This window comes from Pleurodeles waltl, chromosome 4_2, assembly GCF_031143425.1.
Source record: "Pleurodeles waltl isolate 20211129_DDA chromosome 4_2, aPleWal1.hap1.20221129, whole genome shotgun sequence".
Taxonomy (NCBI): domain Eukaryota; kingdom Metazoa; phylum Chordata; class Amphibia; order Caudata; family Salamandridae; genus Pleurodeles; species Pleurodeles waltl.
Window position 1 is genome coordinate 746,990,251 of NC_090443.1, and position 144,179 is coordinate 747,134,429.

Here is a 144,179-nt window from a genome sequence, read left to right on the forward strand (position 1 = left end):
AGACAATGAAAATCCACTTATTGTTCTGGTAAATAGTGTGCCAACTAAGAATAAAACATTTGGCAAGAGTTAGTTGATGTTAATAAAGTTAAACAAGCGTTGTTATACCTGGTACAAAATAATATTTTTTGCAAAAAAGTTGATGTTCAACCTGATGTACCAAATGTTGAAGATGACAGTTTCCCAGGAAGTGGACTAATAGAAAAAGTGGATTGATCTTGATCTGAATAAATTTATGAACACTACAGCATCCATCTGTTACATTCCAAACAAGTCATTGGTGATGATATTGACCTTTTCCAAATGAAGCAAGCTAAAGGACCTCCCATGAGTGTGTGGGGAAAAAAGTTTAGAGGCTCGCTTTTTTCCCCACTTGTTTCCCACTGGAGTAGGGGGACAGGATCATGACTGGCCCATGCAAATAGCAGCAGTTGAATACTGATCAACATGATTGTATTCAGAGGATCCACGATTCAGAAGGCGTAGCCCATACATATTTCACCTTCTACTTGAGAGTGACTTGTCCGGACTTTTGTATGCAGTAAATCACATTCTTACAACAGGTGTTAACCTTAAAAATATCTCTGTAAGAGATTTTTGAGAACAAAGTACATGAAAAGGATGAGAACTTAGAATACAACTCGATTAATTTAATGTTGTGCCAATGTGGTACCAACAAATATTGATTCAGTCATCAAGGAGAACTGAAGTGTATGCTGAGAAACCTGGGTGCACCAACGTGGTTTCTCTGAGTATGCGTGGGATGACCTTATTGAACTATTGAGCGAAGGGAACTCTAACCTGAAAGACATCAGTTTAAAGACAGCTGGAAATCTTTGCTCATTAGACCCTGCTAATGTTTGCAAATATTTCAACTATAAGTTCCAAGTTATGCTTGCTTTTAATGCAACAAAAGCAATCCTTCTCTTGGAGAAGTAAGTGACTTCTCTTGGCATAAACAGTATCAGGCAAAAGGTGCTCCTCATATTTGCATGCTACTATTGACAAAAGATGATGCACTCAAATTTTGACCAGGTAGCGATGTGTCTGTGTTGTCTTTTATAGAACAGTATGTGACATGTACCATATCAAACACACTGCTGAAAAAGGTCTCATAGAACAAGGTTTGTATTTTCCAACACATAAATATAGGAAGTACTGTCATTGTAGAGACAGATCGCAAGGAAATTTCTACACAAGATGTCAATTTGGATTTCCACGGCCTGTCATTTCAAAAGGAAAAGTAAACAGCTTCTTGTCTTCAGTCAGACATACACTGACACGGAAATCATGAAAGAACACATATAACCTGAAAAGAACAGAAGCTGACAAATAAATTCATGACTATAATCCTGTGATTTTAAATAATATGTGGAATGCAAATATTAACATACAATTTGTTGCAGACAACTCCATTGTTGTGGCTCGTTATGTCACATTGTAAATTACAAATTCTGAAAAAACTGAGATGAAGGAGATGTGGGAGGAGATTTCCACAGAAAAAACATATAAAAATTGTTTTTCTCCAGCATGAAAATGCTTTACCATAGGGAAATAGGGTCGCGTGAAGCCTGTGACAGGTTGAGTTTGGCAAGTTTGTTCCCAAAATCAAAAGGAATTGTCTAAGTAATTCTTGGTTTATCTAGCACAAGAAACAGTGTATTGAAGTCTTTCCCTAAAATTCAGTACCTGGCAGAGTTTGAAGCACAAAGGTACAGACAATGTAAATTCAAATATGTTGGATACATACTATCCAAGAAGAAGTCAACATCTAGAAGACAAGTGTCTTTACAAAATTCTTTAAAACTACATGTATAAAAGCAATATAAGTGAAAACATATAAGAAGGGATCTATGCAGTACATGGATGTGAAAGATGTTTAGTGAAACATGGAAAACTAAATTTAATTAACCATTGAAAACTTAGCTGCTAATCTCCTTTATAAAGAGAATGTTTCTATTTAGCTCTCTTTCAACCATTCATTCCTCAGCATGCTGAATTGGAATTACTTGGAGATTACGACTGCTACAAAGATTCTTTTAATGCCATCAAAGATAGTATTCAGTGTCCCATCTTTAAAAATTATTTACAAATCTTGAATGACGAGATCCAACAGGAAGAAATGATAGCTGCTGAGGTAGCTAAAGATAGTTCTCAAAGCAACCAAACTTCAGCAGCTTCAAGTCCAGATCCTCTTGGAAAACCTATTATTGAAAATGAAGCTGGAATAGCTATGGATGAAGTGGAAACTGCAATGGAACAAGCTGTACAGGAATTAGCAGTTCTAGAACAGTTAGTTGGACAACTCAACAGCTAACAGAACAACATTTATGTTGAAGTAAAAGACACAATTGAACATGGATTTTTTCATGAGAAGCAAGAATGCAATTGCTCATCATTCGGGCCAATCCTATTATATATTAGTGGACAAGCTGGTACTGGATAATGATTTTTATTAAAGTTATCTCTACTTACCTACAAAACACTACAGATTCAAACTTATAGTGTGTAATAACAGCACCTACTGGATTAGCTGCCCACAATATCAGAGGAGTTACTTGACATAGACTACTAATGTTACCAGTTGATCATGGTAATAAGCTGGAATGCCAAAAGGTATCTGGTGAAGCTTGTCATGAGATGGCAAGAGTTTTGAACAAAATTAAGCTTTTGATTATTGATGAGGTAACCATGGTTTCTAATCTAGTGCTTGCTTTTGCTCACCTAAGAATGCAACAGCAGCAGTGGCTCCTCCACTATGGCAAAGGAGCGTCTCCCCCACCAGCAGCAGCAGCTGCAAACCTTTTACAATAAAACAATAATGAACTATGTTTATTATTGTTTTATTGTAAAATGGGTGGGGCCCTGGGGCTTGACAGGGACGGAGGGGGAGTGCACAGCACTCTCCTCAGTGTGCATATATGTTTGGCCGGCTGTCTCAGGCTGGCCAAACAGACATGCACACTGGGCTCTCTCCAACCTGTCACTGTGTTGCTGGGTTGGAGACAGAAGGCAGAGGCTCCCACTCTGCCTTGAAGTGCTTAGCAAGGGCATTCCAGCCAACTCTAATGCTGCATTCATGCTGCCAGCAGCATGAAAGCAGTGTTAGGATTGGCCACAGGTCAGGCTGGGAGCCTGTGCCTGCTGTGAGGACTAAGGAGCGGTGCGGTGCAGCAGAGGCGACGAGGAAGGTATGTTTTCTTTTATTATTATTGTTTTTTGTTTGTCCTTCCCCCCTCCATGCACCGGGCTGTTCTGCCCCTTTCCCCCAAGAGCCGCGACTGTGCAACAGATATTAAAAACTGAATACAGCGTCTTGTTTGGAGGAAAGTATGTGATTGATTTTATAGATCTTCTACAACTTACTCCTGTAAAGGACAGCCTGTTTTCAAAACTGTTTCACATGAAGAGACTCAAAACTCATTGGGAAGTATTGGCAATTGAAATATTTGGAAATATTTTCAATACAAAGAACTTGTCAAAAATATGTGACAAGCCTATGACATGGTGAATGGAAACATTCTAAACGAGATTAGAGTAGGAGTTCTGACAGAGGAGGAAAAACTGATGTTAGAAAGTCGACTTATTAAGAAACTGTTTTTCAGTAACAAGATGGCAGCAGAGCTAATGTATAACTTTTGTATAGGAGGGAAACCCATAGTGCCTGATTTAAGAGGCCCTAGCTCCACCTTAGCGCCGCCACAGCTTCATTTTTTTACGCTAAGGAGGCGCTAAAGTGGCTTTTTACACGTGTCATATTTACAAAGTGGCGCACTGCATGCATTGCGCCACTTTGTAAACCCTTGCGCCACATTATGCCTGCGCCAAGTATAATGTATGCGAGGGGGTGTTTTCCCCCATTAGGGGAGGCTGAAAAAAGGGTGCAAGGAAATCTAAAAGATTTCCTTGCGCCATTTTTTCAGCACTTTCAATGCCGGGAGGACTAAGACATTTTGGAGATTACTGCTATTGACAAAATGGAATACCAAGGAGTAACTGTACCACTGAGTGAAAAGTTACAATATATAAATTGAATTCTTTGGAGAAATTAGTATCCAGGACTGCTGGACTAGACAAGTGTTTACATGTCTGCTAAAACTATAGATTAATTTTAAGATGTACTTTAAATGTTGAAGAAGGATTGGTAATTGGTGCCATAGGTAAAGTTGTTGATTTCATTAATTTTCCTAACCGTGATGAGGATGAATTCTTAGCTATAAAGTTTGATCAGGTTGATGGCATTGAGCAAATTGGACAATGTGCTGTACGCTCTTTGCTTGTGAAAGTTTTGTATGTTTGTTGAAAAGTTTCCAGTCTGTCGTGCATATGCCGTAACTATCCACAAGTCTCAAGGTTTAAGTGTTGTTGCTGTATTTAATAATATTGGAAGTACAGTATTTAAAGAAGGAATGTTATATGTAACATTGTCACAAATTCAAACATTGTCTGGTTTGTTTCTGTTTGATTTTGTTGAGAAGAAGCTTAGTGCAGATTCAAATTGTGGGAGAGTGTACAACAGATTAAGAAGTAAGTATACTCCTCATTTAGAACAGTATCCTGGTAATAACAAAAGCGGGTGATATGTCCTAAGCAGAAACTAACAAAATAATCAAAGAAAATTATAGAAAAAAACAGAAAGTAAAGCTAAAGAAGATGTCAAGAAAAGAAAACTGGAAAAGGATGGAGAGATTGTAGGTTACCAGTTGGATAACACAAATGGTGTAAACTGCTATGCTAATGTTGTACTCAATGTTCTCTTCCATCTACCACCTGTTGTAAATGCAATCCAAGAAAAACTACAGAACACATTGTGCACAGCACTATTTCATTGCCTTCAATGCTTAACTTGTGACAGAAGTGTAAAACATTCTGCTGCAGGCATTTAAAAACTAGTAGACTCTGCCCCGGGGATCTCCACCCCCAGGCAAATATTTAACAAAAGGAAAGGGGGTCCTTTTGGGACCCCCATTAGCCCCGGGGACCACCACCCCCTTTAAAGCAGGTCCTGCTGTCAAACAGCAGAGCTTTCATCTCTGTCCCCTGCACCTGTGCAGGGGACAGAGATGAAAAGCTTCAGCAACCACAGAGCTGCTGTCAAAGCAGCTCCATACTTTATTTTAAAAAGATATGTTATAAATAAATAAATAGGGACCATGGGGAGACCTTGCGGGCTCCCGTGCAGTCCAAGAAATCCCATAAAGAGCTTAATTTTGTTTTTTAAAACATAACCCCCATACCCATGGCTCAGTGTGAAGGTCACAGACCTTCACACTGAGCTTTGGGGGTTAGAGTCAAGCTGGAATCATTACCCTTTTATTTATTTTTATTTTTTAACAAAAATTATTTTATTTAATAAATTACATTAAATAATAAATACATGTTTTTGTTTTAAATTGAACACAAATATTTCATTCTAACTATATGAGATATTAAAGCCTAAAAAAACTCTACCTCTTTCCCTCTTACTTTCTTTCTCTCTTTCAATCAATTTCTCTCACTCAGACACTTACGCACCCACTCACAGACCCACTCAAACACTCATGCTCCCACTCTCAGACCCACTCAGACACTCATACACCGCCTCACAGACCCACTGACACCCTCATGCACCCACTCACAGGTCCGTGCGCACACTGACGCACCCACTAAAACACTGATGTACGCACTCTCACACCCAAACCGACAATCTGACAACCACTTTCATCCCCAGATACACCTTCTCACATCTATTCTCACACCCAGAAAGGCCGCGGACAATTTCCCAAAGTCCTGTGCACAGCATGGGATTGGTGGTTGGGGGGGGTTGGCCTCAGGGCCTGGTGGCTGGATTGAAGTATAGTAATGAAAATTACTATTCATAAAAAAAAAAAAAACAACTAGAAATTCACTGGAAAAAACAAAGGTTACAGGGACGTTATAGTTAGGAACTAGAATTTTAAAAAACATAGAAATTCACTGAAAAAAACAAAGGTTGGAGGGACGTTATAGTAGGCTCACATTTGAAACGTACAAAACCATAGAAATTCACCAGTTATCGTCTGAGTTCCCTCAAGTAACTATAACTCGGGCCCTAAGGTAACTATAACTCGCGCCCTCGCCAAGCACTGCTAATTACTTCACAAATGTTATGAAAAAAATGTTCATGACGGGGGCATGAGTTATAGTTACCTTAGGGCACAAGTTATAGTTACTTGATGTAACGCTAACCATAACTGGTGAATTTCTATGGTTTTGTACGTTTGAAATGTGAGCCTAACTATAACATTCCAAAAAACAAAGGTTAAAAGGATGTTCTAGGTATGTGAATATGTCAGTTAAAACATACAGTTTTAAATAATCAAAACCACGTAAATTAACAAGTTATCTCAAACAACTGTGATTCCTGCCCTAAAGTAACTACAGCTGGTGCCCCCACCATGCACAGTGTTATCAATGATGTAATTTCGGATGTTACTGCGAGTTATCAATGATGTCATAAAACATATTAAGTATTTAGCAGGTGCCCATCCCACTTCGGCAGAGATCTCTACACAGAAGAGATGAGAGGTGGTTGTGAGCAGTACTTCAAATTGTAGTTAGTGAATAAGCCCCACTGTGTCTTAACACTCCGGTGATAATGGTATGTGATGCGGCCCCTCATCTTTGGAATAAGAGTCACTGAGCACATTCCTTTTAATATGAACAGTTTATTTTTTTTAGAAACTTTGTATAGTTATGTTTTTGAAAGGTTGAATTAGAAAAACATAAAGAATGTATAAATATTAATTAAAGATTTTTGCAAGTAAATAATTATATTTCATTAACATTTGATGCATGTGAGGGAGCTTTATTTTCTCACTTGAAGAGTGCCACGTGGAACAGAGGCGTGCACTCTCTGTGTGTTGCCAGCAACCAAAGACTCAAAATGTTATATGTAAAGTGTTTGAAATTATAATAATTTTAATAATAATTGAAGTTCAGAACCCCAGAAAATTATTCCAAACAGTGTATAACCCTTCAAGGCGTGCTTAGCCTCTTCATGTCTGAGTGATGCTACCTTATGCAAAGGACTGGCAGGTCAGCCCATTCTTATATACCTGAAATATGCTAAATATTGGTACATCCAGAGATGTGCTCGGATCAATTTACTTACCAAAGGCACAAGTATATATAGCTGCTGTGTTAGACATCCAAGTCAAATGTCGTTCTCTCAGTGTTTGCAGCTCAAACTGTCACTTGAAACAGCTGCCCTGGCCGTAAAAACAAAAACATAACCTTTTCGTTAGAGGCAACAGAGAAAAAAAAGCTTCATTCAGAATAAGTATTATGAGTTAAATAGTACAAAAGCAATCCAGTAAAATAAATTGGATTGGAGAAGAATGAAGAAACTTTCACACCCAGACTGAAATTGAATTCGGGCTTAATGATGTCATGCATTATGCTTTTAAGTAAAAACATACTATGGACATTTGAAGGAAACGGCAGTTTGTTTTGGAATGTTTTCCTCATAGGAAGGGAACCTTAAGGGTTGACTGGTTTGGCAAAAATACAAACTTCTTTGTGGATCTTGTGAAGTATGTTACAACTTGTTTTCGTTTTGCGGCCTATTCGGTATAGTATTCAATCTTTTTTCCTGGACATGAAACACTTGTCATGAACTGTAAAATGGAAGAAAAAGCGAACATCGCAGCCAGCTGAGCACAGATGAACCAGCTCCTCCCGCGGCTTCCACCCTGCGGTTTCAGGGATGTTGGCCGAGATGAAGTCGTTTGATATGATACATCATCTCCATAGGCGGCTAATCCGAAAGTATTCTGTGTATTATTCCACGGCTTTCGGCAGGATCAGAGGAGAGGTCAGGCACAGGGCTGCAAAAACATTCCTATAGGACTGCTGAGGGATTCAGTCTGAGGCCCACAGTGTCCCCTCGTCTCACACCTAGCCTGGAAAGAGCTGCCATATGAACATATACAGAAACTTCACTGGACTTTCGACACAGAAGGGATTTTGCACTGTAGGCTCTTTAACATATGTATGTTTTGATTTCTAAAATGTGACAACTGCCCCAAAGTTTGTACTGTGCAATGCTAAGCTTAAGTTAGGACAGCTTCCCTTCCAGTTAAGTAGTAAACGCGATCCATAAACAAAGCTATTCGGTGCCGTTTGCGGATACACATTTAACACAACGAAAACACCGCTGGGGAAACATTACATTGTCAGTGTGAATATTGTCAAACAGTGGTATCTCGAGTACTTCATGGCCTGCAGGGTCTGTTTACAAGAAACATTGCCTTTAGGCCTGCTTCTCGTCTAAGAGGAAATGTCCATCCACGGTGACTGAATTGTTCTGCAGGTCACGCGGCAGACCGGTTCAAACAGCTAACCTCATTGTTTTGCATGAGATGTGGCTTGTCCCGATTCTAAATCAGCCTTGACATGACCACAATATACAGGCATCACTGGTACTCCATTGAATCACGCGCCCATTCTTGGTGGAGAGCAAAATTCAGCTAATGCTTGGACTAAAAGCAGAGTCTATTTATGGATCCCGGATAGCACGGTGCCGTGATACTTCATACTTTAAGGACAGATTTGCGGCGAGCGAAAATATGCAGCGTTCAGTTCACTTGTGCGAATAACAAACAATATACGTAAAATATGTAAAGTAAAATGTGTACAATACGTGTATAAATGTCATGTGGCTTCCTATTATTTAGTGTTGCACCCTTTTTTCAGCATTGACACTAGTATCTCATAAAAGGAAAGTATGTATTTTTTGCAAGATTTTAATTTATCTGTCTGTGTATTAGGAATCCCAGGTGTACATGTTCTAGACCAGCCACGATACAATCACTTTGTATGTACTGCTGTAGAGTTTGCACTCTACAAAACAGTGCCATTTAGCAAAGCACCTGCGCAAACTTTAGGTGCAAAAATCAATCTAACTAAGGGGCAGACGTAAGAGCCCCCAGCGCCTCCTTGTGCCACATTAGCATTTTTTTTTTTTATTTACGCTGATAGCAGGCGTTAAAAGGAGGCACACCATTGTTTACAATAGTCATCAATGGACTTTTGCAGGATTAGTGTCATCATTTTTGACGCTAATTCTGCAAAGCTCCGAACTAGCGCCATGGTGCGCCGTATCTTACATATGACACACATATGGTGGCGTTAGGCGGGTGCTAAGAGGTGCACGGAAAGTGGCACTGCACTGAGTGCAGTGCCACTTTTCTTAAATCAGGCCCTAACTTTGATTGACACTATTGTTTGCATTGCTTAGCTTTGTATAGCATTCCTTTGCGTTGTATTAGTGCCTATGCAAATCTTTAGTAAATCTGCATGTTAGTGCCTGCTTGATCTTTCAGAGGAGAAGATAGGAGAGAGTATAGGAAGTGAGACAACAATCGGAGAACAGGTGTGGAGAATGGGTGAGAAAATCAAAGAGAGGTGTGGTGATGAGGAGGCTGATAGAGAAAAATGATGGAATCGCCTCTATTCAGCAGCATGTACAAGTGCAAAATTACCTTTTTAATTTTCACGCTTTAATTATTTTACTTAGATCCAGTAACAACAAATCCAGTCTCAGGCAAACACCTGTGTTTAAACATAACAACAAAAGGGAGTGCATCTATCATATGAGGGAAGAAGATACTTCCATCCCATTCTCTCCATTGTCTGCAAGATATTTGCTGATGTGTCTTTTCTGTTCTACCAGCAGTTTGATGCCTCCATCGGTGACCTTGATGTGCTCAACAAATAAATAATTAAATCCAATCATAGCAAATCAGACCTTCACCCCAGTGCAGAAACTTTGGTAGTCCGGACAGGCGCTGGTCATGCATTGTGGCATGTACAGGGGGAAAAATTAGCATTAAAACTCTATAGTTGAAGGTGGTCGCTTTTCATTTAGACTGAGGTTCCCGTCTGGCACATGGGCTTGTCAACACATTGTTCACAATGGGCCAAATCTCAATTACAGTGCTACTTATTCAACACTTACCAGTCTTTCTAAAGATTCCCTTGATGGAAGCTCTTATCTTTACCTTGTTTGACATTACTATGAGGTTCAAACTATGCTGAAATTGAGCTTTTATATTCAATATTATTTTCAAAAACTATTGGGCATATTTACAAGAAAGTGGTGCATCGGTCCAGATGCGCCACTTGTTTTGCTTCACCCCTGCCCCACCTAACGACTCCATGGTTGCGCCGTATTTACAATACGGTGCACCATGGGGGTTGTTAGGACAATAGCATCAAAGGTTTTGATGCTATTTTGGCTCTTTGGTGCACTAGAATAAAAAAAGAAATGAGGCTAGTGCAGCAATGCACAGGGGAGGGCCATTGAATAAAATGGGTGTGGCATTTTAAGGCGTGCTCTGAGCAGGCGTTAAAAATGAAAGAAAAAATGATGAAGTGAAATGTTGTAAATTTCACTGTGACATTTTTCCAGGCCTCCCTGCATCGGAAAGACCCCCTTGCATACGTTATGCCTGCGCAGGCACAAAGAGGCACAAGGATTTAGAAAGTGGTGCAATGCAAGCATTAGGCCATTTTGTAAATACGGCACAAGAGAAAGGCCTCCTTCACACCATCATAGAGTACAAAAAAATGATGCACTAGGTGCTTGTAAATATGCCCCTATATTCTGCAAGAGGGCAAAAAATAAAACTATGCCAGTCGTAGAATCCCCATTCTGTTGCTAAAAAGGCTCATCTAAATGTACTGTGTTTTAAGCAGATCAGAGAGTGGATTGAGGAAAAATGGCTCAAGATAAATGCTTGAAAATCTGAGATACTGATGGTATGTTAAAACGAGGACCCCATATACTGGCTAGCACTGGCCTAGAGAAATGGGACTTCGTCCTGCTGCTGTGCCTTCTGGTAATATCCTTGGGGTACGATGAAACACCACTCTCAACAGATCCCCTTATTTCAATTCAGTTATCACATCTTGCTCGTTCCATCTCTGATGTCTGACAAAGGTGATGCTCTTCCTAAAAGAGAATGTAAAAGGTCTGTCATTGGATAACGCCTGGACTACAATAACTCCTTTTGTTTGAAGTGTCAGTGTTGAGGCCTCAATAACCAACTTAGCAAATAATTATGCACTGTCTGTAAGATGTTATTAAAATAAGCCCTGGCGAATCCTTACCCACATCATGTGGTAATTGCCTGTTGATTTTTATAAACTTATTATGGGGGGATATGTCCTTGTGTGCATTGATGTCATAGTAACTGAACGAAATTGGGTTATAACTTAAGAGTGGTGGAATACCCACTCAAATGAGAAGGACAATCGTTGTCAGGGTGAACCAAAAAACTCACTAAATAAACCAATGCTTAACTCTGTTACCTTGGCACAAAAGCAGTCAGGTGTAAGTTAGAGGCAATGTGTAAAGTACTTATGCAGCACTGAAACAGTAATGAAGTCAAAACACAATACAATAAAAATCCCAAATCAATTTAGAAAACTAGAGGTACTTTTAATTAACTGGAGTTATCAATTTGTAAAGTTTCTAGTAAAACAAAAGTGCCAATTGAGGTTATCTGGCTGGAACAACATCACAGGTTCAGGTTGATAGTGATTGAGCGCAGATCGGACACAGGGACCAGGTGCACCCCAGAGTAGAGTTCTAACTTCTATGAGTCCAAGTTGAAATGGGGAACTGCAGATGAGCTCCACAATGTCGGTCGACATGAGGAGACCTATGTCGGTACAAAGAGCAGGTTGGGCATCACGGACGGTTGCTGTTTGGTGTGAAGAGTCAGTTGTCCCTGGAGGTTCCCACAGGCAATCAATGCCGTCTGCTGTTGTTGGGGCTGGTGTTCAGAGGGAATGCAAAGAGCAAGCTCTCAATGGAAATTTGCATCTGTGGGCACCCTGGATGGTCAGCGGGTGATGTGAGGAGGCTGTTCATGTTACCAAAAACCTCTGGATCTTCACCGGTATCTCATGACTTGTAGTTATGGGGCAGAAGGAGTACTCTCTGATGACAGCCCAGGGTTCAAGTTTTGGAGGGGCACCTCTTGAGGATCAGGACTCACACCAACAGGCGTCAGAAGCAGGGCTCAGGCAGGTCCAGTTGGTGCTGGTCAGTTGCAGGAGAGGACTCTGGGAGCGTGGTTTGTCCCTGTCACTCAAGTAGGAGATCTGCTGAAGGTGATGCTCTTATACCCAGTGCCAGCTTGTGGGTGATTGACGCTCCTTTTGTCTAAAATTCCCCTTTTCCTGGGGTTGGCTCCAAACTGTCCAAGGGACAAAAGGGCAGGCCTAGGTGTGAGGTGTATTGGGCAGAGCAGACAGCCCTTAAAAGTCAGGAAGGGGGGTGGGCAATCCCTGAGGCTACCCTTGAAAGCTCAAGAAGTCTGTACAACCTCCAGGACATCCTAGTCAGCAGAGGAGCACTCTGTCCCACATTCAAGGCCCTTTTGACCCCACAGTCATGTTACCCTGGGCACTGCCAGAAAGGCACATTTGAATTAGACAGAAAAATGCCAACTTACTCAAAGGGGCATTTTCAAAATAATAACCTATAATTTGACTTTACAATTATAGAGGATTCAAAATAACAATTCGTATGACTGTAAGATGTAATTTTCTTTTGGTTTCCAAATGTAAGTTTTCACTTATTCAGTGTAATAAGGTAAAACAGTGTGGAGAATGTACTACATGACTGTACCAACAATAAACTACATTTCTGAGCAACCATAAACTCTTTCATAGCATGGAGAGATTGTGGTCATGTTGGATATCTGGGTATAACTTCTCTTGTGCCCCACTTCACTTTCGCAGGCAACCATGACAGAGTATTTTGCAGCCAGGAACTTGCTACATGGATCTTGGATTTCTTTTGTCAAGAACAACTTGCTTTTGTTTGGATTAGTATTGTCAGAGAAGTATTTTCTTAAGGCCTTGTTTTTTGTGTAAATGAACTGTTTTTGAACAGACTGCCTTTTTGTTATATTTTACTGAGGGTTTTCGTTTGGTGGAACATGAAGCATTCTTAGCCTTCACTACGTTGTTCAGTCTATGTATGCATGTCAAAGCATAAAATAGAGTTGTAGTATGTTCATATAAAATGCTATCCAGGTGAACAGTAGAAGAAACTAAACTCTTCTTCCACAGAGTGCATAGTGACGACGCTCGAGGTAGGTATTTAAGCCATTATTTTTCAGGAGTTACAAGCTCCATATTAAATTATAAGGGAGGTGGTTATATAGTGATACTGCTAATTGATATCACTTACTAGCATAGTTAAGTGTAGAACCCTTTATAGCAAATTACTAATGATAGTAATTGCCTTTAAATATACTCTACAACCTGCAGACATCATTGACTAATATAAGTGACAAGCCAGAGTGGTGATGTCTAGTGTTAGCAATAGGGTTTCTGGTTGGCTAGGGTATGCACCTAAGTCAGGCAGAACCCACCCACTCTAGTCAGGGTAGGGGGGACACACACCCAGGATAACCCCTGCTCATCCCCTTGGTAGCTTGGTACGAGCAGTCAGGCCTAACCCAGAGGCAATGTGTAAAGCGTTTGCACAAAGCACACAACACATGTGACTCACTATCCCCACCACAAAGGAAACACAACACCAAGTTATTTAAAATAAACTGTATTGTACACAACATCATTAGACCAAACACAACATGTCAGTAATACCCTGCTACCCAAGAAGTTGTCAGAACATTACACAGTACTGTTACTCTGCAAAAACCAGCAGTCGTCACATAAAACACATAGGTTACTGATTATTCTGCAGCATAAGCAGTACTCAGGAAAACATTACAAAACCAATGCACTTATCATAGTAAAAACATGTCACCATAAAGACATAATATCACAGTAAACACATTACTAAAAATTAACTTGCCCTAGTGAACATACTCTCATAAATGTCCATAAAAGGAACATCAGCACATAATGGCAATCACAAGACATATATCATCATAATTGTGCATGGGGCAGTAAATACATCATCATACATGCCCAAAAGAAGTAACCTTCATAAGGAAAGCGAATAGCAGGATCAACACGTGACCTCATAAATACCCCTACATGGAACCCACGCATGGATTACCCAAATACAACCCACAGGGGTATAGCACCGAAGCGCTGCTTTTAGGTAAATTGCTGTAGCTTTCCAGGGACTAGGCAGGTAAAGGGACCTACGTCGAGGGTTCCCCACCCCGTCCTGATAGCCGTAAGGAAGGTTGCCCAAAGTGGATAGAGGGGCTTATCCTCAATAATTATAGTCCTCGCGATCCACCTAATGTTCCTGGGGGGGGGGGGACAACAAGACTGCACCATCCTGTGGAGACTGGCGGCGACCCCACTCCTAGCATGGGGGCCGCCTTTAACAACAAGAGCCTCCTGGCGCGGCTGGGGGAGGCATGCACAGCCTTCCGCACTCAGGAAGGCCATGTGCCTCCTGCTTTCTGCGGCAGTCTGCCCGTGAGCATGCTTGGGGCTGGGAGGTTGACTCACCTTCCCAGCTGGCAGGGACATGCTTCTCCGGATTGCTGCATCGCCTCTACGTGCCTCCTGGCAGTTGGGAGGGGTCGAGCGCTCCTCCCAGGGTGCATCGAGGACCTGGCAGCTCCTCTGGCTTCACAGGGCACTCGGAGGTGGGTCCCCTACAGGGAGAGAGTCCTGCGTCTTCGGACCTTGGGCCGCTGGAGCGAAGCACCCAAAGTAGGTGCCTGTCTGTGCCCCAGGGGCACTCTCCTCCATGCTTGTCGCCCCGGGAGAGCTGTCGGGAGCGCGTTCGCTCCTGTGTTCACTCGGCCGTGCCCCGGGGGGCCCCAGCACAGCACAGCGCATTTCAGGCGCGCATCGGCACAAAGCCTGTCTGAGTCACGGCGGTGATTTTCCTGAAGCAGGATTCCAGGGAAGCGCTCCCCAGGCGCTTTTAGGGAATAACGCAAGGCGTTCTCAAGGCGCCCTCACAGAATACAGAGGGATGCTCCTCAGGCCCTCCACAATCAGGGCCCAGCACTCCTTTGTGCTGAAGAGCAAGGAGGCATTGGGGCCAGAGGCCACAGCACCCAGCCCCAGGAGGATACAAGGTGGTGCACAGGGCAGTGGGGCCCAGTAACAGGCCAGCACCAAGAGTTGCAGTCAGTGGCAGTTCCTCCTATTGACCCACAGGTCACAGGTCAGCACAGTAGCAGCAGTCCAAAGCGGTTCCTGGTGAGTCCCTCCAGCAGGATCCTGTGTCCAGTCCCCAGTATGTTTCTTGTGTGCCTTTATAGGGAAAAAGCCTCTGTACTTATACTCATTTTGCGTAACGTTAACAAAGAAGGTAGAGGAGGTTCCAAGCAGTTACAATTGGTTCTAGGAGTGTCCCCCCTCTCCTCCAGCACAGGTTCCAGACATACGTTGGGGGTAAACAAGCTCTTTGTGTGAGGCTGGCACACAGCCTTTACAAATGCAGGTGTGCCCCATCTCCCCTTCTCAAAACCCAGGAAGACCATTCAATATGTGGATGCACCTCTGTGACACCCCCACCCTCCCTGCGTGTAGGCTGTCTGAATAGTATGCACAAAGCCCAGCTGTCACTCTGCCTAGAAGTGGCTTGGAGTCAAGCTGCAAAATACTAGAGTCATAAGCACAGAGAAATGCTCCCTTTCTAGAAGTGGCATTTCTATAATGATAATAAAAAATTCACTTACACCAGTAAGCAGCATTTCTCACTACCACTACAACCATACCAAACATGCCTACGCTACCCCTCATAAATCAGACAATATGCCCTAGACATAAGGCAGGGCATTTCCAATGCAATCCTATGAGAAGGGAGCACTCACAGCATTGAGAAACCAAATAGGCTGCTTGTCACTACCAAAAAGGGCCAAAGTACTAGGCACATATCCTGCCTTCTACATACACAGCACCCTGCCCATAGGGCTAGCTGGGGCCTACCTTAGGGGTGACTTACACATAGTAAAAGGGGAGTTCTAGGCCTGGCAAGTAAATTTAGATGCTAGGTCCCTGTGGCAGTAAACTGTGCATGCAGGCCCTGCACCAGCAGGCCTGAGACAGGTTTAAAAGGCTACTTCTGTGGGTGGCGCAAGCAGCGCTGCAGTCCCACTAGTAGCATTTAATTTACAGGCCCTGGGTATAGGGATACCACTGTACAAGGGATTTACAGGTAAATTAAATGTGCCAATCGGGTATAAGCCAATCATACCAAGTTTACAAGGGATAGCACATGCACTTTAGAACTGATTAGCAGTGATAAAGTGACCAGAGTCATAATTTCAGCCACAAAGGGTCAGAAAAATTAGGAGGAGAAGGCAAAATGTTTGGGGAATGACCCTGTATAAATGGCCAGGTCCAACATCGAGTATATCTGTTTTCTCTCTTTTCTCAGTCCTCTTACCCAGTTTCTACCACTGGTCATCATATTTCTGCATATGTGGTTATGTTATCCCATTCACCTTAAATAATCAGAAACTCCCACACAAACAACAACATGAATCTTAATACTTGAGCACTTACTTGTTTCTCTCCCGCCTAACACATCACATAACAGCAGCCTAGTCCTACCCACCCTCAATTCTGCTCTTCAGCCCATAACAGAAATACACATTCTTACCTGCATAATATTGTTAAACCTAGTTCTCAGAACCCTGGCCTAAACCAAACAATACATCCACAAAAATGAAAAGTCATACTCGAATACCAAATGCTACACAATCTAGCAGAACAATCAAAGACAACATAATCAGAGCAAAAACAACTACTACCTACAGACAATAACCAAGGTGAGCACCAAAGGAAAGGCCACTTCAAACTGGTCAAGCACTGCATCGCACTACACCTCTCTAAACATTACTCAATGTATACAAAAAACTCCATTACATAGTACTTTGTAGGTAACATCAGCACTTAATCAGTTCAATCACAGCCACAACCCCTTTCTTCTCTCCATCCCCTTTTGTCACCTATTTCAGCCTCTGACATTAGCTACTACCTTTTACTTTCTAAAAGCCACCCATACCCCTCATACCATTATCAAACCCTTCTCTTCTTACATCAAGTCCATTCTCAACATCCTCAGTTCCTCTCTCATAATAGCCAGCTGCCAAGCTACGAATGGTCAGATCCAACACCTATATAGAACCCTGAGGAAGTATCCAAGTGAAGCCCCAGACTCAATGTAAAATACAACCAACAATGGGTACACATCAGGTGCCACAAGTTGCTTAAGAGAAAGCAATCTGGCTTTCACCCTGTTGCAGCATTGAAACAGTAAGTATTGAGTTAGTAGGTTACACCCAGGCCCTCTGGAATTATGCGGCAGGAGACAACCAAATTATGCAACACGGTTTACTAAATTATGTGGCAAGAAAAGGCAAATCATGCAGCTAACGCAGCATATTTTGTGATGGTATTACTTAATATTTGCATTATTTTGTTGCATGTTAACACTGTCTAGGCAAAGGTTTCAACCCAGTACCAGTTTAACATACATACAAATACAGTATTGATCAATTGAAAGATTGCCAGTCATAGTTTGTATAGGTCCTTCCCCTGCACCGCAATACAGCCACCGCAATTTTAGTAACCTTTGATCTGTTAGGGATAGAAACATTTTTTTTTGTTAAAATATGCATATTATGTAACAGACGATTATGTGACAAATGTGGCAAATCCATAATTATACAGAAAACACTGCAACCACAAAATCATATTACCACTGGCCCTGGTTATACCATACATTATAACAGCACTTAACACCATTTCCCACCTTCACCATCACAATTTGCTATTATATTCATCTATGTAGGTGTCACCAACACGGACCTGGCTTAGCTTGCATCCTTTCTCTTGAACAGAAGTGAATTTGTCATGCAGAAGACAACATGCTGCACTACATCTCAAAGCATACCTGTACACAACCCAAACCCAGATATCTACAATATACTTAGTCCTTGATCTGACCAATAAATAATTCATATTTCTAAGTGATGGCAATCTCTATCTGCAAATTCAGGCAACACTGACTGGCATGACCCCTGATGGGCTCGCCAAATCTTTTCATATAGACCATATAGACCCCAATCTGTTACTCAAGTAATATGTGAGAAAAACAGATAATCCAGTACCAAATTAGTCTCTTGCATTGAAACATATCTTTCTTACTGGCCAACAAGTTTCACTTTCCCCATGCAGATGGTGCCAACACCTTGTTGATGTTCCAAAACACATCCTATACTGCACTGATATCTGACCTACATGCTGCTATCTGCACAGACAAGAATCAAAGAAAATGTCACTATATCCCTGTCACATAAGGATTTCCATCAGCTATCATATTCCATACATAGCAAATCTAAATTTTGCCAGAGTCAAATGATTTGCATTAAAATACATTTATTGTGAGGGGTGTGGCCTGACCATGACATATGGCGGCCGCTCTTTAGTTGAGCTCCGGCTGCCCGCACCGAATTGGACTTAATCTTCAGGAAAACATAATGCTGGGCTGCTGATATGAACACAGAGTGGAGGAGCACACAAGGGGAAAGCACCAGCTGCCTGCTTTTGTGACCCCGGAGTGGTGGCTGTGCCGAAAACACCTGACTTGACCTGCCCTCATGGCCTGGAGACTGCCGTCGAAGGCTGCAAACTGAACTGCTAAGCTGCGCCCCAGGGGTCGAGTTGGAGCTCCCCTGCTGGTGGCACATGAAAGGCTGCCATGGTTTCCCACCCGAAGTCCCATGCTGAAGGTTAGTGTGGAGTAGGTGGCTGCTGAGCAGGCTGTTGTCCGAGAGCTGTTGAGCGCTGTCGCTTTGCCCTAAGATGCTGGCCGGCCGCGGTGGCTATGGGGTGGTCACCGGAATTCGGCAGTCGGGTCAGGCCTCAGCAGTGATGGGCCTTTGCTGTCCTGGTGATGGTGTGGATGCACCTACACTGGTCAATCCCCCCTCCTTCCGGCACATGAGAGGCTCATCCCAGCAATTGATGGCTGCATCGGGCTGACGGAGGCTTGGGGAACAGAAACAAACCTTAGGGGAAGTGAGGCCTCATCCAGGAGGCAGCGGTCAGATCAGACCAGAAGGGACAACACGCACAGACTTAAGAGCCTTTTCCCTCTGTTGTGGGAGCCTTCCTGGCATTCCTGCCCTGTGTCACTGGGCCAAAGTGAATCTCCCTCCTCTTCCCCTGCCTTCACGGCACTGCAGTCGTGTGGGGTCCTTCTTCATTGGGGGCTGTGGAGGACTGGAGGTCCCTCCTCACTCCTCCAAAAGTGCACCCCCAAGGCTGTGGAGAAATGGGGCCTGGGGCACTGCGAAGTAGTCATTTTTGAACTGCTGCGTGGACGGCCCTCTAGTCTTGGACTGTCCTTGCGACTTTTTGGGAGGTGACTACTGACCCGCCTCTCGTTGAGTGGCAGCCCTGTTGGAGGAAGTTGGACTAACTGAGGGATCCTGACCCATCCCTTCCCTCCCCTCAGCATATTGTGGACTCAGCAGCTATATTGAGCCAGTGGAGACACACCACCTAGATGTGGTAGAGGTGGGTTCCCTGAAGGTGATGGATGAAGGTTGTGATTTGGTGGGGCTCATTCAGCGCAGCTTCTTTGTTCTAATCACCCAAGTAGGCGGGGTGCTGAGCCTGAGGTAGTGGCTATGTTGGATCTGGGTGTATCCTAGACGAACAGTCCCAGGGATCTCTGGCCACTCTTAGTGGTGTGGAGGTTAACCCTTCCATGTCACCTCTAATCATGGCAAAAGACAAACCACTTCAGCTATCTCTTTGCAGGGCAAAATTGTCAATACACTAAGCCAATGTCTGCTGTCGGGCCCCCACCTCCGGCCACTGGTGCTTGAGGGGGTCCTCCAGCCCCAGATGACTTCTGTGACTTACAGGAGATTATGGACCTTAGAGTATTGATGGAGGGGAAGATCAGGGAGCTCCAACTAGATCTCGCCCTGATCCGCCAGGATCTACGCAATATGGCTGACAAGGTGGCTGACCACGAGACCCAGAAATCCAGTGCAGAGGGTTCCGTGCAACCTTGCCAGTCTGAGGTGACGACTCTGCTCCACATGGTGGCCCAGCTAAAGGCACGTGTGGAGGACAGGGAGGGGTGCTCCAGAAGAAGCAACATTCATATTGTGGTCATTCCAGAGGGCGATGAAGGCCCAAACACAACAGCCTTTCTCACCTCTTGACTTCAGTCATGGATACCCTCAGATGCTGTGTCCCAGTGCTTCATTGTGGAGCATGGCCACATACTCCTGACAACTAAACCCCCACTGCCACCCATAATTGTTCATCTTTTGAACTATGCAGACTGTGACACCATCCTATGGCTCTCCTGCACTCATGACTCTATACTTTGTAACTCCACCAAGTTTATGATCTTCCTGGATAATACTCTGATTGTTCTGCAGCAGGGGGTGAAGCAAAAACTCCTGTCCCTAGGAGTACAGTATATGCTGCTCTTCCCTGCGTGCCTCAAGGTACTGTTTGGAGGCAAATCATTATTTTTTGGTACCCCGGAGGCAGCCTGAAAATGGGCGGAAGAGAGGCCTTGGTTAGACTGGGCAGAATTCCTGTCTAGAGGCCCTCTTTAATCTGACCACACCTCTGGAGAAAATAAGTCTGTGACCTTAGCCCCAGAGGTCGTGCTATAAGCATAGCTCTCACGGGTACAAGACAGCAGATGTCCTGGCTCCTCATGCTAGGATAGGAACGGCCTCCCCTTTCTCCCCTGCTCCAGAATCCAATTCTGACTCGGGGCAACCTGACCCTGACCCTTTGCCAGTTACTGCGCTCTCTTGATGTTGCCCCCAGTTGTATCACATACCATTTCAGTTGGCACCTATCATGGTGATAATGATTGGTGACTAAGTGATGGCTTTTCTTTCAGGTTGCTACTCAGCCTTCTGATACACTCACTTACCTTACATGTATGATGTGCAGCAATGTGTTAACAATGTTTTCCCTTACATCTATATTTGTCGGGTGTGGGGTGGGCCCATGGAGTTCCCTGTGGACTATCTGCTCATTCTCCTTAGTACATGGGTGGGGCTTTAGTTGAGTTCAGTTTTGCGTGAGTCAGAGAGTGACTTGCTCTCCTATGTGCCCTATTGGCAGCATCCTGATGTTTGTGTTTCGACATGTGTTTCTAGTTCTCAAAGCAAAAGGGGGAGGAGAGTGTGGGAGTTTAGTTTTTTTGCTGTTTTGCCTTTGATTGTGGAGTTCTTAACACCCCTGTTTTTTTCCTTCTTTCTTTTTTTCCCCTTTTTTCTTTCCCTTCTCCATTGTACCACTACGGGCAAACACACACCTGTCCACGTTCAGTGGCTGTGCTAGCTCCCCAGGCCCAATGCCAGGTTTGTTTACCGCTCACAATGGCCACTGACCTATCTGTGGATGAGTGGCCTGGCTTCCTGCTACTGCTCACCTGGAATGTCAAAGGTCTTCTTCACAAAATGAAGCAAGATGCTGCCTTAAGAGCTGCACGGAGAGCTGGCCCTGATGTCCTGCTCTTACAAGAAACCCACCTACTGGATAAAAAATGCCCATTTTGGCCTGACTAGGATTTGACTGGGTGTTCCACTCTGTGCTTTACATGAGGTCCAGGAGTATCGGTATATGCGTCCGAAGGCATGTCCCCTATCATCATCTTCAGACCTGGCTGTACACCAATGGCTGGTACATTGCAATTTCTGGTCTTCTCAAAGGCAGAAACTTCTCCCTCATTTTTGTGTACACACCCCCCACCTTACTTAATAACATGGGGTTAATCACTGTCTGCCGCTTTTGTTGCCCAACGGAAAGGGAGCATACATTCTTTTCCGGGGACCACAAGATGTTCTCTCACCTGGACTATTTCCTCCTCCCCAGGGCTCTAGGACACAATGTGAGTGAGGTATGCATCGGACCCCAGGGTTTATCACCTCATTCTCCAGTAGAGTTGCTAATAATGGTGTGAGAGGTGACCCTAATTGTAGACTGGGCAACTGGACTTTGATGAACGCCCGGTTTAAGGAAGTCCTCCACAAGGTAACTTGTGATTACTGTGATCGCAACATGAGTTCAGTCATCTCCCCTGGTGTTTTGTGGAAAGCATGGAAGGCTACTATGAAGGGCTTCATTAATAGCTATAGAGCAGCTCACCAGGGTTGCACAGAGGATGCTATAGAAGAATTGGAGGCAAAGATTGCCAAATTGGAGGCCCACATTAAGCCTCCCTTGGTTAAGTGGTCCTCCGCTATTCACTACAAACCAGCACCGGTTTACGCAAAACACAGATGGAGGAAGCACGCACGGCATGGACAGAGTCCCAGTCACATTTACCAGTGGGGTGATACATCTAGCAAAACCCTCCACTGCCTTTGCTGTGCCACACGTTTGTGGGATCCCATCCTAGGCATCAATAATTCACAGAGGAGAACAAGTCAATGGAGATTGGCGGATCGACGAGGCCCTTGCTGACTAAAATGGGGAGCTTTACACCCACCAGGACATCAAGAGTGCCCTGGCGTTGTTTGTCCGAGATCTCGTCACCCAGATTCTCTCCCTTCAGGACAAGGAGGCTTTGGATGCCGACATTACAGCTGAGGAATTGGAGGCAGCCCTGATGCAGCTCTAGCCAAGGAGGACATTGTGGCTAGACGCCTCTCTGCCGAATTTTATAGGACTACTTGGGCACTCACCAGCACCCATTTGTTGGGAGTGTTCCAGGAGGCCCTGAAAGACAAATTGCTACCCTATCCTTTAGAACTGCGAATATTATAGCTATCCTTAAACCTTGTCAGCCTCCAGGGAATTGTGGATCATTCCTCCCGATCTCGCTCTTGAACATAGAGGTCAAGGTGCTAGCCAATAGACAATTGACGGCCATATCTACCAATCAGGCTTTATGCCTGGCCATGCTATGAGACATAGCATACAGCGGGTGTGGAATGCCATTGCCCTTTCCCCGACTCATCACTCAGAAGGTGCGCTTTTACAGATAGATTTTTGCAAAACCTTAAGTTCTGTTGCTTGGTCCTTGGTCCTTCCCCCCCTGCCGAACAGATTAAACTTCGGTCCTTGCTTTATTACCTATGTGAAACTTTTATATACAGAGCTGTTTGCACCAGTTAGGGTGGGTGGGGCTACCTCCACATCCTTTCTGGTGGAGCGGGGAAGACGTAAGGGCTGCCCACTCTCCCCACTATTATTCACCTTATCCATAGAATCTCTCGCAAGCTGGATGTGCATTGATGCTCAATTGCACGGGTTCGATCTGGAGTAGAGAATAGGGGTTAATGCAGATGACATGCTTATCTTTCTGACTGATCCCCTGACTAAAATGGTGGCCCTCCCTCGACTCCTGTTTCAGCTCCAAAACGTGCCATTCTTTGTGGCACTTTCCTTTCTCTTCCACATTGAATCCCTTTACAGGACTTCCTGTGGGCTTCAGGCCCGGAGCGGATTGCCCTTTTCAGATGTTATAAGTCCATATTTGATGGGGGCATCACCACTCCAGATGTGCAATCATATTACAGAGCAGCTCAACTAACCGTCCTCAATGAGTGGTGGTTTGGGACTTCTCAGATCCCATATATGCATCTGAGAGGTGGGTGTTGGGATCACATACTTTGTTACACTTGCTGTATAGGGGTCCAACCTCTTAGGCTCCCCCTCTGGTGACCCGAGTGGTCCTTAGGACATGGAGGACGATGAGGAGATCCATGTGATGGAATTGCCCTCTCACTGAGGAAACCCCTTGTGGGAGGATACAGTTCTTCATCAGGTGGCCAGCCTGTAGGGATTCCATCACAGGGACTTAATAGGTATTTCTAAAATCGGGGACATCATTGATGCGGCTGCACTGAAGTCCTTTGCCACCCTTCAGGACAAATTCCAGCTCCATCGGTCTCAGTTTTACAAACATCTACAGCTTCACCACACGCTTACACCCTATTTGACCCACATGTCAACTATCCTGAACTGCAGCCCTTTAAAGGCCAAAATATTATTGACCAATATCCCAGAGCACCAAATATCAGTAATTTACCATTCACTGGTGATCAATGCCAGGGACACTTTTCCGGCCCTTAGATAGGCCTGGGAGCGTTACCTCTGCCTAGTAGAAGACGGTGATTGGAGAGAGGCGTTAGCATCCCAGCAGGAGGGTGAGTGGAATTCAACCTCTTTCAACTGAAATACTTGAAAAGGGTATAGTACACCAGGGATAGGCTGTGGAGAAGGGGCCTCGTTGCTTCAGCCAACTGTCTGCACTGTTCAACTGTGCAGGGTGACTTTTTACATACAGTATGGAGATGCCTTTTCCTAACCCCATTTTGGGATAGGGTTTACGCTAGGTGCTGGGCCGGCCCCTACCACAGTCTCTACGATGTGCCATTTGACATTGATTTTGACATTGATGGAAATCAGTATTGCGGTGCACTTTTGTGGTTGAGCTTCACGGTGGGTAAACGTGATATCGCCAGGGCGTGGAGGAAGGCTTCAACTCTTTTGAGGGCAGTGTCTGGTTCGTTGCAACGACCTGAAACATCCTAAATACATAGGGACGAGTTGTCAGAACAAATACTTCAAAATTTGGGAATGCTCGGCTAACTCTCGAGGGATACAGCTAGAATAATTTCCCCGCTCATAGTCTCTCTGGAAGCCGAAATCAGAATGTTTCCTTCTTAGGGGCTACTTAGGGGTTGGGTGGCAGGGTTTGACGGGCTTCGGGGAGTGGATCTCTCCTTTCTTCGCCCTCTTATCATGTGATTATTGTTTTCCTTGTATCATTTTTTTTGTTTTCTTTCATGGTGGTAAAAGTAATAAAAAGTTGGGAAAAAATAAATAAATTCATTTCGCCTGTGACAAAACCATATATCCAGAAACTCCACACAACCTGAAGTCTCAATTCCTGTGAGATTAGAGATCCAGAAGGCAAAAAAACAGAAAATACCCTGGAAATTATCTTTCAAGGCCAATGCCATCACGCTGTATAGCCAGCAACTTCTACATTTTAGACTCTGCCCTGAAGTGCTTCAGTAAAAAACTACAAATTCATTGCTTCTTCATCTCCCTACTGACCTCACATTAGCTCAGTCTATCTCGATCTGGCAACCTTCAACTCCCCTTGCAAGACTCTTTCTGAATTAGAACATATTTCTGTGCTTCATAATGTATGTACACTTTCCCACATGCTTACTATAATCACGCAAATCTGATTTTTTAAAATATTATATGAAGCATGCCACTGCCCCTCTCAAGTAAACTTCCTGACCAATAAATACATATCCATGCCAATATAAATTATTTAAAATAGGGGGTTGAATTTTATTTTAAGTTATGTTTTGATTTTATGATTTGCCTTTTATTTGTAGCCATTTAGTAAGAAGCAAATGCGTGATATACAATTATTTGCAAAGTTGTCATAAAGAGGAGATTAGATCCTGGTTAGCCATATCCAAAATAAATTGCACATCGAAAGTGCCTTTACTCTGGCATGAAGGGTTTAGATCTTCCTTTAACCCCTTTGCTGCCTGGCCTTTTCCCCCTCAGGTGCCAAGCTTTTTTTTGGCTGTTTGGGGCAGTTTGCGCTTATGCCCTCATAACATTTTGTCCACATAAGCTACCCATGCCAAATTTGCGTCCTTTCTTTCCAACATCCTAGGGATTCTAGAGATAACCAGACTTTGTGGGTTCCCCTGAAGGAGACCAATAAATTAGCCAAAATACAGCCAAAATATCGTTTTTTTCAAAAATGTTGGAAAAAATGGCTACAGAAGAAGGTTTGTGTTTTTTTCCTTGAAAATGGCATCAACAAAGGGTTTGCAGTGCTAAAATCACCATCCTCCCAGCTTTCAGGAACAGGCAGACCTGAATCAGAAAACCCAATTTTCAACACAATTTTGGCATTTTACTGGGACATACCCCATTTTTACTATTTTTTGTGCTTTCAGCCTATTTCCAGTTAAGGACAGAAATGGGTGTGAAACCAATGCTGGATCCCAGAAGCTAAACATTTCTGAAAAGTAGACACATTTCTGAATTCAACAATGGGTAATTTGTGTAGATCCTACAAGGGTTTCCTACAGAAAATAACAGCTGAAATAACAAAATATTGAAATTGAGGTGAAATGTTTTACTCTGTAACTTTTTCCTGCGATGTCAGATTTTTTAAAGCAGTATACTGTTATGTCTGCTGGACTCTTCTGGTTGTGGGGATATATAGGGCTTGTAGGTTCATCAAGAACCCTAGGTACCCAGAACCAATAAATGAGCTGCACCTTGCTAAGGGTTTTCATTCTATACCGGGTATACAGCAATTCATTTGCTGAAATATAAATAGTGAAAAATAGGTATCAAGAAAACCTTTGTATTTCCAAAATGGGCACAAGATAAGGTGTTGAGAAGCAGTGGTTATTTGCACATCTCTGAATTCCGTGGTGCCCATACTAGCATGTGAATCACAGGGCATTTCTCAATTAGAAGTCTTTTTTACACACTGTCTTACATTTGGAAGGAAAAAATGAAGGGAAAGACAAGGGGCAATAGCACTTGTTTTGCTATTCTGTGTTCCCCCAAGTCTCCCGATAGACATGGTACCTCACTTGTGTGGGTAGGCCTAATGCTCGCGACAGGAAACGCAACATGGACACATCACATTTTTACATTGAATTCTGATGTGTTTTTTGGAAAGTGCCTAGCTGTAGATTTTGGCATCTAGTTCAGCCGGCACCTAGGGAAACCTACCAAACCTGTGCATTTTTGAAAACTAGAGACCTAAGGGAATCCAAGATGGGGTGACTTGTGGGGCTCTCACCAGGTTGTGTTACCCATAATCCTTTGCAAACCTCAAAATTTGGCTAAATAAACACTTTCTCCTCACATTTCGGTGACAGAAGTTTCTGGGATCTGAGAGGAGCCACAAATTTCCTTCCACCCAGCGTTCCCCCAAGTCTCCCAATAAAAATGATACCTCACTTGTGTGGGTAGGCCTAGTGCCTGCAACAGGAAATGCCCCAAAACACAATGTGAACACATCACATTTTCCCAAAGAAAACAGAGCTGTTTTTTACCAAGTGCCTACCTGTGGATTTTGGCCTGTAGCTCAGCCGGCACCTAGGGAAACCTAGCAAACTTATACATTTTTTTAAAGTAGACAACTAGGGGAACCCAGAATGGGGTAACTTGTAGCGCTCTCACCAGGTTTTGTTACCCAAAATCCTTAGCAAACCTAAAACTTTGGCAAAAAAAAACAATTTTAGCTAACATTTCGGTGATAGAAAGTTCTGGAATCTAAGAAGAGCCACAACTTTCTTTTCACCCAGCATTCCCTCAAGTCTCCCGATACAAACTGTACCTCACTTGTGTGGGTAAGTCTAGTGCCTGCGACTGGAAATGCCCCAAAACACAATGTGGATACATCACATTTTCCCAAAGAAAATTGACTTGTTTCTTACAAAGCGCCTAGTTGTGGGTTTTGGCCTCTAGCTCATCCAGCACCTAGGAAAACCTAGCAAACCTGGACATTTCTGAAAACTGGACAACTAGGGGAACCCAGTATGGGGTAGCTTGTGGCCCTCTCACCGTTACCCAGAATCCTTAGCAAACCTAAAACTTTGGCAAAAAAAGAACAATTTTACCTCAGATTTCGGTGATAGAAAGTTCTGGAATCTAGGAGGAGCCCCAAATTTCCTTCCACCCAGCGTTCTACCAAGTCTCCCGATAAAAGTGATACTTCACTTGTGTGGGTAGGCCTAGTGCCTGCGACAGGAAATGCCCAAAAACACAACGTGGACACATCACATTTCCCTAAAGAAAACAGAGGTGTTTTTTTCAAAGTTCCTACCTGTGGATTTTGGTCTCTAGCTCAGCCGGTACCTAGGGAAACCTACCAAACCTGTGCATTTGTAAAAACTAGACACCTAGGGGAATCCAAGATAGGGTGACTTGTGGAGCTTCCCCCAGGTTTTGTTACCCAGAATCCTATGCAAACCTCAAAATATGGCTAAAAAAACACTTTCTCCTCATATTTCGGTGACAGAAAGTTCTGGAATCTGAGAGGAGCTACAAATTTCCTTCCACCCAGCATTCCCCCTGGTCTCCCGATAAAAATTATACCTCACTTGTGTAGGTGGCCCAGGTGCCTGCACCAGAAAAATTCCAATAACCTTTAGAGATTGAGGGGTTAGCACAGCGAGCTGATAAGCACATATTTTTCTTTTATACATCTTTTAGGCTGACTCTGCTTTGGGGACCCACACAAGTGAGTTATAATTTTACTTGGGAAACTGAGGGGAACGCTGGGTGGTAGGACATTTCTGCCGCAGCAGTGATCCTATAAAGAAAAGTGAGAAAAATATGCTTTTTTAAACAAATTTTGAGGTTTGCAGAGGAGCCTGGGTAAGAAAATGTTGGGGGATCCAGGCAAGACACACCTCCCTGGACTCCTTGGGGTGTCCAGTTTTAAAACATGTCTGCGTTTAGTAGGTTTCCCTAGATGAAGGCCGCACCCGGGACCAAAAACATAAGTGCCCCCCCCCCAAACACAGGTAGTTTTGCAATGCATCATTTTGATGTGTCCACATACTTATGTGATGTTCCAAACACTAAATTGTGAAAAGAAACACACTTAAGTTACGTTAAAAAGACCCCTCACCCACCAACTAAGTTGGTGGCATGCTTCATCATCTGGGTCCCGCCCGAGACACTTAGGCCCATATTTATACTTTTTGACGCTAAACTGCGCTAACGCAGTTTAGCGTCAAAAAATTTTGCGCCGTCTAACGCCATTCTGAAGCGCCATGCGGGCGCCGTATTTATGGAATGGCGTTAGCCGGCGCAAGCAGACCGGCGCTGCCTGGTGTGCGTGGTAAAAAACCACGTAGACCAGGCAGCGCCGGCGTTGGGCAAAAATGACGTTAGGGCGTCTTAAAATGGGGCAAGTCAGGTTGAGGCAAAAAAATCGTCTTAACCCGACTTGCGCCATTTTTTAACGACGCCCATCCCCCATCAACATGACTCCTATCATTGTAAAGATAGGAGTCATGCCCCCTTGCCCAATGGCCATGCCCAGGGGACTTCTGTCCCCTGGGCATGGTCATTGGGCATAGTGGCATGTAGGGGGGCACAAATCAGGCCACCCTATGCCAAAAAAAATTATTAAAAAAAAAAAAAAAATACTTACCTGAACTTACCTGAATGTCCCTGGGGTGGGTCCCTCCAGCCTTGGGTGTCCTCCTGGGGTGGGCAAGGGTGGCAGGGGGGGTCCCTGGGGGCAGGGGAGGGCACTCTGGGCTCATTTTGAGCCCACTTGTCCCTTAACGCCATGCCTGACCCAGGCGTTAAAAAGCGGCGCAAATGCGCCGTTTTTAGCCACGCCCACTCCCGGGCGTCTCTTTTGCCCGGGAGTATAAATACCACGTAAAGGCCTGGGAGTCATTTTTTAAGACGGGAACGCCTCCCTTGCATATCATTAACGCAAGGAAGGGGTTCACGCTAAAAAATGACGCACATTCCGGGAACTTTGGCGCTAGACGCCTCTAACGCCATAGTATAAATATGGCGTTAGTTGGCGTTAGTTTAGCGTCGAATTTGCGTCGAAAAAAACGACGCAAATTCGGCGCAAACGGAGTATAAATACGGGCCTTAGCGTGTCACGGGTGTGCTGCGCCGCCTGATTAGAGTGGAGGAGGTTTTGTTATTTTTACCACACATACTGGTAGGATTTGGCACAAGGGTGAGTGATGGTTCAGTAGATCAAATTTTATTAACAAGAGATATCACAAAAATGAAATGCACTGTTAATAACTGAAAGACCAAAAAACTGACCCAATGACTCACAGCTCGTAAGCTGCAAAGCCACGACAAGGCACCAACCGGTTTACAGTCCATTCTCACACCTTTCATAGATGACATGCACAAGACCATTCACACCGCCAGCCACGGGCCCAGCACATTACAACACTCGCATCAGCAGACAGCGCCACTCAAGGGCCCATCACTTACATACGCCCTCATGCCTCATACAGCAATCACACCAGCGGATGGGAGTGTGTGGACTGGCGTTTGCCTGGCAGTGTGTTGCAGTAGCCAACAGCAAGTCAATATTTACACCACCAGCCAAGCGCCACCTCACGCACACCGCCATCCAAGTGCCACCCCACTCACACCGCCAGCCAAGCGCCATCCCCGGACACTGCCAGGAAAGTGCCACCCCACACACACCGCCAGTCAAGCGCTACCCTACCCATACCGCCAGTCAAGCGCCACCCCATGCACACCGCCATCACTTTTTTTTGTTTTTAAACAACAAAGAAACCACTAATTATAAATAAGTATAAAAACTACAAACGCAAAAGCTCTAACAGAATACATGACAGTAATGCCAACCGTGAAACTGAACATATGAAAATATAAAACAGCAGTTTACGCTCACTCTATTTCCCAATAATTCTTCTGTTTGTGGTAGCTCTTGAAACAGCCACCCACACACAGCCCAGGCTTTGAAGGACAATCAGGGCAGTACATCCTAGTATCCTTCATGATACCTCTTCGAGCACAAACTCTACATCTTTTAGCAGGAAACTTTTTTTTTGGCTGCGGGAGGAATGTGCTCAGCAAAGTGACGATCTTTCAATCTAGTCATATCCTCCACCACTGCTTCTCTAGGAACTCTTGCCTGTTCCAGCACAACAAGGCTCACTATGATAGACTCCTGAAATTTCACAAATGTCAACCTTGACTCTGGAGAACTATCCTTGAACACAACAAAAGCATTAAAAGTTGCCAAGTGGAACAGGTGAACCGCTAATTTCTTATACCAAACATAAGACTTACGAGCAGCAGTGTAAGGTTCCAACCTCTGATCTACTCTATCAACACCACCCATGTGCTTATTATAGTCTAAAATGCACACAGGTTTGCACACTTCAGCAACTTGACTCCAAACAGCCACAGGTGAAGTACTCTCGTCATGGATGGTAGTTAGCATGTACACATCCCGCCTGTCTACAAATTTCAGAGCTAGCAGCTCATCATTCCGCAAGGCACTGCACTGTCCCTTCTCAAGTTTTTTACAGACAAGCACTCTTGGATAGCCTTTCCGATTAGAACAGATTGTGCCACAAGCAACAGTGTCCACTCTGAACAACTCCTTGAACAAATGAACTCCAGTGTAGAAGTTATCTACATATAAATGGTGACCTTTGTTAAACAGTCGCCTACCAAGTTCCCACACAATTTTCTCACTAACTCCAAAAGTGGGTGGACAACCAGGGGGGTCAGTATTGGAATCCCTACCAGTGTAGACCTGGAAATTATAAACATATCCTGTACTACTTTCAGACAGCGTATAAATCTTAATTCCATACCGTGCCCTCTTGCTAGGCATGTACTGCCTAAAATCCAAACGACCCTTGAACAGGACCAAAGACTCATCTACAGATATTTCTTTGCCTGGAACATAGATCTCTGAAAACCGATCTACCAAATGATCAAGGACAGGTCTAATCTTAAAAGACGGTCAGAATCAGGATGATCTCGTTGCCTGGCTAAAGCATTATCTACAAAATGCAACATCCGAATTAAAAGCTCATACTGGTTACAACTCATGATTGCAGGAAACATAGCAGTTGCCATCAAGGGACTAGTAGACCAATATGAAGACAGTGATGGCTTCCTTATAAGCTCCATCACAAAAGTTAAACCCAAGAACTTTTTCAACTCTTCCAGATTTGTGGGAATCCACCGGCTAGCTCTAGAGTGCGGCCTAAGTCTGGCAGCATTGTCCCTCAAATACTACTCTGCATTCAAATTAGTCTGCTCAACAATCTCTTCCAAAAATATATTGTCCATAAACAACTCAAAAAAGTCGACTGGAAAAAGGTTTTCCGTATTAACTCGACACCCTGGGAAACCAGTAAAGCAGGCAACTGTGGCTGCTCCATGTTTGGTGCAACCCACGTGTCAGGTCTTCCAATGGGAAGCCTTTCAGCTGCTGGCTGCTGCACCATTGGCACATCAGTTTCCTCCTCTAAAACAGGCCCTTTGTCAGCGCTGAGAGTGGCTTCATCATCAGATGATTCCTCTCTGACAGAAAATTCACTTCCAGAATCTTGCACTTCCTCCTCTGCCGCAGATGCAGAGTCAGTCTCATAATCATGGTCAGAAGGCAACTCAAAAAGCACACCAACAACCTGCTAAGTGGTCATCCTACAGCCAGCCATGATCCTTCCTACAAAAATGAACTGGACAAATGCACCACCAACAACCAGCACTGTGTAAGATAAGTAACAAACAAAGTGTAGCTTTATCACTAAGAGTTATAAACTCAAAAACGATATCACTCACTTGCCTGAAAAAGCTTGACTCAACAGCAACTACTCTGCACAGCCACACCAATCACCAATGATATCCCACTAAAACGAGAGAAAAATGCAAATTAGACATAAGACAACACAATAACCATTGTGCACAAATCTAAGGACAATTTCACACACAATCCTGCATTCAGTACACCACCTACAAACATGTCATTAATGCATGGCAACAATACTCCTTTGGAGTAAATGTATTTACTTACCTAAAACATGCAGCTACGGAAACCGCAGGACAACCACTGCCAAAATTGCAACAAGCCACAGCAAAGGAAGCAAAGCTTTGAACTAGAACAAAAAGGAGAAATAAACTGTTATCATAAATGCAAATACTTCGCCAGCTGACAAACATCCTGCCACCAACCATTTTAAAATGTTAGTTTTCTCTGCTTGGAGGCAGAAATGCCATAGAATAAATTGCCCCCTTTGGAGGGAGACCCTAGCCCAAGGGGCCACCCCCCCCACACAAAGCACACACATGATCCCTGGCGCTAAGAGGGTTCTGACCCCCTGGGGGCAGATGGGCCTAAAAAAAAAGGCCGATCTGTCCCCAAGGGGGGCAGAATTGCACAATAGTGCCTTTTAGCCCTTGGGGCAACCCTTGTCCAAGGGGCCCCCCCAAACACAGAAAAAAACAAAAGAAAGAAAACAAAAAAAATCCTTGGTCTTTATGGTTTCTGCCTCCCCTGGGGCAGAAGGGCCTAAAAAAAAACCTAGATTACCTTGCCCCCTTTGGGGGGCTAACCTTGCCCAATGGGCCATCCCCCCACACAAAGCACACACACACATGATCCCTGGTGCTAAGTGGATTCTGCCCCCCTTGGGGGCAGATGGGCCTGAAAAAAATAGGCCGATCTGCCCCCAAGGGGGGGCAGAACTGCCCGATAGTAGTTTTTGCCCCTTGGGGGTGACCCTTACCCAAAGGGGCATCCCCCCAACACAAAAAAAAACAAAAGAAAGAAAAAAAAATCCCTGGCGTCTTGATGGTTTCTGCCCCTCCTGGGGGCAGAAGGGCCTACAAAAAATAGGCCAATCTGCCCCCAAGGGTCAGAAATGGCCTAGATTACATTGCCCTTTTTGGGGGGCGACCCTTGCTCAAGGGGCCACCCCCTCACACAAAGCACACACACACACATGATCCCTGGGCCTAAGGCCAATCTGCCCCCAAGGGGGGCAGAAATGGCAAAAAATACATTGCCCCTAAAAGTATAGCCACCCTCTCCCACGCAATAACACACATGCACACACACACACACACACACTAATTCACTGGTGTATATTGGGCATTCCTGCTGCCCGATCGCATCACGATCGGGCAGCAGGAATGCTCAAAGAGACATTGAGGGAAAGGAAAACCCTTTCCTTTCCCTCGATGCCACTTTCAGAGGGATTCCCCCCCGCCCGGAGGTAAAACTTACCTCCTTCCTGGTCGACGCGCTGGAAGCAAATGGCTTCCAGCACGTCTTTGCACCCTTTCATGATGTCACCGCGCGATCGCGCGCTGATGTCATGGGGAGTGGGGCGGGGGTGGAAGGGGAAGTGATTCCCCTTCCAACCCTGACTTGAGGGGGTGGTGGGGCGGCCTTTGGGTGGAGCCCCCCGAGGGCCAGTAATCGGACGTAATGGTTATGTCTGTGGCACCCGAGAGTCGCAGCCCCGGACATAACCATAACGTCCGTGGCCCGCACAGGGTTAAGTTCAGGGTAGGTGAGTATGGAGGATGGGAACATGGAAGCCAGGCTAGGTCTCACTTTTGGATTGTGGGTGTGGTTTCTGGGGCCTTATGAGTCAGGAACTGTAAGAAACCATTGCAGGCTCGGGGTCAATCTCACCTCCCAGTTGTTTTGGCTTACTTCGGTTCCATCAGTTCCTCACTGCTTGTACTCTGAACCCCTTGGTCTTTACCCTCTGTTTTCTGTTTAACCTTCACTTCCTTACCTTTCTGTGCTTCGTATCTAGAAATGTGCTGCAACTCCCCGTCTCAGCAGCACTGCGGTGGCATTTGTATCAGCTGCTGTTGTGACCTCAGCACTAATCTTGATGAAATCATGGAATGCGACATTGCTCCATTTCAGCAGTCCCATATCCTTTACTTGGCTCTTCAGTGCCAGTTCTAGTTCATCGTAGGATTAGAGATAATCATAGTATATCCTTCCCTAGTGAAAGGTGCGTCTAATGATATTGGAGTGCTATAGCTAGTGTTTGTTGATTTACAGAGTCTCATACAATTTCTTTGTCTCTCTGCTTCTAAGATAACTGATAAGTAGTTCTGAAACGATCCTGGTTGATGTTAATGCTGTTTTAAACTTGTGTATTCAATGTATTTTCCCTTCCCCTATTTTTCCCTGTGTTCCTAACTGACATAATATAATTCAGTACCTTGGTTATAGTAGGTGAACGACTGAGATTATTGGCTATATTTCTTTTGGGGGGTTACACTATTATCCTTACATCTTGGCAAATAAGGCAGGAACTGCATCATTTATGTTCCTCTTGATCACAGTCAGATTCCAGCAGGCATTCTGTAAGTGCTAAGAGTGTATGCAATGTTTGTTTGTGCTCTGAAGGGCCAAGAAACTTCCTATTGTGCCCCACTGTCTGTTGAGCAGACCATTATATATGGTTCTAGAATATGCTGCAAAATAATATGTTTTATGACATTGGCTGGTGAGTGCTAATTCTCTTCACCTTAGTATTTAGTTGTAACTATGAAACGTATCATCATGGAATACTTTTATTAATTTCATCTTTGGGCAATTTATTTTCAAATCTAGGAATATTGCACATCAACTGTGGTATGCTTGCGATAGCATGAAAGGGTACTCCACACTGGTAGGAATGAAGAATAGTCAATTATTTTATTGAAGTACACCCGGCAAGCCAAGTGTGACTGTCCCTCAGCCAGTCAACTCTCACCTGCCTGTTTTAGAACGCCCGCTTTGCAGCTGGAACCAAGAATGTAGAATGCAACTCCATTCTTGGTTCCAACATCAAATCATAACAGGTATCCATTTCTATGCTGTCGATCACATGCAGGATAGCTTCTGCGCACCAGGACCTAAAGACTTTACATGAGTTTGATCGTCTCACATTCAGCTTTTCCATCCTGAAAAGTTTGTGCATAAACAACATTTTTGAAAAACCATTGCCACACTAGAAATGTTCTGAGGTTTTTCCACCAGGAAAAAATAAATTCTCTTGCTGGGAAAAAGTTAGCAAGTGAATTAGCACTTCCTCTGGACTTTCGCATGAGCAAATGTGTGCTTCGAAAATTGTGCGCGTTAAAAAAATGGAATTCACACTTGGGCCAAGATTTATGCTTTTTGACGTAAAACTGCGCAAATGCAGTTTTGTGTGAAAAAGTATAGTGCTGGCTTGCACCATCTCAGGACGCCCGCCTGGAATGGCGCAATCTGGCGCAAAGGGTGGGCTAACGTCATAGAAAATGACGTTAGCTGGGTGGGGGTGGCAGTATGGGAGAAGTGTGTTATGCACCAAAAAATTACGCTACGCTGGTTAGAGTAAACAAAGATGACTCTAACCAGCCTAGCGTCATTTCTTGATGCAAAACCATCCATATCACATGACTCCTGTCTTATAAAAGACAGGCGGCATGCCTACCACCCCAATGGCCAGCACATGGGACAAGGGTCCCCTGAGCATGGCCATTGCACCTAGTGCCATGTATGGGTGCCCATTTCAGGGCCCCCAATGGCACTTTAAAAAAATAGTAAAATACTTACCTCTACTTACCTATACTTACCTGGGATGGGGTCCCCCATCCAGTGGTGTCCCTCTGATATGGGTGGGGGTGTTCCTGGGGCTTGGGGTGGGCACCTGTGGGCTCTTTCCATGGTGTATCACTATGGAAATGGGCCCACAGGTCCCCTAACGCCTGCCTTGAACCAGGCGTTAAATAATGGCGCTAAGCTGGCTTAGCGCCATTATTTAGGCCTGCCTTCCACCTGTGCACTATTTTTACACGGGAGGATAAATAAGGCGGTAGGGCCTTAAAGTCATTTTTTTGGCGGGAACGCCTCCCTTGCACTTCATTGACGCAAGGTAGGTTCACGCATCCAAAAAATGACTTAAACTCCAATATTGTGGCACTAGACCTGTCTAGCGCCAAAATATAAATATGGAGTTAAGTTTGCACTGAATTAGCATAAAAATGATGCTAATTCAGGGCAGAGTATAAATCTGAGCCTCGGATTGCAGTAGTCGTCTTTAGAAAATTTTACGACAAATACAGTGTCCCATAAATACTATTAGAAACAGTTGTAATTTTTTTTTTTTTTTAATGTATTCCAGTCACAGGTGCAGCCCTACAGGCATATTGTTATGTATTTTTGTGCGAACCGAGCTCATTGATTCCTCAAGGTTGTTTTTATTCAGTGGCTGCTGATTCAGTCAGGCAAACCTGTATTTAACACGCTGTGAAGAAATAACGCCGTATGCTGCCTCAAAAAATTAATCTACCTAGCCCCATGGAGCGTTCTAGTGCTGATGGTTCTGTTGCTCCAGTCTCTCGGGGCACAGAGATGATATGCGGCTTCTTTAAAATCCAGTCAAGTCTCCTACACCGATTTTGTGTATGTTTCAGGCTGTTTGTCTCATTCTCTCTAGCTTTTTAATGCGGTTCCCTTCATACTTTCTGTGTTTTTCCACCATTTTCTCAGTGTCACGTTGAAGCTAACTATCGTCTCTGACTCGCCGTCTGTGCGGTGAACTTTTCAACATCGGTGGGATTTTCAATGTCTCTTCATAGGTCCTTTTCTCTTTCCGTCTCTTCCTGACTTCTGGTGTCTTAGCCTTTTACTTCACTCCCGTCTATGACCGTCTCTCTTTCTCAACCCCGTACTATTTTTCTTTCTATTGTGATGTGCTGTGCTTGTTTACCTCTCTTTGTAGCTTTTGCTTCACATGTTGCTCCATAGGGTAGACCCAGTGGACAACTCTTTGGCATTCTCTCTGAATGTCTTTCTCTTTGAGGTTTGTGGCCAGTGCTTAATTTGTAAATAAAGAGGTGCTGGTGCTCAAAGTCCTTCTCTTAAACACGAGGCTGCTGTAATTAAATCTGCCAGCACTGAATACTGAGACAGCGTAATCCTGAAGCCATCTCGGGCCTCTTCAATCCATTTATGCCCACCCCCGCCCCTTAAACTCATCCTGCAACTTTCTACTTTCTCCCTTAATTACGCTTTTTAGTTTTTCCTTCTTCCGTCTTTCCCATTTGTGTCTTTTGCTCGCAGCAAATGCTTGAGGCATAAGAATTAAGCACTGTTTGTGGCTCTCTATATCTGTCTGCCCGTGTTTTCCTCTACACGTGGCTTTCTTTAGATTGTGCTTTTGCTTTTGTTCTCGGTCTCTCTCTTTGGCATGGGTGTGGCTCTCTATTTCTTCTTTTTTCCACTTGCTTTGTAATTCTCTCCACACACCCTCTCTTTTTCGCGTGGTCATCCACGTCTCCTGTGACTCCACAATAAAAGAAGAAGGTGAAATATTGTCAGCTGCTTTAACACATTTTATTGAGACTTGTGCCAAATAAGGCCCATTTGTGAGGTCTGTCAGAGGCACCTACAATGAAATACAGCTACTCACAGTAGTTCTACTGTATATATTGATATAATTGTTTCTAACGTAATGACAGAGCAGACTGTAATAAAATACAACTGTGTATCTTCTTAGAAACGTGTCCTCTCTGTTGACATTTTCCCTGAGGAGACATGGATTGTCCTAATTTATCATGTTAAATCAATTTGTTGGTCCTGTAATTAATAATTTACTAATGTATTTGTGTAATAATTAACAAAGGCAGAGTGAGACGGTGAACGTTTCCAAGATCTAATGAATGTCTTCATTATTTTTCACTTCGGCCAGCCCAGCACAGCCAGCTGACAATTTATAGTTTACAGTCAGGGTAATGTTATTTTTGTTTTCTAAAACAGCTCTCATTTCCAGGGTAGTAGCCATTTCTATGAATGGAAATAGTGACATATATGGCGGAACTATCAGCATTTTTTTATTCTCTGAAGAGAGAGCCTCAAAGTGGCCCTGATGCATTTGGAGTTTTCTCCCAGCTCGTTTAGTTCAAATGTGAATTGGGTACTTCAAGGTATATATAGCGGAACCAGAGATAAAGAAAACAGGAATTAAATATGAGGGGCTACCTTTAATTGGTACCTCTGTCACCCTTTCCAACAGTAGCTGGACCATTGCAAGACAGTACATTATTAATTGATGTGGATGGTAGTAGCCCACAAATAATAAACTGACTAGCTCGTTAGGAGGTCCAGTAAAAGGTTTCAGTAATGTAAACCTGAGCTTAAACTCTGGTAGCAAGGGCACAGAACAGACAAGCTGATCTTAAAGCAAACATTTCAAGTATTTAAAAGTACAAAAGGTGACTGGGACCTACACATCAATTTAGGCTGGCTGAGATTGAGCAGGGGTTGGATACACCAAGCAAATGTGTCCCAGAGACTTTACCTTGGCACTTGGGGGCTTATTTACAAGAATCTGACGCATCGCCATCGATGCATCAGATTTCTTGTTCTGCCCTGCTTCCCCTAAAGTCCCCATGGTAGCACTGTATTTACTATGAATCTGTGGCACTAAAGTGATGCATTGCTAGACTAGCTTAAAAAAAGACGCCACTCCAGTAATGCCAGTAGGTCCCCATTCAAAAAAGAGCTGTGTCAGTTTAACGCCTGCTCTAAGCAGACATTAAAAAAGAGTCTACCCCACCAGAGAATACACCGGCTTACATTGTGATGGAGGAGAGAGGTGTTGCGCCATGTCTTTGGCTAAAGCAATGGTGCAAGTTGACAGAGAAGAATGGGAGCTTAGCGCTTCTTGAGAATGGGACGTTCAATTTGAGGATTCTGGAGCAATTGCGGATAGCGCTATATGAATCTAGGTCCCTTCCGAGACAGCACAATTTGAGGCGTTAGCAGTTTGGGAGCTGGTAGCTAGACAGCAACAACAATTGAAATTCGAGAAAAGAATCAGAAGAGTAGAAAAGTCTTTAGCGGGAGCAAGATGGGATTGGGAGCAGAAGAAATGGAGATCAGTGACTTTGCAGGAAGTTATGTTGTTTCCGGCTATTACACAGGAGGATGAGACGAAAGGGAAGAAGGTGACTAGAAAGACTAATAAAAATCCGTCCAAGAGTAAGGGAGCAAGAAAGTCTTCAGTAGTAGAGGAGGAATCAGATGCTGAAGATCTTGTTACACAGATATTGAGGGATCGACCACCTCCATATACAGTGAATGAGAGTGGTCCGAGTACTAGTGTGGATACGACAGCCCCGGCACTGGCAACTGGGACAGTGAGTCCGGTACAGGTTAATGCTAACCTGACAAAGAGTGCAGTGCAAAGTAGTCCTAATGTGCTGACTACTCCTGTAGTGCAGACGCAAATGCAGCTACCACAGATACAGAGAATTTATCCTGATTAGAGACTACTTCGAACTTAGTGGTGCCTTTGGAGCAGGTGGTTCCGAGACCAATGCTGGTCCAGACTGAGCTGACTCAGATTTTGTTGCCCCAAGTGCAGCCACAGGTAATGCCAAGATTTACGCCAATGACATGGACACAGTCAGACTTGACGCCAGTAATGAATCAGAGTATGGTAGTTTCTTTTCCACAGAGTGTAGGTGCCAGAACAGCCCCGGATGCAATATCGCTGATGATTACTGTTGTTCCAGCAGTACCATTATTTTCACAAAACAAACCAATTATGAGCAAACAGGGAGCAATGTCTCAGAGTGTAATGGGGAGGGGACCAAATGAAGAAGTTCAGGTGGTCTCTTCCATGGGTCCGACTTTTGATGGATCAAGATCACTGTTAGATCTTAGTCCACTTGGTGCACTTCCAGATGCCATGACTGGACCAAATGAAGGTCAGAACCTGAAATTATTGACACCGCAAACTCTGAGTACAGTGGTACAGCAGGTGCCACCAGTCCAAGCAAATAACATTTCATTGCTGGGACTGACAGCACAGCAGTTAACTGAATGGTTAGACAAGCTGAATACCACACAGAATGAATCTAAGGGAGAGGAGCAATTTAATTGTGTAAGATTAAGTATGGAAGCAGGCGAACTAGTTGAGGGAACAATGGGGGTGAATAGATTAGAGACCTACAAAGAAGCAGAGTTGATATACTTATGCCCAAGGATTACAAGAGAGGTGGGCAAGGTACATCAGAGATTAGCAGATTTGGCAGAGAAGCATGGCATAGAAATTGAGAAAACAAAACATTTGAAGAGGAGTTACAGATTAGATTTTGAGGCAAAGGATTTTGCACATATGAGGTCAGATGGAATGAAGGCGCATCTTAACGAATTATTGCAGAGTGCTACGGTTTGGGAAGCATTAAAGAAGTGGGAAGGCAGATGGGTAAAGAAAAGAGACAAGAAGAAAAGAGATTCTCTAGAAGTGACTGAGAATGTACAACAGGACAAGGATCCGGTGAAGATTTTGCCAATGAGGGAAATCCCAGGGGGAAATTTTGTTCATGTCCCTTGTAGTAGGAGTGACATTTGATCATTTACGAATGATTATCCAAAATTGAGAGAGAAGACAGTAGAATGGTATCAGCAGACAGACAGGTTTTTGAAGCTTGCGAAGTGTTTGTGGGATCACTTGAACACCTTACTGGAAATAGTGGTTCCAGTTGATTTGTGGGTCGAGTGTAAGAGGACTGTAGATTGGCCAACAAGTGAACTGGAGAGAGACAAGAATACAGGTGCACTGTCTCCTAAGGTAATGAAATATTACTATAAGGTGATTGAGTTTCTGAAAACAAGGAATTCGCCCAAAAATATTGATTGGCAGAGGATTGATAGGACAGTACAGGAAGCAAAGGAGGCGATACATGCGTACTATGAAAGATTGTTGAAGGCGTTCAAGGAGTATAGTGGCAAGGAAGCAATTGATCCAAAATATATGCTGCATTTTGATTTCAGATTTGTGGAAGGACTGAGACCTGAAATAGGTCAGATGATTAAGAGTCTTTTGATTTGCTGGCAAGCAAAGCCGATTGATGAGATTTTACAGTATGCGAAATACTGTAGTGATGAGATTGAGTTGAAGCAGAAAAAGTTGAAAGAGAAGGCGATGGTGATGCAGATTAAGGCAGCTCTAACAGGAGTGCAAGGAAATTATGTGCAGCAGATGCCACAGCAGCAGGGAAATCTCATGTTTAAGCCTCAGATAAGGGGTAGAGGTCATAGAGGCAATATGAATTGTGGTCCAGATTTGAATACTGTAGTGGTTCAGAATGATGTGCAGGGAATGAAGAAGCTACTGCCGTGTCACATTTGCGTAGCCGTGGGACATTGGAAGCTGGAGTGTCCAATAATGGTGCAGGAGGGTGTTGTTCAGCAAGGTAATGACATCAATACATTCCAGAATGTGAGAGGGCCAAGATTAAGGGGTCCTAATCCAAATTTCCAGAATAATATGAGTCAGATGCAGAATTTTCAGCCTATGCAGCAGGTGCAAATGCCCAGTGCACAAGTGTCACAATTGCAGCCAATGCAGCAGCAGGTTCCCAGGTACCTAGACAGCAAATGCAGATACCTCAAGCCCCAATGAAGCAGCAACAGATGATGCTTTCTCAACAGGTCACAGGTCAGAGAAATGACAGAAGTAGTAACACAGTGCATTAATTCCCATTACACAGTGAGAATGAAATAAATGGTGAATGGCTGGGTGACAGTTCAGATGAGGAGCCATGTGTGCTTGCGACTTCTTTAGACGTAGATCAGAGAGGACCCTATGTGAGGGGAAAGGTGATGGGTTACAGAGTTTCATTCTTAGTAGACACAGGAGCTACACGTTCTAAAGTGAGAAGTGCAGATGTTTCGAATTTGCCCTTTTCAGGAAGAACAGTTCAGGTTTTGGGGGTAGCGAATCAATATTTGACAAACCCGATCACAGAACCAGTGCAAGTCGAGATTGGCAATTTCCAGGGACTGAATACATTTGTAGTCTGTGACTCGAGTCCAGTATCCCTACTGGGAAGGGACTTACTGTGTAAGGCAATATGTTTGAATACTTGCTCAAATGATGGAATTGAGATTCAGACAAATAGTGATGAAGAGGAAGATCAAGCCCCAGAAACAGAGTGTGAAACTACAAATGAGGAGTAGCCCTTGATTGAGTTTTTTCCCGATGTTCACAGTGAAAGAGCTTCATTCTGATTTGCAGGGAACAGTACAAGAGAATGTGTGGGATTTGACAGGAAAAGAAGTAGGTCCGATCAAGGGAGTGGAGCCAATTAAGGTTACTTTAAAGCCAAATGCAGTTTTCCCTCAACTTCCACAGTACAACATGACACAAGATGTCCTGATGAAATTGGATCAGATAATTAAAGATTTTGTGAAGCCGGGAGTTCTAAAAAAGGTGTTGAGCAGTCCATGTAATTCACCAATGATGGGTTTGAAGAAGCCATGTGGAAAGGTTCGGATTGTTCAGGATTTGAGAAAAATAAATGAGATTGTGGTCAAATGTTGTCCCGTAGTGCCCAATCCAGCTGTGCTAATGTTCCAGATTCCCTGTGATGCAGAGTGGTTTACGGTTGTTGATTTGTCACAATTGTTCTTTTTTGTGCCCCTTCATGAGGCTAACCAATTTTTCTTTTGTTTCAAATTTCTGGATAAGGCCTATTGCTGGCGTAGGATTCCTCAAGGGGACACAGAATCACCTTCCTTGTTCAACCAGATCTTGAAAAAGAATTTGGAGTCATTGGAATTGCCTTTTCAATCGACTCTGGTGCTGCAGTACATTAATGACTTATTTATTGTGTCCCAGACAAGGGACGGGTGTAAGTATGACTCGATTGCTCTGTTGAACCATTTGGGAAAATATGGTCATAAAGTGTCACCACTGAAATTGCAGTACTGCCAGAAGGTAGTGAAGTATTTGGGTCTGCAAACTGAGAAAGGGTCAAGGAAAATATCCAGAGAGAGTATTACAATGATACTGCAGATAAGTCCCCTGACTACACAGAGAGATGTCAGGATGTTCCTGGGAATGGTGGGCTATTGTCACCTACGGATCCCGGATTTTTCAGAAATATCAAGACCATTACAGAAGCTGACTCATAAGGAAGTCACTGATCCCATAGTGCTATATCAGGATGAAATGAGAGCGTTTACTGAGTTGAGGGAGAGTTTGTGCAGAGCCCCAGCGTTGGGTATGCCTGACTACACGAAGCCTTTCACATTGTTTTGTCATGAACGTGATGCATGTTCATTGTCTGTCTTGACTCAGGTCCATGGAGGTGCTCATCGCCCAGTAGCATATTTTACGGCTACTTTGAACCTAGTTGCAGCAGCCTTACCAGGTTGTTTGCGTGCAGTTGCCGCAGTTGGTCAGAGTCTTTCACAGTGTGAAGGCGTGGTAATGGGATATCCCCTGACTGTAATGGTCCCTCACTCGATTGAGATTTTATTGACAAGGATGAATATGCAATACCTGACTGGTGCTAGATTGACTAGGTACAAAACGAGTATTTCGGGAGCTCCAAACGTGACACTAAAAAGATGTACAGTGCTGAACCTGGCAACTTTACTTCTGAGTGATACTGCTGAAATTGAAAAAGAGGAAGATGTTGAACATGATTGTCTCAAAGTAACTGAGTTGTGCACAAAACCGAGACCTGACATTAGAGATACCCGATTGGAAGAGAATGATCAAATTATTTTTGTTGATTGTTCTTGTTTGAGAGACAACACAGGGACACTGAGAGCAGGATATGCTGTGTGCACGATTACAGGCACCTTAGAAGCTTCCTGGCTTCAAAGAGTGTATTCTGCTCAGGTAGCAGAATTGGTCGCTCTTACTACGGCGTGCCATGTTTCTGCTCAATTGAGAGTCACTATCTACACGGATAGCCAGTAAGGATTCATAATAGTTCATGATTTTGGTCAACTGTGGTCACAGAGAGGTTTCCTGACCTCTTCTGGATCACCAGTCAGAAATGGTGAGAGAATAAAGGAGCTGTTATATGCAATTCAATTGCCGGAAGAAATTGCTGTGGTAAAATGCAGTGCACATCTAAAGTTGCAGGACTACGTGTCATTGGGGAATGGATATGTGGATCAAGTCGCAAGGTTTTGCGCATTGAACTGTATATCATTCAAGGACAAGTGGGAATTATTACCTGAAGAAGACACAACTTGTATGAGTTAAGCATTAAAATGTTTACAGAGTAGTGTCGACAAAGAGGAGAAACGTTCATGGAGCAAAATGAAACGTGTTCAAAGACAACATGAATTGTGGGTTTCTGAGGAGCGCCAATTGGTTTTGCCAAATAGCCTGTTGTCTCAAATGACAAGGTACTATCGTGGTCAGGCACATATTGGAGGGATGCCATGGTTCGTCTGTTCAAAATTGATTGGTTCAACCCCAAGTTTAGACAAGCAGCTGAAGAAGTTTGCCATCATTGTGTCATTTGTCAGCAATTAAATGCGGGGAAAGGGACAGTGGTTAATTTGAGCCACATTGGAAGAGCAGGAGGTCCATTCAGCAGAATGCAATTGGATTTTATTGAGATGCCTGTGTGTGGAGGTTTGAGATGGGTGCTGGTGATTGCATCTTTAGTCATTGGATTGAAGCATACCCTACACAAAGAAATGATAGTCTCACAGTAGCGAAACTGCTGCTTAGAGAACTGATACCATGTTTTGGGTTACCGATCTCTTTAGAATCAGATAGAGGAAGTCACTTCAATAATGAGGTGATTAAACTATTGTGTGCAGCACTGACCATTGAGTAGAATTTGCATTGTAGTTACCGCCCTGAAGAATCAGGACTAGTGGAGCAGATTAATTGTACTTTGAAGTCAAGAATTGCAAAGATGTGTGCAGCTACGAATTTGAAATGGCCTGATGCATTGCCTTTGGTGTTGATGTCAATGAGAAATACACCTGATAGGAAGACAGGACTGTCGCCTCATGAGATCCTCATGGGGAGAACAATGAGATTCCCAGCAGTACCAGCAAATGTACTTGTCAACATTACAGATGATATGGTGTTGGATTACTGCAAGGGTCTGGCTGATGTAGTACGCTCTTTTCCTCAGCAGGTGAAGGCTACCACACTGCCACCGATCCATGACCCAGGGCACAACCTGAGAGCTGGAGACTGGGTTGTTGTCCGAAAGCATGTGAGAAAGATGTGTTTGGAGCCTCGTTGGAAGGGACCCTACTAGGTGGTCCTGACAACTACGACAGCTGTGAAGTGTGCTAGGATCCCGAACTGGATTCACGCAAGTCACATGAATAAAGTGGCATGTCCACTGGATCATGAAGAAGCGTTGTTGAGAGTGCCAACAACAGTGAGATAAATCACAGCACCGGAAAAAGAACAAAGAGGAACTGAGACTGGATCTGAGCTTGTCGAGAGACAAGGGTGGAGACCTCCAGGAAAGTATTGGAAAACCTATCTCAACTGAAGCAGCAGGACAGCCTAGTCAAGAGGGGGCTCTCCCAGAAGCAGACGGTTCCGAGAGACAAGAGGAGCTATTGCCAGACCAAGAAGGGGAAGGAGTTGAGGTGGATCAAAGTCAAAGTCAAAGTGATCTGAATCCTCCTGAACCGGTTGCAGGTCCGTCAAGAGGAAACACCACAGAGAAAGAAAAGGGTTCAAGTTCAATCTTGAAGAGATTGTTGACAGAGGGTTCACTGAAAGGAGATAGGTGGCTGTAATCGCAAGTGGAGAAGAGAAAAGAGGTGGTTGTCGATCCAACCATAGAAGAAGAAGTAGATACTACGAGAAAAGAAGAACTAAGTGAATAAGAGCTGAATGGTGATCGAAAGTTGAAAAGGAAGAGAATAGCTGTAGGAAAGTACCATCTTGACTGGCATGTTACCCCCATGTTTCACTGTATATATGTTGTTTTAGTTGTAGGTGTCACTGGGACCCTGCCAGCCAGGGCCCCAGTGCTCATAAGTGTGCCCTGTATGTGTTACCTGTGTTATGACTAACTGTCTCACTGAGGCTCTGCTAATCAGAACCTCAGTGGTTATGCTCTCTCATTTCTTTCCAAATTGTCACTAACAGGCTAGTGAGCAATTTTACCAATTAACATTGGCATACTGGAACACCCTTATAATTCCCTAGTATATGGCACTGAAGTACCCAGGGTATTGGGGTTCCTGGAGATCCCTATGGGCTGCAGCATTTCTTTTGCCACCCATAGGGAGCTCTGACAATTCTTACACAGGCCTGCCACTGCAGCCTGAGTGAAATAACGTCCACGTTATTTCACAGCCATTTACCACTGCACTTAAGTAACTTATAAGTCACTTATATGTCTAACCTTTACCTGGTAAAGGTTGGGTGCTAAGTTACTTAGTGTGTGGACACCCTGGCACTAGCCAAGGTGCCCCCACATTGTTCAGGGCAAATTCCCCGGACTTTGTGAGTGCGGGGACACCATTACACGCGTTCCCTACACATAGGTCACTACCTATGTGTAGCTTCACAATGGTAACTCCAAACATGGCCATGTAACATGTCTAAGATCATGGAATTGCCCCCCCAATGCCATCCTGGTATTGGGGAGACAATCCCATGATTCCCCGGGCCTCTAGCACAGACCTGGGTACTGCCAAACTGCCTTTTCAGGGGTTTCACTGCAGCTGCTGCCAACCCCTCAGACAGGTTTCTGCCCTCCTGGGGTCCAGCCAGGCTTGGCCCAGGAAGGCAGAACAAAGGACTTCCTCAGAGAGAGGGTGTTACACCCTCTCCCTTTGGAAAAAGGTGTTAAGGCAGGGGAGGAGTAGCCTCCCCCAGCCTCTGGAAATGCTTTCATGGGCACAGATGGTGCCCATTTCTGCATAAGCCAGTCTACACCGGTTCAGGGATCTCCCAGCCCTGCTCTGGCGCGAAACTGGACAAAGGGAAGGGGAGTGACCACTCCCCTGACCTGCACCTCCCCTGGGAGGTGCCCAGAGCTCCTCCAGTGTGCTCCAGACCTCTGCCATCTTGGAAACAGAGGTGCTGCTGGCACACTGGACTGCTCTGAGTGGCCAGTGCCAGCAGGTGATGTCAGAGACTCCTCTGATAGGCTCTTACCTGTGTTGCTAGCCCATCCTCTCACCTAGGTAGCCAAACCTCCTTTTCTGGCTATTTAGGGTCTCTGCTTTGGGGAATTCGTTAGATAACGAATGCAAGAGCTCATCAGAGTTCCTCTGCATCTCTCTTTTCACATTCTGCCAAGGAATCGACTGCTGACCGTGCTGGAAGCCTGCAAAACTGCAACAAAGTAGCAAAGACGACTACTGCGACCTTGTAACACTGATCATGCCGCCTTCTCGACTGTTTTCCTGGTGGTGCATGCTGTGGGGGTAGCTTGCCTCCTCTCTGCACTAGAAGCTCCGAAGAAATCTCCCGTGGGTCGACGGAATCTTCCCCCTGCAACCGCAGGCACCAAAGAACTGCTTCACCGGTCCTCTGGGTCTCCTCTCAGCACAACGAGCGAGGTCCCTTGAACTCAGCAACTCTGTCCAAGTGACTCCTACAGTCCAGTGACTCTTCAGTCCAAGTTTGGTGGAGCTAGGTCCTTGCCTCCCCACGCTAGACTGCATTGCTGGGAACCGCGTGTTTTGCAGCTGCTCCGGCTCCTGTGCACTCTTCCAGGATTTACTTTGTGCACAGCCAAGCCTGGATCCCTGGCACTCTAACCTGCAGTGCACAACCTCCTGAGTTGTCCTCCGGTGTCGTGGGACCTTCCTTTGTGACTTCGGGTGAGCTCCAGGTCACCCCACTTTGTAGTGCCTGTTCTGGCACTTCTGCAGGTGCTGCTTGCTTCTGAGAGGGCTCCTTGTCTTGCTGGGCGCCCCCTCTGTCCCCTTACGCAATTGGCGACATCCTGGTCCCTCCTGGGCTACAGCAGCATCCAAAAACCCTAACCGCGACCCTTGCAGCTAGCAAGGCTTGTTTGTGGTCTTTCTGCACAAAAACACCTCTTCACGACTCTTCACGACGTGGGAAATCCATTCTCCAAAGGGGAAGTTTCTAGCCCTTGTCGTTCTTGCCGAATCCACAGCTTCTACCATCCGGTGGCAGCTTCTTTGCACCCACAGCTGGCATTTCCTGGGCATCTGCCCACTCCTGACTTGATCGTGACTTTTGGACTTGGGCCCCTTGTTCCACAGGTACTCTCGTCTGGAAATCCATCGTTGTTGCATTGCTGGTGTTGGTCTTTCTTGCAGAATTCCCCTATCACGACTTCTGTGCTCTCTGGGGAACTTAGGTGCACTTTACACCCACTTTTCAGGGTCTTGGGGTGGGCTATTTTTCTAACCCTCACTGTTTTCTTACAGTCCCAGCGACCCTCTACAAGGTCACATAGGTTTGGGGTCCATTCGTGGTTCGCTTTCCACTTCTAGAGTATATGGTTTGTGTTGCCCCTATCCCTATGTGCCCCCATTGCATTCTATTGTGACTATTCATTGTTTGCACTGTTTTCTATTGCTATTACTGCATATTTTGGTATTGTGTACATATATCTTGTGTATATTTGCTATCCTCATACCGAGGATACTCACTGAGATACTTTGGCATATTGTCATAAAAATAAAGTACCTTTATTTTTAGTATATCTGTGTATTGTGTTTTCTTATGATATTGTGCATATGACACTAGTGGTACTATAGGAGCTTCACTCATCTCCTAGTTCAGCCTAAGCTGCTCTGCTAAGCTACCTTTTCTATCAGCCTAAGCTGCTAGACACCCCTCTACACTAATAAGGGATACCTGGGCCTGGTGCAAGGTGTAAGTACCCCTTGGTACTCACTACAAGCCAGTCCAGCCTCCTACAATAGCAAGTCGGAGATACGCGGGTCCTGAATGGGTGTGTGCAACTACAAGTGGATGGCAACAAGAGTTTATGTCTTTTTGTTTTGATATAGAGGTTCCAAGTCAATATTATGAGGTAACGTGAAGAGGATTGATGAACTGAACTGTTGAAACAATTTGAGAATTATTTTTGAAAAAGAGACTGTTGAAAGTAACCAGAAAAAAGCATTGATAACCTGATTTGACTTTTGAAACCTAATTTTGAACAGCTGCTAACTGATTTTGACAAGGAAGAAGGATTCCTGGAAGTGAAACTGAACTGCTGAAAGAAGAGTTGTCTATTTTTGATGCAAGTTCTTTCTAAGTTACTTCTGCTTTCTGATTCTTTACAGATCATGGCTGACTTTGATAAGCAAGTTAGGGATGCTAGGCGCTGTAAATATATGAGCATTGGGTTGGCAATTATGTGTGGAATATTGTTTATGGTACTGATTGTGGGTATGTCTGTTCTTGATACCAATGGAGCCAACCATACTTCTGCTTTTGAGACGACTACTGCACTAACGGCTTTAGAGAGGTTTACGTTAGATGAGAAGTAATTGCATGATTATACTAATGCGCAAGGAGAACTTTCTTCTAATGTTTTCTATCGCTTATTGAGTGAGTATGTTGAAACGATGGATGCAAAAGATTGTCTTGTGTGTACGCAGATTTCTTCATCAGTCGAGGAAGGAGTCACCTATCATAGCCTGCCACTAACCTATGGGATAAGTTGTAGTCTGTTACTAACAAGGTTCTATAACCAGGAGTATATTCAATATTTCTACTCTAACCATGATCTTGTGTTTTCGTTTGTTCCTATTATTAGGTATTTGAGTAGGGTAGCTAAGAATAATGACGTAGTGTTAGTTAGAGGATTTGTTGAACCTACATTGACATTTGCTACAGCATATGAGCACAAGAACAACCTAACATGCTTGCTTACACCTCTAGAGAAGAGCTTCTTAGATCATACTGACGACAGGAGAAAGGCGTTAAAGGAGAAATTAGAAAAAGGCTTAGAGAAAAGGACTTACAAGAATGATTAGGCTTATACTGCAATTAAGACGCAAGTGAAATTAGCTTTAGATGCACTACATGTAGGGAATCTTTGTATATATAGGCCTAAATCGTGCACTGACACTTTATTTGTGGGTATGAGTGAATGCAGACATGTGTTTTTGTTTCAGAGTAAATGGACATTTATGTTGAGTGGGCAGGGCCCTGCGATTCCGGGAATATATTATATTTGTGGACTTAATGCTTATTACCGTCTTCCAAGAGGATGGGATGAGGCATGTTATTTGGGGATAGTTTTCCCAAAGATTATCAGATGGGGGGTTTGAAAAGGTTTTTGAAAGTGACTGAATTACATCATAAGAGATAGAGAAGGGAGTCCCCTCCTGCGATAGTGGAAGATATATTTGGTGCAGTAATTCCTTCAGTGGGAGTCATCCTGAATTTGATCAAGATTCAAAAGTTGTTTACTATTGTGGATAACATGCTCACAAAGTGTTCAGGGGCTATACTCCTGATAGATACTAAATTAGCTGCTGATAGGGCTATGACTCTTCAAAATCGTCTTGCTTTAGACATTCTTTTAGAGAAGGATGGCGGAGCCTGTAAAATGATTAACTCTAGGCATTGTTGCTCGTACATTCCTGATAATAGTAAAGAGATAGGAGACTTACTTACTAATATGACTAATGCAAGTAGTGATTTGATAGAATTAAAAGAACCAGGTGTTTGGGAAAAGGTTTGCAAGGGATTTGCTTCAGTGGGAAATTGGCTCAGTAGCAATTGGAATGGGGTACTATTGAAAATATTACAGGGAATACTATTTGTTGTGGATTGTTTATTAGGGATTTGGGGATTATGCAAATTATGTAAAAGAATTAAATTGAAGAAGTCTAAGAATAATCAGAGGAGGGAAGAACAGAAAAGGCAAAGAATGTACAGGGAAAATTAAAAAAGAAGACAACATTTTGAAGAAATCGAGTTATAAAATTTGGGTGATAATTAGTGTGTTGACACATTTAGTAATTAGAGGAGGGATTGCTGAAGCAGGTGTTTTACTAGAAATAATTTTTGAGTGTTTATGTATTTTGAATAATGAATTTTGTAGAAAAATGAATAACGTCAAAGAATAATGCACACGTTTGGCAAATGTGACCTCAGAGAATGGCCATCAATGTTCACGAAATGTACTAAATAATGATTAATACTGAATATTGAAACCATTGTTTTGTTAAAAGAGCTTAACAGAAGCTTTCCGTGAGAACCGACTAACAGGTAATGATGTTCCTAGCAGAGTAACAATTTGTGTGTAATATGTGTGGGATGTACTTTCCCAGGATGCGAACAATGAAGACACTGACTGGAGCTGAAGATCCAACATTATTGTTACCTAATGCCGAATGATGAGGACATCGTAAAGTGGACCAATCAACTTTGTGTGAAGAGCGAAATATTAGAATTCATGGATTTGGTATGGAAATATTATTGGGTAGTGTATGCAAGTAGGATTAACTGACCAATGGGGAATTTGGGGATAGTTTAGGTCACTTTGATTTAACAACACGACAGAGGAGACATATTCAGATTTTTCACAGATTCTGAGAGAAGAAGAGACTTTAGATTCTGGCATTGGGCTCATACTCTCTGACTGAGAGCCTGATGCTTTGCTGATCAGTTGATGACCTGAGGACGAAGACTGATTCTGTTTGCTGACCCATACCGTGGATAGGTAGATGTGACAATGTGACTGTAATGCATTTTTATTTCTTTTCTTTCTAGGTACCAACTGCGCTGTTTTGATAGTTCCATAGCTAGATGTTTTCCTAAATTTGTGTTCTAAATTGTTTTGCATGAAGCCCAACATGCTGATGCTAATCTGGGTTAGTTGGGGGTATTCACATGACGACTGACGAAATACAGGGACAAATGTTTGACAAGTTATCTTGCTGAATTCTTTGTATCATATATCTTTATTGCAGCTGACTCTGCTTTTGATTTGCACTGTAGCTTTAGAATGCGTTGTGATTCAAGCTTTGATTAGATTGCATTTCTTCTGCCGTTTTGGACAACCAGGATTGTTCTTATATGTGTTTCGTTTGATTTTGAGATTAATCTACATGACTTTAGCACTGTTATTATAAGAGAAATAAACTTACTAAACTTTACTAAAGGTGTGGTTATTCATGGCTGAAAGGTCATGGTGTGTAATATTTACTGACTCGATTGATTATTGATTTTGACTAATGATTGTTGATTATTGTGTATTGACCATTGTTTATGTACTGGAGCTATGGTAAGAACATCTTAAACGAGTCAAAAGGTTCATCGACCTATTTGCGTCCTCTTGTAAGTTTACTTATTAAGGTCTGACGCGCTAACAGGTACACCCAGTGCAAGAAATAAAACTAGATCAATTTAAACCTAGCATTACAAGATACTTGGGGTGTAGGCCAGGTCCTCTTCCAAGCTGAATCATCAAACAATGGCCGTAAGTCTACCATCCACCGCTGACGCAACTGAGACAAATCTACCTGTGATGCCTTTAGTAGAGCCCTTTAAAGAGGCATAATGGCCTTCATCCTCCCCATCATAAGGAGGAGATAGTGGATGCATTCAAATTCCGGAGGTTCCGTGGATCCCAGCCCTCACCAGGCCCAGACCTTACCCATTAGGGCTCCATGAAGTAGAAAGTGTCCAGCATGGATACTATACTTCCTTCATGTCCAGAAAAGGGCTGGTCTTACCCCATGAACAAATCACGCATGATAGTAAGTCTCACCTCGATCCATAATTGCAGGCCACTCCAGCTCCCCGGATAGTGTCAATACTGAGCAGTCAACAAGGGGATTTTGGAGGTATATGGGACCGTTGTATGTGTCCTCTGTAGTACCCTCACTCAGACATGTCTCTCTCTGCCCTAATAAATACATTCCCACCGTGTACTACCCATGTGGAGGTAGGTTTCAACAGGATCTGGGTCAAAAGAGCCCAAGAAGGCAGCAGCACTCCCCCATAGCCCAGAGCATCCCAGATAAAAATCACCACCAAGCTACCCCCTACAAATGGGCAGCCAGGTAGTAAAGCTCAAAGTCTAGAGCAGTCATTGCCTCCTTATCTACTGGATGTCGCAATTTCTACAGGGCTATCCAAAGTTTTGATGATCCCCAGTATAGTGTAAGAAGAATGCTATTGTTGCTCGAAATTAGATTTTACTTTAAAAAACAAAAGACATGAGGCATCTGGTAGAGCAGGAAGCAGTTTGTTTATTCAAACATTATTGCCATGAGAGCAGTTACGTGATCGAGTCTGAGGACTGTCTCTCGCAGTGCATCAGCTTGGAACACATTTTATACCATTCTTGAGGACCATAAAACTATAAAATGAGAACTGTTGTGGAGTTCTGAACATAAATTCCAGAGAGAGAGAATGCAGGTGGGCCTCGACTGGTGTGGACAAAATGTGGGCCAGTGAGTTCTTATCCAATGTAAAGCCTCAGGGGTGCATGGTCACCTCGTGTGCTGTGAGTGTTGCATCCTGACTGGCTAGGTGTACCTTACTACATGTGGCACTTAACTTCATGGTGTTTTGGAATGCCCATGTCCCTCTGGCCATGTGTACTTTATTGGAGCCAATCTCCCGGGATTATTGTGGTGTACCTGCCTATCTGTGAGAACTTAATCTAAGTTGTCCTGTGTGCGTGTATGGCTGTCGGCTAAATGTTATCGCACCTGTGACCTGTCAGTTACTAACCTTCAAGCCTGGGTGACAGAGACTGCCTGACCAAATACCTTCATGCTGGGGTCGACGGAGAGTTCACAGTGAGGGAATCTAATAGTGCCAATGCCATTTTGTTTGAATATCAAAATGTATTGTTCATATACAAAAATACCTTGTTATTGTGCACATCAACACTATCCAATTCCCTAAAGAACGCTCTAAGGAGTTCGAATGGCAGAGATGCAAGTAGTCGCGGCAAAATCACCATCTTAAAGACTGCTATCTGGCCACTGACAGAGAGAGGGTAGGTACCCCAAATTGTGACCGACAGTCGCAGGGTAGCAATGATCTTGAGAAAATTACCTGCAAAGAACAGCTCTGCTGACCAGTAGATAGTTACCCCAAATACCAAATGGAGGTCTGTTCCCAACACACTGCCGGAGCAGCCATAAGGGCCAGTGACTCCCCAGTGCTAGTCCACAGTGAGTGAGTGCTGGATTTATGCCAATTAACTTCAAGACTCAACAGCTCCCTAATTGTCGATTGAGATGTCATCACTCCTGCCAAGTCAGTCATCTAACCACGCATAAACATAGCGTGTCATCCACTTATAGTGAGATATAGAGGCAATCTGCTATGATACACAGCCCCAGTAGTGTCTACCCTGCTGTACAGAGAGTGCAAAGGGTTCTGTTGCCAAGGAAAATAGCAAGGGGGACAAAGGACAGCCCTGCCAGGTGCCCCTCTTAACTGCCTGACATCTGATATCACTGAACCTGCTCTGATCCTCACAACTGACAGGGTATATAACAGTCTGGTCTATTTGACAAACTGAATCCCATCCCAAGTGAGGTGGCATATAGAAACTCCCAGCAGATAGAATTGAATCTCTTCCTGATATCAATAGACAACACTAGCAAGTCTAGCGGGAGGTGCTCACGCATGTCCAATATCTGAATCAGCTGGCATATATTAGTAGGCAATCATGATTCCTTGTTTGGGAAAATACCACTGTAAGTGCCAGAGGCACAGAAGAAAAACATCCAGCTAACCATCAGGAAGCACATCAACTCTGTGGAGGTCACCAGAGATCCATAGATCCATATGTGGGGGTCACCAGAGATCCATAAAAGAGATTTGCAAAAGGTGGTATGATCTCTAAGCCAGGACCAAAGAGAAGTTGGCAGCCCATAGAACAGAGGCCCATACAACAGGAGGAGGAACTCCAACACAGCCACCACCAACTACTCTTGAGGAAATGATCGAGTCCACCCTGGAGCCAGAAACTATGTCTGGACCCTGCAAAATTCACACTTCAGAGGGTCTGGTACTTCAAAGTGATACACACAGTTACAGTGTCACCATAACATGTGTGCAGCTATGTGTGGCAACATTGTAACCATGTTATTCTGGGAAATGTTTAGTTAGCTACAATAAAATACAAGCAAAACACTATTAGAAGTGTTAAGCCTACCCTAGTAGTGCATCATGGGATATGTAGTAGTCCATTCTGAACACCTACAGCACAAACCAAATCTATCATATTGTAAATGATATAAGCAAAAGTGTACACAACATTTATTTATAAATATTTACACATTGCATCTCTTTACAGTTGTTCCAGTACAAACAGAACATGAGTCTGAAGGAGAGGGTCAGAAAGATACACACATGTGCTATGAAGAATGCAATGAGTCCATTATGCTACATGCTTCAACCCTGGGGCAAAGTAGCATTCCTGAAAATGTCAGTCACACACTGATCATTGATGAAGTGGATGATGCAGGGGGTCCAAATGTCATGAAGGAACCTACGGTGAGGTGCAAACAACTGCACAGGGGTATTTGTGTCCAACATCGCAGTGCTGTCAGGCCGCCTAATCCCAGATCAGGGTCCATATGGGCGATAACACACAGGTGTTTTCTGGTTGTTAAACCTCTATGTTGAAGGTACACCACCTACAATACAAGCAAATGTACATTATAACCAAATAATTATCTGGAACAGAAAAAAAACATCACAACTCACTTGTAACATGTAGCAACAACTATTGAAAATTCCCACAAGTTTCTTGAACATAAGTGGGCTCTATGACAGAGGCTGTGAACAACGTATGTGGCCAAATGCAACAGGACAATGCAACACACAGACGTATTCAACATAATTTCCCCTATGGATATGTTGATTCGGTCATTAAGTTGCCTTTCACAGGCTACATTAATTGCCTTTCACAGGCTACATCAACACTCTGATACTGTAGGACTGCAAGTCGAAATGGGTCACTTCATTGGTGATGTCACATGGGGCCTTGTGCAAGTAACCCCTGCAGTAAGGAGCTGCCAGACCACTCATACTGTATAGCACGAAGTGGAGCAGCTGGGCATGTCAAAAGTGAGGACCTATCCAGTATTAACAGTGTCTATATGAATAAGCCAGTGAATGTGTGTTGAAGTAGATCACGAGGAGGTGATTTTGGTACTGAAAGCTCCACTATACCAGTGCGACAAAGTTCAGATTGTAGTTAATGCAAACGGTAATATGTCTTACATTTGATACAGTAGATAGCCATCTTCAAACTCTCCTCTAAAGATGTGAGTAAATGCCACCGAGCTCGAGACAGACCCTGCAAGACTGCAATTTTGGGATGCGTCAAGCTTCCTGCAAATCTCAAGGAGGCCGCCGACCCCACCACCCTCATCTGCTCCTCAGCCATCTGCTGCTTAGTCGGTCGATTCGCCCCTCATTTGCGGGAATGCTAGCGCCTTGGATGCTGAGGTTGGTGCTGTTCTGGAGATTCTGGGTGCCTTGTGCCCTTGTCATAGAGCTCCAGCCAGTCCCACGTTGATGTAGGGTTTGTGAAAAAGTGGGACTTGTCCTCCGTCTGTATTCTCAAGTGAGCCGGTAATTGCAAAGAATAGAGTAATCCTAGCTCTTGAAGCTTATTCTTCACAGAGGTGAATTGAGACTTCTGAGTCTGGACCTGGAGAATAAAGTCTGGATAGATAGAAACCCTAGCATAGTCCACAGTAAAGGCACTGGAACAGCGTGCCTGTGGGAGAAGTATGTCCCTGTTGCAGAAATGAGGCAAGGGGGCCACCACTGGGCAAGGAGCTCTGGTTGGGGTGGCTGGGTAGGGGCTCTGTGAGTGTTCTAGTGTGTTTCAACTTATAGAACTTGGACAAGCCCTCCATGGCCACAACCTCCTGGAGTCAGTCTTCCAAAAAACTAAGCATGAACTCACCCTCCACATGCTCTGGTAGTCCAATGACCCTAATATTGTTGCAGTGGGCACTCCCCTCTTGATCATCAAGCTTGGCTACCAACCGACGGGTGTAGGCCTCCAAGTCCGTAAGACGGAGCTCTATATTCAATGTCTCAGGCAGTTGGGTTTGGATTGAGTCCTCCAAGGCAGTCATCTGCTCTGACATCTTCTTACAATCTCCCTAAATGAGCTCCAGTTCGACTGCTATGGAGTCAATCTTGCTCTCCAGTCATTCTCCAGTGGCATCAATCTCTGCCAATAGTTTGTCGAACAAGCTGCTGAATTGTGAGGCCTCTCCTCCTCTGGTGCCCTGCTAGATCCCTTCCTGGGGTGGCACCCACTGAGGCACCGTCTTTAGATCTCTGGGAGTGACCCAGGGCTAGTTAAACAGGGGAGTTCAAATCGCAAAAGGGCCCAGCAAACAGAGGATACCAAGGGCATGTCCAGAAAGTGTATATAGGCAGCCCCACCCAGAGAAAGAATAATGGGCATGGGAGGGCCTGCAGAATCAAGCGTTACCACAAGACTGAGGTCATAGGCGGTCAACAGCCCTGTAGCACAGTGATAGTGTCACACACTGTGAGTTCCACTGTAGCGTCCATAGAGTCCTCCACGAAGGCAGTTCTCCCCGGACCAACCGACCAACAAAACAAGGGTCCCCTAGGCTGCAAAGGAGAGTCATCTCTGCCGGCACAAACAGCTCTCTGCCACAGGCTGCAACTCACCACCCCCCACAAGGGGTGTACCTCAGTAGTCCCACCATTCCACCAGGAGTTTAGGGAGTCAGCCAGTAAATGAGTGGGGGGGACAGACTCCCCCACACACTTCCATGCAGTCCAGCTGCAGGATTACCCAGCTCAGCATTAGGATGCACTGCCTCCACTAGCAGGGCCCCAAAGTCCCACAGGTTTGGCCAAGCACTCCAACCTGTGTTGGTCCGTCACCACTCTCGGGAGCAGCTGAAAGAATTAGGCCACCGGGGCCCCATGCAGGGGAGATGAGGCATGCAGTGGCCTGGCTCCTCATCATCAGCTGGCACCCGGGGGGCAACTACCCCGCGAAATGTGCTGCTGCTTACTCTATCGCATTAGGCTCCCAGGTTGCAGGTTTGGGAGTGACAAGTGCCACAGCCTCCGCTCCTCGGTTGCAGAGCCACCATCTTGCCACCTTTGAGGAAGCCACCCAGGACCAGTGTTTTCAGGCTCCTTGCTGTTCACCCTCGTTTGCCCAGCAGCTCACAGCCACGTCCAGTGTGTCAGCAATCTGGGGGCCACTGGGCGGTGTAGACTGCAGCTTGTGGGGGCTGGTAAGGACTTGGGAGTCAAAAGCTAGCAGAGGAGCTCGCTCACAACACTGTTCATCTCATAGTGGCTAGCCCACACATCCCCACCCCCAACCCCCGCTTGGTGTCCACTTCTTTGTCCTGGGAATAAGTGGGAGCAGATCCAACCCTTGCAATTTCTCTACAGGTCTCAAATAGGAGGTGAAGTCCTTCTTTCATTCCTCCACAGGCGAAGAGAGTGTTCTGAGGATGGTGCCTTAGGGGGCCCATTTATGCTTGACAGCACCTAGTGGGTGAGTGTGACTACTGGCTTCTACCTAACCAATGGGGAAAAGGTTTCCAGGGCACCCTTACCTATTGCAGCATACCTTGTTTTTCCTGCTGCAAACAATCACAGAGAGAACATTATTCCTAAACTCAAAGATGAGGAAACACTTCTCCCCTTGTGAAGAGCCTTTGTGCACACCCAGCGGTGTGCCCTGGGTTATGAGCAGTTCTCTCTTCTGTCGTTACTCAAAATAGGTTCTGGGGTTAGCTTTCCTCCCACAGGCTTTGGTGCCAGCCTGACTAGGAGGACAATGGGTGGTCCTCGCCAGGTGTCAAATGGCATTTGCTTGTGACAGGGCAGGCCCATTTGAAGGTAATTAAGTTTGAGGGCCCACCCCAACTGGTCTTTCTGTCTGGGAGAGAAAAACACCTTCCCATAACCAGGCAATGGCAGTTTTTCACATCCTATTTAGGTTAAGCACTTGCTGGACAGCTGCTGGAGAGCTAATGTAAATTAGTCACCCAGGAGCTTCAGGCAGGAGAAAGATACAATCTGACTTCATCAGTGATTTCGGTTTTTAACAAATATGAAAAAGAGTGGTTCAAATACTGTTCAAGCTGGTCCCAAACTCAAAATAGCAGAATTAATGTTATAATCTGTATACGAGTTACCTCATAGGAAAGTCAGGGCCTTCCACAGTAAAAATAGTTTTTGGAGGTTTGTCACCTCAGGGACATGGTGACATTAATTTTCTATGCACGCAATTTTTAAATACTATGCACCCTAACTTGTGAGATAGAAGGTCTACATAGGGGTGATTTAACATTTAAAAGGAAGGTTTCCCCCCTCTCAAAAGGGTTATTTTGACTGGTCAGGTTGTAGCTTTAAACTGCAGCAGTAAAGCTACAATGGAAGGCCTGAAGCTATGTTTTCCTTGTCACAGTAGTGGGTGGCACAATATATGCTGCAAACCACACACAACATTTAACATTCTTTGTGATAGGTGTATTTTCTGTTCCACGTACTATGACTCTATAAAAAAACGAAAATAAGCTATTTAGGAGTTATTCATTTTAACTATATTTTAGGGGACAGAGCACATGTACTGGACAGCAGTGCCCTAGTGTACAGAGTCATAAAACCAGAAAAAAAGTCAGCAAAAAATGGGAGTGATCACATACAAAGGGACATTTGCTTACAGCTATGCAATTATTTCTCCATAGCACAGCATCAACTACTCTACAGTCAGAACAAATATGTCCTCTACGATCAAAAAGATACACGGATGGGAGAGGTTGGTGGATCTGATAGCCACTCGGATAACCACCAATTCTTTGTGGCTGTCTTGTTACCACCCACCTCTAAATAAGGCCCTGTGAAGTTTAGGAATTCAGCATTCTGGCAGTATTCCTTTTCAATACCGAATACCTCACCTCTTCTATGCTATGTCTGAAAGTCTGCCAATGGTAAATTGTAATGATGTTTTTGGGGAGTATGTAAATTATTTTATGTATGTAGAACCCAATGTTAACCATCACATCAAACTTGAAGGCATAAAAACCAACATAATTTGGAATTCCGCAAACAAATCACTTTGAAGTAGAACGTACAAGTTCAAGGTAGGATCATCTTCATGCCCTCCCTTTGAGACCTTGCTTCTGGATGTTTTCCCATTAACCAAATTAATTCTACAAATGTTATTTTATAGTGCACCTTTGTGCTTTTGCTGAACACTTGGCTTAAAAATGCATTTTCAAGAGACAGTTCAATGAAAACACATGACATGCTTACAAGGCTCTTCCTACATCAAGAGCCTTTACTGATAGGGGAAAGTTGTTAGCCAAGGCGAAGTGGAGTGCTTGCAATAGAAAATATTTTGCGGCCACCATATTAGAGCAGACAGTTCTGTATCTGTCCCGGCCACTGAAGAAGTGAGAGGGTGCAGCAAAAAGAAAACTACTTTGACTCCGGGGAGTTTCACAAAGGAAATATTACCTGAGTGGCGCAACTTAGAATGGACCTTAGCAATGGACTCTCCAAAGAACAAACTTCAAAACCATCCCCAGGAGAACTTGCTTACAAGTATAAAGAAAACGAGAAAAAGACCCATTTTATATTTCAAGATTAGCACACACGACCCCTACCAACAAATCTGGGTGTCCTACTGGGAATTTTAAGAAAATGACCCTGATAAATACCTTCATCTAAGATCTATGTCCCTCAGTGAGAATGTGGCAATGAGTCTGCTTGCCTTTTATAAACACCTGGGAGTGTAAACATCATTTATGTGAAGATCTCCTACAGTATGATCAATGTGGGGTATTGAATATCAGTCGTGGGACCAGGAACAAACATACCCCAGTTAGAGACTGTATAAGCTATGGACAATTAAAATTATTAATTAAAACCCAACGGAGTGTGTTGGGCACTTAAAACAAAATGTGTAATACTTTTTCTTCTATGTATTTGTTTCTTTAGTATATGTTGTTATTTGTTGTTATTTTATTTTAACTTTATTTAATAGTTTTAATTACAGAAATGATTATAAGCCACAAAAGTAATACAGACATCCGACATTCTACGTTCGATAAATACATAGATGATCACATTAAAAAGAAAAAACCGTGAGGGGACCTGTTTTTTTATTTGAAAACGTCTTAAGTGCCAAATGCCAAATAATTGGGCTACATGGACTGTATCTATGTTATGTGTTGTTAATATTGAGTATCTTGAATGTTTTCATTAAAGAAATGCCTAAATCATTTGTGTAATATATTTTCGAATACGTTTGTGGATATTTCGGCTTTTTAGCGGTATTCACTGCTGATTGCAATAGAAATGGGCATAGTTTGAGAGTCAAACCCCTGGTTAAATTCCTGCTGATCTTCATGGATAAATGAATGAGTGTGAATGTTCGAATTTTATAGGATTTTGCTACACAGCATTTTATTAATGATAATTTTTATAGGTTGATGGAATGAACAAAGGCAAAGCTATTCTGGGTTCAGCATATTGGCAGTTATCGTTTTGTGTTAGGACATTGGTGCAATCTGCTCATGCTTGTGATTAATAGCAGTAAAGAATATCCACTATGGCTGGTGCAAGCTTTCAAATAAATTACATTTCTCTAATGTATGACGTTTTTCCAATCCACTATTATTGCCAGACGTGTATCACATGTGGTAGCCTAGTCAAGAATAAACAGTGTCTCGTTTGAGAGGTTAGGTAAAGTGTTTTCTCAAACAAATGATGACATCTTTTGGTACTGGGAAAGTTTACAGAGTGATTACAAATAGTATTAAAAATATTTTGATTTCTGGCATTCAGTCAGTCGTGCGATATATTTCTTTCTGTACTTAATTTGTAAGGTATGTGATTATATATATTAGTTCACGTATTCATGTAAAATCTGGGGAAATTCTGCCCACCTAATTTCAGTACCCACAATGCCCAATTGGATACTCCCATCTTAGCTGGTCTGTCAGATAAACTTATCTTCATTTTTTAAGTTCAAACCACTTCCATACTCAAGGAGGTGTTGTTAATGCTGAAAAAGTAATTACAAATGCAACAGCTTTGCCATAGCATACTCACGGCACTTGGGTTATGAAAACCTAAATGACCAAGAAGGAAGCAAGGGACATAAATTCTATTATATCCTTGACTAGCAGCATGTCCTTTTTGAAGATACAGCGAAGACAAATAACATAAACACCACCATGAAGTTAACCTTAAATAATTCAAAGCTACTACGCACACTGGAAAAAGTATTACGGAAGCAGCACAACAAGCTGCAAGATTTGCAAAGATCAGACGTCCTGCTTAAGTTTTTACCCACTTCTGCTTTGACATTACTGTTGAGAGACATACTGTACAGGACATGGTTTGACACAATGGCTTGGATTAATACTTCTCCAATGACTTACATTAGTTGAGCTACCATTTTAGAATGCTATGCTGGGTCAGTTTTGTAATTGCTGGGGACTGAATGCAGAGATGATTTAAAGTCTCAGTGTGTCTACAGGGAAGGGCCCTCACTCTTTGCTGCCCGAACACCATTAGGCCCTGCCAGACAAACATACAGCCTTTCACCCTGTTGGAAGGAGGATGGGATTCCAGCAGAGGTAGCTTAAGGCATCTTTACACCTCCTTTAGATTTCTGAGTTCATACTGTGTATAGGGTCAGATGTAGTTGGTACACCCTATTACAGATTATGCACTGTTCCCATGGCAGCTGTGAACTGGCTGTTTGATGCAGACGGTTGGTCTTTCTCTTGGCACGTGGCAAGTGGCAAGGTGGCCTGGCTTCCACAGGAAGACAGAGATGTCCCTGCAAGCGGGTGTGGTGACTGAGCCCACATGCACGGGAATTCCAGCTGCAATGTTGCTGTAACCACAAAAATTGCTTGCAATCAAACCAGCAAAGCACATGTTGGATTTAGACAGCCTGTAGCCACTCAGTACAGATACTTTAAGTTCTATTTATTACAGGTTTTACATATTTTACAATATTAAAAAAATAAACAGATGAACCACGTTGATGGCAATCAGCAACATTTATATAAATTACATGGTCAGTTAAGTGAAACAATAGTGGAAGACCCTGGCCCTGTCTTCAACATGTACAATGGGACATACTGCTAGGGCAATTCACAAACTAAGAGTCCATCAAAGTTATTCTGAAACCAAATAAACATCTAATAAGGAAATATAAATGTGTATTCTGCATGATTAGCACATGGGCAGTACCTAGCAGGATCGGGAGAGCCTGCACATATAATTTACAATCTATTGGGCCCTAATAAACCTCCTCAGTTATTGTTTTAAACGTGTGTGGCTTCGGCCCCCAACAATGCTTACATGTCAATTGACCATTTCTCAATTTCTTTCTCATCCAAGTATTGGTGACACTTCTTTGGGTAAGCAATGATATCAATAGCAAAATATGTGTTTCATTTTAAACCCTATCCCTATTTGGTTTTGGCCCAGTCAACATTCAGTTGCGGACTTTGGAAAAACACTCTAGTACTAACTCTAATGTTGTATAGCACTTTTGTCCAGTGCGTCTCCACCGTGAGGTATTCATTTTCATTTCAGATTAAAAAATTCACTTGACCTGTTCTACATTTCCTGCAAATAATCACTTTTGAATGATCAATTAATGTTTTAAGATGAAGGTGATGTATGGTCAAAGAAGAACCTTAAACTGTGGTGATTTGAACTGAGAGGAAACATTTTGTGTACATAACTTCCCCACAGTTTGTTTCACAGCTCCTCTGCTGCCTACTTTCACCAACTATTGAAGGTGTCTCCATATCTTCTAATGGTGGTCTGTCTGATGTAGTTCTATATATTCCACCATAGACAGCTATATCAGTTAATTCATCAGGCTCCAGAAATGAATCCTACATGTTGTCAGTTTCCTTCTATTAACCTTTAATGTGAAAAAAACTGGGTATTAGTAATGTTGAACATTTCCTTGGTACCAGTAATGGATAGAAAATGTACATTCTGAAACATGGTACCCAAAATCATAAAGTTCCTACTTTGCTGTTGCGACCAAAAAACGTAGCCCTTAAAACTCAAAATGGCTAGACCTCCATCTTTTGTATCTTAGCTTTAGAACCTCTCTCTGTAGCCTACCCTGATAAAACCATAACCCAGTCTAGGGAGCAGACAATCTAGTGTCTTGAATATATCCTTAGGTCAATTGTAGATAGAGCCATAAAATATAAACAGTGTGCTAGCTTGATTGTTTTCACTTGTCCTAACTGATGTATAATGGATAACGGCAGGATGGTACAGAATGCTATTACATTCTCTTATCATTTTATAGTACGTTTGATGCTCAGTTTCCCGTGTTCAACGACACTCAGTGACAAGGCATCTGAATGCTTCCGTCCTCCACTCTGAAAACAGGATTGGTAGCTGCTTAGCTGCTGAAATGTGCAATTCACAAAAGGAAAACAGCATCAATGTATGACAATTTAAGAATTTAAGATTAGGCCTAAAACGAACCAAAACTATCTATCTCGTCTACCAGTCTGTGAACTACCGGCTAGAGTTGATGGTGGAACACGACACAGTGTCATATTAATTTGAGGTTACCTGCAATTATGCTACAGACTTGTATTTTTTGTGAAGTGGGGCCACCGGATGTTTCACCACAAGAGCAAATAGTAATGGGGAAAGGGTCTGGCCATGCCTGATGCCCTCTCAGCTTCTCCCTCCTGAAATACAGCTTTACCCAACTGGACTCTCACCAATGACTGAGTGAAGTGCAGCTTGATTTATTGCACATCACCCAGATTGATGTATTTTAACACAGCAAACATAAAGAGCCATGCAATTGTGCTAAGTGCTTTTCATGGTGCGAAAGAGCTTATCTCACCTTCTTGACTCCAAGAGGATGATCAGCATGTTTGCTTCAACCAAAACTACTGAATCTCTAGTAAAACTCCACCAGTGCCCTATCACTGCTTGGTACCCAACCAGTTGGCAAATTATGCATCACCACTAGTATCTCAGTCTTATTTCATACTGTCTTTAAAACATCTTTGTATACTTACTCCAAATTTGGCCACACATTGTGTATATATATCATTTGAAAGGCAATCATGGACTTATGCTGGGAATAACATCCCTTAAAACAGTTATTTAGGAGGTCATTTATACCATGAGGAAAACTGAATAAGGGTTGTCAACCATGTGTAAGTTTGTCACAATAGTGCAGGGCTTTTTCTTTTTGGGCAGCAAGGCCAGTGTCATACAGCCTTATCTCCTTGCATATGCAACGTTTGCTTATTCTGCATTTTATCAAAACAACCCAAACCAATTGCTCTGGATTCATTATTCTTTAGCCTTTCAATCCTTTTCTTTTGGCCAGTAATCATCTCAATTAGATCTTTCCACATTCCCAAATGCAGATCCCCCTGACTATTACTGTCACAGCATCCCATTCAAGGCTCTTCCCACTAGCCAGCTCTTAATGTATTTAAGAAAATTTCGACAAGAAACATTTGCCCAATTGTGTCATGTCCTTGCAGTGCTCGCCCCGAAGAAGACCACAAGGAGACAGGTAGGCGGGTGAGCATGTTTCTTCTTTATTCTTCTGCCTGGGACACACAGTGCATGTCGGAATGTCCTACCTCAACCAATGCCCAGTTTGAAAGTAAATTCCTTCCCCTGACCGGAAGTGGTGTCCGTTGGCGAGTCCCCTCTTCCCAGTTGGTGGGCAGTGTGTGTGTGGTCCTAGTGCCCACTCCTGCTTGCGCCCGTCAATCCGACACGTTGTACACAGCATCCTGAAACAGCACTGCATCAAGTCACCATACCAGAACCCTTGATATCATGGGCATTGATTCACTGAAATGCCATGTTGCGCCGCGGCCGCGAGCCGCTGCGGTGCAACTTGTGGAGACCGCGGCGGCCCGCGGGCGGGCCGCGGGGTAACCCGCGGCTCGGTCCAAGGGTCGCGGCACCCGCGCGGCCCTTTTCTCCTGCCGCGAGTTCCATGGCAAACGCGGCAGGACCGGAGACCCCGAATCGGGTCACGGTCCTTGCTGCGCTCAGCGCGAAAGACATAAATAACGCGCTTTGGATGCCCGGGACCCCCTCCTTTCACCCACTTACCTGTCACACAGCCAAAAGCCGTATGCCTGCACATGACTAGTTTTTATGCATGCTTTTCCCCTTCCCAGCATGCTGCTCACTTCCTCTCTTCCCTGCATGCATTGTTTCTCTTTCTCAGGAGCATGTTTTCTATTTTAAAGTTATGACCTTTTCCCAAACCAAGATGGTGGTATTACTACTTCCTGTTTTCCACTTCCTGTCTAGGGGTATTTAAAGGGAATCTATCTTCCTTCTCATTGCGTTGCAACACTCCTACGGTGGTAGTCACGCTCCGGCTGGTGTCTTCTTGTGGCGCCAGTCGTTCTTGACCTGTCTTCAGTCTCCAGAATTCCAGAATCTTAAGTCCTAATTCCTTGTGTCCTCCATCTGTTTCAGGGAGTTCCTGTTGGAGGTTTTTTACCATTTTGGGGTTTTTCCTCTGGGACTCCTTCTGGAGGGCACGGACTGTAGTGGCTTACTATTGTCAAACAGCACAGTGGCTACCGGAAGGGGTCGCCCCTACCTCGGCCAGAGCAGGACTTGCAGGAACCGGGGCAGCTCACCACCTCTCTCCAACATCGACGATAAGCTCAGGGTGAATCGTGACAGATTGCAACGCCCAAAACTCCAGTTGCCGTCCGGAACCATGGAGAATCCCGTGATGAGTACAGAACCAACAAGCCAAACCCTGCTCCTTATGATACAACAACAGGCCCAAGAACTCCAACAGCTACGTACCGAAAACACAGTTTTCCGACAAGCCTTCGCCTCTAGAACCACCAATATTCCTACGGTCTCCGCCACTACGCCTCGCTTCTCCGGGGATCCTAACAAATTACGAGAGTTCCTGGATGCCTTGACGGTCTATTTTGCATTCCGTCCTTCACAGTTTATGCAAGACAAGACCAAGGTGGGGTATTTGATTAGTGCCCTATCTGGCCCAGCCTTGGCATTGGCAACCCCTTTGGTGACAAGCAACGACCCTAGTCTGTCTAATAATTCCAGCTTTGTCACTGCCTTTAAGCAGATGTTTGAGCGTCCTGGACTTGAGTCTTCAGCAGAAGAAGCTCTCTGCGATATTTAACAAGGAAATCAGGACGTCTTACAGTACATCACTCGTTTCAGACAATTGGCAGCTGAGACTTCCTGGGTGGAGTGTACTTTGGTGTCCCTGTTTCGCAGGGGTCTCAGAGAGGACATTAAGGACGAACTGGTGCACTCTGCCAGAGTAGAGAATCTTAAGGGGTTAATGGATCAGACCCTGACAATAGAATATCGGTTAAATGAGCGAAGGATGGAGAGAAAGAAGAGTCGATTACCATCACACTCGGTGACGTCCCGCACCCTTCCTCATCGTTCTGAAGAGGCTCGTTCTGAAACTAAGAGTGCTACCGATGAAGAGCCTATGCAAATCGATATGGCACGAGGGCCATTATCAGCTAGTGAGCGGGAAAACAGACGAAGGAAAGGACTTTGCCTGTATTGTGGTGCTGCTGGTCATCTAATTCGCACATGTCCCGTCCGTCCAGCCAAGCCTTTGGAAAACGTAAATTCCCGTCCTCAGTGAGAAGGGTGAGGACGGGATATTTCGAAATACCTTCCATTTGTTCCTCAAGGGAGGAAGGAACTGCTCTTTTCATTTTACCTGTTATCCTCCACTTAACAGATGGCCGTGAAGAAAGGGCACTGGCCTTGCTGGACTGTGGAGCCAGTGGTATCTACCTAGACAAAACTTGGGCCAGGGAAAGACAGATTTTGCAAATACCTAAGGAAGTACCAGAACAAGTCCACACGGTGGATGGATCACTCTTGGCCTCGGGACCAGTACAGTATACCACTCCTACCCTATGTCTCCAATTCGGGAAACATCAAGAAAACATTTCTTTTGATTTGATTTCTTCACCACATCACGGTATGATCCTGGGAATTCCATGGCTAACTCGGCATAACCCTTACATTAACTGGGAAACAAGAACCATTTCTTTATCCTCTCACTTCTGCCAACACCACTGTTACTTAGCAGGAGACTATTGGTCCCCAAAGAGTCTCTTAATGGCACCCCCTAAGGTGGGATGTTCTATTAACGTTCTACAAGGAGTACCCAGACATTATCTAGAATATGCCAATGTATTCCAGAAACCAGAAAGACCTAAACTGCCACCCCATAGAGAATACGATTGTGCCATTCCCTTGGAACCAGATGCCGTGGTTCCTTTTGGGTGAATGTACTCTCTAACAGAACCTGAGAAGCAGATCCTCAAGGAATACCTAGAGGAGAACATACAGAGTGGGTTGATTGCCCCTTCCTCCTCACCTGCAGGGGCTCCTCTCTTCTTTGTACCAAAGAAGACGAAAGATTTGCGTCCCTGTATCGATTTTAGAGGATTAAACAAGATCACTACGAAGGATCGATACCCGTTACCTCTTATTAAGGACATCTTAGAAGCTGTCAGAGGGGCAAAAAGATTCACCAAGTTGGATCTTAGAGGAGCATACCATCTTTTAAGGATAAAGGAAGGTGATGAATGGAAAACTGCCTTCAGAACACCTTTCGGTCATTATGTATACCGAGTAATGCCTTTTGGACTAACCAATGCCCCCTCCATCTTTCAAAGATTCATGGACTCTATTTTTTCCGATCTTCTACATCAAACGGTGGTTGTTTATCTGGACGACATTTTAATATTCTCTGTCCACCCAGAACAACACCCTAAGCATGTACTCCAAGTCCTAGATAGACTCAGACAACATCATTTATTCTGCAAGCCAGAAAAATGTGAATTTGACTGAACAGAGGTAAAATACCTGGGATATTGCATTAACCAAATAGGTGTTGCCATGGATTCAGATAAGATTCAAGCTATTCTGGATTGGCCGTCCCCCTCTTCCATCAAAGAAACTCAGTGTTTTTTGGGATTGCCCAATTTCTATCGACAATTTATAGCGGACTTTGCCCAGAGAACCAGCTATATTACACAAACCCTTAAGAAAGACAATCTAAGGAAAGGTTTTTGTTGGACACAAGATGCAGAGTTGGCTTTTCAAGAATTAAAGAAAGCCTTCATTCAAGCTCCCATTTTACGGCACCCAGACACCACCAAACAGTTCATCGTTGTCGTAGACGCCTCAGAAAGAGCCATAGGGGCTGCCTTACTACAGAAACAAGATGATGATGGGTTAGAGCATCCTGTATTCTACCTTTCACACATATTATCCGATTCAGAGCAGAATTATTCGGTGTTAGAACGAGAGTTACTCGCCTTGAAGACAGCGTGCACGGAATGGAGACACTTCCTGATGGGCTCGAAAGAACCTTTTGAGGCACGGACAGATCATCGAAACTTACAATGCTTGAGAAACTTTCAGTGTCAGAATAGCCGGCAGGCTCGATGGGCTTTCTTTCTTAGTCAATATGATTTTTACATTACATACATCCCTGGTTCTCAGAATATCTTTACCAATGCCTTGTCTCGGCGTTACCCTGAGTGTAGCGATTCTCCTGCACAGAACCTCTTTGAAAGTAATAAGATCATTGGTTTAGTACAGACATTCCTAGACCAGGTCAAATCCGAATATTCCCACCTGGAAACTACAATTTGCGCCCGCAGCTTCATAGAGATCAGGGATACTATTACCACAACAAAGCCCTGTTCTTACCTACTAAGATAGTCCAGACAGAAGCCCTACGTATGTGCCACGATTCCCCCATTGCAGGTCATCGTGGAATGAAAGCTATCCAAGAGCTTCTGCTTCGCTCCTTCTGGTGGCCCACTATCAAGGCTGATACTGAGGACTATGGGGGTCATTCCTACATTGGTGGGCGGCGAGCGCCGCCCGCCAAGCGGGAACCGCCACTTGGCCGCTCCGCGGTCTTTTCCATTCAGACTTTCCCGCTGGGCCGGCGGGCGCCCGCCAAGGGAGCGCCCGCCGGCCCAGTGGGAAAGGCCCTGCAACATTGAAGCTGGCTCCGAATGGAGCCGGCGGTGTTGCAGGGGTGCAACTGGTGCAGTTGCACCCGTCGCGATTTTCACTGTCTGCTATGCAGACAGTGAAAATCATGCTGGGGCCCTGTTAGGGGGCCCCACGACACCCGTTCCCGCCATCCTGTTTCTGGCGGTGAAAACCGCCAGAAACAGGCTGGCGGGAAGGGGGTCGGAATCCCCATGGCAGCGCTGCTTGCAGCGCCGCCATGGAGGATTCTCCCAGCCGAGGGTAATCCGGCGGGAAACCGCCGGACCCGGCTGGGCGACCGCGGCTTTACAGCCACGGTCGGAATGCCAGATGAAGCACCGCCAGCCTGTTGGTGGTGCTTCCGGCAACCTCGAGGGCCTATGTGTCGTCCTGTCCCATATGTGCACAAGCCAAAACACCCCGTACTAAACCAGTAGGATTGCTTCGCCCATTATCTGTTCCCCCAGGTCCATGGCACACTATCTCCACTGATTTTATGTGCTCTTTGCCCTCTTCAGTTGGAAATCGAGTGATAATGGTGACCATTGATTCCTTCACAAAGATGGCACATTTCACAGCATTAAGAAAGCTACCAACGGCTAAGGAACTAAGCCAAATTTTTACCCAGGAGATCTTCCGGCTTCATGGACTACCACAGGTCATTATCTCAGATCGGGGTCCTCAATATATCTCCTGGTTTTGGAAACAATTCTGTAAGACCCTAGGAATAGTGGTGGCCTTATCATCAGGGTTCCATCCTCAAACTAATGGACAGACAGAACGACTAAATCAAGGCATCAAGCAATATTTACGCAGCTTCTGCAATGCTACGCAGAGTAATTGGTCTACCTATTTGCCACTTGCAGAATTCTCCTACAACAACTCGGTACACAGTGCCTCGAAAGTCTCCCCTTTCTATGGTTCTTATGGTTTCCATCCTAAAGCTTTTCCTACTCCTCTGAAAGATACTTCCAATCTTCCTGCCATTTCCTCATATGTCCGGCAACTACGGGGTATCCAACGTGTGATCCGTTCAAATCTTGTAGCCACTAAGACACGCATAAAAAGGATGGCTGATAAGAAGCATTGTGAGGCACCGTGTTATCAGGTCCACGATAAGGTCTGGCTTTCCTCTAAATTTTTGCCTCTCCGACTTACCCAGAACAAATTTAAACCTCGTTATTATGGTCCATTCCTGATTCTCCAGAAAATCAATCCTGTGTCTGTACGTCTTCGTCTGCCTCAGACTTGGAAAATACATCCTGTGTTCCATGTCTCAGAACTCAAACCTTACCTTCCTGACCTTTTTACAGACAATTCACCTGTCCTCCCCCTCTGTTGATTGATAATGTGCCCGAATACGAGGTCCAAGAGGTCTGTGACTCTCGGTTTTTCCGTGGGCGCCTCCAATATCTTATTCATTGGAAAGGCTACCCTATGAGTAAGTGTTCCTGGGAAGATGCACTTTCGGTTCATGCCCCTCTTTTTGTCCGTTGGTTCTTCCGGCTTTTTCCTCACAAGCCTGGGGCCTCGGGGGGAGACCTACTGTTGCGCCGCGAGCACGGGCCGCTGCGGTGCAACTCGTGGAGACCGCGGCGGGCCGCAGGTGGGCCGCGGGGGAAGCCGCAGCTCGGTTCAAGGGTCGCGGCACCCGCCGCGGCCCATTTCTCCAGCTGCGAGTTCCATGCCAAATGCGGCAGGACCGGAGACCCCGAATCGGGTCACGGTCCTTGCTGCGCTCAGCGCGAAAGACATAAATAACGCTCTTTGGATGCCCGGGACCCCCTACTTTCACCCACTTAACTGTCACACAGCCAAAAGCCGTATGCCTGCGCATGACTAGTTTTTATGCATGCTTTTCCCCTTCCCAGCATGCTGCTCACTTCCTCTCTTCCCTGCATGCATTGTTTCTCTTTCTCAGGAGCATGTTTTCTATTTTAAAGTTATGACCTTTTCCCAAACCAAGATGGTGGTATTACTACTTCCTGTTTTCCACTTCCAGTCTAGGGGTATATAAGGGGAATCTATCTTCCTTCTCATTGCGTTGCAACACTCCTACGGTGGTAGTCACGCTCCGGCTGGTTTCCTCTTGTGGTGCCAGTCGTTCTTGACCTGTTTTCAGTCTCCAGAATTCCAGAATCTTAAGTCCTAATTCCTTGTGTCCTCCATCTGTTTCAGGAAGTTCCTGTTGGAGGTTTTTTACCCTTTTGGGGTTTTTCCTCTGGGACTCCTTCTGGAGGGCACGGACTGTAGTGGCTTACTATTGTCAAACAGCACCGTGGCTACCGGAAGGGGTCGCCCCTACCTCGGCCAGAGCAGGACTTGCAGGAACCGGGGTCGCTCACCACCTCTCTCCAACATCGACGGTAAGCTCAGGGTGAATCGTGACATGCCAAGGGTAGTGGAAGTGACATCACATATCCTTTGACCTTAGTGACATCACATGAAGTGATATCATGTGACCCTTGCCCCTGTTGTTTTCTAGGAAGGCATGCCACATGACACTAACATCACACTGACACTCTTACTCCCCATTGCAGTCACTCTTAATCATTCTCACTCCAGTGCAAAGTGTTAGGGTTGTATTTACCATCCAATGCAAATCCTGATTTGTGTTGGATAGCATTCCAAAGTAATGCAAAATTGTTCTGTTTCCTTTCTACTGGGTCAAGTGGGAGAACCATGGGTGGTGATGGAGTATTCCAGTGCAACCACCCATGGGTTTTGATGCAAATCCCTATCTACAAACATTGGTAGAGAGAAATCTGTGCCAAAATTTTATGACTCATCAAGGTAGTCATAACCAGCCGAAATGTTTTCATTTCTCCTCGTTTTTCCAACTTTGCATGTGTCCTGCATTGTACAGCAAACTACAAAGTGGGTAACCCCTATTGAGCATGGTGTTTTTACTGGAACAATTCATTCTAGTACAAAGCCTATGCTTCAGAGAACACAGACGTCTTGCCCTATGGTGCAAGGGTGTGTGCGTTGGTGAATGGCCGCCAAAAGTGCATCTGAGCACAGGTAGAGAAAAAATGCACTACATTTTAGACAATATGGCACATTGTTTCTCTCTCCCTTTGACACAAGGCAGGGCAACATCTTTGGAGCAGCATTGCCTTTTGTCGAAGAATCATTAATCTGGACCACAATCTCACTCACTACCTGTCACTGAGTCTCACTCACTTTCACTCGCACACACACATGCTTATATATACAGGCACATGCTCACACCTACAGACACACCCTGTTATAAATTGGGTTGTTAGTTAAGGGGGGCAAAACCCTACTGAAACAGCAACAATCCCTTTTAGGGTGAACCACAAAAAGTCACTAAATTAATCTGTGCTTATTCTTGTGGTAGTTTGGCACAAAAGCAGTCAGGCTTAACTTAGAGACAGTAAATAAAATATTTATGTAGAGCTTAAACAGTAACAAAGTGAAAACACAACATAAGAAGAATCCCACACCAATTTATAAAAATTGAGTCAATTTGAATTAATTATTTGATACCAAAACAACAAAAATACTAATAAGAGGAACTGAAGTCCTGATTTTTTAAAATTTTAAAGTGGAAAATAGCATCTAAAAGATCAAAGTGCCAACTGCGGACATCTAGTCACACAAGAGCAGAGCAAAGTCGGTGGTTATGGCTGACTGCGAGGGAGCATGGGTCAGATACACAAAGTGGATTGAGCCTGTCTCCACTTAACTTCAGTTTTAGAATGATTTTCGGACGAAAATGTCTGAGAACGTAAAGTTCAGCAGGGCAAGACAGCTGGTGGTTTCTGAGGATGTGTTGTCTTTGGGGAGGCACTGGATGAAGTATGGGCGAAGATTCCTGTGCTTGGACTTTTTTCTGAAAAAGTTGAAAATCTACAGCAGGACAAAGCTGCAGGCTGTAACTGATGAGGGCTCCACGACGCTGATACCCCTTTTGCAAGATGCCGCCGAACAGGATTTGCTGCTGCAGAGAAGAACACAGCAGAAGCTGCTACAAAGTCAGGCTGACTGGCGATGAACCTTTCCATTGCTCTTGTATCCAAATCCATTTTTCTTGTGATCAGATTGGCGCTCGTTCCCCTTCTCCTCTGAACTATTTTGGGGGCCTTGAGAGAACGTCTTTTACTTTTGTCTTCCTCCTCATTGTTCTAGTGGAAACCCTGACCTCACTTTTTGGGAGTTTTCCCAGATACCTTTTGTAGACCCTGGTGCTGAGCCAGTGGTCCTTAGCAAGCTGCCTGAAGTCAGACAACTTACTATCAATTAGGTTTTGGCTCAGTATTTGAAAACAATTCCTGAGCATGTGCTCTCTTGCAAACAAATTGTACAGCACCTTGTAATCACTCACAGCACTGCCCTTCACTCAACCATCCACTGCCTGGCAAAAGTGATCTACAAAATCCACCCAGGATTGCTGGGGCATGTTCTAGCTGTCCCTAAACGTCTGCCTATGCTTCTCTAAGCTAAGCCTATACTTCCATGGTAAGAATGTCCTTCAAGATGGAATACTCATCCTGTTCCCTTTCCCCAGGGATAACAGTACATCCCTCCTTTCACTGGGAATGTGCCTCCAGAGCCTGGCCCCCAAGTCCTTCCCAGGGAACCTGTGCATCTCTAGGGCAATCTCATAGGCCTCAAACCATTTATCTATGTCATCCCCCACAATGAAGATAGGCATCAGATCTTTGGGAATGTGGACCTTCTTGTCTCCAGTGGACACTGGGTTATTGCTGCTATATTTCTGCTGGACTTTAAGGCTTTTCTTGCTTTGTTTTGATGTCCAGCACCTTTATGCTTATCTCATGAGCCCTTATTAGATTTTTTTCAGCCAAAGCCCTCTCAGCCTTCTCCATTGTCAAGACTCTCTCTGTGTCAGCCTTTCCCTCCTCTGTCTCCATTTTCGGTTCGGCCATCTGCAGCTTGAATTTTATCCCAGCACTCCACCAACTCTGCAGGGGACAGACAGAGGGAGGACACACTCTTCTCTGACCTGGCAGGGGGTTACTCACCTGTAGGCAGTTTGCCATACTCCTTTGAGTGCTGAAGTTCAGGACTGTGCCCAGGTCCTCCCCATAATCCTCCATACCCTCCTCCTCATCCTAGTCCTCTCTTGTGTATAGCAACTGGTGGCCCTCCTCCCAGCTGCTAGGAGCCTTCTGAAGATCTAGCTTCTGGGTACTCCTCTTTGCTGGAAATTCCCCAACTGGTTAAGCTAAAACTACATCCCTCTAGGTAGGGTCACAGGCACAGACAGGTAGAATTAGAGTGAATTTTAAAGAAGCAAAAATAGCCAATGAAGGAGAGTTTTAAAACAAGTTCACTCTGATATGAACTTATTTATATGAAAAGTTAGTGTTACACTAATCACTGCATGGTACTGCACAAACACAAATACTGGATCCCAACACTGAGCACCAATGTGAGAAATTGGGTTGTTGGTTGAAGGTTTTGTTTGGGGGGGAGGGGTGAAACCCTACTCAAACAACAACCACAATCCCTGTCAGGGTGAACCAAAAAAATCACTAAATGAGGGAGCTGAAACCCTACTCAAACAACAGCGACAATCCCTGTCAGGGTGAAACACAAAAAGTCACTAAATAACCTGTGCTTAAACTTGTGGTACCTTGGCACAGAAGCAGTCGGGTTTAGCGTATAGGCAATGTGTAAAGTATTTATGCAGCATTCAAAGAGTAATAAAGTAAAAACACAACACAATAAAAATACCACACCAATTTAGAAAAATTGAGTAAATTGTAATAAAGTATTTGATACTAAACTGACAGAGATAGAATAAGTAGATGTGGACTTATGATTTTGTAAAGTTTGAAGTGAAAAATAGCCCCTAAGAGATCAAAGTGCCAACTGCAAACATCTAGACAGATGAGAACCAAGCAAAGTAGAAAATTATGGTTGTCCGCGATGGAGCACACAAGTGGACTGGTCTTGGTCTCCATTTACCTTTGGACTTAGAACACATTTTGGGAGAGAATGTCTGAGAAGGTAAAGTTTGGCGGGCAAGGAAGCCGGCGGGGTTTGAGGAGGAAGCATCATAAATTGGGAGCCGCTGGGTAAAGTTGTGGTAACAATTCCTCTGTTCAAACTTAGTCTCTTTTTTGGAATTCAAAATCTCCAGTGGGACTATGCTGCAGGTTGTAGCCGAATAAGGCTCCACAAAGCTGGATACCCCGTCTGCAAGATGCCACTGTACAGGATTTGCTGCTGCAAAAGAAGAATGTGGCAAGAACTGCTGCATGGTTAAGCCACCCGGTGATTCTCCTTGGGTAGATGCACAAGCAGGTAGATCTCCTCTCAGATCACTTTTTGGTCAGAAATTTTCCAGGTCTCAAGTTTTGGATTAGGGCTATCTGGCACTTCTAGCACCACTTCTGAGATTACAGGACTGGAGGGGTACCACCTGAAGGGTCAGGACTCTCTTAGGCTGAGTCCAAGTGCAGGCTCAAGCGGTTGGAGCTTTTTCTGGGCCTGAGGCTCTGATCAGGAGGCCAGCAAACTAGCCCTTGAGGCCACTCTGGAAGTCCTGGGCTCATGTAGACGAGCAGGACTCAAGCAGTAGGGCAGACTTTTGAGGGCACAGAGCAGGCCTCAGGCAGCAGAACAGTCCTTCTTGGTCCAGCAAGGCACTCCTATAAAGTACAAAGCAGACCTACAGCAGGCAGTTCTCTGGCAAATCTTCAGCAGGTCCAGAAAGTGAATTGAAGGGTGTGTCTGAGGGTCATATTTTCATACCCCCTTTGAAGTGGGAGAAACCTCTGAAGTCTTTCCCACACAGGAGTGTTAGGAATGTCCAGATTCCCTGCCCTGATACCAGTCTGTCAGCAGCACAATAGGCTAGTGTGAAGTTCTTTCTGTGAGAACAGGACATGGTCTATTGAAATACAAGTGGGGCTGTGCACAGCCCCGCTCCTGCTATCCTGCCTGAAAGGGCTCATCCAGGCACATCTAGTCCCGCTCTTGTGTGGCTGTCTGGGAGTAATGCACAAATGCCCACTGTCAACTATATTCAGTCATGTGACCCAGGAACAGGCTGCACTTGTTAGGACAAGAAAATGTCAACTTCCTAAAAGGGGGCATTTTCAGAATTATGACTTAATTCCAACTTTACAATTAAAGAGGATTTTACAGTACAATTTCTCAGACACCAATCATGACTTTCCTACCTGCTCTCAATAAAAAAAAATCACTTCTTAAATGTAATAAGGTAACCCAGTGTTATTTGAATGGAGAGGTAGGTCTCACAGTAGCGAAAAACAACTTTGTGAGCTTTTCTCGTACCAGGCCATGTAAAACTTAAAAGTACATGTACAACTTGTTGATTACAATGCACTCTGCCCTATGGGTTCTCTAGGGCCTACTTTAGGGGCGATTCATTTGTAATAAAAAGGGAATTTGTGGCTTAGCAAGGGGGATATTTGCCAAGTCAAATTGGCAGTTTAAAACTGCCAACAGGTTACAATGGCATGCCTGGGACATATTTGAAGGCTACTTAACTGGTTTGCACAATAAGAGCTGCCAGCTCTCTAGTAGCATTTATTTTATCAGCCCTCGGTATTTGGTATACCTCGCTTCTAGGGACTTATAAGCAAATACGGGCATCATGTGTAAGCCAATTTTACCATGTTTTATGAAGTGAGTACGAGCACTTTAGCTCTGCTTAGCAGTGATAAAGTGCACAGAGTCCTAAGGCCAACAAAAATGAATTCAGAAAAATAAGAGGGGTGAAGGCAAGATGTTTGGTAGAAGACCAACCTATGGCTGACATGACTAACACACTCTCTCACATAAACACACTCTCACCTGTAAACAAGCACACAGCATACATTAAAAAAAAATACTTACCACAGCTGCCACTAAAGGTGTGCTCCATTACAGTAATAGTGAACAATAAAACATTATTAACTATTACTATAAAGAAAAATGGGCTAAACCAAAGGAATGCAGAGCTGCCCCTGTGTTCTTGGCACTGAAGATTCCAACTCTGAGACCAGGGGTTACAAAGGAAGTGCCAGGAGTCACAAGGAGCAAGCCAGGAGTTGCTGCATCTATGAATGTACTCTAAGCTCTACAAGTTCAATTCTACTCTTTCCAGCTACCTGTGCCCTTGATTCTCCCAGACCTCAGGACAAAAGCTTTCTCAAGCCCATTATACTCACACTGAAAAAAAATCTAATCTGCTCTAATTTGCTTTAGAGAGCCACTACAGGAACTGTAGGGCATTCAGCATATTACCATATTATAACATTATGAAAACTCTCAAGACCTATGGGGTCGGGATAGGAGCTGAGTTAATGGGGCTTTCTGCATTTTAAATCAGTGGGCTAGAACTCCGGACTCGCTAATTTAAAATACAAAGGCCCATATTTATACTTTTTTTGCGCCGCATTTGTGCCGCTTTTTAACGCAAAAGCGGCACAAACTTACAAAATATAATTGTGTTTTGTAAGTTTGCACCGCTTTTGCATTAAAAAGAGGTGCAAATGCGGTGCTAAAAAAGTATAAATATGGGCCAAAATGCCTAAGCAGACCTGGATCTTACTAACACTACTGGCTGTAGAGTGTCACCTGGCCTCTACTATACACTGTATGGCACCACCAAATCCCCAGTGCTAGACATGGCCCGAGGGTAAAAATACAGGGCTAAGTGGTCACTTGTGGCCACTCTGCAATACACATTGTCACAGCTAGTGTCTGCGTATCCTTATGGTAAGGTTTAGCATTGCTTTGGGCATGCACAACCTTCTGTCCCAAGAACACCACGCTAGTGATTTTGGGTACACGGCGTCTAGACATGCAGCGAGACTGATTCAGAGGAGGCCGCTGCGTCGGCAACCATGTGAGGTGTCTGGAGCCACACCACTCTGCTAGCAAATATTGAGTGACCCACCCGTGTGGAAGACCTGTGGTCTAGGTCGGTGGGCTGCAAGTGCCTTATCAAGGCTTTGGTGTGCCTCCACCATCCTACCTATTGTGTGGTCATTGCTGCAGCCACTCGTGAGTCCGTCTGCGCAGCCCACAGATGTGAACCACAATACTGCAAGGTGAGCAATATCAGCTGAACCTAGCGGCAGAGAAGCGTACTGCCCCCATGCTGTCCCTAGTAGAGGCTGCCATGCGCTACAGAAGTGAGAAAGAGAAAACACCACTGGCACAGGTCAGTAAGCAAGCATGTCCAGGAGATGTCACCAGGCTGAGGACACTTCTGGAGTGGATCAGTGCTGCTGAGAATAGCAAACATTAGAAGACAGCACATTAAAAAACAACAAAGGATTGCGAATCACAAGAGGAAAAGAGGAAAGAAAAGAACAAAAAAGAAACGAGACTCACACATTCAAGGTGGCACAGTGTTGTTTCGTCGCACAATTGAAATCACTTTGAATGACCACAGGAACTGTTGCAAGGTGTGTATTTTGCCAGTGGTGGCCCTAGGTGACTGCTCAGAAAATAAATAGGGACACCCTAATAAATCTGCCTCAAGGTCAGAGGTGATGCTGGCGCTAGGCACCCACATGTATGACATGTACAATGTCTGTATTTTGAAAAAATGGGGCAACCCAGTGCCCTGGGACCTGGGTAAGTGAGTGAGATCTGCATCCTTAACTTTTACATAGGACACGGCAACACGTTTTTAAAAGGACTTTAAACACTTGGCTCATTTTCATGGAATGATCTAAGACCTTTCTGAAGCCATTAGATGGCAAAGTAAAATAGTGGTATTATTAACAACACACCAGGGCTACCTGAGATGGAAGGCGAATTGGTATAGTTTTATTGTTAACACAACTAGGATGTGTCTGAGTACAATCAAATAGGGGTGCTTCCTATTTCATTATTCTGTCCTGATGATGACCCCGCCTGAATTAATTTCTTTGATTGGGGTCGAAACGTCGACATTGTATCAGAAATTGTGGATTGGCTTTTGAAAAATTCAGCAGGCTCACAGTACCTATGGTTATAGGTGCTTATTTGAGACCTCATGCTTTTAACCACAGTTTGGTTTTAGTTTTCATGTAAGTAGCACTGCAACACTTATACTAACACATAATTCACTCACACTGCCCCGTTATACAGGAGCACCTCGATTACTTTACTTTAAATTGTTGAATTTAAGTTTCTAATAAATGTGACATATTACTAACACACCTCATCGGTACAGAAAGTTCTTTATGATACAACCACTGTTGTGGAGGTTAATTCATATCCTTCCCTCAGAGGGACCAAAACATTTTTTGTTGTATGATGTACAATGTCTGGCCAGCAGCAGACCCCTGCAGAAGTGGACCCTGTGCTTTGTGCACACTCCACCATCACAGCAATGCTGCCATTTAGCCAGTTGGTAAAACCCTGCCAATGGATAGGGTGCATGCAGATCTACTTTCATGCCATGCAAGAAACTGGTGGGGTGGTGAAGAGATCAATGATGCTCCATGTTCATGGTGCAGATCTATATGACCTACTCGAACACCTCTCTAACACTGGTGGGGGTGATGACATTGACACAGCGGTAGCGGCACTGAACAGCCACTTTGACTCCCAGCTCAACTCTGACTATGAAAGATTTAAACTACGACAAGCACGGCAAGCAGAGGATGGGTCCATAGATGTCTTCTCTGCACAACACTGAAAATTAGCGAGCACCTGTACCGACATTAATTAACCCAACAAAATCAGGGTCCCGCTGATCAGGGGTGCCCATCGACTGTCTGGTGGAAGCTCATACCATGTCAGCCAGTAGTCTTGCTGGACAATATATTAATACTGGAACATTTGCATGAGCTGGCAGATAGCAGGACTGAGGACATAGAGGTGGCATTAGCAAGAGGTGTAACCCAGGTGAGCACACCCCAAGTAGTCAAGGAGAAGGAGGAGCAGGTCAATGCATCCAAAGATGGCCTGCTCGATACCACTCGGCAAACATACCAAAGCCTCCCGAAAAAGGGTGTGGAAACTGTGGCCTGACACATCAGACGCCCAATGCGTGCCTAGCCCAAGGGAAGTTGTGCACAATGTGTGGGCACATAAATCACTGTGCCAAGGTGTGTCTGAGCAGTGAACAGAGCACAACTGCAGGGTACTGAGGAAGAGGGACAGCTATCGCTATGACAGCTATTGATAGCAGATGAGGATGCTGGAAGCCCCTTGAAGCAGGCCGAACCCATTGGCTGCCTTGATGATGACGACAATGATGGGGTGTGCACCATCTTATTTGCAGATAGGGAAAGGCAATTGCAAGTGGCCCCTACCAATGTGCATTGTCAGCATTGGGAATGCCCGGTCAAGGCACTAATTGACAGGGGTCTCTGTCAATGTCATGGACTCCATTCAGTTTGACAAGATCATGGCATGGCCTAGAATAGCACAGGCTAAGGCAAGATTATACACATATGGGGGCAGAGAACCACTGCCTTGAAAGGAATCATGGTGAAGAGCTAAGGGACGTCAACACGTGCCCTATTTCATGAAACTTGAGGCAGCACTGGTACTGTCTTTTGGTGCCACACTGCGGAGGACTTGGAACTCGTGTTCTTTGCATGGAAAGTGCATGAATCTCATGTTGTGGACATCCTGAGAGAATTAGCCAGTGTTTGATGGGCTTGGATGATTAAAAGGCCTTAAGGTAAAGCTACACATTATCACAACTGTGAGACCCATGGCTCTCCAACCCCAGAGGGTGCCGTTCCCCCTGAGGCTGCTGTTAGAGAGAGAGGTGGAGAAACTTGAACAACAAGGGGTGATTGACAAGGTCACAAGACCTACCCTGTGGAGATTGCTATTAGTGATAGCCCCAAACCCGAACAACCCAGGGCCATCAGACTAAGGCCCTCATTACAAACCTGGCAGTCAGTGATAAAGTGGCGGTAATACCGCCAACATGCCGGCGGTAAAAAAAATGGAATTATGACCACGGCGGAAACTGCTCAGACAGACAGCCACTTTAACACACTGACCACCACGGCAGAATCAACAAGCACCACAGCAGTAACTGCCAACAGCCAGGCGAAAGAGAATGTACTGCCCACACTATTACGACGGGCCTATTCGCCACCTCTTCCGGGGTGTTACCAATGACATCAAAAGCATGGCGGAAACACTGCACAGAAGTCAAAGGACCTCTGGAGACTCAGGAAACAACCACAACGCCTTGGAGCCCGAGCTGCACATATTTCCCATGCTCGTCTACCTTCTGCTGCATTATGAACATCAACGCCGACGAAGGCGACCACGTTGAGTACTGCCGCCCAGCACACAAAGCAGAGGGGAGGAAAAAGAGAGTGACACACACACGCAACACACACATCCCCAACACCATACACACAACCAGATGCACAAACATTACATATTCACCCCGTATCCCTCAGGATTAATGCAAGGACAAAATGATTTGAAGAAAGTGAGTGTAATACGATAAAATAACATGAATAAGTGCATCAAAATACAAATGTACATACATATTTACAAATGTAGGGACACTGCCCAATCCTCAATGTCCGTTGGCCACAGGGCCACAACACATGGGCCAAGGCCCCACCTCACTCCTGCAACAACACGGAGAGAACACTGCAGGGGCGTCAGGTCGAAAATACACAGGCACCTCAGGGGGACGGGGAATGGGGGGGCACCTCAGCCGGAAGATGGTACAACACAACTGGTCCTGGAGGGGGCGACATGCCCTGTGCGCTGTCCTGGGGAGTGCAAGGCCACAGTCTCTCAAGTAGGTGGTTTGCCCACTTGCTCTGGAGGGGGCAACATGCCCTGTGTGCTGTCCTGGGGAGTGCAAGGCCACAGTCTCTCTAGTGGGTGGTTTGCCCACTGCTTGGTCCTGGGGAGTGCAAGGCCACAGTCTCTCTAGTGAGTGGTTTGCCCACTGCTTGGTCCTGGGGAGTGCAAGGCCACAGTCTCTCAAGTGGGTGGTTTGCCCACTGCTTGGTCCTGGGGAGTGCAAGGCCACAGTCTCTCTAGTGGATGGCTTCTCCACTGGTTCTGGAGGGGGCATTGTGCCCAGTGTGCTTCATCCTGGGAAGGATGGGGTGAGTGGATGGCTTCTTTCACTGGTTCTGGAGGGGGCATTGTGCCCAGTGTGCTTCATCCTGGGAAGGATGGGGTGAGTGGATGACTTCTTCCACTGGATCTGGAGGTGACATTGTGCCCAGTGTGCTTCATCCTGGGAAGGATGGGGTGAGTGGATGGCTTCTCCACTGGTTCTGGAGAGGGCATTGTGCCCAGTGAGCTTCATCCTGGGAAGGATAGGGTGAGTGAATGGCTTCTTCCACTGGTTCTGGAGGGGGCATTGTGCCCAGTGTGCTTCATCCCAGGAAGGATGGGGTGTGTGGATGGCTTCTTCCACTGGTTCTGGAGGGGGCATTGTGCCCTGTGATGCAGATCTTGGGGAGTGCAAGGTCACAGTCTCTCACCTGGGTGTCAGACCCACAGGATTTGCAGGGGCCAGGACATACAGCAGCCCACGGAGGCAGGACTACACACTGTCCGCCAGCGGTGACGACTGCCCAGTGGTGGAAGTGGCGGGGCTGTTGTCGGTGCTGGCAGTGGTGGGGGGAGGCTCCAGCCCATCCCCTGCAGCCTCGGACGGCTGCCCACTGGGGCTGCTGCTGCTGGCAGTGGTGCTGGTGGCAGTGCTGGCAGTGGTGCTAGTGGCGGTGCTGGCGGCGGTGCTGGCAGTGGTGGGGGGAGGCTCCAGCCCTTCCCTTACAGCCTCAGATGGCTGAACCACCATGGTTGGTGGTGGGGGCTCCGAATGAGTCCCAGCACCAGGCCTCCTGTCCTTCCTGCCTGCTGGTGCAGGCCCCTTGCCCTTCCAGTCAGTAGCTGGGGATTGCCCCTTGCCCTTCCCTCCTGCAGCTGGTGGTGCCCCCTTGACCTTCCTTGAAGCACCTGGTGCAGGGACCCTTTCAGTGTTGCTATCTGGTGCCCGGGATCCTCTCCCACATGCAGTAGCTGTCGATGGTCTGCCTGTGTGCTTGGGATAGGTTGGGGTTGAGGGGAATGGGATTGGGTAGAGGAAGTTGGAGGGGGAGGCTAGAAACAAGGACAATGGCGACCATCAGGGAGGAGGCCAGAGCCTGGATTAATCTCTGTTGGGCCACTGTGGCAGAGTGAATGCTCTCCAGGAATGCATTTGTTTGTTGCAAATGGGCTGCCAGCCCCTGGATGGCATTCACAATGGTTGACTGCCCAACAGAGATGGATCGCAGGAGGACAATAACCTCCTCACTCAGGGCAGCAGGGCTAACTGTGGCAGGACTTGAGGTGACTGGGGCGAAGGAGATGCCCACCCTCCTGGGTGAGAAGGCACAGGAAACACGCTGAGGGGCTGCTGAGAGGGCAGTGCTGGTACGGGGGTGGCGGTTGTACCTGTAGTTAGGGTGGGCACAGAGGTGTCCGTCCACCACCAGCGAGCTTCCATCAGAGGAGGAATCACTGTCAAAACTGTCCCCTCCAGTCTCCGCCGTTGTGCTCCCCTCGCCCTCCGTCCACGTCAGTGGATTTGGCTTCCTGGGTCCTGTGGGATGCAGCTCTCACCGTCGCCGGTGCCTCTGCTCCTCCGCCAGATGATGCTAATGCACATAAGGACAGGGTGACAAAACAAAAAGGGGGGAGAGAGATAAGTATACCCTTGGTCAATGGCGGCAACAGCACCACCATTAGCGTGCACGACACACACACACACACAGGGAACAGCCCTACGCACTAGGCAATGCACTAACAGTCACAATGCTAGTCATCAGCCCATGGACAGGGATACCTAACGTCAATTCCATCATACCTGACACCCACAGACCCCTGCCCAGTAGTGGATGCCTACTACCTTGGTTTGGAGGAGGTTTACATCAGACCCTGCCCAACATGGGACCTACCCTGCAATGCCTGCCCTGGCCTAGGGGTACCGACTGGCCCACATCTGTAGGAAAGTGCCATCTTGCCTGGCATGTTACCCCCATTTTTACTGTATGTATGTTTGTTTTTGCCTATGTGTCACTGGGATCCTGCTAGTCAGGAACCCAGTGCTCATAAAGTATGCCCTGTATGTGTTCCTTGTGTGGTGCCTAACTGTATCACTGAGGCTCTGCTAACCAGAACCTCAGTGTTTATGCTCTCTCTGCTTTTATAATTGTCACTGCAGGCTAGTGACCAATTTTACCTATTCTGATTGGCACACTGGAACACCCTTATAATTCTCTTGTATATGGTACCTAGGTACCCAGGGTATTGGGGTTCCAGGAGATCCCTATGGGCTGCAGCATTTCTTTTGCCACCCATAGGGAGCTCAGACAATTCTTACACAGGACTGCCACTGCAGCCTGAGTGAAATAACGTCCACGTTATTTCACAGCCATTTTTCACTGCACTTAAGTAACTTATAAGTCACGTATATGTCTAACCCTCACTTGGTGAAGGTTAGGTGCAAAGTTACTTAGTGTGTGTGCCCCCACATTGTTCAGGGCAAATTCCCCGGACTTTGTGAGTGCAGGGACACCATTACACGTGTGCACTACATATAGGTCAATACCTATATGTAGTGTCACAATGGTAACTCCGAACATGGCCATGTAACATGTCTAGGATCATGGAATTGTCACCCCAATACCATTCTGGTACTGGGGGACAATTCCATGCATCCCCGGGACTCCAGCATAGAGCCCGGGTACTGCCAAACTAACTTTCTGGGGTCTCCTCTGCAGCTACCACTGCTGCCAACCCCTCAGACAGGTTTCTGCCCCCCTGGGGCCTGGGCAGCCCAGTCCCAGGAAGGCAGAACAAAGGATTTCCTCTGAAAGACGGTGTTACACCCTCTCCCTTTGGAAATAGGTGTGAAGGGCCTGGGAGGAGTAGCCTCTCCTGGCCTCTGGAAATGCTTTGAAGGGCACAGATGGTGCCCTCCTTGCATGAGCCAGTCTACACCGGTTCAGGGATCCCCCCAGCCCTGCTCTGGTGCGAAACTGGACAAAGGAAAGGGGAGTGACCACTCCCCTGACCAGCACCTCCCAGGGGAGGTGCCCAGAGCTCCTCCAGTGTGTCCCAGACCTCTGCCATCTTGGATGCAGAGGTGTGAGGGCACAATGGACAGCTCTGAGTGGCCAGTGCCAGCAGGTGACGTCAGAGACCCCTCCTGATAGGTGATTACCTTTCTCTGTAGCCAATCCTCCTCTGTGGGCTATTTAGGGTCACTCCTGTGGGCATCTCACCAGATAACGAATGCAAGAGCTCACCAGAGTTCCTCTGCACTTCCCTCTTCGACTTCTTTCAAGGATCGACGCTGACTGCTACAGGACACCTGCATAACCACAACAAAGTAGCAAGAAGACTACCAGCAACATTGTAGCGCCTCATCCTGCCGGCTTTCTCCACTGTTTCCTGATGGTGCGTGCTCTGAGGCCTGTCTGCCTTCACCCTGCATTGGAAGCCAAGAAGAAATCTCCTGTGGGTCGACGGAATCTTCCCTCTGCTAACGCAGGCACCAAACTTCTGCATCACTGGCCCTCTGGGTCCCCTCTCATCCTGATGAGTGTGGTCCCTGGAACACAGGAGCTGGGTCCAAGTGTCTTCGACAGTCCAGTGGCCCTTCTGTCCAAATTTGGTAGAGGTAAGTCCTTGCCTCCCCACGCCAGACAGTAATCCTGTGTACTGCGTGATCTGCAGCTGCTCAGGCTTCTGTGCACTTTTGCAAGACTTTCTTTGTGCACAGCCTAGCCCAGGTCCCCAGCACTCCGTCCTGCATTGCCCAACTCGCTGAGTTGGACTCCGACGTCATGGACCCTCTTTTGTTGCTCTGAGTTGACCATTGTTCTCAGATCTTCTAAGTGCCTGTTCAGGTACTTCTGCAGGTGCTGCCTGCTTCTGCATGGGCTCTCTGTGTTGCTGAGCGCCCCCTCTGTCTCCTCCTCCAAGGGGCGACCTCCTGGTCCTTCCTGGGCCCTAGCAACACCTAAAATCCTCAACCGTGACTCTTGCAGCTAGTAAGGCTTGTTTGCGGTCTTTTTGCATGGAAACAACTCTGCATCCTCCAGCACACCGTGAGACATCTTCTGACCAAAGGGGAAGTTCCTGGCACCTTCCGTTGTTGCAGAATCTTTGGCTTCTTCCACCCAGAGGCAGCCCTTTTGCACCTTCATCCGGGGTTTAGTGGGCTCCTGCCCCCCCTGGACACTTGCGTGACTCTTGGACTTGGTCTTCTTCCTTTACAGGTCCTCAGGTCCAGGAATCCGTCTTCAGTGTTTTGCAGTCAGTTGTTGTCCTTGCAGAATCCCCTATCTCAACTTTACTGTCATTCTGCGGTAGTAGGGTAACTTTACTCCTACTTTTCAGGGTCTTGGGGAGGGGTATCTTGGACACCCTTAGTGTTTTCTTACACTCCCAACGACCCTCTACACACTACACTAGGCCTGGGGTCCATTCGTGGTTCGCATTCCACATTTGGAGTATATGGTTTGTGTTGTCCTTAGGCCTATTTCTCCCTATTGCATTCTATTGTGTTCTACATTGTTTGCACTACTTTCCTAACTATTACTTACCTGATTTTGGTTTGTGTATATATTTTGTATATATTTGTGTATTTTACTTACCTCCTAAGGGAGTATATCCTCTGAGATACTTTTGGCATATTGTCACTAAAATAAAGTACCTTTATTTTTAGTAACTCTGAGTACTGTGTTTTCTTATGATATAAGTGGTTTAGTAGGAGCTTTGCATGTCTCCTAGTTCAGCCTAAGCTGCTCTGCTATAGCTACCTCTATCAGCCTAAGCTGCTAGAACACCTCTAATCTACTAATCAGGGATAACTGGACCTGGCACAAGGTTTAAGTACCACAAGGTACCCACTACAAGCCAGGCCAGCCCCCTACAACATCCCCCACACAGATGGCACCCCACCACGCTCAAGTATTATATTGGGGCACTGTACTCACCCCCTTGTGGCTGCTCTGATGCCCCCAAGCGCCCATTCAGATCCGGATAGGCCACCGCCAGTATGCGTGGCCATAAGCGGGTCAGGGTTCGACGGGCACCTCTTCTTCGTTGGGAGGCCATCCCCAGCTGGGCTTCTGCCGTCTTCCGTGCCCAGCGTCTCAGGGTGCTGACCTACAGAGAAATACACATAGGAAAAGGTATCAGTCAGACCGTCCTGCCTGTTACACTCATGGCCCACCATAGCCCTCACATCCCATTACGCACAGACATTGCCCACCATACATGCAGCACACTGCCCAGGGCCCTTCCACCAACCTCCCCCACACTAGGCCCTCACACACAGCACTCCATGCATTCATGCCCCATGCATCGTGCTCACAGTGTACTCACCTGTTGGTCTGGAGGCCCATACAGCATTCAGTACTGGGGTAGGACCCCATCCACCAGTCTTTACAACTCTGCAGCGGTGAAGGCAGGGGCCCTTTTCCCAGTGACATGAGCCATGGTCGGTTCCAGACACAGGTCACAGCAGCACTTGCAATGTAGGTCCCCTCCTGTTGAAGGTCAGGTAGCAACTGAGTGAACAGATAAAAAATGGTGGTTACGTCCGCGACGGAGCGTACCGTCACTGCCGGCGTACATCACTATTGGCCACTGTAACCCATAGGGCCCAATAGTATCCAATGAGGAGTTGCACTGCGGTTCTCGACCGCCTCCCGCAACGGCGTGCAATGTCAGCGGAATTACCTCATTTCCACATGTCCCTCCATACAGGACAGGTGGACGCCATTTCGGGGTGGGGCAGGCCATGGCACCTAACTGCGTCACAGTACACATAGGCACCATTTGGGCTCATCCAACAATTTACTGTTACAGTCACAACATGCAATGCAGTGTAATGTTTGTAAATATGGAATACTGACCAGCTGCTCACCGTTTGCGCCCTAGATTGCAACCGCTGTGGATGAACAGGAGATGGAGACATCCCCCGTGTACAGGTCACTGGTGGATTTGGCAACAATGGAGGACAGGCACATTATCCTCACCTATAGACTGGACAGGGCCACAATGACAGAGCTGTGTGCCAAATTGGAGCCTGACCTGATATCTGCTCTCCGTCAGCCCACCAGGATCCCCCCTCTTGTGCAAGTCCTATCTGTGCTCCATTTCCTGGCAACTGGCTCCTTCCAAGTGACAGTGGGCTTGGCAGCAGGAATGTCTCAGCCAATGTACTCAATAGTGCTGACCAGAGTGTTGTCTGCCCTGATTAAACACATGCGCAGCTACATCGTTTTCCCCCAGGTGGAGGATTTGTCCACAGTAAAAGCTGATTTCTATTCAATGGGACATATCCCGAACATTTTTGAGGCTATTGATGGTACACATATTGCATTTGTCCCCCCTCGGAGAAATGAACAGGTGTTCAGAAATCGAAAGAGCTTTCACTCCATTAATGTGCAGATAGTGTGCCTGGTGGACCAGTACATTTCCCATGTCAATGCAAAGTATTCTGGGTCTGTGCATGATGCCTTTATCATGAGGAATAGCAGCATACCATATGTGATGGTTCTACTCTAGAAGCACCGGGTGTGGCTAAAAGGCGAGCCCTGGTTCCCACCCAGTAGGTGTTGGTGTATGGGTATGGTGTGGGCCCTAAGGGTTAGTGTGAGTCTAACAGTTGTCCCTCAATATTTGCAGGTGACTTTGGTTACCCCATTCTCTCATGGCTACTGACACCTGTGAGGAATGCCAGGACAAGGTCAGAGGAACATTACAATGAGGCACATGGGCGAACAAGAAGAATCATAGAGAGGACACTCAGCCTCCTAAAGGCCAGGTTTCGTTGCCTCCCTCTAACAGGTGGATCCCTGCACTACTCACCCAAGAAGGTCTGCCAGATCATCGTGGCATGCTGTATGTTGCACAACCTTGCCTTACGTCGCTAGGTGCCTTTTCTGCAGGAGGATGAGGCTGGAGATGGCCATGTGGCAGCAGTGGACCCTGTGGACAGTGAAATGAGGAGGCAGAGGATAAGGATGAGGACAACAGAAGTGCAATAATATGACAATACTTCCAATGACACACAGGTAAGACACTGTAACTTCACTTTTCAATGACATTTTTTTTGTTTGACATTATCACTGGCAGACTGATTTTCCCACTTCTATGGCCACTTACTGTACCCTTTGGCATATCTATTTTCAGATACTTGTGCCCCACTATCGCTCCTGGTGTGTTGACCACAGCCAACTACAGGTCATTCCTAAGTATACATTGCTGTACAGTTGTATTGCAGTGTTTAAAGCTTGTTAAACGAATACATAGCTCAATCATTTGACAGGCTCCATACTTGTATTTATTCAAATGGTGTTTATTTAAGTGCCAATAAGTAGAGGGGGATGTGCAATGGGCTGGGGTGATGGTGGAGGAATGTCCAGGATGGAGTCCAGTCAATGTGGATCACAGGTGCATTGTCCAAGGGGGCATAGGAAGTGGAGCAATGGCAGTTCAAGGTGGACAGAATGACAGGGTGGGACACAAGGGTGACAATCAGAAGAGTCTTATTTCCTGGCGAGGTCTTGGCAACAGTCTCTGACTTCTGCCTGGATTGCAGTGACCGTTTGCGGGATGGTTCTCCTTCTGCAGGGGGAGGGGTGATGGTGGCCTGTTGGTCCTGTGGCAGGGCCTCCTGTCCACTAGTGGCAGCGGAGGTGGAAGGCTGTTCATAGATTTGGCTAATGTCAGGGGCCCGCTGGTGTGCCACTGCCTCCTTCATGGTGTTTGCCATGTCTGCCAGCACCCCTGCAATGTTGACAAGGGTGGCGTTGATGTCCCTCAAGTCCTCCCTGATCCCCTGGTACTGTCCCTCCTGCAGCCGCTGGTTCTCCTGCAAGTTGTCCAGTATCTGGCCCATCGTCTCCTGGGAATGGTGGTATGCTCCCAGGATCTTGGTGAGTGCCTTTTGGAGAGTCGGTTCCCTGGGCCTGTCCTCCCCCTGTCACACAGCAGTCCTCCCAGCTTCCCTGTTGTCCTGTGTCTCTGTCCCCTGAACCATGTGCCCACTGCCACTGACCCCAGGTCCCTAATCGTCCTGTGTTTGTGGGGTGGCCTGGGGTCCCTGTAGTGTTGGACACACTGCTGATTGACGTGTCCTGGGGACAGAGGTATGGGCCTGCTGGGTGGGTGCTGTGCTGGTGTTTCCTGAGGGGGAAGGCTCTGTGGTGGTATAAGACTGTGCCTGAGCAAACGACTTTCCAGAGGTCCCTGATGGGCCAGGTTGGTCATCCAAATCCAGGCATCCAGAGCTGCTGTCATCACTGTGGGCCTCTTCTGGGGGGGGACTGGATGTTGCTGGCACTTCCTCTCTGGTGACGTTGGGTGGCGGACTTGTGGGGATGTAAATGCAATGTTATAGTTTCTACGCGTGACATCTTGAGCATGGGTGTGTTGCCCTCTATGGTTGTTATTGCCCTAGCAGCTTTGCCTTGTGTGAGTAGTTATTTGGTGGGCTAGGTAATTCTCTCTAGTGCATGCTTTAGTGATGGGTGTCCATGCAGGTCTGTGATGGGGATCCGTGCATTGGTGTTACATGCAGGGCTTGGTATTGGGAGGGGTGGGTTGTGATGGTGGGGTGTGTGTGAGGTGGTGGAGTGATGGGAGTGAGGGTAAGGGCGGGACTTTGTGATGGCATGCAGAGTGATAGTAATAGAGACTTGACTTACCAGAGTCCAGTCCTCCTCCTACTCCTGCCAGGCCCTCAGGATGCATGATTTCCAAGACTTGCTCCTCCCATGTTGTTAGTTGTGGGGGAGGAGGTGGGGTCCACCGCCAGTCCTCTGTACAGCTAGTTGGTGTCTTGCTGCTGTGGAACGCACCTTCCCCCGTAGGTTGTTCCACCTCTTCATGATGTCATCCCTTGTTCTGCGGTGCTGTCCCATGGCGTTGACCCTGTCCACGATTCTCCGCCATAGCTCCATCTTCCTTGCAATGGATGTCTGCTGCACCTGTGATCCGAATAGCTGTGGCTCTACCCGGATGATTTCCTCCACCATGACCCTTATCTCCTCCTCTGAGAACCTGGGGTGTCGTTGTGGTGCTATGGGTGTAGTGTGAGTGGAGTGGGTGAGGGTGTGTGGGGTGATGTGTTGGGGTGTGTGATGCAAGTTGCGTGGGTGGTGTATAGGTGATGGTGGTGTGTGGCTGTGGTCTTGCTATCTCTCTTGTGGCAATTGTTTGTAGTCGTAAAGGGTTGTGGGTACTGTGGGTGTGTGTTTTATAGTGATGTGGGTTTGTGGTTGCGGTGTGTACGGGTGTCAAATTGTCCAATGTAGTATTGTTTTGTATGTGTGTGTGTATTTTGAGCACGGCGGTATGTACCGCCAATGGTTTAGCACCAATGAATGTCTGCCGCGGTGATTCAGGGGTCATTATGCTGTGGGCGTAGTTCTGTTGGCGTAATGGTGTGGGTTTTGCTACGGCCAGTTTATCACTGACCTTTGGGCTGGCGGACTTGTGTGTGTGGCTGTATAGTGACGGATTGCTATGTGTGTGTCATAATATGGGAAGCGGTAATCCGCTGCGGCGGCGGTATGTTGGTGGCAGTCAGCATGGCGGTAAGCGGTACTTACCCGCCAATGTCATAATAAAGGCCTAAGTGCCAAACAAGGCTATTCGCAGGGAGCGCCACATAATCCTGACAGTTGATGACATAGTGGCAGACTTAAACAGTGCCTGGTGGTTTACTAATCTAAACCTCAAATCAGGCTATCACCAACTTGAGCTTGATCCATCTAGCCGTCACATAACCACCTCCTCAACCCATGTTGGGCTTCGCAGATACAAATGTTTGAACTTTAGGATATCAGCGGCAGCAGAAGTGTTTCAGAATGCCATCTGGGAGACCCCCTTTGGCCTGGTTGAGGTGCTAAACATCAGCGATGAGATTCTTATTTTTTATGACATGCTCGAGGACCACAATGTGTGGCTGTGGGCGACCCTTCAGTGGCTAGCTGACTGTGGGCTGATGGTGCACAGGCAAAAGTGCTCATTCTTTGTAAATTCTATGGAGTTCTTTGGGTATCTCTTTTCCGATGACGGACTTCAGGTAGATTTAAGGAAATTGGAAGCCATCCGGAATGCAGCTATCCCACGGAATGTGTCAGAGATAAGGAGCTTCCTGTGGATGGTTCATTCTGAATCTTGCCTCTTTCTCAGAGCCCTTGCGAAACCTGACCAAGAGTGATACACCATGGAACTGGGACACACACACCAACCTGGGTGAAAGAGGCATGGTTGGCCCAAGTCGCCGGACAGAGGTGGTGGTGAATGCAAGCACTGTTGGGCTGGGGGCAGTGCTCCTGCAAGAAAGAAGCAAGGGGTCATGCACCCCCATCGCGTATACAAGTAGAGCCCTGACTGGCACCCAATCAAGGTACGCACAGAATGAGTATGAGGCATTAGCAATTCGAGGGGCCTGCCCCCTTTTTCACCTGCGTCTCTGCAGCCAGAAATTCTGGGTCATGACAGACCACAAGCTGCTGGTCCCACTTTTTTGCTGGCACAGCCCAGAATGGACCCCTGCACAACGAATGATGAGCCATGTAGCTCCAGCTGTACACATTTGAGATGGCATATTGTCCATGTGTGAGTGACCCGGCGGACACACACAGGCATGGACTGGTACCAGGGAAACCGAAGAGGAGGAAGAAATGGAAGAATTTGTGACAATGTTGGTACATTATGCCAGCCCAAGTGTGCTATTCAATGATGAGATCCTGGAAGCCACCAAGAAAGATATGAACCCATTCAAGGGGAAAGATGTGCTCCTCAAGAGACAGTTATATAACTTCCTGGATGGTTCCAAGTCACTGATCACAGTTGAACAAGCCACAATGAGCCAGATCTGGAGCATGCAGGATGAACTGACCTCCAGGATGGAGGAGCTGCTTCTTTGAGGCAGACAGTTTGTGACACTAAGGAACCTGTGGGCATGAGTTGTCATCCTGGCCCACCAAGGTCACCACAGCATAGTAAAGACAAAAGGGTGGCTTAGGGATAAAGTGTGGTCTGCCATTCCTGCGCCATCACGAGTGGAGAACCCCAGTCTGCTTCAATAATTATGGAAAAGACCTGCCTGAGGCTGTGGTCCTGCTTCAGCATGGATTTTGGCAGTTTTCTGGATGGTCGTCTCACGGCTGTGATGATAGACAGCCACACCAAGTTCCCGGTCATGGAACTGGTGTCCTCCACTGCTTTTACAAACGTGAACGTAGATGCTGAACGGCCATTGGCAGTACAGACCGCCACGGCCAGCAATGGGACCCAACAGCAAGAAATGCACACATTGGCAAGTTTGAAACCCACACACATCCACAACACTATAAAACACTCACAGACACACTCCACAATCCTTTGCATCGCCAATAGGAGAAGACAGACTGACAACACTACAAGCAGACGCTGAATGCAACAACACACAAATCACACACCCAACCACACACCAGCACCCTCACAAATATCCACACACCACCTACAACACACACCATGACACCCCCTAAGCACCCACGCTTCCTCGAAAGAGAGTTAAGAACAATGGCGGACGAGATACTCAAGGCCGAGCCACAAATATTTGGTGCACAGGTCCAGCACACACCTGTCACCAGGAAGATGGATTTATGGCAGACAATAGTGAACAAGGTCAATGCAGTAGGAAATCATCCACACACGAGGGACAACATCCGCAAGAGATGGATCGGCCTGCGTGGGAAGGTGAGGTCCATGGCATCCAGGCACAACATTGCGGTTCAGAAGACTGGGGGAGTACTCCCACTAACACCCCCCGAATACACAGACTGGGAGGAAAAGGTACTGGCCATCCTGCACCGTGAGGGCCTCACTGGACTCACTGGAGGAATGGACTCGGGTAAGTAATCTACAATTACCCTAAATCCACCACACCTGTAATGCATGCACCACCTCACCCCTCCAACTACCACCAGGACCACATCCCACTCTGGCCACAATCACTTCATCCAGTCACCTTGCATGCCCACTAACTCACTAACAGGCCCAGATCCCTCCCCCCATGCACAGCCACCCACCCCTGAAAGGTATCATATTGGCACTACACCACCCACAATGCACCTCCACATCCCATGCTAAATGCAATGGCAACCTCACAAAAGGACCCTGCATGGCCCAACAGTGGAAAACCTGCACAAAAGAGGCCTACTCTGTGCACCCCATCTGATTTTGTAAATGTAACATACATGTCAATTCCCCCCCACAGGCACCACCCCCCATGCCACCCTGACGGAAAGGACAAGGAGTGCCAGAGCCCCACATGGAGACAGAGGCACCACTCAGGACACTGGAGAGGGAAATCTGGACAGTGAGGAATACCCTGGCCCATCACACAGTCCTGGACTGTCACCATCCAGCAGCCCCACCCAGGACACCACTGACACCCCTACGACCCAGCCACCAACATCAGCACATGGCAAATGACCCCACACCAGTGTATCCAGGCCACAGACTGGTGGAACACAAGTACAGAGGCCACAGTCTCCACCTACCAACAGGCAGGATGAAGATGGCCCCCTTACAAGTGGAACCGCCAGACCTGTGCAGGGACACAGGCACAGGGGGCGAGGCCCAGTGGGAGGGCATCAGTGGCCCAGGGGGAGGGCAAAGGATGGATGCTGCAGCCCAGGAGGTGATCCCTGAGGTCCTGGGAGCATACCACCATACCCAGGACAGGATGGGCCAGATCTTGGCCGTCCTGGAGCAGAATCAAAGGCTGCAGATAGCACACCACCAAGAGGCCAGGGAGCAGTGGAAACAGCTCAATGCCACCATGGCCACTATTGCAGGGGCGCTGCTGCACCACTTCCCAACCCAGCCTGAGACCCCCACAAAACAGGAAGCCCCTACCACAGACCACGATACAGACCAGCCATCAACATCAGCAGCAGCAACTTGACTGGTGCCACTGTCTAAGGACACACAGGAGACCAGCACCCCTACCCCTACAGCCCAACAACAGACACTCAAACGGTCCCTCAGACCCAGATATGGCACTGGTACACCAGCCAAGACCAGCCAAAGTGACTCTGACATGAACTGTCTCCCAAGTGTGTCACTGAACCACCATCCTCACCGGCCAATAGCAACTCAACAAATAGTAAAGTTCAGAAGGACATATAACCACTGCCAACAATCGCTGAGACCATGTAGCCAGTATAGACACCCACCATCAGCCCACTCCCATCACTGTAAAGAGCACCAATGCATCCCTGACACACATTAAAACACATGTAAACCAATTTCAATGTCCCCTGTCATTACGTTGAATCAAATCGAAGTGTGAATGCATTTGGCAGTTAAATTCAATAATCAGACCTTTATTGCAGGAATTGCACCCCACGCACAACATGGTGTGAAGTGAACAGAAATGTCCAACATGTTGTTTATCATGTCACATGGCACTTGAAATTCATGTTACAGTGTAAATGGCTACAGACCCCACACACCCATAGAGAATAAGTCAGACTGACAGTATGCAGTACAGACAACATCATCAGTGAACAGTACCTCATAGTCACTGGAAGTATAGTTGGATCAGTTGGTTCCTAGAGTGTACATCTTCCCCCTCATCATCATCACCATCACTCTCATCCCCTCTCAGAGGAAGCTGGTCTGGATATACAGCACCCTCCTCCTCCAAGAGGGGGATAGATTTCCTCACAGCCACGCTGTGCAGCATGCAGCAGGCCACCACTATTCTACACACTTTCTCAGGGCCATAGCACAGGGAACCCCCAGAGAGATGGAGGCAACGGAACCTAGCCTTCAGGAGACCCATAGTGCTCTCTATCACCCTCCTAGTACATCCATGGGCCTCATTGTAATTCCTCTCAGCATCTGTTCTAGGATTCCTCACTGGTGTCAGGAGCCAACGCATGTTGGGGTAGCCAGAATCACCTGCAAAAGTGGGCAAAACATGACTGTAACTAGCTACCTTCAGTTGCAGACAGCCTGGCTGTCAGCTATGTACAGAAAAAGTGTCAGACACACTCACCTATGATCCATCCTCTGTCCCCTTATAGTTGTTCTATCATGTGTGGCACGCTGCTGTTCCTCAGCACAAATGAATCATGGACTGATCCAGGGAACATGGCATTCACATGTGAGATGTATTGGTCTGCAGTACACACCAATTGAATGTTCATGGAGTAGAAGTCCATCCTGTTTCTGTACACCTGTTCACAAACTCTTGGGGGAATGAGAGCTATGTGGGTGCCATCGATGGCACCTATCACATGGTGAATGTTGGAAAAGGCATAAAAGTCTGACTTGATGCCAGGTAGTTCAGCACTTTGGGGAACCTCACATATGACTGCAGGTATTGTACAAATGCATCCAGGAATCTGGACAGGATAAGGCAAAACATTGGCTGTGAAAACCCTGCACCCATACCCACTGTCACCTGAAATGAGCCCGTGGCCAGGAAATGGAGTACAGAGAGCACTTGCACTTCAGTAGGGATGGCATGCTGATTCCGATTAGCCGGTCTCAGTACTGGATCCAGTAATGCACAAAGTTCATGGATAGTAGCACGAGTGAGTCTGTAATTGGTAATGATGTGATGTTCCACCATGGTCTCCAAATCAACAAGTGGTCTGTACACAGATGGGGCCCTCCCTCGCCACATGGGTCTTAACCTAGGAAGAGTGTAGAACACATGTGAGGGACACAAATTTATTTGCACAACATGTTGTGTATTCAAAACTGCTGTCAAACATTTAGGTGACACATTAGCATTGTAGAATGTTAAACTGGAGTGACATGTCCTAACTGTCCTGGACTGTTGTGGGGAGTAAATAGTATTTGGGGCATGCGCTTGAGGGCTGGGGTCCATAGGGCCTGCATGGGGCCCATGACCAAAAATAACTGCGTAGTAGTTATCAAAATGTCAGCCCCCTGTCATCCAGATATGTAGCAGTGGAAGTGACATCATACGGCTAGCGGTTGTCGTAATGGCGTAAGGCGGTGTTCACCGCCATGCACCCATTCATTGGTTAACATGGTTGTCAATGGGGAATATGGGCCTATCATGATCGCCGCCAGCAATGACGGTGCACACCGCCGCGGAGCGTACGCCATTTCGTCACCCCAGATTCACTTGACTCCCGGATTCCGTGCATGCAAGTACTCCACTGAGTGTGCTGAGGTGTCCTGACTCTGGTCCTGGAAATGGCACGAGTAACAGGGAAAAGGGCCCTGGCCTTCACCACGGAGGTGCTGGAGAAGCTGGTGGACGGGGTCCTACCCCTGTATGACAGGTTATATGGTCGACCAGAGGTGCAGGTGAGTAGGCGGATGGGGAGCATGGATGTGTGTGATGGTTGTGGATGGCTGTATGCATGTGTGCACAATTTGTAACTGCACAGCCGTTGAATGCATGACATTTAGCGTGAGTGACGTGCTGGAATGCTGTTTTAAGTGTCTGTCCCATAGGGGACGTATGGCCGGCAGTATCAAAGGTGCTTTTACTGACCTCAGTGTTTCTTTTCTGTGTGTCCCCTACCGGTCAGTGCCCATCAGAAGAGGTAACTCTGGCAGACCATCGCCAGGGAGGTGCGGAGCCTGGGGGTCTACAACCGGTGGAGCAACCACTACAGGAAGCAGTGGGAGGACCTGTGGCGCTGGGCGAGGAAAACCTGCGAGGCCCAGCTGGGGAAGTCCTCCCAATGAGGAAGGGGTGCCCGTCGGGCCCTGACCCCCCAAATGCGCTGAATTCTGGCAGTGGCATATCCAGACTTGAATGGGCGCTTGAAGGCTGCACAGCAGACATGAGGGGTGAGTACCAAGACCATATAATGCCTCCTTGATGGATGTCTGAGGGTGCTGTAGTATGTATGCTGTCTAGTGGCAGGGACTCTGACTGTTGTCATTAAGCAATATGGCCCCCATGGGCAGTGAGATGATAAGGGACAGGTCTGCAGTTCTTCATGTCCTTCTGTAATGTGGGAGATGGTTGTATACTAGGGTTGTGGCCAGTAGTCAGGGGCATAGCCATGAGTATAGCTGTAGGTGCTACATGTTGGTATGTTAGTTGGGTTAGAATATGGGTGAACCAGGTATGTACATCTATTCAGATGTTAATATTCTCTCTCCTGTTTTGTCTCACCACCCCTTTACTCTTGTGTTGTCTGTGTACATCAGCATCATCTTGCGAGGGAGCAGTGGTACCGGTGAGTGTGGATGCAGCGGCCCACGGTTCCAAAGAGGCAGAGTCTACCGACGCCAAGGGGACCAGTGAGTTGGAGGGTGAGGGGCGTACCACGGGGGAGGCAACTACCACTTGAGGCAGTGACTCTGATACCTCCTCAGATGGGAGCTCCCTGGTGTTGGTGGACCCTAGTTGGCCCACCCAATCTTTGACAACTTCCGCCACCTCCCATACCATCACCGCCCTCCCAGGTGCGCCCCACTCAGTTACCCGTGCCCGCTCACCCAGAAGGGTGTTCTTCTCCTTTCTCCTTCGCCCCAGGCACCTCATCACCTGCCCCAGTCAGCCCTGCTGCCTTCACGGAGGAGGCTATTGACCTCCTGAGGACCATCTCTGTAGGGCAGACAACCATTGTGAATGCCATCCAGGGCTAGCATCCCAGGTGCAGCAATGCAATGCATACCTGGAAGGCATTCACAGGGCCATGTCTGGCCTACAGAGAGCTTTTCAAGCTCTGGCCTCCTCTTTGATGGCAGCCCCTTTCCGTCCCCCCTCCAACTACCTCTGCCCCTTCCAGCACCCCACTCCCCTCACGCATCCTAAGCACACGTTCAAACAGCCATGCACACACCTCAACACACAAGAAGCACAGAGAAACACAAGCACCACACTTCCCACCACAGGCATACATACAGCCAACATACAAAGGCACACTCAACAACATCCACTTCCCCCACTGTGTCCACCTCTTCCGCCTCCCTGTCTGTCACCTCTACATGCACACTCACAAGCACTGCATCCTCATTCACTGTTGCTGACCCCATTCTGACAGTCACCACAACATCAGACATCCAGTCATGCACCCCAGACACCACACCTGCACTCACCACAACGACTCTCAGTAACACTTGCAGCACACTCACCAAACTAGCAGACACCCAGACAACATCTATTTACACTGGCAGCCTGTCTTGTCCCACTGTGTCCACCCCTCTTCCTCCCATTACACTCAGGCGTTCACAGACACCCACCCAACACACATCCACCACACCTCAGCATACTGTTCAGACACCTGCATCCATGTCACGCACAGCTACACCTGTTACAACCAACTTTTCCTATTCTGTGTAGACCTTTTTGAACCCACTTGCCCACCCTGTCTCGTCCCTAAACGTGCACACCTCCTTGCCCTGTCCACTCCTACCAAGTCCAAGTCCGCCCCTGTCTGCACTTCCCATTCCCGTGCACCTTCCCCAGTGAGCAAGAGGCCCCATGCTGGCCTTGGACCATCTGCCAACCCCCCGGTCCAAGCCCGTCCCCCACCTTCCAGAGCTAAACCCAAACCCCCTCCACCTCACAAACGTAAGCCCAAGCCCCCCTCCCAGACGTAAGTCCCCACCTCGACACCCCCTGGCCCTGTTCCCTGAGGTGACTGGCTGCCCCATTGATGCCCCTTTATGGTGGAGTACCGTGTGCACATGTGGGAGTCAAGTTCGGGCCATTTGGGCCCATCAGCCTTTTGGATTTGGACTGGCCAATGGCCTAATTTGGACAATCTGTTGCTCCTGGAACTTTAATAAAGTTTTTGGGCCATATTTATACTCTGTTTGCGCCGGAATTGCGTCGTTTTTTTTTTACGCAATTCCGACGCAAAACTAACTCCATATTTATACTTTGGCGTTAGACGCGTCTAGCGCCAAAGTCCATGGAGTTTGCGTCATTTTTTAGCGTGGACACCTACTTTGCGTTAATGATATGCAAGGTAGGCGTTCCCGTCTAAAAAATTGACTCCGAGGCATATGCGCCGTATTTACACTCCCGGGCAAAACTCATGCCCGGGAGTGGGCGGGTAAAAAAAAATGACGTCCAGTCGCTTTTGCGTCGTTTTTTAGCGCCTGGTCAGGGCAGGTGTTAAGGGAACTGTGGGCTCGGAAGGAGCCCAGAGGTGCCCTCCCATGCCCCCAGGGACCCCCCCTGTCACCCTTGCCCACCCCAGGAGGACGCCTAAGGATAGAGGGATCTATCCCAGGGAACATAAGGTAAGTTCAGGTAAGTTAATTATTTATTTTTTTTGTGGCATAGGGGGGCCTGATTTGTGCCCCCCTACATGCCACTATGCCCAATGACCATGCCCAGGGGACAGAGGTCCCCTGGGCATGGCCATTGGGCAAGGGGGCATGACTCCTGTCTTTCCTAAGACAGGAGTCATTTCAATGGGGGTTGGGAGTCGAAAAAAATGGCGCAAATCGGGTTGAGGTGAAAAATTTGCCTCAGCCTGACTTGCCCCATTTTTTGGCGCCCAAGCTCCATATTCCCATACGCCGGCGCTGCCTGGTGTACGTCATTTTTTTTCACGCACACCAGGCAGCGCCGGCGGCTAACGCCAGCTAACGTCATTGAATAAATACGGCGCCCGCATGGCGCTTCAGAATGGCGTTAGCCGGCGCTAATTTTTTTGACGCAAAACTGCGTTACCGCAGTTTTGCGTCAAAAAGTATAAATATGGCCCTTTGTGCCCAATGTTGGTGTTGGCACACTCTGGATCCGTGGTTCCTCGTTTCATTGTGTGCACCTGTGCGTACTTTGGGCAGGTTGTCTTGGCCTTGTGTCGAGTACGTACCTCTTGCTCAGGTGTGTTTGCCTTGTGATGTTGTGAGGGGTTGTGGGTGCGTTGCAGGGTGGGTGGAGTGGTTGGGTATGTCACTATGCCCTTTCTTCACTTGTTTAGTAGGTTGCGGTACTTAACGTCATCGTCTTAGTCGGCGGTCACAGTTGTGGAGGTATATGGCAAGGAGCAGCACTGGCATGATTTCCAACTCTCTCTCCATGTCTGCTTCGGCGTGTTGTGTGAGCCTCCGGTGAGTGTTTCCTTTTATTTGGTTAGTTTCCGCCTGGCTTTGAGTGGCAGTGGTTCCCGCCCTAAAACTGATGGCGGCCTAGTGCTTCATTATTTGTTGGGCGGGTAGGGACTTTCCGTCAGCCTGTGTGCGGCCTCTTCCGTCTTTGTCGACACTCCCCTGCTGGCGGTGAGTGTTTATCAGACTGCCGTTTTTTTATGTGCTTCATTATTTGGTGGCCCAGACCGCCAGCCTGTTGGCAGTAGTTACTCCCACTGCCGGCGGTGCGGTCTTTCCCGCCGTGTTCATAATGAGTATATTACAGCCCACAGAGGGTAACCCAAAAACCAGAAATGGGCTGGGTAGAAATTATCAAAAGACTACAGTGCCCACTCGGGAAACACACCTAAAAACAAAAAACAATTAATAAAAAGCAGCATAGTAAAAATAAGTTTAGAAAACACATCATTTATTAATATATGACAAATAGATCACATCCAAAACTACAAAAACCCCTATCACAATCTTAAAAATATGCAGGACAGAATAAAGTGCTCAGAAATAAAGTGCACGTGGTAGTAAGAAAAAAAGGGGACAGAAAAGGTCCAACCAATAAACACGTAAATTCACAAACAAAGAGCCTGTTGTCTCAACTTTCTCCTCATTGAATCATTAAGACAGGAAATAATCAATCCTCAATAAAGTCCAAACAAAACATTGTATCCAGGCTCAAAACATTATCGTCGACGTTTCGACCCATCCAAATCATGGGCTAAATCCAGGCTCGCATCAGGGTCTTCTTCAGGACTAGAACGATAGGGGTATTGATCCCAACTTTTATACACCAGGCCTTCTTCCAAAAGGCGCCACACATCACATCAAAGGTTCACAAAATGGTCCTCCTTGTATTTTCATTAAAGTCGTTTGAATCCACAGTATCACCTTGAAAAATATACATTGGAGTGTGTAATCAACGTGGCGGCCTCAATCCACTTCTAACCGTCAATGAGGAAAGAGGGGGTAGTAGTTTTGGATGCGATCTATTTGTCATATATAAATAAATGATGTGTTTTCTAAACTTATTTTTATTATGCTGCTTTTTATCAATTGTTTTTTGTTTTTAGGTGTGTTTCCCGAGTGTTCATAATGAGGGCCTATGTTTGTTCTGTTCCAAGGAAAACATTCTAAAAATGATTTTGTTGTAATAAATGTTGGAAGGGATGTAGAGTGGAACCTGGCCTCTACTATACTCTGTATGGCACCATCACAACCTGAGGGATGGGCGCACGCCCAAGGATATAAATAAAAGGCAGAGTGGTTGCTTGTGGCCACTCCACGACACACATTGTCATACCCGAATGTCTGCGTATCCATATGGCGAGTGGCAAAAATAACAGTTGATGGACGGAATGCAGAACAAATCAAACATTCACCCCCAGTCATAGATCTGGGTTTAATCCATCAGTTTTTTTGCTCACCATGCCATTCCAGTTTGGACCCAGCCATATGCAAATCAGTCTTGACCCTGTTCCCCATCAATCAATCAATCAATCATAACATTTATAAAGCGCACTATGTACCCGTCAGGGTTTCGAGGCGCTGGGGGGGGGGGGGGGGGGTGTGAGCTGTTAGCGGTCGAAGAGCCAGGTCTTGAGGAGTCTCCTGAAGGTGAGGAGGTCCTGGGTCTGGCGCAGTGAGGTGGGGAGTGAGTTCCAGGTCTTGGCGGCGAGGAAGGAGAAGGATCTGCCGCCGGCGGTCTTGCGCTGGATCCTGGGGACGATTGCGAGGGCGAGATTGGCAGAGCGGAGTTGGCGAGTGGGGGCGTAAAAGTTGAGGTAGGTAGGTCCGGTGTTGTGAAGAGCCTTGTGAGCGTGGGTGAGGAGTTTAAAGGAGATCCTATTGTCCACGGGGAGCCAGTGGAGGTCCTTCAGGAGAGGGGAGATGTGACATCGGCGGGGTATGTCAAGGATCAGGCGGGCGGAAACATTTTGGATACGCTGGAGGCGTTTGATGTCTTTTGTTGGGATGCCTGTGTAGAGTGCGTTGCCGTAGTCAAGTCTGCTACTGACGAGGGCTTGGGTCACCGTCTTTCTGGTTCCTGTTGGGATCCACTTGAAAATTCTGCGGAGCATTCGAAGGGTGTTGAAGCAGGAAGAGGAGACGGCGCTGACCTGTTTGGACATGGTGAGGGCGGAGTCCAGGATGAAGCCGAGGTTTCTTGCGTGGCTGGCTGGGGTGGGTGGGGGTCCGAAGTCGGTGGGCCACCAGGAGTCGTTCCAGGCCGAAGGGGTGCGCCCGAGGATGAGGACTTCCGTCTTGTCGGAGTTGAGCTTCAGGCGGCTGTCGTTCATCCACTCGGCAATGGCTTTTAGTCCCTCGTGGAGGTTGGTTTTGGCGGTGAGTGGGTCTTTGGTCAGGGAGAGGACGAGCTGGGTGTCGTGGCCGTAGGAGATGATGCTGAGGTGATGTTGGCGGGCCAGTTTAGCGAGGGGGGCCATGTAGACGTTGAACAACGTAGGGCTGAGGGAGGAGCCTTGGGGTACGCCGCAGATGAGGTTGGTGGCTTTGGAGCGGAAAGGGGAGAGTCGGACTCTCTGGGTTCTGTCGGAGAGGAAGGATGAGATCCAGTTGAGGGCTTTATCCTGGATGCCGGCTTCATGGAGGCGGGTCAGTAGGGTGCGGTGGCAGACTGTGTCAAAAGCGGCTGATTGGTCGAGGAGGATGAGGGCCGAGGTTTCGCCGTTGTCCATTTGGGTTCTGATGTCATCTGTGGCGGCGAGGAGAGCAGTCTCGGTGCTGTGGTTTCGTCTGAAACCGGATTGAGAGGGGTCGAGGATGGAGTTGTCTTCGAGGAAGTGGGCGAGCTGTGTGTTGACGATCTTCTCGATCACTTTTGCTGGAAAAGGGAGGAGAGAGATCGGTCGGAAGTTTTTTAGGTCATTGGGGTCAGGCTTGGGTTTCTTGAGGAGGGGTTAGATTTCTGCGTGTTTCCAGCTGTCTGGGAAGGTGGCGGAGTCGAAGGAGAGGTTGATGATCTCGCGGAGTTTGGGGGCGATGATGGCGTTGGCTTTGTTGAACACGTGATGTGGGCAAGGGTCCGTGGGGGAGCCTGCGTGGATGGTGTTCATGGTTGTTATTGTTTCGGTGTCGTCCACGTGGGTCCAGGCGGTGAGACGGCAGGCGTCTGTGGAGATGTCAGGGGTGGGGTCTGGCGGCGGAGTGGCATTGAAGCTGTCGTGGATGGTTGTGATTTTCTGGTGGAAGAAGGTGGAGAGGTCGTCGCAGAGTTTCTGGGAGGGCGGGATGTCGTTGGAGTTGGCGTTGGGGTTTGAGAGTTCCTTCACGATGCCGAAGAGTTCTTTGCAGTCGTGGGCGTTGTTGTTGATGTGTTCAGTGAAGTGGGCGCGCTTGGCGACTCGGATCCGTTGGTGGTGTTCACGGTTGGCGTCTTTGAGGGAGGCGAGGTTGTCGGGTGTGCGCTCTAAGATCCACTTCTTCTTGAGCTTCTGGCAGAGGCTTTTGGAGGCGGTCAGTTCGTCTGTGAACCAGGCTGGTTTTTTCTTTCCTTGGTTGGCGGTGGGTTTCTTGAGTGGGGCTAAGGTGTTGGCGCAGTCGAGGATCCATTGATGGAGGTTGATGGCGGCAGTGCTTGGGTCGGTTGAGCCGGGTGGTGGGTTTTTGACGAGGGTGCTGGTTAGTTGGTCTTGGGTGATTTTTCCCCAGTGGCGGTGAGGAGGTCGAGGGAATGCGGTGGTGTTCGGTGGTTTTCGTAAAAGAAAAGTGGACGCAGTGATGGTCGGTCCAGTGGAGTTCGGAGGTGTGGCTGAAAGAGATGTGGTTGCTTGAGGTGAAGAGGGGGTCAAGAGTGTGTCCGGCGATGTGGGTGGGGGTGTTGACCAGTTGACGGAGTCTGAGGTTGAGGAGGTTGGAGGTCAGTGATGCTGTGTTGACGTCGTTGTTATTTTCCAGATGGTAGTTTAGATCTCCCAGGAGGATGTAGTCTGGGGAAGCGAGGGCGTGGGTGCTCGCGAGGTCGGCGACGGTGTCGCTGAAGGGGGCTCTTGGTCCTGGTGGGCGGTATATGAGGGTTCCTCTGAGGGTCGTGTTGGGGTCCGTGTGGATCTGGAAGTGGAGGTGTTCGGCTGTCTTGAGGGTGTCATCCGTGTGGGTGTGGATTTTGAGGGTAGATTTGTGGGCGATGGCTATTCCGCCGCTGATTCCGTTGGTTCGATCTCTTCTGGTGATTTTGTATCCCTCCGGTATGGCGATTGCGATGTCCGGGGCCGAGGAGTCGTTCCACCAGGTTTCGGTGAGGAAGGCCACGTCAGGGGTGGTGGTGTCGAGTAAGTCCCAGAGTTCGATGGCGTGTTTTCGTGCGGAGCGTGTGTTGATGAGGATGCAGTTCAGGTGGTTGGTGTTGGAAGTTCTTGTTGTTGGCTTTGCCGTTCTGTCGCAGGAGAAGTTGCAGGTGCGGCAGGAGAAAGGTCCTTTTGTGTGCTTCGGGGTTGCAAGGAAGCACTCTGCGGAGGGGCCGGGGTTGAGTGCGCGGAGTTCGTTGGTTGAGTAGCGGACGCAGGGGATGCGGGGGGCGTGAGGACCAGGGGGGGTGGCGCAGGGCGTGGTCCAGGCGCGGACGGGCGCAGACGGGCTTGCCTCTGGCGCGCCTCTGGCGCGCCAGCGGCTCTCGTCCGCTGTGCGGACGCGCAGCACCAGCCATTAAGAAGGGAGGGGGGAGGGGGGAGCAGCTGGGAGGCGGGAGGCGGGAGGGAGCGGCGAATGGGGCCGCGAGGGGGGCGGGGCCGCAGGGAGGCAGGGATCGGAACGCTTGGGGGAGCGCACAAGGGGCAAAAAGCACAAAAACGAGCAAAATTAAAGGCAATCACAGTAGAAAAACACACAGTATGAAATACAGTAATGGCACAGTACACGATCGGGGAGACAGCAATCAGGGGGGCACAACGGGGGCAGAAGCGCCGGCGGCGAGGCGCAGAAAAATGAGGAAAACAACTTACAGGACGGCGGAAGCGGCACACGGGTCAAGTGGAGCTAGGCAGAGCCAACTAGACACCAGGGATGAAGCGCAGGAGGATGCCTGCGGGTGGAGGAGGGCCTCGAACACGCAAACAGCAGCGTGGTCGGGGGACAGAGGCAGGAGGCAGCAGGTTGGTGCTGCGGTCGTGGGGGGCGAACTCAGGACCTGAAACAGGTCAGAGGTCGCTCACTCGCGACACGCAGCGCCAGCCATTAAGAAGGGAGGGGGGAGGGAGGAGCAGCTGGGAGGCGGGAGGCGGGAGGGAGCGGCGAATGGGGGCGCGAGGGGGGCGGGGCCGCAGGGAGGCAGCGGCAGGGATCGGAACGCTTGGGGGAGCGCACAAGGGGTCCAGGCGCGGACGGGCGCAGACGGGCTTGCCTCTGGCGCGCCTCTGGCGCGCCAGCGGCTCTCGTCCGCTGTGCGGACGCGCAGCACCAGCCATTAAGAAGGGAGGGGGGAGGGGGGAGCAGCTGGGAGGCGGGAGGCGGGAGGCGGGAGGCGGGAGGGAGCGGCGAATGGGGCCGCGAGGGGGGCGGGCCGCAGGGAGGCAGGGATCGGAACGCTTGGGGGAGCGCACAAGGGGCAAAAAGCACAAAAACGAGCAAAATTAAAGGCAATCACAGTAGAAAAACACACAGTATGAAATACAGTAATGGCACAGTACACGATCGGGGAGACAGCAATCAGGGGGGCACAACAGGGGCAGAAGCGCCGGCGGCGAGGCGCAGAAAAATGAGGAAAACAACTTACAGGACGGCGGAAGCGGCACACGGGTCAAGTGGAGCTAGGCAGAGCCAACTAGACACCAGGGATGAAGCGCAGGAGGATGCCTGCGGGTGGAGGAGGGCCTCGAACACGCAAACAGCAGCGTGGTCGGGGGACAGAGGCAGGAGGCAGCAGGTTGGTGCTGCGGTCGTGGGGGGCGAACTCAGGACCTGAAACAGGTCAGAGGTCGCTCACTCGCGACACGCAGCGCCAGCCATTAAGAAGGGAGGGGGGAGGGAGGAGCAGCTGGGAGGCGGGAGGGAGCGGCGAATGGGGGCGCGAGGGGGGCGGGGCCGCAGGGAGGCAGCGGCAGGGATCGGAACGCTTGGGGGAGCGCACAAGGGGTCCAGGCGCGGACGGGCGCAGACGGGCTTGCCTCTGGCGCGCCTCTGGCGCGCCAGCGGCTCTCGTCCGCTGTGCGGACGCGCAGCACCAGCCATTAAGAAGGGAGGGGGGAGGGGGGAGCAGCTGGGAGGCGGGAGGCGGGAGGCGGGAGGGAGCGGCGAATGGGGCCGCGAGGGGGGCGGGGCCGCAGGGAGGCAGGGATCGGAACGCTTGGGGGAGCGCACAAGGGGCAAAAAGCACAAAAACGAGCAAAATTAAAGGCAATCACAGTAGAAAAACACACAGTATGAAATACAGTAATGGCACAGTACACGATCGGGGAGACAGCAATCAGGGGGGCACAACGGGGGCAGAAGCGCCGGCGGCGAGGCGCAGAAAAATGAGAAAAACAACTTACAGGACGGCGGAAGCGGCACACGGGTCAAGTGGAGCTAGGCAGAGCCAACTAGACACCAGGGATGAAGCGCAGGAGGATGCCTGCGGGTGGAGGAGGGCCTCGAACACGCAAACAGCAGCGTGGTCGGGGGACAGAGGCAGGAGGCAGCAGGTTGGTGCTGCGGTCGTGGGGGGCGAACTCAGGACCTGAAACAGGTCAGAGGTCGCTCACTCGCGACACGCAGCGCCAGCCATTAAGAAGGGAGGGGGGAGGGAGGAGCAGCTGGGAGGCGGGAGGCGGGAGGGAGCGGCGAATGGGGGCGCAAGGGGGGCGGGGCCGCAGGGAGGCAGCGGCAGGGATCGGAACGCTTGGGGGAGCGCACAAGGGGCAAAAAGCACAAAAACTAGCAAAATTAAAGGCAATCACAGTAGAAAAACACACAGTATGAAATACAGTAATGGCACAGTACACGATCGGGGAGACAGCAATCAGGGGGGCACAACGGGGGCAGAAGCGCCGGCGGCGAGGCGCAGAAAAATGAGGAAAACAACTTACAGGACGGCGGAAGCGGCACACGGGTCAAGTGGAGCTAGGCAGAGCCAACTAGACACCAGGGATGAAGCGCAGGAGGATGCCTGCGGGTGGAGGAGGGCCTCGAACACGCAAACAGCAGCGTGGTCGGGGGACAGAGGCAGGAGGCAGCAGGTTGGTGCTGCGGTCGTGGGGGGCGAACTCAGGACCTGAAACAGGTCAGAGGTCGCTCACTCGCGACACGCAGCGCCAGCCATTAAGAAGGGAGGGGGGAGGGAGGAGCAGCTGGGAGGCGGGAGGCGGGAGGCGGGAGGGAGCGGCGAATGGGGGCGCGAGGGGGGCGGGGGCCGCAGGGAGGCAGCGGCAGGGATCGGAACGCTTGGGGGAGCGCACAAGGGGTCCAGGCGCGGACGGGCGCAGACGGGCTTGCCTCTGGCGCGCCTCTGGCGCGCCAGCGGCTCTCGTCCGCTGTGCGGACGCGCAGCACCAGCCATTAAGAAGGGAGGGGGGAGGGGGGAGCAGCTGGGAGGCGGGAGGCGGGAGGCGGGAGGGAGCGGCGAATGGGGCCGCGAGGGGGGCGGGGCCGCAGGGAGGCAGGGATCGGAACGCTTGGGGGAGCGCACAAGGGGCAAAAAGCACAAAAACGAGCAAAATTAAAGGCAATCACAGTAGAAAAACACACAGTATGAAATACAGTAATGGCACAGTACACGATCGGGGAGACAGCAATCAGGGGGGCACAACGGGGGCAGAAGCGCCGGCGGCGAGGCGCAGAAAAATGAGGAAAACAACTTACAGGACGGCGGAAGCGGCACACGGGTCAAGTGGAGCTAGGCAGAGCCAACTAGACACCAGGGATGAAGCGCAGGAGGATGCCTGCGGGTGGAGGAGGGCCTCGAACACGCAAACAGCAGCGTGGTCGGGGGACAGAGGCAGGAGGCAGCAGGTTGGTGCTGCGGTCGTGGGGGGCGAACTCAGGACCTGAAACAGGTCAGAGGTCGCTCACTCGCGACACGCAGCGCCAGCCATTAAGAAGGGAGGGGGAGGGAGGAGCAGCTGGGAGGCGGGAGGGAGCGGCGAATGGGGGCGCGAGGGGGGCGGGGCCGCAGGGAGGCAGCGGCAGGGATCGGAACGCTTGGGGGAGCGCACAAGGGGTCCAGGCGCGGACGGGCGCAGACGGGCTTGCCTCTGGCGCGCCTCTGGCGCGCCAGCGGCTCTCGTCCGCTGTGCGGACGCGCAGCACCAGCCATTAAGAAGGGAGGGGGGAGGGGGGAGCAGCTGGGAGGCGGGAGGCGGGAGGCGGGAGGTGGGAGGGAGCGGCGAATGGGGCCGCGAGGGGGGCGGGGCCGCAGGGAGGCAGGGATCGGAACGCTTGGGGGAGCGCACAAGGGGCAAAAAGCACAAAAACGAGCAAAATTAAAGGCAATCACAGTAGAAAAACACACAGTATGAAATACAGTAATGGCACAGTACACGATCGGGGAGACAGCAATCAGGGGGGCACAACGGGGGCAGAAGCGCCGGCGGCGAGGCGCAGAAAAATGAGAAAAACAACTTACAGGACGGCGGAAGCGGCACACGGGTCAAGTGGAGCTAGGCAGAGCCAACTAGACACCAGGGATGAAGCGCAGGAGGATGCCTGCGGGTGGAGGAGGGCCTCGAACACGCAAACAGCAGCGTGGTCGGGGGACAGAGGCAGGAGGCAGCAGGTTGGTGCTGCGGTCGTGGGGGGCGAACTCAGGACCTGAAACAGGTCAGAGGTCGCTCACTCGCGACACGCAGCGCCAGCCATTAAGAAGGGAGGGGGGAGGGAGGAGCAGCTGGGAGGCGGGAGGCGGGAGGGAGCGGCGAATGGGGGCGCAAGGGGGGCGGGGCCGCAGGGAGGCAGCGGCAGGGATCGGAACGCTTGGGGGAGCGCACAAGGGGCAAAAAGCACAAAAACTAGCAAAATTAAAGGCAATCACAGTAGAAAAACACACAGTATGAAATACAGTAATGGCACAGTACATGATCGGGGAGACAGCAATCAGGGGGGCACAACGGGGGCAGAAGCGCCGGCGGCGAGGCGCAGAAAAATGAGAAAAACAACTTACAGGACGGCGGAAGCGGCACACGGGTCAAGTGGAGCTAGGCAGAGCCCACTAGACACCAGGGATGAGGCGCAGGAGGATGCCTGCGGGTGGAGGAGGGCCTCGAACACGCAAACAGCAGCGTGGTCGGGGGACAGAGGCAGGAGGCAGCAGGTTGGTGCTGCGGTCGTGGGGGGCGAGCTCAGGACCTGAAACAGGTCAGAGGTCGCTCACTCGCGACGCGCAGCGCCAGCCATTAAGAAGGGAGGGGGGAGGGAGGAGCAGCTGGGAGGCGGGAGGCGGGAGGGAGCGGCGAATGGGGGCGCGAGGGGGGCGGGCCGCAGGGAGGCAGCGGCAGGGATCGGAACGCTTGGGGGAGCGCACAAGGGGCAAAAAGCACAAAAACGAGCAAAATTAAAGGCAATCACAGTAGAAAAACACACAGTATGAAATACAGTAATGGCACAGTACACGATCGGGGAGACAGCAATCAGGGGGGCACAACGGGGGCAGAAGCGCCGGCGGCGAGGCGCAGAAAAATGAGAAAAACAACTTACAGGACGGCGGAAGCGGCACACGGGTCAAGTGGAGCTAGGCAGAGCCCACTAGACACCAGGGATAAGGCGCAGGAGGATGCCTGCGGGTGGAGGAGGGCCTCGAACACGCAAACAGCAGCGTGGTCGGGGGACAGAGGCAGGAGGCAGCAGGTTGGCGCTGCGGTCGTGGGGGGCGAGCTCAGGACCTGAAACAGGTCAGAGATCGCTCCATGGGAACAGTCCTGCCCGAACTGCCAGACCAGGTACTCCCTGGACCAGAAACAAGCATCCTGGGACCGGTTTCGGGGTATCACCCCTCTTCAGCCAGACTAGCTTGAATCTGGTGGCATAGTGAGCACAGGACCCAAGTCTGGGCATACCCTTCCCACTTGGGGTGACAAATGCAAAAATAACAGTTGATGGACGGAATGCAGAACAAATCAAACATTCACCCCCAGTCATAGATCTGGGTTTAATCCATCAGTTTTTTTTGCTCACCATGCCATTCCAGTTTGGACCCAGCCATTTGCAAATCAGTCTTGACCCTGTTCCCCATGGGAACAGTCCAGCCCGAACTGCCAGACCAGGTCCTCCCTGGACCAGAAACACGCATCCTGGGACCGGTTTCGGGGTATCACCCCTCTTCAGCCAGACTAGCTTGAATCTGGTGGCATAGTAAGCACGGGACCCATGTCTGGGCATACCCTTCCCACTTGGGGTGACAAATGCAAAAATAACAGTTGATGGACGAGGTTCAGCATTGCTTTGGACCTGCATGACTTTCCGGACTAAGAATGCCACACTGCCCAAGACAAGCACTTGCAGGGGCACTGATAAAGCCAATGAACAGCTTTCTGTAGAGTGTAAAAATAATTTTAGATACAATTTGCAGACCTTTAAACACACACTTCAGAGCTTTTCCTCGTGGCTGCAGGAAGCAGGGACAACACTCCTTGGTGGCCCTTCCTTCATGATGTCAGAATGTTTACACCTCTAGTTCTTTTTATAGCCTGGGGTGCTTTTCATCTTCTGTCCATCCCTAGCCCAGCATATTTGCTTTTGAGCTGCGAAAGGACCTGTCAAGGGTGTAAACTTTAATTTCTTCCAATGGTGCTGACTTTGGGACCTCGAAGCCAGGCAAGGGTAGGGCCAACAGTCAACAAAGTGCAAGCTATGGATAGTCAGGGCTGTCCCTGGCGACATCCAATTAACATCCACCCTTCAAGGTCAATCTTTGAGAAGAAAATAATGCATTATGGTGGGAAGCGCACAACTGTTTGCGTTTGAGATTTTGAGAAATAAACTTAAGGACAAAAAGTTTCACCTAAGCTGTGGCTATTAGAAACTGAATTTCAAATGAGGGTCTCGAAGGAGGACATACATTCTCCTATTGAAAGACCATAGTCATGACAGTTCTGGGGTTTCTCTGTGGGTGAACAAGGTGGTGTGAATCTTAGCTTAGAATCCCCCTTCGTGCATTGATTTGTATCCTTCAATTCCCAGATGACCTTGAAAGAGCATAGTAAGAAAAGATGCATTTGTACGATTAAAAAAAATCAACACTAACACCTAAGTTCGCAGTGTTTACATGCCTATACATATTCTTTCAAATACATTACAAGTCATCCTCTATGCGTACTAAAATTAAAGCCCACTCTCACGCTCACCCCGTTGGGTTGCTCCTGTATCTCTGCCAATCAATATTCGTGACGTGCTGCCTGCTTGCTGCTGGTTTTGAAATGCACAGCTGATCACAAGGTTAGAGGGTCAGAGCAAAAGCCGCCATTGTGGGATGGCTGCGCTCCTATAATTTATGAGCATTGCGTGCCAATTCCTAGCCGGCAGCAGTTCGTGGCTGGATCTCCGCATAAACCCACTTGACTCTTCTGATTGGACAGATCGTTACTTAGAGGATGAAAGGGACCACGAGCGACTTGAAATAGCCGCCATCTCTCGAATCAAATATGTTTCTTTGCCTCCCATTGACGGGGAGCGGGAAACGTGGCCGAAGGCCAGAGTTCTTTCAGTCTATTTGTATTCAATCAACTGTGAAGAGGCGACCATGGCCTCTGGCCAGCATTGTTACGAGTCCTTTCATCTTTGAATCGAAGAAGCACTACGAGGCCATTGGCCAGTCTCACAAACTGCCTACTGTTTGCCCATGAGGATAAGGAAAACGTGCAGTCATCATTAGGTAGTTTCTTAACCTATTCTAGTTGCGACGTTTCATTTAATGTTATTATTGCTTTAAGGTGTATTACTTATTCCAATTAAATGGCACGTTTTATAGGAACGCTCTCAATACTTTTTGAAAATGGCAAAAATTATAATTATGTAAAATTTAAACCCAAAAATACAATCAACTGCGCAGAGCCCGTACCAAGAAGTTGTTTTCTTGTCACTATATACCAAAAAATGAGCTAAACATAACTGCCGAATTTCAGTGGTTTTTAGATTTTGTTTTTTAACCCTAACTTTACTTTAGGTGTGTTTTTATAGGAATGTCAGAGTTGTATTTAACCTAAAGTGGTTCAATCAACGCTAACCATAACTTCACTTTTTTCAGTGAATGTGTTTTTTGCTGATATACTACAACCAACTTCTATGAAGTGTACCTTACCCTACACCCTGCTGTGGCTGGCCATGCCTAGCTGCGCCTTGCCAATGGCCATGTGCTGCAGAGTTCCACTGTGCCTAACCAGCAGTGCCCGGTGGGAGATGGCTCTGGCCCTGCACTTAGAGGCAATGCGCAGCAGGGATTGACTGCCTGAGCCTGGCCTTTCACCAGGCACTGTGTGCAATCCACCAGTGGCACCAATCTAGGTTACATATATTCAACGATCATGTGCAGCAGGTATTGGCCAAAATGCTGGCCTACACCTAGGCCCTGCAAACATCCTTCAAGCATGGGCTGACCCATTTTATGTATTTAGAATTTTTACATTTTGGGGGGGATTTGCAGAACCCAAAGGAGGAAGGGGTTGCAGACCCTTCAAGTCTATTGTTACAGACCCTAATGTCATATGACCCACGATCTAGTAACTCTTTAAGCCATGTTGGACTCTCTATTTTGTGCCCCAGGCCCATTGTCCATGAACCCAAGACGATATCCAACATGGATCCAAGAGATCCATGAGCCCTTGCAGTGGTTTGTGGGCCACCAAGGCAGGGTTCATGGACTTTGTGGTCGTGATTCGGGCCACAAATCCCATTTTGGGGTCTAAAAACCCAGAGGTAAAATGTTACTTTCTTAATTTTATTGTACCGTGGGGTTCTTTTGGGCTACCTGAGCCAGGAGGACAGGGGAGGTGACACCAGCTCTCTTAAGGCTTCTTTATGTTTTTTCAGCATGCAGGCACCGAGCATCATGTCCTGTAATGTTGACAGTAACAAATTGTACTCTGTTATGGTCAATAAATAAGAGTTTACAGGGCCACAAGCCATACCGAACCAAATTTGAATTACCTTTTTTTGGAACATTTTCTTTAGATTTGTTGACCATGGCCAAAAACGCCTTTTCAAGGAGACTCTGTCCTAAACATAACTACAGTGCTATTGCCACCACTGGAATATACGTATTAATACAAATGTTACATTCCTATTGAAAAGGCATTTTTGGATTTGTCTATAACTCTGGTTCCCATTAACCAACTTGCACTATCTTGACACTCCTCCAATGAATGCAGCTAAGGTCCGGAGCACCGTTTTTTATGCAATACAATGCATTAGAAAAAAGTTAAGGGGAAGTGGTTAAAAAAGAAATGTTGTCCATTTTATCTTCCATAGGATATTCAGGTCCTTATTACAGCACAAAACACTGAATGAAAGTTTTCAAGACCTGTTACAGAATGACATAGGTTATCAGACAATTTTTTCTGCTATCTTGAAAATCACAATTTTATTCAATTTTTGTGAATTTAGTGCCATAGTAAAAAAAAATCACTGCAAAGAGAAGGCATTGTGTGAGGTGCCCAAGTCCAGAGAAGCACCTCAGTGCGCATTTGGCGGTCTGGAAAATGGGAGTGAAAAAGACAGAAAAATACTTTATTGTGATGAGGATCCTGGGTGATGTAAGCATTTACAATTAGAATAGCATCCCTGCTTTTTCTCTCTGAGTTGAAATGATATTTATAGTTGTATGAAACAACCACGCATGCTGGAACCATGCATGCCTTAACAATCGGAACTATGACTGCATCTTTTCCACACATGCCTTTACAACAAATTTTGTTGTAAAGCATGCTTAGTAAAGGCATATGTGGAAATGGCATGCATGGTTGCGTCATACAACCCCCCCCTTAACCTAAAAAACTACCCCAACTAACAAAAAAACACTACCACAACCCCTGCCCCAAAAAACTAAACTACCCAGACACCCTCCACCCACTCTAAACCTTACAAAAACTACCCCAACCCCCCACTTCTGCTCCTAACACATAAACTACCCCACCACCCGCTCTGAGCCCTAAACCACCCCACCCCTAATAAGTAAACAACCCTGACCCCCCACCCACCCTAAGACCTAAAAAATGAACTACCCCAACCTCCTCCACCCTAGCCTCTGGCGAATAAACTAATCTGAACCCCCAACCACCCTAAGCCCTAAATTCCCCCCTCTGCTAAAAATGACCCCCCAAACCCTGCCCCACTTACCTCACCGCGTCCTCTCCCGATCCTTCCTCCTCTCCTCTCCTCCCTCCTCCCGCCCTTCCTTACACTTTCCCCCACCCCTACAAAATAAACTACTCTGCCCCTAAAAAACAAACTATCCCTAAACCCCCACCCACCTTAAGCACTAAGGGGGTCATTCCGACCCTGGCGGTCATAGACCGCCAGGGCCGGGGACCGCGGATGCACCGCCAACAGGCTGGCGGTGCATCCAGGCCAATTCTGACCGCGGCGGTAAAGCCGTGGTCAGAAAAGGGAAAACGGCGGTTTCCCGGCGGTTTTCCCCTGGCCTGAGGAATCCTCCATGGCGGCGCTGCAGGCAGCGCCGCCATGGGGATTCTGACCCCCTTCCCGCCAGCCTGGTTCTGGCGGTTTTGACCGCCAGAACCTTGCTGGTGGGAACGGGTGTCGTGGGGCCCCTGGGGGCCCCTGCAGTGCCCATGCCAATGGCATGGGCACTGCAGGGGCCCCCTAACAGGGCCCCACAAAGATTTTCAGTGTCTGCATAGCAGACACTGAAAATCGCGACGGGTGCAACTGCACCCGTCGCACACCAGCAACTCCGCCGGCTCCATTCGGAGCCGGCATCCTCGTTGCTGGAGCTTTCCCGCTGGGCGGGCGGGCGGCCTTTTGGCGGTCGCCCGCCAGCCCAGCGGGAAAGTCAGAATGACCGCTGCGGTCTTTTGACTGCGGTACGGTCTTCTGGCGGGTCCCGCCTGGCGGGCGGCTTCCGCCGCCCGCGGGGGTCAGAATGACCCCCTAAATCCACTCCACCCCTAAAAACTACCTCCCCAAACCCTGCCCACTTACCTAACAGCTTCCTCTCCAGATACTTCCTCCTCTCCTCCCGCCCTTCCTTAACCCTTCCCCCACTCCTAAAAAATAAACTACAACCCCCTCCCCTCAAAAATAAACTATTCACCCCCATCCCTGCCCCTAATAATAAACAACCCTGACCCCTCACCCACCCTAAATCCTAAAAAAGAAACTTCCCTAAACCCCCACCCATACAAAAAAACTACCCCGACCCTCATCACCCACCCTAAGCCCTTAATCCACCCCTAACATTACCCCCAAACCTTCCCCAGCCCCACTTACCTCACTGCGTCCTCTTCCAATCCATTAGACTACTCTCTGCCTTTTCTCTGCCTTAACCACGCATATGCGGAGTTTTGGCACACGCATGGTTAAGGCAGAGAAAAAGGCAATCGTTGTTCAGGCAAGAGTTGTTCTTCTTGCGTGGGAAACGTCCGCATTGTTGAGTAAGGCCCTCATTATGACATTGGCGGCAACTGCCGCCTACCGCCACGGCGATGGCCGCCAACTTACTGTTGCCAGCTACCAGCCACCCACTGCATTATGACCCTCAACGGAATTCCGCCAGAAGGCTGGTGGAATACCGCCAACGGTCATGGCGGCGGATGGGGGTAAGGTGGTGCTGCTGTCAGCAGCAGTGCCACACCAGCAAAACACCGCCTACCGTATCATGAGCAATGATACGGCCTGGCGGTGTTTAGCTGGCGGACGCTGCTGCTGACAGCCGTGCCACGTCCCGCCTCCAGCCAGAGGACGCCCTGCACGTAGATAAGTCGGGTGCTCCTACAGGAGTGGGGGGTGGAGGGTGTTGTGTGTGTGTGTGGGTGTGTTGTGTGTGGGGGGTGTCTGTTCAAGACTGCGTGCATGCAGGTGTGAGTCATATTGAATGAGTGCGTGAATGCCTGAATGTGAGTGTGAACGTACGTGTATGTTGTGTGTTGTGAATGCATGTGTGCAGCAGAGTGTGTTGGTGTGTGTTGCGGTGGATGTGTATGCATGTGTGCATGTGTGTGTGTATGTGTGTAGGTGTGTGTGTATGTGTGTGCACGTGTGGATGTGCGGGGACAGGAGAGGGAGGGTTGGGGTGGGGGAAGGTGGGCGAGGACTCTGTGGAGGGGGAGGGGGCGGGAGAGACCCCTATCAGCATCAGGGAATTATTTCCCTGTCATTGATAGTGGCTACCGCCATGGTTTCCGTGGCGTTACGAGCGTCACGAAAACCATGGCTGTAGGCGGGGTCATAATCCCAAGGGTGGGATTGTGATGGCTGCATGACTGGAGACCGAAGTCTCCAGGCCAGCGGCCGTTACCACCCTGGCGGACGGAGTGGTACAATGGCAGTGTGGCTTGAGCCAAACCACCAATGTCATAATTTGGGGAAAGGTACCGCCAGCCGGTTGGCAGTACCTTTCCCAAAATTACTGCCAACCGCCAGGGTCGTAATGAGGGCCTAAGTGTTGTTTCCCAATATTTGCTGGCTGAAAAAAATGTGAACAGTCAAAAGTACTAATTCCAGTTAAGACAATTATTCAATAAGAGAGCTAGGGCACCACTAGAGTTACCTGTTTTAGAGGGGGAAGCATTACAACTAAAGGCATCATATCCATCTAGAGCAAAATCGGATGTCCACCAGGTTTCCTGGAAGTAAATAACATCAGCTTTCAGAGTGGTTAAACATCTATTTTATTGGGTATATTTATTAAACCAGCTGCATTCCAGAGAACAGTTTTTAAACTATTATTCACTATAGAGTTTATACACTGAAGCCAAACAGCGGTGCAGATAAGGGTGCTGACAACCAATTCCATTTGGGCACATCATCTATTGATGATGTGGGCCTTATCTGTATAATATCACTCTCAACCTCCATTCACTAGCAAGACCTGTAGGAGGTTTAGGTTTTGGCATACTATGTTGTTCCCTGCAAGGGAGTGGCACTGATCAGGGAACCAATACAGGTTATCATACTGTAGCTCATATATTTAATATTCTCCAAAGTATTGGTATTACATCAATCCCTCTGCATTGGAAGAAATAACTATTTTGTGGAATCAAATTGGCTACCACCATAGGTTGAAAATAAACTTTTGTTTTGTTTGTCATGCTTAAGTTATATATGTTTACAAGAACAATATCATTATTTTGAACCGTCTTAGGATTCCCATTGTCAGCAAAACACGATAATAAAAATGAACAAGTCAAAATTATATCAGAAACAAACATTGCCACAAAGTCAAGCGTATACGTTGCTACAGTCAGCGGGGAAGATTGTACGTCATATCCCCTAGCATTTATATAATTTATGGTGTCTGGAGTCACAGCAGAAGGGTTTAGCAGAAGGATTAGGGGCCTGATTTAGATTTTGACGGACAGGTTACTCCGTGATATTACGATCTCCTTAGGCTATAATGGGATCGTAATACGCCAGACGGGATATCCGTCACGTTTGTGATGGAGTAACCCTCTCTGCCAAACTCTAAATCAGGCCCTAAGTTTGGTGGACGACAAGTTAGAAGCAGGATGGTGATTATCTAATTCTACGTTATTGTTTCCTACTACTAGAAGGTATGTTATAGTCGCCGCTTGCTTTAAAGAACAAGCTTGATTGGGCTTTGGACCGTTTCAATTCCCATCATTTGTTTTAATCACTTTCTCTTCCTCTGAGAACACTTCTACTTTTTCCTGTAAATGGAGCTTTCTTGGTCATTTCTTGGAAGACTCTTTTTTTTCACAATGAACAGTTTTTTCTTGTCTTCATGCTCGCTTTACTAGAGTCTTTAAATCTAAAGATAAGAAATGTGTCAATCGTGGAACAAGGTTTGGGTTCTACAGGGCTTATAATGCCAGATTCGGGAAAGTTTCTTTTAGTGAATAGATGAAACTGTACTCATTTTAACAGATCTCAGTGGCAACTTGCACTCTTGCACTGAGGCTTGAACTGAGGTATGTCAACTTAGGTCCCAAAATCTTTAAGGGAAAATTTGTTCTGGTGATACTGAGAAGAAGCATCTACCCCTAAACACCTTGGTTTGCCAACTTGGAACTCACAATCCTTGGTCATGGGCTGTGCCAAAGGAGCATGGCATGGGATATATATGACCAAACTAGGGGTATTGCCTTCTACCCTCCCTTTTTACATCAACTGTGAGATCCAGATTAAAGAGTCTTCTTTTCCTTTTACCACCAGCAAAACCTTCAGAATTTTTAGAAGAGTATCTTGAATATGATCAGTATTATTCAAAGATTTTCTAGTAGAGCAATAATAGATGATAAAATTGTTTCTAAGTATTTCAGGATTCAGAATATTGAGGTTACATGGAGGGCTCCCAAAGAACTCGAAATCAGGTGTGGCTGAAAGTCTGGGGGCGGAGACCGATATCTCCATGGGGGTACTGCTAAAAATCTTTAACACTGATTTCTGCTGATTCCATAAAGGAGTAATGGGATGTAGCTCCTCTGACAGTTGCTTTCCTAGCTGAATATCAACATCAGGTAAAGTGAAATCCTCATTACGGCATTTGAGGTCTTCTCTGGCCACTGAGTGCCCTGAACTCAGTGAATAAAACAAGGGAACATGTTTTGAAGAGTTTCTTGCATCCAAACAAACAAATAGGTCTTCCTGTTTGGTCATCTTTGAAAAGCTATCACTGGGCCCAACATCTTCATTTTGGAAGAAAAAGAAGAGGGCGCTCAAGCCCTAAATGCAGTTAGGAGTGTGGACGTATTCCTAATAGAACTGGATGTTGTCTCAATACATAGCCTTAGAGAGATCATGCTTTTCTGAGTGAAGCTTCCTTATTGTCATCTTATTTCCTCCAAACAAGGTTTCTAGAGGAATCCCACCAAAATAATCAGACTGTTAATACAATGAAAAAAGATGTGAAATTGGAAAGAGCATGGAGATAAATTGTAATTAAAGTCCTCTTGTATTACCTTGTGGTTCAGATCCCCTCCCCACTATTGAGTTGAATTGAACCCCTTGTCCTGGGTAATTCCTAATATTTGAATAGATGCCAAGTGGCTGTAGATGACTACTGCTGGACACAAGCCACACAGCTGGAGTCACCTTCTCCCAAGACCAGCGCCCCTGAAGTAGTCGGCCAACTTGTTGCCACCACCGGTGCCTCCCACTGGTGTAAGGCTAACAAAGCCTTCGCAGCGTACAACTGACAGAGCACCAAATAGTGGAAAGCACAAATACCCCAGCCTCTTCTACAGCACTCAAGACGGCACCCAGTATTCAAGGAGCAGAAGTTATTATAGCAGCAGAGGTGGGCCAAATTTCATCGAAGGAGAGATTTGGGGGGTGGCCACACAGTGAATAGGCCGCATTGACACCTGGTCGGACCGCCTCTGTGTGCTGCAGCCTTATCCAACACTGAGGCACTGTGATTCACCTTCTCCAGTACCTTGGGGCATAACTCCTATCCACTGTTGTACTGCCTGCAGCTGTTACCCAACCTCCTGTCCTCCGGGGCCAGATTCGGAACACAGAAGCACGCCAGGCCAGGACACGCATGGCACAATAGTCTCTGTCCTCCAAATGCCTGCAGTTGGGCTTCCAGAATGCTGCAGCTCATTACCTCTAGACCTCCAGGTTCAGGCTACGCCATGGAATGGGGCCAAATGACCTAACTGTGCTACGGCTATGGCTTTTCTTGCTGTGGGCTAGAACCAGGAACTAAAAGCAAAATAAGGCCGCTGAGCTGCACCCACCAGGATGATCGCTTGGAACCTCCCACACATGCAACTTCACGTCACCTCTCCTCCTATGTATCTTTAGCACAGACAGTTGGGGGCCATGAAGGGAGCCCCGCGGCCCTGCTGGCTCCCTGCATGCACCCATTCTGAGTGCATCAGGAGCCAATATTGCTATCGCCCAGTGGGAGTAGCTGTTTTGCAGTAATAGAGAAGACCGTCAACAAACAGCTGACCACCTTCCTGGAAGACAACAACCTGCTCGACCCCTCACAAACCGGATTCCGAACCAACCACAGCACTGAAACCGCCCTCATCTCAGTCACTGACGACATCAGAACCCTGATGGACAACGGTGAAACAGTCGCCCTCATTCTGCTCGACCTCTCGGCTGCCTTTGACACCGTCTGTCACCGCACCCTAATCACCCGCCTCCGCTCCACCGGAATCCAAGGCCAGGCCCTGGACTGGATCGCCTCCTTCCTCTCAAACAGTTCCCAAAGAGTTTACCTCCCTCCGTTTCGCTCAGAACCCACCGAGATCATCTGCGGCGTACCCCAAGGCTCATCACTCAGCCCGACTGTCTTCAATGTCTACATGAGCCCCCTCGCCAACATCGTACGCAAGCACGACATCATCATCACTCCTACGCCGACGACACCCAACTTATACTCTCCCTCACCAAGGACCCCGCCAGCGCCAAGACCAACCTACAAGAGGGTATGAAGGACGTTGCAGATTGGATGAGGCTCAGCCGCCTAAAGCTGAACTCTGAAAAAACGGAAGTCCTCATCCTCAGCAACACCCCGTCCGCCTGGGACGACTCCTGGTGGCCCACAGCCCTCGGCACCGCACCGACCCCCACAGACCACGCCCGCAACCTCGGCTTCATCTTGGACCCTCTTCTCACCATGACCAAGCAAGTCAACGCCGTGTCCTCCGCCTGCTTCCTCACCCTCTGCATGCTCCGCAAGATCTTCCGCTGGATCCCCGCCGACACCAGAAAAACCGTGACCCACGCCCTCGTCACGAGCCGCCTGGACTATGGCAACACCCTCTACGCCGGGACCACCGCCAAACTCCAAAATCGCCTGCAACGCATTCAAAACGCCCCGGCCCGCCTCATCCTCGACATACCCCGCAGCAGCCACATCTCCGCACACCTGAGACACCTGCACTGGCTCCCAGTCAGCAAAAGGATCACCTTCCGACTTCTCACCCACGCACACAAAGCCCTCCACGACAAGGGACCGGAATACCTCAACAGACGCCTCAGCTTCTACGTCCCCACCCGCCTCCTCCGCTCCTCTGGCCTCGCACTCGCTGCTGTCCCTCGCATCCGCCGCTCCACGGCGGGTGGGAGATCTTTCTCCTTCTTGGTGGCCAAGACCTGGAACTCCCTCCCCACCAGCCTCAGTACCACCCAGGACCACTCCGCTTTCCGGAGACTCCTAAAGACCTGGCTGTTCGAGCAGCGATAACCCCCCCTTTTCCCCTAGCGCCTTGAGACCCGCACGGGTGAGTAGCACGCTTTATAAATGTTAATGATTTGATTTGATTTGATTTTGCATGCTCCCACTGGTTGAGAGCAATCTGAGTTTCCCTGCCTGTGGGTGCACGGGTGATTTTGCCATGAGAATTGAAAGTTCCTCTAACTTCTCCAAGGAACTTTATAAGGTTGTCACTTCATTTTTGAAACCTCAGAGCCAGAGCATGGGCTCAGGCCCTTCCCACTCAGAGTCTTTTTGCGTCTCAATAGCCAACTACTTTCTCACAAAAGCAAATCTTATCTATGATCAGCTTGGAAGGGCTTCTGACCTCAGAGACAAGATTAGTGATAAGACCTCAGCTGTTAGGACTGAGAGAGAACCTATTGCGTTTCCTTAGGTTAGCTTGGTGGAAATTACTAGCAAAGCCAAAACCATAAAATCAGGCTCCCCTGTTAGTGAAGCCATCACTGAAGCCAGAGCTAGCCGACAGTTATAAGCCTATAACTCTCCTCTCTGGAGTCAGCAGAAGTGCAGCAAAAGTAATAAACAATCATCTTTTGAAATGTTCTCTAAGCTCATGACATTTTACACCCTAGTCATGCTGGAGTACGCCCAGAATGTAGCACAGAAACTGCACTACTTGCTGTGACAGAGGAGCTAAAAATAGTCTTCAACCTCGGGGATTCGGTGCTGTCATCCTTCTTGATCTAAGTGTAGCCTTGTACAGTGTCTCATACCCAATCTTGTTCCAGAGGTTGGAAGATGCAGGGATCACATGGTTAGCATTAAAATTACTCTCTTTTTAAAATAATCATAGATGTGAAGTCAGCGAAGGGACATTTCTTTCAGCCACCCATCATTTGAAATGTGGTGTTCCACAAGGCCAGACTTTGAGACTGATGCTTTTTAATCTGTACATTATAGTTGTTTAAGGAGGTCCCCCACCCTGCAACCTTTTGGATCAAGTTTGTGCTGAGCTATGGTTTATTATTACAGCACCATTAGGTAATTGAGGATTAGGGGGCTGATCCTTCTGACTCGTGCACAACTTGGCCTAAAGTAAACATATCCCATCACAATTGGATGAATATAAGAAAAGGTGTGGCTGAATGCGCCTTGGCCCCATTTTTGTTTATATCTATATCTATATATATATATATATATATATATATATATATATATACACAGTTACTCATTAGGGTCTCTCTCTCTCTCACTCTCTCTCCAATATATATATATATAGATATATATATATGGAGAGAGAGTGAGGGAGAGCGCTTAATGAGTAACTGTGTAATATGGGCCTACATTGCAATCAGCATCTTCTGATGACATCATAAACCTAATAGGTTTTTAAACCATATTACACATTACTGTTTACACATTTTTCAAATTACATGATTTATTAATCGATTTTAGTACACTTTAGAAAGATTTGTAGCACTTGAGCGTCATCTCTGTTTCATTGTTAGTAAAGTCGTTTGGCCTAAGATTGCAGATATATCAGTCCATGTTTTGAAAATGTGTGCTTTGTACTGGGAACTACAGAATAACAGAATATGCTAATATTTAAAATGTGTTTCCTTGCAACAATTTGTATTATTATGTGACATTTTACACTAGCATTAGGACATTAGAAGATGCATTCTAAAGAGTCCTTTTCTTTTATAGAACATTGACACATTGAGCAGATTTAACAAAAGTAAAAATTGGAAATAGTTTGTAGTGTGGAACAATGTATTTATCATTTTTCTGACAAGGTTCTGCATTTACAATGTTTATCTTTACACACTGGGGAGGATTCATTTGCACATGCCTGCATCAAAGATTGTCCTGCAGTGCTAAGCTTGTCAGGGGTGCTTATTGTCATTTATAAAAGGCGAAAGAAAGAAGAACCACTGGGTTAACCATGTATTTGCTTTTTTAATTATTTAGGTACCGTAGATTTCCTGCAGATGAAGTCAGCCCTGTGAATCACAGAAAGGAATCCTCTTTTCTGTGAAACATGAGCGTTGAAACTGCTAGCAAGCATTCAATAAAAAGGCTTTCCCATTTAATATATGTAGTTTATAGCATAAAATGCAGAGTCCTGGAACCACTCTGCAGAGCTTTACCATTGTCAGGGTTACTAGGATTGTGCGAAATGAAAGACTAAATTATGCAGCAATGATTTCCAAGTTATGCAGCAAAAAATCAATGTATTTGCACATTGTCTTTCAGAATTATTTTAATGTGCTTGAAATAGACTCACTTATATGAAATCTGAAAATGATGTTAATCAAGTGGCAAAATAGGTGCAGTAGTAAATCCACAATTATACAGAAAAATTTGCAGACACAGAATCACATAAATCCTCTGGCCCTTACTGTTGTCCATTATTTTATCACCAATTTATTCATGAAAGGTAAACAAAACCTAAGCATTCTATTTTAAATCAGTACCAATTAATAACCACACATTGAAGAACATAGCATTTCAAAATATCTACCCCAAAATAAACATGGAATATAAAAACACTTGAGGGGTGACATAATAAGTAGTGGTAACAATTACAAACCAGTCAGACCTCACAGTTCATGATGTTGCCAAAACTTTTAGATGTAATGTTGGTCCACATTTCATAATTACAGCTTATTCAGTCTCTGTTTAGAAACACCTATAAAATAGACTTAGGGAAAACTTTAAGAACATGAAAAGAAGCACAAATATCATGTTTTTGTCCATTTGAGACTTCCCCACTTCTTTTCAACTGTCTGCTCCTCGATGAGTTGGCTGAAGCAACCCATTGCCTTATTTATGGCAAAAGAAGCTAAATACCTCGCTGCACTGTCTAGCTCTTAACTTAGGAGGTGTGGATAAATGTAGATATCTCCAACGTAAATTGCACTACTCAAGATTTGGCTGTAAGGGGTGGATCTTTATCGGACATTTTGATCATGGGCAGTCTCATATAGATAAATCCATCTGATGTCTGTGTCCAGTCTCTTGAGGAGCCACATAAATTAACAATCAATATAACTTTAAACTGGTGCCCGAAGTCACATTCACTCCAGTGTGAATCAATTCACGTATTGCTCTTTGGTTTCGGTCCCTAGAAGAGTATTGGTTTGTTACCTCCAAATTATTGGGGGTACACCTGCAGATTTCCTAAGTCCTAAAAGGAATCTGTGACCTTCTGATAGGAAAGGGGATCTGGAAAGTATCTCTCTCGTTCCCTTCTGAGTTGTGGTCATTTTGACAAGAGAAAGGGTCAGAGAAAACCTACCACATGATCTCTTATCTGCAGGTGTTACAGAAAGCACCGCCTGAACCCCACAATCAGCATGCATTCTCAGTAATTGGTATTTTACACTCATGACTATTTATTATGCACTTCATCTGAAGATCATGTGTCATAGGACCATTGAACCTTAGAAAAACATGGCAATCTTGCACGCATACATGCACTAATTTAACAGCTACTTGTTGGAAATCAGCAGGCCTGCTCTCTGGGCTCTGTACTTTCAGCACACACTCTGATACATTAAATAGACAAACAGTGACCACGTTAACCTACAGAAAGGTTTCAGTTGCCTATTACATCCATATAAAAGCTGTGCCTCACGTCAATATTGACTAATTTTTGATTTCACAAGTAGCACTGAGGGCGCAATTTAGCACTAGCTTCCCATCATCTTCTCAGTCTGTGGACATGTACAGCTGACAGTTGTACTGGCACAAGGACGCACTTTGACGATTGAGTGGATGTCCAAGCCAGATGCCCTTTCAAAGGCAGTGTTTTCATCAGTTCTGAGGGTTGACATCAAGACGTTCTTTGAAATTAACAACTAAGAAATGGAAAGAGGTCTTACCATCGTAATTTTTGATGTATGTTCAAGAAGAGTGTGTGACTGTAAGTGTGAGCATAGGGTGAGCTTAGTGACATAAAGGCAGTGTGCGTTCAACAAAGAATTCAAGTTTCTCTGAAGGTTTCAAAAGCAGAAAGTTATGTTTGATTTTGCACTTTGCAGTGAAATTAAGTGTGTGATATGAGGGAGTATGATTAGGAAGTGCACTAATGGGCACAGGCAACGTAGGACACTGGCAGGGTTCATAAGAAGGGAGAAGTGCTTTGGGGAATAAAGGTCATACAGATTGGTAATGAACATTAACTGCACATATTAAGGAAATAAATGAGAAACACTGGTCCACTGTAAAGACAGAAAACTCATATATAAGTTGGCGAGGTGGAAAAATACCAAGAAGACGTAAGTGTAACAAAACTAAATGCTTACTATTTATAGCTCTCTGATGTACCTATCTCGGTAGATTAAATTATTTCAACAAGAAGGTCTCAGCACTCAGGCAAGTTGCCAAGCCCGAATTTCACGGATTCAACTCAACAAGCACCATGGAGCACTGCCGTCCCCCAAGCCACTGGAGACATGTGGGAAACACTAGGGAGGGAGGTGATCATAGTAGTTTTTTTTCAAATGAAACTGGCTTTCTGCTGACGCCTTACACTGCCCGACCAGCACTCCAGAACTTGGTGGTATTATCACATGTTGAGCAATGGGATGCTGTTAGAAATGAGGTCTCTGATTGGCAGTCAGGTTGCTCTCTGTCCAAGCTGGGACCCTCACTCTAGTCAGGGTAGGGAGATACACACCTAGGATAACCCCTGGTCAACCCCCTGGTAGCTTGGCACAAGTAGTCAGGCTTATTTCAGAGGCAATGTGTAAAGTATTTGTACCAACACACACAGTAACAACACCACAAAAGCACTCAACACCAGTTTAGAAACATTGTCAATATGTATGTGAGTAAAACAAGATTAAAACTACAAACATCCAAACTACACAAGCAAAGTTATGAATTTTCAAAGATTAAACTTCAGGATAGCGCTTAGAAACACAAATGCTTCAATTTGGTGTTATCATGGCATCGTGATGGAATTGTTCCCAACAATCTGACGCCAATGGCGCTGGTCACAGAGTCACACGGACATCGAGGTACAGTACCTTTTGAAAGTGAGGAAACAAGCCGGTTCACGGAGTCGGGGAGGCGAGATGCCACGGGATCCGGTGCGGAGCTGGTGCTGCAGAGCAGTGGAGTGAAGGCATCGGTGTCTAAGTGCCGGGTCCTTGCTTTGACGCAGGGGAGATGAGGGGGCATTGGCGTGCAGCATCGGGTCCTTACGCTCCACTGGGGTCGATGTCTGGCGGGTAAAGACACGGTGAGGCGATCTCACCTGAATCGATGTCATGCCACGGGGCTGTGGGCCCCACGGCGGAGTCGGGTGTCACAGACATCGGTGACATGTCACTTGGGACTCACAAAGTCATGGGACGCTGGCTGGGCTGCAGGGGCATCAGGCCTACGAAGCCAGTCGGGGTCATCACACTCCTGCGAGGACCACGGCTTCGGTTGAAGGCGGTGTCGTGGGGTCAGACAGTGACATTAATCCGGGCATCGTCTGGCATCTGTGCACTTGGTTTTTCTTGATTTTCAACGAACTTTCACTCCCAAGGGCCCAGAAACTGGAATAGGCACCACCTGGCAACTTAGGGTCCACAGCAAGTGAACTCAGAGGCTGGTAGGTGAAGTCTTTGTTGTCCCTAATACTTCTTAAGAGGAGGCAAGCTCAGTCCAAGCCCTTGGAGACACTTCACAAGCAGGATACACACCAAAGTTCAATCTTTGTCTTCTCTGAGTCCGAAGCAGAAAGCCAACCCAGCAAACACACACTGCAAAGATACAGTACTCCTCCTCCAGCTCTTCAGCTCTTCTCCTTGGCAGAGGTTCCTCTTGATCCAGAAGTGTTCTAAAAGTCTGGAGTTTTGGGTCCACTACTTTTTCCCATTTCTTCCTTTGAAGTAGGCAAACTTCAAAGGAAAGTCCCTGTTGTTGACAAGGTCTTGCCTTGCCCAGGCCTAGCCTCAGATACACACCATGGGGTGGAGACTGCATTGTGTGAGGACAGGCACAGCCCTTTCAGGTGCAGCTGTCAGCTCCTCCCCCCCACCACTCTAGCGCGGGAGACTCATCAGGATATGCAGGACACTCCCCAGCTCTCTTTGTGTCACTGTCCAGAGGGTATTCACAAATAGCCCAACTGTCAGTCTGACCCAGACATGGATTCCACAGGCAAGCAGAGCCTCAGATTGGTTAAGCAAGGAAATGCGCACTTTCTAAAAGTGGCATTTTCAAACTGACAATCTAAAAAACAACTTTACCAAAATATGTATTTTTAACTTGTGAGTTCAGAGACCTCAAACTCCACATCTCTATCTGCTCCCAATGAGAAACAGCACTTAAAAGATATTTAAAGGCAGTCCCCATGTTAACCTATCGGAGAGTTAGGCCTTGCAATAGTGAAAAACGAATTTGGCAGTGTTTCACTATCAGGACATGTAAAACACACCAGTACATGTCCTAACATGTAAAACACACCAGTACATGTCCTACCTTTTGAATACACTGCATCCTGCCCATGGGGCTATCTAGGTGCCTTACAGGTACAAAAAGAGAAGGTTTGGGCTTGGCATGTGGGTGCACTTGCCAGGTTGAATTGGCAGTTTAAAACTGCACACTCAGACAGTGCAGTGGCAGGTCTGAGCCATGTTTATAGGGCTACTCATGTGGGTGGCACAATCAGTGCTGCAGTCCCACTAGCAGCATTTGATTTACAGGCCCTGGGCACCTCTAGTGCACTCTACTAGGGACTTACTAGTAAATCAAATATGCCAATCATGGAAAAAACTATTACCAATACAATCTACACAGAGAGCACTTGCACTTTAGCACTGGTCTGTAGTGGTAAAGTGCCCAGAGTACCAAAAACGAGCAAAAACGAAGTCCAGCACACAGTCATAAATAGAGTAGGCAGAGGCAAAAAAACAGGTGAATCCACACCAAGGGTGCCAGGTCTAACAGATGCCATCTTAAGCGGATGTTCAATATCCTGTTCACATTGCAGTGCCCAGCAACAGCAGCAATCCTTGACAGTGAGATAGCATTTGACTCAGTGTTAAAAACATATCCCTTCTAACTATTAATGTGCCTGGCATTTGTGCCTTATCTATGGCATGGGATGTTCAAAGGGAGACATTTGTCAAATTGCAGTTCACCTTAGTGACTTAGGCACAAATGATTAGGAAAGATGTGGTGGGTTGTAGCAGCATTGTAAAAGTTGTCCTTAATTTCACTCAAAGTGAATGATGATTAGTCCTCAAGTGTGAGGCAAATATGAGGTGGGAAGTTTAGGGTATGATTGCAAGTCCAAACTTGAGATCTTCTCATTAGGCACTGTGGCTTGACTTCTCTTCAGTACTTTTCACTGCTGCTCAATGAGATCTCAGTCTTCTAGTCTTGTGGTTGTTTCATACTTTATGTATGTCACAGTAGAAGGAAACTATTTTTCTTATCTTTTCACCAAATTTCCTGCTACCCCTAAGAATCAGTTTTAATTCTGTACACTTTTTTGCCACGACATCCAAACATGGCTCTTCTAACTTCTATCATTTCCTGTGAATTGTACAAGTTATTTTTAGTAACAGGAAACCTTAGTGAGGTGACAGTCTACATCCTACAAGTGATTTTTATAAATACATTATTATTGATGTATGACAAAATAAATATACAGAGGGCTATCTATTGGACACAAAGGGCAATAGCCTGAGACATAACATATACAATATACTTCAAGGGGCCCAATCACAAAGGTAAATATACATGTGTAGATTTGCTCAGGCCTATATTTATATATAAGCTTAGATGTAACTCTTCATTTTTTTGCTAGTCACCCCTTCTAAGTGGAAATGTTCACCTATGTTAACATCAGGGGTTGAATCCTCCTACAACAGGATTTACAGTCAGTCATAATCTTACTGCATGGAGTAAAGTCAAAAGCTAATGAAAATCTTTTAACTATTTAGTAATCCGACCACTCTGTGGGGTACTATCCAGACACCTTTGTCTGGAATTTTAGTGACTCCAGAATCTGGAAAGAGGTTAGGAAAAATCTAATGGTTGACCTGTTCCCAAGATCGATAGTTACTAAAGAGGACTCAGTAAGCAACAGAGTGGTCCAGCCACTTATGGGAACATGAGATACATTCAGACTAGATCATAAATGAGGTGTCAACAGGTCCTAGTGCCTAACTGCAAATGTGGTTCTTGATTTTCTGCTGTTAGGAGGTGGATGCAAGAACTGTGAATATATATATCTTGCCCTGAATGCTATACATGGCAATGCTATTTCTATCAGGGACAAAAAGGTCTGCCTGGCTACTGTTGGAGATTCATGTTCCAAAAAGCCCTAATAGTTCAACAGTTGTGGAGTACAAAAATATTAGAGGATCCAGACTCATGCGGTGAGTAATCCTTGAAGCTGAAAGAGTGCTTTTTCTTAGCTATTTACTTGGCTGTGAGCAGCAGGAGCTAGATGAACATTGGCATCCACTAATCCAGTAGGGATGCACATTAAAGTGGCCATCCGGAAGGTTAGTGCCTGATTGACACAAACCAAAGTATGCAAACCCCAAACAATTGGATTCATAGGAGCAGTGTTTAGCATTGGCCGATACTGAAACTGTATTGCCCCGTAGACTAGATATTTATGTGAGATCTATTCAAAATCCAAAATGAAGAACCAGTCAATCCTATTGCTCATAAATAGATAAATAACTTATTACTGCTATGTTTAGCACTGATGAATAAATTGTTACGAGGTACAAAGCACTGATAACCATGGAACGGTTGTGCGATTTATCCATCAACAAAAATAAATAAGTCTGGTAAAAACTCAATCTCATGGCCTTCAGCAACCCTCTGTTTTGCTCAGAATTGTGTCAATCTTCTCAAACTTTGTCACCGGGAGCTCCTGCTAGCTTAATCAAAACTCATGGAAGCATGTTCCTTCCTAGCCTGCATCCCTTTGAAACTGGTAGAAGAAATGCTCTAGAAGCTCTGCAAACAATGACTGAAAGAACTGATCCAGCACATTATTTGACCTCGCACCAGCCATTGAGAGCCAGGTTGTTTCACTTAGAGCACATTGTTCTCCCTTTACCCACTTTACTACAATAAAGTGGCCAGTGTATGTGACCTCATGAAGTATTTCTAGGGAAAAATCCTAAGACTCTCTAGGACTGTGACTTTATCAATAAGGGAAACTTCTAAAGCCTATTCCACTATTTTACATTTGTGCATTAGTCTAGATTTGGCCCTAATTCTGAAAAACATCTCACACTCACCAGAGATATTTCTTTTGATATTTTTTCATTTCTCATATGACTGCATTGGTTGTCTTAGCCTTTCATGATAAGTGTTGCTCTGATAGACATTTTTGCAATCTTTAAAGCTCATTTACTCCGATTTCCCTTTACCTATTCTCTTTGACCTTTCTGTGGTCAACAGTTGGTTCATATTTTATTAACTTAGTGTGTACCTTACATTGATCATTCGCTTAACTGTATTGGCTATTTGAGTTGTTGACTATCACAGTTCTTTACCCCCACACTGCAATATTTCCCTCAGAATAAGACCTGAGGTATGTTACTCAAAAGTGAAACAATAAGGAGATACTGGGCCAGATGTACTGAGGACGTTTGAGTTTGCAGATAGTCCAATTCACAAAATAGAACCGTTTGGAACCTCAAAATGATGTTTTGTATGTACCAAACCAAAATTGCAATTCAGTAACATGTTACGAATCACAGTTTCAGGTTGTGACTACATACCAAATCTGTTTTTGGAAGAGGTGTGTTTAGGGCGTCCTTTTCAAATAGAAATAGAGGTTTGGGACAGGATGTAATAATGCTTTTCAACCAAAATACGATCACTAAACATTAATATTTTACTGACTATTGAAATGCAGTGGGAGACCATTCGCAAACAAGAAGGGGTCCTTTCTTCTTTATGAATGTTGACAAAACCATAGACCACTGCCTAGTCTTTAGAAATGTTTGGTAAGAGTTTCATTTTTTTGTTTTAAAACACACCCTATTTTCCTTTCTGGAAAAGAGACTGCATTAAAAAGTAATAGTTTCACAGGCATGGTGTTCTGCTGACCCCCAAATGCCACCATCCCTGTGAACAGGGCCAAATTGATTTGCAATTAGCAGTGTCCAAACTGAAGTGGCATGGTGTACAAAATAACAATGGATGCCAGCGGCTGAGATTAATTCAAGCATTCCACCTATCACTTTCTGTATTCTTTAGTTTGTTGTTCTATGTGGGATGGGTGAACCCAGATGTGGGTCCCGTGCACAATGTGTAACTGGAAGCAAGCTATACCTGGCAGATGAGCCCTAAATAGGTCGAAACAAGCCCTGGGTTTCTTGTGTTCTGGTTCAGGGAGGAGCTGGCTTGGTAGTCAGGCTGGACTGTTCCTATTGGAGCAGGGTCAAGACTGATTTGCGTAAAGCTTGGTCCAAACCGCGGAGGCATAGTCTGCAGAATAACATTGGAGTGGGATGCGGCCAGAGTGATTACCAGTGGCTGAGATTAATTCAAGCATTCTATCCATCACTTTTTGCATACCATCCCTGTGATTGCATCAAATCATAGTTGGTAGCATTTGCAATTTACCTGATTAACATTCATGAAGCAGTTAAAATCGCAACCCATTACAATTTAGTATTTTGTGAACCAACCTTTTAGTACAAAGGTAGGTTTGCATAAAACTGCACTGGTCGCAAAACTAATGGCCACAAAATATTGCAATCATTGCTTAGTTCATCTGGCCATTTGTGTTCACCTACAAAAACGATGGAACATTCTAACCTGGTTGTCGTGTAAATTCACATTCAGCAAGTATCAGAGTAACAGCCACCCTTCCACCTATATATTGCGAGTGTGATTGTCACGCTTAGAACAATAATGTGTTGCAAAGTATAATACTGAAGTGTGCGACTGGTGCAAGTGTGCTGTGAGCTCCAATTTAAGTGATGAATTCATAACACTAAATAAACCATATTTTAAACAGTGTGTTTGTTTGGATGCAGTACCTTTAGGTGGTTCTACTCAGTGCTTACTGTAAATAAAAACGTGCCGGTGCCCAAAGCCCTCCTCTTAAATGCGGCTGCTGCAATTAAATGTGTGAACATGGAATACTGAGGCAGTGTAATCCTGAAGCCATCTCAGGCCTCTTCAATCTATTTAAAACCACTCCCTATCCCTTCAGCTCACTCTTGCAGCTTTCTGCTTTCTCCCATTGTGACGCTTTTTTGTTTTTCTCTTCATCCGTCTTTCCCATATGTGTCTTCCGCTTGCAGTAAATGCTTGAGGCAGAAAAATAAGTGCCGGAGCTGCACACCTGAAAGAACAAGCACAAATTAAGCATAGGTTCTACTTCTTAAAAGTATATTTAACTTATCAATATGCTTCTAAACGCAGATTTTTATACACACCTGAAAATATGAAATGTAAATTTTGTATTGCACAACAAGGATTTGGTAACAACATGCACGGGTCGAACGTGTGATTGTGCACAGCAAGCAATTGTGCCCCAACTTGTGAATTTATATGGGTTTTAAAAATGTCAGTGCTCAGTTGTAAGACTCAAAATCAAAACATTTAAGAATGTTATACGAGATGTTACTTCATTTTTTTATTGTTACTTTTAACTAAACTTTTTTAAACAATCAATTTGTTGTGTGCTATACGGTGTGAACATCATTCAAGCCAACCAGCCTGAAATTGTTGGAAATATTTCCAGTGCGCGCATATCATAATAATTATAATAACCATTATATTCATATACACAGTCATACTCAAAATGATCATTGTGTGCATAGTCCCCTAAGGCACAGGCAAAAAACAGAACAAGCAGACATCTAAGGCCAACATCTGTAAAGATTTTACTTGGTGTAGTGAATAAAGGAGACTGGTGTGCATAGATTTCTTTACAAAGTGTTGATACACGTGTAGGTGGAAATCCCATGACATTAAAAAGGATGTGCAAGCGGCTAAGGGCCGTGCAGTTGAAAGAAGGGCAGATGACACTAACAGCCTCACCTCATCCACTTTGGATAGTGATGCTCATGTAGCAGAGCAATGGATCAAGGTCAAAAAATATGTGTGCCAATGTCCAAAGTTACATTATATTTGCCAGGAGGAAAATTGAACTCATCCAACAGAACTTAAATTAATAAACATCTACTGCTTTCCTGATATTATTTTACAACCATTGAATAGTAGGATCGTGGTTTAGTTTGCGCAGGTGCGTTCCCTAGTCTTGGCCCAAATCCAAATCCAGGAGCGCTGACAGCGTTGATATTAGGCTGCTAGATTTTCCAGTGTTTGCAGCTCTAATCTGACTCTAGTGTTGGAAACACTATCCAGATGTTGTTGGTCCTTGCAAAGACATATTCCGACAAATGCTTTACAACCCCTACAGAAAAGTAATCCCCATTTTTTTCTTGCAATTTTATATTCAGCTAATTTTTTTGCAGAAAATATTATAGGGCAATGTTAAATAAATATCAGGCACTGCAATAGCCTCTATTATGCAGATGTTAATTGAAGGCGATGGGGCAAAGCAGCGCCTTCTGGTCACTTACCTATCATTCAACTGATGTTCTTAGTACAACTTCTTATAATTCCTCCTTGAGATTTAAATTACTTTAATCTACCCCCTGAAATCTCCTAGGTGCCAGCAAGTGCTTTGACACTGGGGGCCGCTAAACAGGTTCTTCTTTCTAAATGGGGCAATGATAAGACCTCCACACAACTGGCCTGCCTGCATTATCTGTGGGCACCATTAGGAATAGAAAATCTGAGGGCAGTTGCAACCCTCCTTACCGCTATTTGATAAAACTTGGGGACCTTGTATCAGCTACCTCTCTGATGGGTTCAGAGAATTATCCAGCCCGCTATACCTGTGGCTCCTCTGACTGACTTGCCCAGACCACAGCCCCTCCATACCCACTGCCTGCTTAGCTTCCTAGCCATATGCATTCTCCATAAATACGGCTTGGAACTGGTGTCTACCCCCCTCCTTCCCTCACCACTTCACCCTTCTTTGCCAATCCCCAACTTTCTCTCCTTGTTATGTAGTTATTCTGTATTTTATTAGCCGGTGATCATTAAACTGGTAACTTCCCACCTGCCAGTGGATGAAGGTGAGCTACTGTTGCATCTTTGTGCTTTATTGATAGCAATAAAACTTATCTTAAACGTAAATTACGTTAATCTTTTGATAGCCAACCATTATTAAGTACACCATGCAATAGCATTTCAGCTTCTTGTTTTAACATTTATTTTTTGTAGCTGAAACACTGGAGAATGCTACATTAATCTTTGTCTCTAAAACAATACATTTGTCAACACTACCCAGTTCTGACAACATTATTAGCTGCATGGGAGACCCTCATGTCATCATTTCTATAAAAAGTACAGTATGAAGCAAAGAGAGAGAGTGGGTTTTAGGTTGGCGCCCTTCATGGCTTTCATGCGCTTTTCATGATTTGCCTTTGCTTTGGCGGGTTGTTGATCGAACCTATGGCATTTCAAGGATGGTTAACCTGTTCCATTTGTTTTCCCATTATGTTATGGTGATGGGGTATCAAGGAAGGCTTTTTGTAGACTGCTGATGTGACAGGAGAACGGGTGTGTGTACTTTTTTTATACTTCCTGTTAGAAATGGGGTTTTTGGTTGGCAGTCAGGTTGCCCTCTGTCCAAGCAAGAACCCTCACTCTAGTCAGGGTAAGTCACACACAATCCAAAATCAGCCTGTGCTCACCCTCCGGTAGCTTGGCACGAGCAGTCAGGCTTAACTTAGAAGGCAATGTGTAAAGCATTTGTGCAATAAATCATACAACACCATAGTATAACACCACAAAAATACACCACACCGTGTTTAGAAAAATGTAGAATATTTATCTGGGTAATTGTAGGTCAAAACGATCAAAGTTGCAATACGAATTTGTAAAGATATCACTGAAAAGTGATATTAAGTGTCTTTAAGTCTTTAAAAAGCAATAAAGTGTCTTTCAAGCACAGAGTACCTGGTTTCTGGTGGGAAATCTCCTCAGAGGGCCACAGGAGAAGAGATGCGTGGAAAAAGGGGTGTGTGCGTCGATTTCCTCTCAGCACACACAGACTTGCGTCGTTCTTTTCCACGCGGGGAAGTCGGGCGTCGTTTTCCGGCGCGCAGACAGTCTCTTTTTGTGGATCGCGGGGATTACCAGATGTCCCGGGCCTGTGCGTGGATTCTCCTGCTTATTTTACGGCTGCGCGTCGTTCTGCGGGGCTGCGCGTCGAAGTTTCGATCTCACGGTAGGCGTCGCGTCGATTTCTCCTTGGAAGTCGGGCGGTGCTGTCCTTGCGAGGCCGTGCGTCGAAATTTTGGTCTCACGGCAGGCGTCGCGTCGATTTCTCCTTGGAAGTCGGGCGACGTTGTCCTTGCGAGGCCGTGCGTCAAAGTTTCGCACTCACGGTAGGCGTCGCGTCGATTTCTCCTGGAAAGTCGGGCGGCTTTGTCCTTGCGAGGTTGTGCGTCGAAGTCTCGATCGTCCCGAGGGCGTCGCGTCGATCAGCGTCGGTGTGCGGCGTTTTTCTCGCCGCGAAACAAGCTGTGCGTCGAAATTTTCGGCGCACGGAGCGTCCAAGTGAAAGGAAGAAGTCTTTTTGGTCCTGAGACTTCAAGGAACAGGAGGCAAGCTCTATCCAAGCCCTTGGAGAGCACTTTCAAAGCCAGACAAGAGTTCAGGAAGGCAGCAGGGCAACAGCAAGACAGCAGTCCTTTGTAGAAAGCAGACAGGTGAGTCCTTTGAGCAGCCAGGCAGTTCTTCTTGGCAGGATGTAGTTTCTGGTTCAGGTTTCTTTTCCAGCAAGTGTCTGATGAGGTAGGGCAGAGGCCCTGTTTTATACTAAGTTGTGCCTTTGAAGTGGGGGTGACTTCAAAGAGTGTCTAAGAAATGCACCAAGCCCCCTTTCAGTTCAATCCTGTCTGCCAGAGTCCCAGTAGGGGGTGTGGCAGTCCTTTGTGTGAGGGCAGGCCCTCCACCCTCCCAGCCCAGGAAGACCCATTCAAAATGCAGATGTATGCAAGTGAGGCTGAGTACCCTGTGTTTGGGGTGTGTCTGAGTGAATGCACAAGGAGCTGTCAACTAAACCTAGCCAGACGTGGATTGAAGGGCACAACAAGTTTTTAGTGCAAAGAAATGCTCACTTTCTAAAAGTGGCATTTCTAGAATAGTAATATTAAATCCGACTTCACCAGTCAGCAGGATTTTATATTACCATTCTGGCCATACTAAATATGACCTTCCTGCTCCTTTCAGATCAGCAGCTGCCACTTCAACAGTGTATGAGGGCAGCCCCAATGTTAGCCTATGAAGGGAGCAGGCCTCACAGTAGTGTAAAAACGAATTTAGGAGTTTTACACTACCAGGACATATAACTACACAGGTACATGTCCTGCCTTTTACCTACACAGCACCCTGCTCTAGGGGTTACCTAGGGCACACATTAGGGATGACTTATATGTAGAAAAAGGGGAGTTCTAGGCTTGGCAAGTACTTTTAAATGCCAAGTCGAAGTGGCAGTGAAACTGCACACACAGGCCTTGCAATGGCAGGCCTGAGACAAGGTTAAGGGGCTACTGAGGTGGGTGGCACAACCAGTGCTGCAGGCCCACTAGTAGCATTTAATCTACATGCCCTAGGCACATGTAGTGCACTCTACTAGGGACTTACAGGTAAATTAAATAGTCAATCATGGATAAACCAATCAATAGTACAATTTACACAGAGAGCATATGCACTTTAGCACTGGTTAGCAGTGGTAAAGTGCTCAGAGGTCAAAAGCCAACAACAACAGGTCAGAAAAAATAGGAGGAAGGAGGCAAAAAGTTTGGGGATGTCCCTGTCAAAAAGCCAGGTCCAACATGACCCCCTACCAGCCTAAAGCCAGGGGAGAACAATCACTATCCTGATGTACTTCCCTGTTTGAGGCGACAGAACAAGGACCCAGGCCCACAACAGCAGGGGCATGCTCCAGTTCTTCGCCTTCCTGACTCCAATTGGATCCCTCTGTCCATACTCTCAGGGCCCACTAAGCCCATCCATGGGGAACCTTTCTCCTTTCCTGCGGATCCCATCTGTGCAGCACCTAACCTTACATTGCTCACAGATGTATCCCAGGAGCAGGATAGTACCACCAGGACCAACACGGTGGTGTTGCCCATTCTATCCCCGGGGTGTGACACTTGTCCCCTCCCCAGGGATAACTCTGTCCACCCGGACAGCAAGCCACTGTGGTTACTGACAGTTGTCAGGGATGAGAGCCAGGCCCCAGGCCTCTCAAAGCTCTCCCACCACTGTGGCTGTGGAGAGTGGGGGGCGGTAGCCCCAGGTGCTGGGCACCCTTTAACCACTCTCCCTTCCACCAGGTCCGGGATGACAGCCTGAACCTGGTCCTCCCCTCTGGGGCTCTGTACCCTCCCTCCTGGAGCGGTACCCCCAGAGTCCACCATGGTCAGGGTGCTTATAGAAGTCGCCCTGTACCATTCCTCCACCAGTGCAGGGCTGTTAACCTGCAACTGGCCCTCCAACCTGGGGTCTGTACCTTCAGGTTGTACTAGGGCCCGGGGTGAGGCTTCCCTCCCCCTGCCCTCCCTTCTGGGGTCCAGCACCCTCCAACTAGGAGTGGCCTCCTCAGAAGACAATAGGGTAGGGGCACTGTTATCAGTAGCCCCTCTCTCCAGGTCCGGGGGGACACCCTGAACCTGGTCTTCCAGCCCAGGGTCTGTACCCTCAGACTGGATCACTGCCTGGCAAACCAGGACTTTCTGGGAGGCACACCTACCCCCCACCAGGTCAGAGTTTAACCTCTGCACCTGACCATTCAACTCAGAGTCGCCACCCTGAAGTTGAACAATTGCCTGGCACGCCAGGACTTCCTGGAGGGCACACTGACCCCCCACCAGGTCAGAGTTTAACCTCTGCACCTGACCATTCAACTTAGAGTCACCGCCCTGAAGTTGAACAATTGCCTGGCACACCAGGACTTCCTGGAGGGCACACTGACCCTCCCCCAGGTCAGAGTTTAACCTCTGAACTGGGCCATTCAACTCAGAGTCACCACCCTGAAGTTGAACAATTGCCTGGCGCACCAGGACTTTCTGGGAGGCACACCTACCTCCCACCAGGTCAGAGTTTAACCTCTGAGCCTGGTTCCCCAACCCAGGGTCACCACCCTGAGGTTGGGCAATTGCCTGGCACGCCAGGACTTTCTGGGGGGCACACCTACCCCCCACCAGGTCAGAGTTTAACCTCTGAACCTGGTCATCCAACCCAGAGTCAACACCCTGAGGTTGGACAATTGCCTGGCACAGCAGGGCTTCTTGGGAGGCACACCTACCTCCCACCAGGTCAGAGTTTAACCTCTGAACCTGGGTATCCAACCCAGAGTCACCACCCTGAGGTTGAACAATTGCCTGGCACGCCAGGACTTTCTGGGGGGCACACCTACCCCCCACCAGGTCAGAGTTTAACCTCTGAACCCGGTTAGCCAACCCAGAGTCAGCACTCTGAGGTTGAACCATTGCCTGGCACGCCAGGACTTTCTGGAGGGCACACTGACCCTCCACCAGGTCAGAGTTTAACCTCTGAACTGTACCATTCAACTCAGAGTCACCACCCTGAAGTTGAACAATCGCCTGGCACGCCAGGACTTCCTGGAGGGCACACTGACCCTCCACCAGGTCAGAGTTTAACCTCTGAACCTGGTTCTCCAACCTAGGGTCACCATCCTGAGGTTGGACAACTGCCTGGTACACCAGGGCTTTCTGGGGGGCACACCTACCCCCCACCAGGTCAGAGGTTAACCTCTGAACCTGGATATCCAACCCAGAGTCACCACCCTGAGGTTGAACCATTGCCTGGCAGGCCAGGACTTTCAGGGAGGCACACCTACCTCCCACCAGGTCAGAGTTTAACCTCTGAGCCTGGTTCTCCAACCCAGGGTCACCACCCTGAGGTTGAACCATTGCCTGGTATACCAGGACTTTCTGGGGGGCACACCTACCCCCCACCAGGTCAGAGTTTGACCTCTGAACCTGGTTAGCCAACCCAGAGTCGACACCCTGAGGTTGGACAACTGCCTGGCACGCCAGGACTTTCTGGGGGGCACACCTACCCCCCACCAGGTCAGAGTTTAACCGCTGAACCTGACCATCCAACCCAGAGTCAACACCCTGAGGTTGGACAATTGCCTGGCACAGCAGGACTTCTTGGGAGGCACACCTACCTCCCACCCGGTTAGAGTTTGACCTCTTCACCTGGTAAGCCAACCCAGAGTCACCACCCTGAGGTTGAACCAGTGCCTGGCATTCCAGGACTTTCTGGGGGGCACATCTACCCCCCACCAGGTCAAAGTTTAACCTCTGAACCCGGTTATCCAACCCAGAGTCACCACCCTGAGGTTGAATCTTTGCCTGGCATGCCAGGACTTCCTGGGGGGCACTCTCACCCCCCACAAGGGACACACCGTCCCCAAGGGCCACACAAGAGTCTGGTTGGCGCAGGTCTCCCGACCTCTGCCCATCCGGCAGAGTCTGGGTTTCCCCCAAACCAGAAACGGTCTCACCTGGGTCATTCCTGGGGGGCTCTGCTCTCAGAGCTGACCCCTGACTTTCAAGATCCTCCACTGGGGTCTGCCACCCCCTCTCAACCCTATGTCTGGACTTCTGCACCCCCTCACTAGGAGTGGCACTGCCAGACACCAGAACTGTTGGGATGCTGTCTACAGTCATCCCCCCAAGTTCTTCTGACACTGCGGGGCTTCCCTCAAAAGGTGGCCCTACGGTACAGGTTAGGCTCTGAGACCTACCTGGGACACTACAATCCTCTCCCACCTCACTTGGTCGGGAACCACCTAGACCACTCCCTTCAGGAGCACCCCCAAATGCCTCTTCAGACTCTCTGGTACTCACCCAAAAGTCTGCCTCCACTGTAAGTTCCCTGGGGTCAGAGAACTCACACTCCACCTGGTGTTGGCGTAGCTCTGGAAAATAAGGACCAGACATATGCTCTCCAGCAATTACATCATTCTGCCCCTCACATGTATTAACCACAGTACCCTTCACCCAACCACCCAGTAACTCAACCTTGGAAAAGCACTCTACTTCACCCTCCTGAGACTGGTGAGACAGTATCTGTCTGTCCCTGACACTCAACCCAAACTCTTCTGGGATGTCTCTACACTCTATATCCAGGACGTCCACCAGGGGGGAACCCTTTTCTCTGTCACTCTCTGCTAGAGTCAGTAAAGTGTCCCTCCCCCCAGTAGGAATATGACTCCCTGTGCCAGTTCCCCAATCCTTCTCAGGGACCCTCTGCATAACGGGAACTACCTCATACCCTTGAACTGCCTGGGGTGTGTCAACTCCCTTCTTCAAGTTGGGCACCACATCTCTGGGCTTGTGCCCTTCTTCAGCAGTACTAGATGCAAGATTTTTGCTGCCACCATCTGAACTGGACTCAGCCCTTCCGGCCTCCAGTTTCAGCTCTTTACAGCTCAGCTCTTGAGCTGCAATCTTTTCTTCTTCCAGGGCTAAAAGTCTTTTTGTCTCAACCTCTGCAAGATACTCCTCTAATTGTTGCTCCTGTCGCCTTTGACTTCGGAGCCATTCATCTATTTCTGGGTCACTGTCCAACTCTGAGTAGCCTTCCTCCTCATCTGAGTAGTCTTCCTCCTCATCTGAGGGGTACTTAGTCATTTGGTTTCTTGCTGCCTCTCTCTCTGCCCATCTTTCCTCCCCCCAGACTATGTAGTGATGGAGCATCTCCGCTTTAGTAGATCTCCTTGCTACAGGAAGGCCCCATTGTCTGCAAAGCTTCCTTAGGTCAGCCTTAGTGAGGTGGTCAGTACGAACAAAGAATGAGTAGGTAAGCAATCCCATTCTGATAAGATCTTACTAGCAAAAACCAAAATCCAAAGTCCAAAATATCAATAGTATATCCAGGAGGACATCAGAGAACCAAAAGCCAAAAAAAGATGAAAAATCAAGTTGACCTTCAACTGTGGGTAGGTAGTGAAATACTTAGCTACTGTATGTCACTGCACAAACACAAGTCCTATCCTCACCGCTGATCACCAATGTTAGAAATGGGGTTTTTGGTTGGCCGTCAGGTTGCCCTCTGTCCAAGCAAGAACCCTCACTCTAGTCAGGGTAAGTCACACACAATCCAAAATCAGCCTGTGCTCACCCTCCGGTAGCTTGGCACGAGCAGTCAGGCTTAACTTAGAAGGCAATGTGTAAAGCATTTGTGCAATAAATCATACAACACCATAGTATAACACCACAAAAATACACCACACCGTGTTTAGAAAAATATAGAATATTTATCTGGGTAATTGTAGGTCAAAACGATCAAAGTTGCAATACGAATTTGTAAAGATATCACTGAAAAGTGATATTAAGTGTCTTTAAGTCTTTAAAAAGCAATAAAGTGTCTTTCAAGCACAGAGTACCTGGTTTCTGGTGGGAAATCTCCTCAGAGGGCCACAGGAGAAGAGATGCGTGGAAAAAGGGGTGTGTGCGTCGATTTCC